This window comes from Quercus lobata, chromosome 1 (genome assembly GCF_001633185.2).
Source record: "Quercus lobata isolate SW786 chromosome 1, ValleyOak3.0 Primary Assembly, whole genome shotgun sequence".
NCBI classification, from domain to species: Eukaryota; Viridiplantae; Streptophyta; class Magnoliopsida; order Fagales; family Fagaceae; genus Quercus; species Quercus lobata.
The window spans coordinates 19,304,291-19,448,469 of record NC_044904.1 but is presented as its reverse complement, the minus strand read 5'-3'; the positions used below and the strand labels follow the sequence as shown (position 1 = coordinate 19,448,469).

At 34.9% G+C, this 144,179-nt stretch overlaps 11 protein-coding genes and 2 long non-coding RNA genes across 15 annotated transcripts in view; 5 read left to right on the top strand and 8 right to left on the bottom strand.

Moving 5' to 3' along the window:
- Positions 1–5,497: 5,497 nt before the first annotated feature.
- Positions 5,498–12,686, bottom strand: LOC115982403 (GTPase LSG1-1-like). Its single transcript, XM_031104992.1, has 7 exons — positions 12,177–12,686; positions 11,185–11,292; positions 11,007–11,093; positions 9,540–9,633; positions 8,172–8,228; positions 7,062–7,141; positions 5,498–6,970 (listed from the first exon to the last, which is right to left on the bottom strand). The coding sequence occupies exons 1-7, from the start codon at positions 12,398–12,400 to the stop codon at positions 5,830–5,832; spliced, it is 1,791 nt and encodes a 596-aa protein (XP_030960852.1). The 5' UTR covers positions 12,401–12,686; the 3' UTR covers positions 5,498–5,829.
- Positions 12,687–22,718: 10,032 nt separating this feature from the next.
- LOC115950430 lies at positions 22,719–25,748 on the top strand. Its single transcript, XM_031067629.1, has 3 exons — positions 22,719–23,268; positions 23,597–24,735; positions 25,164–25,748. Exons 1-3 carry the CDS (start codon positions 22,719–22,721, stop codon positions 25,746–25,748), a joined length of 2,274 nt encoding a protein of 757 aa, XP_030923489.1.
- A 5,617-nt stretch (positions 25,749–31,365) lies between these two features.
- Positions 31,366–33,205, top strand: LOC115985206 (ras-related protein RGP1-like). Its single transcript, XM_031108192.1, has 2 exons — positions 31,366–31,702; positions 32,447–33,205. The coding sequence occupies exons 1-2, from the start codon at positions 31,473–31,475 to the stop codon at positions 32,865–32,867; spliced, it is 651 nt and encodes a 216-aa protein (XP_030964052.1). The 5' UTR covers positions 31,366–31,472; the 3' UTR covers positions 32,868–33,205.
- Positions 33,206–48,383: 15,178 nt separating this feature from the next.
- On the top strand, positions 48,384–50,301 carry LOC115985132 (ras-related protein Rab11D-like). Its single transcript, XM_031108120.1, has 2 exons — positions 48,384–48,752; positions 49,497–50,301. The coding sequence occupies exons 1-2, from the start codon at positions 48,523–48,525 to the stop codon at positions 49,912–49,914; spliced, it is 648 nt and encodes a 215-aa protein (XP_030963980.1). The 5' UTR covers positions 48,384–48,522; the 3' UTR covers positions 49,915–50,301.
- A 14,132-nt stretch (positions 50,302–64,433) lies between these two features.
- On the bottom strand, positions 64,434–65,651 carry LOC115950419. The gene is made up of 2 exons (XM_031067622.1): positions 64,772–65,651; positions 64,434–64,618 (listed from the first exon to the last, which is right to left on the bottom strand). The coding sequence occupies exons 1-2, from the start codon at positions 65,649–65,651 to the stop codon at positions 64,434–64,436; spliced, it is 1,065 nt and encodes a 354-aa protein (XP_030923482.1).
- Positions 65,652–67,860: 2,209 nt separating this feature from the next.
- LOC115982381 (outer envelope protein 39, chloroplastic) lies at positions 67,861–76,018 on the top strand. The gene is made up of 11 exons (XM_031104963.1): positions 67,861–68,170; positions 68,350–68,416; positions 68,500–68,535; positions 68,913–69,057; positions 69,263–69,421; positions 69,543–69,613; positions 69,701–69,779; positions 69,896–70,011; positions 70,570–70,717; positions 73,321–73,390; positions 75,503–76,018. Exons 1-11 carry the CDS (start codon positions 68,137–68,139, stop codon positions 75,658–75,660), a joined length of 1,083 nt encoding a protein of 360 aa, XP_030960823.1. The 5' UTR covers positions 67,861–68,136; the 3' UTR covers positions 75,661–76,018.
- LOC115982387 lies at positions 73,397–74,886 on the top strand. Its single transcript, XR_004089612.1, has 2 exons — positions 73,397–74,256; positions 74,358–74,886. It is a non-coding gene; the product is annotated as an uncharacterized LOC115982387 (long non-coding RNA).
- An 8,537-nt stretch (positions 76,019–84,555) lies between the features above and the next one.
- Positions 84,556–90,721, bottom strand: LOC115985045. Its single transcript, XM_031108045.1, has 2 exons — positions 90,642–90,721; positions 84,556–86,150 (listed from the first exon to the last, which is right to left on the bottom strand). The coding sequence occupies exon 2, from the start codon at positions 86,124–86,126 to the stop codon at positions 84,642–84,644; it is 1,485 nt and encodes a 494-aa protein (XP_030963905.1). The 5' UTR covers positions 86,127–86,150; positions 90,642–90,721; the 3' UTR covers positions 84,556–84,641.
- Positions 90,722–98,033: 7,312 nt separating this feature from the next.
- On the bottom strand, positions 98,034–100,863 carry LOC115982375. Its single transcript, XR_004089606.1, has 2 exons — positions 100,181–100,863; positions 98,034–99,283 (listed from the first exon to the last, which is right to left on the bottom strand). It is a non-coding gene; the product is annotated as an uncharacterized LOC115982375 (long non-coding RNA).
- A 1,351-nt stretch (positions 100,864–102,214) lies between these two features.
- LOC115982366 lies at positions 102,215–106,218 on the bottom strand. Its single transcript, XM_031104945.1, has 3 exons — positions 105,663–106,218; positions 102,984–103,091; positions 102,215–102,884 (listed from the first exon to the last, which is right to left on the bottom strand). The coding sequence occupies exons 1-3, from the start codon at positions 105,975–105,977 to the stop codon at positions 102,573–102,575; spliced, it is 735 nt and encodes a 244-aa protein (XP_030960805.1). The 5' UTR covers positions 105,978–106,218; the 3' UTR covers positions 102,215–102,572.
- A 7,854-nt stretch (positions 106,219–114,072) lies between these two features.
- LOC115982356 (glycosyltransferase BC10) lies at positions 114,073–116,895 on the bottom strand. The gene is made up of 2 exons (XM_031104933.1): positions 115,647–116,895; positions 114,073–114,810 (listed from the first exon to the last, which is right to left on the bottom strand). Exon 1 carries the CDS (start codon positions 116,749–116,751, stop codon positions 115,660–115,662), a length of 1,092 nt encoding a protein of 363 aa, XP_030960793.1. The 5' UTR covers positions 116,752–116,895; the 3' UTR covers positions 114,073–114,810; positions 115,647–115,659.
- Positions 116,896–125,599: 8,704 nt separating this feature from the next.
- Positions 125,600–133,449, bottom strand: LOC115982339 (protein IQ-DOMAIN 1). 2 transcript variants are annotated; one of them, XM_031104917.1, is made up of 8 exons: positions 132,939–133,449; positions 132,662–132,743; positions 132,417–132,534; positions 130,971–131,231; positions 128,925–129,152; positions 128,511–128,627; positions 126,756–127,245; positions 125,600–126,209 (listed from the first exon to the last, which is right to left on the bottom strand). In XM_031104917.1, exons 3-8 carry the CDS (start codon positions 132,498–132,500, stop codon positions 126,055–126,057), a joined length of 1,335 nt encoding a protein of 444 aa, XP_030960777.1. In that variant the 5' UTR covers positions 132,501–132,534; positions 132,662–132,743; positions 132,939–133,449; the 3' UTR covers positions 125,600–126,054. The 2 variants fall into 2 exon arrangements, with proteins under 2 accessions (XP_030960777.1, XP_030960783.1); XM_031104923.1 differs by having other exon boundaries at positions 128,511–128,624; positions 132,939–133,447.
- A 4,738-nt stretch (positions 133,450–138,187) lies between these two features.
- The window catches only part of LOC115982328 (serine/threonine-protein phosphatase 7-like), a 6,198-nt gene continuing 206 nt past the window's right edge, over positions 138,188–144,179 (bottom strand). The window contains exons 1-6 of one of the 2 annotated variants that reach the window (XM_031104903.1): positions 143,778–144,179; positions 142,788–143,285; positions 141,042–141,188; positions 138,916–139,023; positions 138,619–138,684; positions 138,188–138,306 (exon numbers count right to left, since the gene is read on the bottom strand). The exon at positions 143,778–144,179 is cut by the window's right edge and continues 202 nt beyond it. In XM_031104903.1, coding sequence (XP_030960763.1) covers positions 138,277–138,306; positions 138,619–138,684; positions 138,916–139,023; positions 141,042–141,188; positions 142,788–143,285; positions 143,778–144,179 — 1,251 coding nt within the window. In that variant the 3' untranslated portion in view covers positions 138,188–138,276. Of the gene's footprint in view, positions 138,307–138,618; positions 138,685–138,915; positions 139,024–141,041; positions 141,189–141,848; positions 143,286–143,777 lie in introns of those variants that run through there. The other variant, XR_004089598.1, reaches the window with a different exon arrangement.

Here is a 144,179-nt window from a genome sequence, read left to right as displayed (position 1 = left end):
TTCCTAGAGCCATGACCAGGTATTTTTACTTCCTTGGATTTGAGATCTTTTCAATAATGCATGGATATTATATGAAGCAAACCCTGAGTACCCTCTAATATTCTCTCATGCATTGGCCTCAAAAACAACAAGATTGCTAACTCACCGATTTTGAACCCAATGTTCACCTTATTCTTATACTGGTGAACCATTATCCCATCTCACTCTATACCGCTAGCTAGTTGGCATCTTTGTCTATCTTATTAATTATTATCACTCAACCTAATATCTCATATATTGTCCATTAGTGAGTTAGCTCATTGCTACTCCATGCTCCACTCATTTTGTTAATGTGCTTTGTTTTCTTTGTTGCCTCAAAAAGATTTTCTTTTCATAGGCTACACTTCTAATAATCTCATCGCAATCACTTTTTCTGCCTAGAGCATACTCTAATGTAGATTAGGCAAGAGACCCACAGATTGTCACTCAACTATTGGGTATTGCATTCTACTTGATATATAGTTCTCTTGCCTCTTAGCGTAGTAAGAAAAATAAGCTATTGTTAATCACTCTAGTATTGTAGTGAACAACAAGCTCTTATCGGCACCATCTTTCTGAGCTTATTTGGTTGCGATGGCATCTACAGTATACGGGTCTCTCTCTCTTTCTCTCTTTAGTCTTTATCCTATTTTGTCACCACATGGACTATATATTCACATTGTCCATAATGATATTGTACATGAATAGACGAAGCATATCGAAATTGATTGTTATCTTTTTCATCGGCATTTTCTTTACAAATCGTTACAACTTCATTTTATTGCATCTTATAATTAGCTCACAAACATTTTCGCAAAAAGTCACATTCCCCGATGCATTTTAATGCTTGTATCCAAACTTAAGCTGGTCTCTTGCAATCTACCTTAAATTTTAATAGAATAAGTCCAGACCCATCAATATACTATTGTAGTACACTATTAGGTACCATACTATTAGAGCATTCGCACCCGCACTTCTATATTGCATATGTTGGGATATTTTACCATCCAAGAGCAAAAGAAATGCTTTATTCGCATTGCTAAGTGCTAAAATTTTTGCAATAGTGCTATAATACTGTCTTATATATAAGACGTATTGTAGCAACTTGTAAAACTTGAACCCCATATTTTATTAATTTCTCCTCTCTCTTTTTTTTTGAATCACTTTTGGGTTATATATTTTATTGGGTAGATATATTATTTTAATGTATTGTATAGGAAAATAAAAGTTGGGGTGTTGGGTGTGTTGTAAAATGGTATGGTATAAATGGTAAAGTAACTTTTGAGATAGTAAAATTGAATTTTTTTTGTAAAAATCGAATGTGAATGCTCAACTGTTAGCTATCTCAACTAGCCTTTATATATAAGATTCGTCTATACAAATTTATATGCGATTCAATAATATATTCTTGACTCCAACAATGATTAGGAGCATGTAAGTTGCAATGGGGCTCACTAGATCATGAACACTTGGAAGGTTGATACTCCTTCCTTATGGAATCAAATAAAGAGAAACTTCGGGTTCTTGCCAATATTTGGTCTCTCACGCAAATGGTCCCCCGATAAATACATTTTGTAATTACTAGTGCTTCACTCACATCATATATTTCGTAAAAATGGAATATTTTTATGCATATCACGATTAACATAAGGCTTGGGTTGAAACTCAAAAGCTTGGGAGAGAATTGATATTAAAAAATAAATAAATAAAAAGAGCTTGGGAGAGAGACATGTTGCTTGTAGATTCTATTCCTTTGGCTGCTAATGAAATGGAATGTTGTTTATAAATACAATAAAATAAAAAGTTTTGAAACTTAAAAGTTCTCATTTTAAGGGGGTTACTTGAAATGTTTAAGCTATGATCATAATAGGGTGGATATTGTATATTTGACAGCTTATCTTCTTTTTATAATTAGAATAAAACTCTTTTTTGCAGAGTCTTTTTTTTTTTTTTTTTAGGTGTGTTAGAAGCTTTTGACCCAAATTAAACACTGACAGTTGCATGCTTTTTTTTCTTTCTTTCGTTTTTAAAGGACCCTTTGCCCTTATATGATTTATTTCATAGATAATTTTTATTTTATTGCTTTAAATATGGAAATTTGTGAATGAAGTTGGGCTCCATCTGATCAGACTAGATAATGACTCACTTGCCTTTGAGATTGAAAACGATTGCTCACTTGGATAATATATATACACTGCCTAAATTAAATAATTAATCTAAAACCAAAGACAACAACTTGGGAAAAAAAAGTAGTTAGAATTTGTAAATTGTTTTATTTAGTGAATTCTCCGATCAATGGCTCAGTTGTGTTGGAAAAATAGCATAGAGTGAGTAAGAAATTGATGTTTTCTATGTTCACTTGAAAACGTTATTAAAAGTGGTAAAAATCTTGAGTCCCACATAGGAAAGGAAATAGATAATATATGAGTTTATATGCTCATGAATTGGACATTGAGTTGAGCTTTTGGCATATGTGGACTAGGCTTACTTGTCCAAATAATAATATTTTATTATTTTAATTTTTGAGTCAATTAGTCTGTGTACAGCAGTTATTACTGAAACAAGGTGTCTGTTCAACAATTTATAATTTTTCATAGTCCCTTATTCATAAAAACAACTTTTTAAAGAAAATTCTCCAAGTGAGAATATTTTGTGCATTCATTTTGTGTCAAAGAGAGAGAAAAAGACATTGAGTAGTTCGCAAAGCACGATCATGTGTGCTTCGTTTTCGTGCTGTAGATCATTTTATCCTGAGAGGTAGACGTTCGTGAGTCTCAAAGCAACACAGTGATTATGTGAGAGGCGAAATCTGCTTTAAGGAGATTGTGTCAAACACAAAACTTGATCTGAATCATTCATCCTTCATGCATTTGGTCTGTGAGTTTTTAATTATTTGCTGATTTCTTCTTGATTATATTCAGTATTTGTTTATTGCTTTTGCCTGTTACATCTATTTGTGTTATTGCTTATTCTTAGATCTGTGTATTGTTTCTTTTGCTTTATCACAAAAGTAAATTATTGAAATATATCCAACAAGTTGCACTATTAGTACTTGAAGAATCAGTATAGTTCCTTAGCTAAAAGTCCTTATTATAACTATCATATTATGTCATTATATCAATACCTATACCTCCCTGTATGTATTTAAGTATTCAACAACTAAAAGTTACACTTACACGATTACACATTGAAATATAAGTTGATAGAGAAGTACAGTGTAAGTACAGGTTGGCAAACTATGAAAGGTATAAATTCTATTTCATTGGTCATTTGGTCTGACAAGAAAGGATAGAATTGAATTGGATTGCACTTCATTGTTTGATAATGGACAAATGGACAAGGTATTGGAATCTTCTAGATTCATCCTGTTAATGGGCCAATACCAAATGACAGCACACTTTGTTTGAGAGCTCTCTCTCTCTCTCTTTCTCTCCAAATATACAGTCATGTACAATAACTCACTCTTGGCTTCTTTTCTTGTTGCTTTCACTGTAGACTTTCATTGACTATATTGACAATCATGGATGTATTTAGCTCAACAAAATTAGAGTTATACACTTAATACCTATGACAAAAATAAAGTTTTATAAAAGGTTGTACAGAAGCTGAATAAGTTGAAAATATTCTATAGCAAGCAAACTAGAAGTTTAAAGATGTAAATAGAATCCAAAGTTTTTGTTAACAATCTTTTGGTTTGGTATTCCAAATGGGAAAGAACTTGGATTTGAATCACCCTTTCCAGCTTATTGTAATTAGAAACTAAATTTTTTCTCTTCATTTTGTAACTTTTGTGTGGATGAATTGGTTTAACTTACTAATGTATAATATCCTAGACATTGCAAGCTACTCTTAATTTAAGTAGTCCAACCATAAATTTTTGTTGTTAGCATTTTTTTTTTTACCAAGAAAATGATTGGTTTTAGAACCCGAAAATAAATCTTGCAACTTCATTCTCAATTTTAGGTTTTTGAAAGCATATTCAAAGTAGTGGGAATTTTTATTTTTTTTATTTTTTTTATTTTTATAATAAATTGGTGAAGTATGCTGTGGTTAAATAAGGAATCAAATACTGAATTCCATCTAGATTATTTTAAAAAAATAAAAAAGGAGTGATGTCATGATTTAATAATTGAAAGGGAATCCTGATGCATAAGAAGAAAGTGCTCTACTTTTCTTTTCCTTTTTAAAAAAAAAAAAATTATTTAAAAAAAAAAAAGAAAAGAAAAAGAAAAAAGAACCAAGTGCTCTACTTAACAATGTTTTCATTAAATATTGGTTACAGTACTAGTTGCAATGCGGAATTATTTAAGGTAAGGATTAAGATTAGCTTGGGTACTGCTTTCTCAAATATCATTCTTGAAAATGATTCCCTACTTGTTTATTTAGAATTTTTACTAACTATATTTTGGTATCTGCTAGCAGGGCATAACTAAGAATAGACAGATAAATGTGATACACATCTTTAGTGAGGGAAAGTGTTGTCCAAATCACCTAGCCGCAAAGGGTGTCAATCTTTTGCATCGTTACTTTATTGTTTGTCCTAACTTTATAAGTATTGATATAATGATATGTTATGGGATACCCTTCAAATGCCTGAACCTTCCACGTGTATGATATTTTTCCATGACAATATTTCCTCGTTCCTAGATTAAAATGAGGTGTAATTGATTCCCAGAAAAATATTTGTCATAAGAATGATTTTTATTTAAGAAAACCTTAGACAAGGAAACATAAATGAAATATTGCCTCTTTGATAATTTTTCTTTGCTTTTCTTACAAGTGGGATACAAATTCAGGTTCTCCTCTATAAGAGAATCTGATAGTGCCACTAACCACAAGGCTCTCGGCATCTTTGATAAAATAATCAGCTTCTCTACAGGTAATCAGAACCAAATCCACGTAAAGGTAATTAAATAAAAGGATGTGAAGAAGGTAGCAAAGACATGAAAGAGATTGTGTTAATGCGACGAAAAAAAAAAAAAAAAACTGTATGCAACCATGCATACATTCATGGTAAAAAGTTTTAACAGAAAAGGTTTTCACCAGAGTGAATATCTGTTGAAATAAGAAATGGTCAAAATTTTATCTTATAATCCAAATCACATAAGCATTAACTGGTAACTAATGGACATTCTGTTTTCCAACTTCCCAAGTGTACCCCTCAAATGAAAATTGGAGCATATTTTAACCAATCACATGGTGGATCAGCTTGTCAAGGTCGCAATACCTTTTTATCTGATATGTCTGAAAAAATCAAGGTTGTCATATCATCAGAGCTAAAGAAAGAGTCACATAGCAGTATGTTATATTCTGTTTGCTCCAACTAGGTAGCTGGTATTAAACACCATCAGACAAACAAAATATGAAAATCTTAGGCCATATCACAACCATAAAATTGGGGTGACCGATACTGATCAGAATGTTCATCAGATTCTAGTACTGTGACGATGTCTTGCCCCACGAATTTAGATAGTCTCTATGCATGAATAGCAGGCTTAAAATTTCCAATTGAAGTTAGACGCTCAGTACGAAAAACATAACAGTTTATATCATCAAAGTCATATTCCTTACAAAATTCAGCAAATAATAATAATGATGATGATGCGAATGCATGCATTATTTACACCACCAACTACACTTCAACTACTCAACTGCTTAAGCCATCTAAATTATGTTCTTCATTTTCTTTTCATTCGTTACCCTCCTTTCTTTTTTCTGGGAGTGAGAAAGGGAGAGAGCCACAACCAACAGCTAATGACTAGATTTGTAGCCACGAAAAACTGACAGGAGAGACACGATCTATCCATATCCTCATCCGACCTTCACAGAGCCTGTACTCACTGGCTTCTGATAGACTCTTACTACAGGCATTCCATCACCATCATCATTCCCAACCCTCCAGGTGCGGTCCTTTTTCCTCTGAGGCTTCTTGTGCTGTTTATGGGCCGCCTTAGGCTTCTTATTCGAAGCCTTTTTGGAAGCAAGGCCATTAGCCATGTCAAAAGAATTGAGATCCTCCAGCACATGCTCAAGAGCAGGTGCATTTTCACCTTGAAAATCTTGAGGGTTTTCAATATCAGATGAATCTGACTCATGCTCTTCAGATGAGCTTGCTTCATCAACATCTTCCAAATCACTTTCCTCATTGGAGATTCCAGGGGGCATTTCATAGTGGGGCAGCTTGCCATCAATATAATCCTTCAAAATCTGACGGGTAGCTCTAGTTTCATCAGGCAGTCCACTAGAGCCAACATACCCACGAGAGGCACAATAAGCTCTTAATAGTTCAGATGCTAGAGGGGGCCGAGACTGCGGCTCATATGGCTTTGGTTTTGGCAGCTTGATCTTGTAGACAGACTCAATGACATGTCTAGGAACTCGATTGGCCACTACCTGTACAGCCTCCCTATTCTCAGTAATCCGATCAATAGGCAATACCCCAGAAGCAATCATCTCAAATCTCGAGCTTGAGAAGGATGGAAATACTAATCCAGGGCAGTCACATAGGGTCAGCTCATCGGACATTATCAATGTTTGGAAATGCTTAGTCTTTCCTGGAGTAGAGGTGACACCTGTCCGCTTCTGGCCCACCAAAGCATTGATTGTTGAGCTCTTCCCCACATTAGGATAGCCAACAAATCCCACAACTACATTCTTTGATGCTGAAGTTACTGCAGTATTTCCACGAGGAGATTGAACATTAGATGAGCCTGTACCATTAGAACCTGATTTCCGCCTCATCTTGGCTATCTCTTCTGCCTCACACTGTAAACGGGTCAAAAGTTCATCCCTTCCATATATTTTTGTATCAGGGTTATCCATGTTCTGAAAGGTATTTTGTGTCTTCCATGGGTCACTTAAGTTTTTCCCTTCCAGAGCAGCAGAAGCAGCTTTAGCCGACCAGAACACAAAGAGAATGTTATTAAGGCGAAAATATTCTGCCCATTTCTCCCTGCAGGCAGAGCAAAGCAATGACAATTTAACAGGTTAAAAAACTAAAGAATTGTTTCGCTGCAACAAAGACATGCAATGCAGATACCAACCTGACAGAAAATGGTAACAGATCTGCCTTATTAACAAGAAGCAACGTGCGCTTGTACTTATCGATCTCTTGTGTATATGCCTGCATTCAAAGAAATTCAATGTCATACCCATATTGCTATGCAGTCATGAAATCTCCACCAACAAAGGAGGAAGCAATTAAGATTTCTAGGAGTTTATTCACAGATGAAATTGACAGGTTAAAACATTTCTTCATCCCTCTATTCTCTGAGTACAAATAAAATACTCAGAAATAACACTAATGCATCACAGAAATGAACTTTATCACAGAAAAGTGGTTCAATTCTTTTCTCATTTACCTAAAAAAATAAACTACTATTGCTTCTTGGATTGGGTAGGGATAGGAGGCCTACATATCCACTTTCATAGCATAATAGCTGGCATGTCAGTGACTGCTGTATTATGTTGTATTGTCTCTTACAACTTATCAAGTAGTAGTTTTTTTAAGCTTTCCTTTCACCTGTAACTCCTCATGAATACAACAAAACAACTTAACCAAGCTACAAATTGAGCACCTAGTGCAGGTTATTACTCCTCCAACCCATAACACATCACTTGGGTAGAAAGCACTTGCCATCTTCATTATTAAAATAGCTAACTAAAAAGCTTGGTCTCAAAGTTTTGAATAAAGTTTATATATTGACATTGATATTATAGAACAATCAACAATTTATATACTGTGCTTCGACATTCTAAAGCATTCTAAACATTATTAGTTTAATAGATTTAACCAGAGCAACAAAAGATATTAATTCAGACCCCCAAATTAAACATCAGACTCTTCCCCTACTTGGCGCAAAACTAAATCAAGACTGTAAAGAATCAGAATTTTCACTTTTAATAAGTAAATTTTGAAATACCAAGGTTTGGGTAATGTGCTTCATTCGTAGATCTTTACACACAATCTTGCTCAGTTTCTCTCAAATCTAGGAGAGGTATCATATTTACAAAAATTAGAAAAATAAATAGAGAGCCCGGATCACGTCAAATTACTGTAACTTAAAAGTATTTTCTAAATGATTGATATATATATATATATATATATAGAGAGAGAGAGAGAGAGAGAGAGAGAGAGAGAGAGAGAGAATTACCTCAAGATCAAGGCAGCGGTAGAACAGCGGGTCACGGGCATCAACAACCATTACAAGCTGAAAAGAACAGAATGAAATTAGTATTAACCTAAACTAAATCATGTGATTTAAGATGAAGGATACAATGTGTTCCATAAAAAGAAATGCAAAGAAGAAAGGGAATGCTTGATGTGTGCAAGGAATACTAACTCGAGACTTTAAAAGGCAAATCTAACAGGATTTCATAATTATGGTAGATTGCATGCATCAACATAACGAGTGAATAAAAATTGCTATCAGCCAGTAAGGTCAATGCTAAAAAAAGATAGGTCATGAAGCATGACCACAAGCTAAAACTTCAAGAAAACGTACTCCAAACATGCATTAGAGCAGTTAATGCCAGATGTAATCACCAAATGCCTACAAGCATCTTTGGTGAAATAAAACAAGACTTACAATTACAGGCAATGACACCTAATTTACAATATTTTGGCATGTTTGTTAAATTATTTATATGATAAGTAGATTTCTGGCATGTTTATAAAAAATTACTGCCTGGATAATAATGCTGAAGGTTAACAAACATCTCTGGTGAACAAGAGTAGGAAAAGAATCAAAATCATATGCTTAGCCCAAGAGATATTTTTATGCAAAGAGCAACAATTTCCAAAATAAAAGTGGTTTAGGAATATCATTACAATTACAGCCCCAAATAAATGTCAGAACAACAAAATTTCTACATTCCTAATAGTTAATTAAGTCTATTTAAGAATGAAATATTTCTGTTAACATCTTGTATTAACTTTTGACATCCCAATCGTTTAGAAAGCAGTGTTTAAAGCCAATTAGAAGTCTCTTTTACTGTGAGAGCTGATTATATGAAAATAGTAGGTAAACCCAAAACTAACATGTGCTGTATGAAATTTTCCTATCTTTCCAGGATACTTCTACAGCCATTTAATAGACCAAAAAGATATGGCCAGACAAATGTAACAATTTTTTTCAGCCATTTCATAAATTCATTGTCTCATGTCCATTCTTAAGTAGTGATATCTTGTAAATTCATAATATTGTAAGAGGCAGAAGTTGGCTGATCTTCGAAAAGTTAATAATGTTTATACAGTTTGACAAATGAAAGGAACTTTAAATTAAAATTTTCTCTATATTTCTGCACACTGTACAAACTGCTTGAGCTAATCTATTTACAGTTTCTTTTTCCAAACCATTAATGGGAAATCTGTTGGACTAACTGCTTGTGGATGTTCAAGCATGTATCTGAAGGCCAAAAGCAATACAAATCTTAACAATTACAACACTACAAAGAAACTGTTTTCCTATTCTGAAATTAGAATTTTCGATGTGACACCATCAAAGACAATATGGCCTTACCAGATCACTACGTTCAACCACCCGCCAGAGCTGTCTCCAGATATCCAGGTTCTTCTCAAAAGGAGTTAGAACAAGCTTCTCATTCTCCTCAAGTCTGAAGCAAATACATTACTATTAGAATGCTACGTACGTTAATTAGAACACTTAACACATCATCATGGATATAAGTACAAAATGTTGTATCAACCCACTGATAACACAAAGACAATGAAGAACGAAATCTGAAAAGCCACACTCCCAAATCTATCGGCATGTGGAATAAAAAAAAACATAATTTGCAGGCTACACGACATAATTCCAAGATTTTCAGGAAAAGTCTGCAATGCTGTCCATTCTTGCTTAATGTGAATTTACTGAGGGAGAGAAATAGGACATTTGAGACCAGGAATTATCTTTGGACAGACTCAAGTCACAATATGTAGAGTCCTTATTTTATTGGATGTCTTTGGATGAGAGTAGACCCACAACACTAGATGATTTCATTGTTTCCTTGCATTGTATTTTAATTTAAGGATCCTTGAGGTATACATCAAGTATACTCAATTGGTCTCTTTGTAAATTCTCTTTCTGTTTTAATACAAATATTTAAAACCAATAAAAAGAAAAACATAAGTAAATAAGGCCAAACATGAAACCAACAAACCGCATGAGCACTCAAAATCCCCAAATTAAAACCATTTTGAGAAAAAATATCTGGAAAACAAAAAAATCAAAAACAAAACTTACCCAGCAGATTGAAGCCAGTTTCCTACAGCTGCATTACATCTTGTTATCAAGGGTACTTCAAAGCCATCCATATCCCATATATGGAGCAATGTCATAATATATAATCGTTTACTAAAGTGACAGTCTTTACAAAGTTACTAGTTTAAGTTTACATAGTTTTTAACTGAGTAAATTCCCTTCCAGCTTCATCATTATCTGGAGTTCTAATTACCTCTTAAGTTCAGCTATGACTACATGGATTCTGAACTTAATTGATTTGTCTTTCTAGCCCTTCCAGACTAGCATGCCACCATGAGTTGGGTCATCCTCGGACTGTCGGACGGTACTGTAACAGTTTTTTAAGATACATCACGTGCTAATTTTCTAGTGAAGTAAAAAGATGTGGATAGATTGGCCAAAAAAAAAATTCTTAATTAAGTGGATAAAGTAAAATTCTCACCTGTATTAAGCATTTCATGATAAAATTTAAGTTATATGAAGCAACACTTGACACTGCACTATCTCATGGATTGCATTCATGGAAGTATGTTGGTGTGTATATTGAATCCGTTTGGTTAAGAGATTTGGAAACCTAAAAACACGTTATTAAAACCCAAAAAGCCATTTTGCAACAGCAACTCCTCATAATTTTTTTTTACAAACCCTCATTTTAAACCCAAAATTCCGTTTCGCAATAGCTTATACAAACGCACCCATTAATAGACACTTGATACATTCATGAAACAGACATAGTCACCTAACCTTGCAAGGCTTCGGCGCCATGATAAGAAAGATTGTCTTTCATTCACATCAAGCTGTTCTACAGACATCTCAGCAGTCCATGGTGGCCTACAAGGAAAAATACAACCTTTTAAACTAATTGCACAAATATAAATCTTTGATTAAACTTCAACTTGGTAAGGGAAGAAGAAACACATGCCTGCGTGGAACTCTAAGACTGCTGGCATGTTGTGCCTCCTCTTTCATCTGTTGCTCTCTCCTTTCCTCAGGGGTCATGCCACTGTTACTGTTACTAGAGCTTGCATCCCTATTCCCACAAAATAGGCATCAAACAAAAATCAATTGATCTTAATGCACATTCATACGTAATACCGATGAGCTTGTAAATTTACTAAGCTGAACAAAAAACATAAATCATTAGAAGAAATGCCTCAAAATGAAAAAGTAGTGAACTTAAATACATTTTTTTTTATAGGTAATAAAAATTTTATTAATAAAGGCTACTTCATGCAAGAAGAACGAAGTAACTAAAAAATATATACAAAAACACAAAAGAAAGCAAACTATGTACAAATAAGAAGGGAATCTAAGAACAACCGAACGAAATCACGAGAAGTGAATCCCCAAGAACAAGACCAGTCAAACAACATCCCTGTAAATAAAGCTATGAGCTGATCCACCAAATGCTCCTCATCCTCAAAAATATGACTATTCCGCTCCCTCCAAATACAATGGGACACTGCCTAATGCACACGCCCAATCAAACAAAATCCATAAAAACACACTCATTGATTACATAAAAGGACATTCCTCTCCTCTCCATCATTTTTTTCTTTCTTTTCTTTTTAACATTCCCATGATATCACTTGCCTATGAATCAGCTCAGCAACACATGCTTTTAACTTTCAATGCCAACAACATATGGACAATATATGTTATTCAAGGAAGTAACAACAACCAACTAACCAAGCCGTAGTCCTAAAATTTCGGGGTTGGCTATGGATCCTCAACAAACTAATCAGGGTCGGCCACATGTATTCTTTTCCATCATGTAATTCTATTATACCCAAAGTCATATACTTGTATTCAACTTGACAATAATTAAATTAACAATCCAGATAATAATAAACAGTGAATGGGAATGAAAAGGAAGAGAGAGAGAGAGAGAGAGAGAGAGAATAGAAAACTGACAGATTGATGAGGAGGTTGGGGGCAGGGTGGTCTTGAGTGAAGAGGCGGTCGGCCTCGTCGGCCTGTTCGATAATGGCGTCGATGTCGCTGACTTCGGTGACGGATTCGAGAACCTTCTTGTGCTGGTTCCTGTAGAAGTAACCCTTTTCCTTAGACTGCTGTATCATCTGGTTGTGTTGCCTCACTAGGGCCCTCCCCAGCCCCGTCTTCTCGTTCTTCCCCATCGTTATTCTTTCAAGTTTCAAACTTTCAAAGCCACCACAGCTCTCTCTCTCTCTGCAAAAACCCTAGTAAGCAATATAGAAATTCTCTCTCTTCTCTCTGAAATAGCTGCGTTTATTTTTGTGCGAATACGATGACGACGATGATGATGAAAATTGTGAATCAGTTTATGGCGGTGGAGGCGGGGGCCGTAACAGGTCAGAAACGTTTTCGACTTTTCCTTGGTGCCGCACGCTTGGGGGGTAGGAAGAGAAAAATCCAAAACCAAACACTCTTCACAAAAGTGTAATTTTCTTTTTCTTCTTTTTTTTTACCCTTTGTTTTCCTCTTCTTTTCCCATTCAAGCAGAAAAAAAATAAATCGAGATTTACAAAAAGACCCAAGATTTATACTACCATGACATAGTTAATTTATTTTATGTAAAAGTCTATAAAATTTTTAAGGGACTCGGGTAATTTTGATATTATTAAAAAAAAATTAACTTTTATATTTACATATAATTATTTTTATTTTAATAGTAATATTTTCTCTTATACATATAATTAGGTTTAATAATTGTAAGGACTAGAATTAGACCCTTAGTCCAACGAAAATGGATGATGGCACAATAAATCCAAAACAATATATTTGTTAGAGAGTGGATTTTACAGGTAAAAGACTCAGTAAATCAAATATGGGCCACAATAGATTGGATTCATGCCAAAAAGATAAGAAAATACAACTTGAAGGGAATAACACTCCTCGGTCAAGTCTGAGGATGAAGTGTTCTTATATTTACTTAAGCTTTTTCTAAGTACAAGGAGTTCTTTCTTTTCCTCTTAGATCCCCTGCCCCATTTTCCACGAGGGCCATTTCATTATATGGTACTATTCTTTTCAATCCCAACCTTCCACTTATTGATCATGCAGGAGATTTTTTAGATGCTTGTACCCATCAGAAATCTCCTAGAAGCTTTGTAAGTAGCTGTGAACTGAGATATCCTTGCTCAGGGGTCATTTCCATATAAATGTGGCCAATTGGTTAGGTGCAGAACATTTAATGTGGTGATAACAACTTTCTTCTCAGATATTTCTTAGTTTACTGTGGACTCCTTTATCTGAAACTTATCCTTAGAAGTATGGTTGCCTTTTGCACAATATTCTCTAGGCGACTGGGCTCCAACCTTCCACAACGCTTCCTGAGGAAGTTTGGATCCTCGGGAGACACCATTTGTTCGTAATTACTTGTCCTTGTCCTCGACTTATTGACCCACATACTTATCTTACTGTTCGACCATCCTTGAGCTCCCTTGTATCCTCAGTCATCGCCCATGGCCCAATACTCCTACTTGGCTCATTTGTCCCCACAATAGCCCCTCAAAACTCCACCATTTTTATTTTTTGAGGAAAGTGGGGTTTTGATTTTGGTTTCCAAACTTCACACGCTCGGTGAACATTCCCACGTGGTAATGTCTTTTCACTTGCTCTGTATACGTTCTTGATGCTTCGGCATCCGCAACGCCCTATTAATTGCTTCACACGGCACTCTGTCCCCCACGTTCTACGATGCGAAGAGAATCCCGCAGTAGAGATTTTTCATGGAAATTCGAGCGGGAACTTTCCCGCTCATCTTCTCTTCCTATATAAAGTGTGCGGGGAATATAAATTCTCCATTTCTTTGAATCTCCAATCTCTCAAGAAGCAGTTTGAGGTGCTCCTTTCCTATTTCTCTATAAGTACCCTTTAGCTCATATATTGACTTTTAGAATCCTTTCTTCCTCGGCCTCCTATTCTCCACCTCACTCTTCAACAGTCTTCTCTTACTTCTCAGATGGGTAGGTTTGCTAGCTTAGTAGATACTCTTGAGGGTATAGAAAGCTTTAAGGCTTGGTATAATATCCCACCTGGGGTCTCTATACGACATTGCCTTCTTGGTGAATGGTATGCTCTAAGATCAAAGGGGGATGTGGTGATCCCTATAATCACCTTTATAGAGGGAGGAATGAAAATCCCTATGGGGAGGGTGACTAGGGATTTTCTGATTACCCATAGACTTTGCCTGACCTAATACTCCCCAAACCTATTTAGGATATTAGGTAGTGTGGACACCCTTAATGAAAAGATGGGGGTAAACCTCACCCATCATGACATCAACTGGGTGTATAACTACCAACATCTTAAGAGTATGGGGTGCTACCTCAAAACTAGGGTTCCTAAAGTCAGGCTTATCTCGTGTCTCCTTGAATCTAACAAGGGCATGGACCAAGATTTTTTGATAGTCTCAGGTGAGTGTCATGATGGTCTTCATTATCCAACATGAGAGGGGTAACCAGGTGGGGTGTTTTAGGTTTAAGTACCCTTTTTTTTAACAGTGAACACTTTAATTTCATCGTCTCTTCTTTCTTTTCTTATAGTTTGGAGATATATATATTTTTTAGAAAGTCCATTTTCTAATTATAATTTTGTTTTTCAGATTTCTATAGATAAGAATTTTACAACCCCCAATTTCAACTTTGTTAATGAACCCGATCTTACCAGGATACTCCGATTTGAGATCTTTCTTCATATGGACGGACAATTGTGCGCCGCTTACATCATCCTCGAATATAAGCCCATCTCATCCAATTTTCAATCCCAGCTGCAGCAAATCAACATCACAATACCTCGGTTCCTTACCAGCCCTCCACCTGAAGGTACCCACCAGGTTGAGTGGCCCACCTAGCGCGTTACCAAGGAAGAAGCAACCTCCTCACATTCAACTCCCGAAGAAGAAACATTCAGAGTAATTGAAGTTTTAGACTCTGAAGAAAATTTCAAGGTCTTTGATCAACCTCTTCCTACAGAGTCTCTAGGTGCCACTTTCACACATCTATCTCCCACTCAAGCGAGTAACAGCCAAAAGCCATCCAACGTTCCAGAAGCCACGTTACTTTAACGCAAAAAGAACACTAGCCTTCTCGAGCTTTTGGAATCACATGTAGGAGGGTCTACCCTTAAGGTAGTTGTCCAACCTCGACCTCCCACTCCCTTCCCTACTCATACTTTTCCTTCAGAATAGCTAGAAAAGAAAAGGAAAATGGAGAAAAAAGGGAAAGAGGTGTCCAAGGAGGGTGAAATAGCCCCCAAGGACCTTGAGCCCCAGAAAGGAGCAAAGGTCTCTAAAGGGGCATAAAGGAAGAACATGCCAAAAGGCTTGGGTGCGGACATGGTTACTGATTGCCGCCCTAGGGTTCCAGTCTGGAATCCTGTGCTTGAACTGGATGGGGCCCCACTCCCTTTGGATTCCTTCATCAGGGATTTTTAGAAAAGGAAAGCGGGCTACGTTGTTAACACCCTGGAACAACCTTTGCTTCTGCCTCAGGACAGGAGCCTAGCCACCAAGGTGGTTGTAGATCGTTTATTGCCTTAACCTGGTTGGGATTAACTTCAATTCCCCGGTGGGTTCATGTAGCCTAGGAACTTTCCTGATCCTACACCAAAAGAACATTTGGAGGCATTAAGGCGTAACTTATGTTCTCTTAGTATTTCGAAAATGCTTCCAAGGTCTCCCATATGCTCGGACACCACTTTGCTCTTCACTACCATGTCGTCTATATTGACTTCAATATTCTTGCCCAACTGAGGTTCAAACATCTTAGTCACCATCCTTTGATAGGTGGATCCTGCATTTTTCAAGGCGAAGGGCATTACCTTGTAGTGGTAGTTTCCAGTGGGAGTAACAAAAACTGTTTTTTATTGGTTTTCTAATACTAGCGGTATTTAATGGTATCCTTGAAAGGCATCTAAAAAGCTCATCCGAGGATGGCTTACAGTAGCATTTACCAGCTGGTCTATCTGAGGCATAGGAAAGAGATCTTTCGGACAAGCTCTGTTTAAATCCGTGAAATCTACGCATACTCACCATTTTTCGTTCTTTTTTCTTACTACCACAGTATTGGCCAGCCATTCAGGATAGAAAACCTCTTTGATAGCCCCTGTCTGCTTAAGTTTCGTCACCTCATCTTTGACAATGTCAGAATGTTCTCTAGATGAGCGCCGAAAAGGTTGTTTTTTGGGAGTAACAAATGGGTTAACATTGAAGTGGTGACAAATGAAACTTGGGTCCACCCCTGGGGCTTCATAAGCATTCCACGCGAATACATCCACGTTTTTTCTCAGGAATTCTATTAGCTTTTGTCTCTCTTGGGGAGGCAGCTGGGAGCCGACCTGAAAGAACTTCTTCGGATCATCACCAACAGTAACATTTTCTAGATCTTCACACTTCTTTTCCTCGGTTGATTCATTGTTGGACATTACCAGGGTTCTTAATTGCTATGAGTTCCTTTCAACAGAGGCCGAGGACTCCGTATTGGGCCTATGCAAGATGGCAGCCACCATGCACTATCTAGCCATGGATTGATTCCCTACAATCTCTTTAACTTGGCCGTTGAACAGATATTTTACCTTCTGGTAGAGGGTAGAAGAAACAGCTTCTAAAGCATGGAGCCAAGGCCTGGCCACAATAGCCGTATAAGGTGAATAAGCATCCACCACAATGAAGTCTGCTTCCACCACATCCGAACCGATCTGTATTGGCAGTCTAATTTGACCTCTTGGAGTAATTGTCTTCCCCTCGAAACTTACTAGTGGGGAATCGTACGCTGTTGGTCCTCGGGTTTCAAATTCAACCCCTTGTACAGGTTGGGGTACATTATCTCAACAACGCTTCCCTGATCTACCAACATTTTTCTCACATCATACCCCCTATCCTGAGTGTGACCATCAAAGCATCGTTATAAGGTTGGATAGTTCCGATCTTATCATCGGCCGAGAAGCCCAAGACTAACGGGGCCTTTATTCTGGCTCTTTTTGGTTCTGAATTACTGTCTTCGGTCGATAGCCGAGCCACCGACATTACTCTGGAGGGACAGGAGCCGGTCCTACCGAGGGCAGCGAAGATGACATTGATCGTTCCCAGAGGAGGTCTTAAAGAAGAATCTCTCCGTGGATCCGAAATTGTCTGCCTTGTCTGGCCACTAGAATGGTGCAGTAGTTGCTTCAACTTCCTTTCTCGGACAAGCTAGTCCAAATGATCCCAAAGATTCCAGCAATCTTCCGTGGTGTGTCCCTAATCCTGATGATATTGGCAATAAAGGCTTTGGTTGTGTCTCAAAGGGTTTCCGGCCTTCTTATTTGGCCATTTGAAGAATTGCTCGTTCTTAATCTTTTCTAGAACCTAATGCATCGGTTCTCGGAATATTGCATTAACGGTCTGGGTGTTGGTAGACCCTGATTGTTCAGCAAAATCTCTCCGAAGCCGGTTATTATTGAATCGGTTCGACTTGAAATCTCTCATCTCCTAAGGGATAACCTTAGATTTTCCTTTACTCAGTTGTTGATCTTCTTCAACCCTTTTATACTTGTCAATACGGTCCATAAGTTGGCATAGGCTGGTGACTGGTTTTCCTGTTAAGGACTTCCTTAAACCATGCTCGGCTGGAAGGCCACTTTTGAAAGTACTGATGGTGACATTTTCAAAGTCACCCTCTATCTCATTATACATCTCTCAGTACCTGTTCAAGTACGTTTTCAGGGTTTCCCCTTCTCACATGGACAAAGACAGTAGGGAGTCTAAAGGCCGAGGGACCCTCGTACATGTGATAAAACGGGAGCCAAACGCTCGAGTGAGCTCCTTGAAGGAATTTATAGAACCTGTCTTCAAGTCGTTAAACCATCTCATTGCCACGGGTCCCAAACTGGATGGGAACACTTTGCACATCAAGGCTTCGTCCTTAGAATAGATAGCCATTCTCTGATTGAAATGGCCCATACGCTCCACCAAGTTTGTTCGCCCATTATAGATGGTGAATGTTGGCTGATGGAAACGACGAGGATGAGCTATTCTCTCGATTCTACGCGTGAACGGTGACTTGGCAATCTGGTTCAAAGTTTTGCTCATCGCATCATTTCCCAATCCTCTGTGAATAGGGCTTTTGCATCGACGTTCACTATGATGCTCTTCTTCATATGAGAAGGATTCGCTAGGGGGAGTCCTTGATCTATGTTGATAACCGCTATCCTTCTCATCGTCGGAGGAGGAATCAAATGGGGTGGGAGTCTGTTTTCGTTGTGCATGGTGTAACTTCTTCTTGAGCTGGTCGATTTCCCTTTGCATAGCTTTATTGTGTTGTTCTTGAGAGACGTGCCTCCCAACTCGAGAGTGACTTTTGCTTGTGTGCATAACATGCATGCTGCCCTCCTTATCTTTCTTACGTTCAAGATATTTTCACGTTGAGATGCCATGGATTCTACTTGATGTGAGCTTGAATTTGCCATATTTGACCGTTGTTTTCACTATCAGACAAGTTCTTTCCCACAGACGGCACCAATTGTAGGGTCTCGATTTATGGCCCAAGCCCAAAATATATGGAATCTTGGTTTAATGAGCCCAATACAATAAATTTGTAGAGAATTGGTCAAAGAACTAGGTCTTAATGATTTGAACAACGGTTAATATAATATTAAATGATAATCAGGTATAGACAAGATATATTGATATCAATAGAATTTCAGTCCAAGGAGGCTGTAACTATATATATTGATCACAATTGAATACAGAAACAACTTGGATTACTACAGTGTTCTCTTTCTTTCTTTTTTTCATCCTTTCTTCATGAAGAGTCTTTCACCTTATATATCCTCCTTTGGATCATCTTCACCCTCCACTTATTGATCATCAGAACCCTGACTTGAGTACTTGTCCCATCAGACACCCTCTCTGGTTTTCTGTGAGTTGTGGTAGCCGAGGTAGTATTATTCAGAGGTCTTCTTCACATAAATGCGGCCAGAAAAGTAGTTTCAATGCATTTAATACGGTGGTGGTAACTTTCCCTTAGATATTTTTAGGTTTCCTTCATTCTCGTATATTCCTGAAGCGTGTCTCTATCATTGGAGCTTCTTGGAGGATTACACTAACAGATGGAGTACATATTGTGAACTGTATTCATCATATCCGAGGAGTAGTTCCTCCTCGGATAACCTCTCACTTGTTCCCCATCTTTGAGACTTTAATTGGGAATGTTTAACAACTACCCGCTTGTCCTTGGACCTATCGATGTCCTCGGACAAGGCCCAATGCCCAATATACTATTTCGGGCCCTTATCCCTACATTAACAAATGCTTTAATGGCATTTGTTAATTATACACTTTAGAAACAAAATTATTGGAAAATAAAAAATAATAATTGACTTATTTGATAGGTTTTTATATTTTCTATCAAAGTGATATAATTATTTTCTAAAATAGTTCATTATCCAAGGCTTTAAGGCATTTGTTAACAAGATCCTAAAAATAAAAGAGGAAAAATGTCACACAAAAGGAGGAAGTGACTCCCCTTTGTAATAGATAAGTTGATTTTTTGAGTTCCTCACAAGATCAAATTAAGTTAATGGTACTTTTTGAGTTTTTTTTTTCTTCAAATTTTCCGACTATAGTTACATATTAGTGGATTGTATATCAAGGCTTATCCACTAGAATTGCATAGTTTTCAAAGTAAAACTCTATTAGTTAAAATTCTTTTAGATGCTTAAGTTAATATAATTTGAAAATAAAATTTTAAAAGTGTTTAGATCATAATACATGCTAACTACAAACCTTGCTCCAAGTAACTCAATAGTATGTGTATATGTGTGTATTACACTAGTATAATTAAAATATGTGAGTTCCCATGGGTTGAAACTCTCTTTAAAAAAAAAGTATTTTTGTCATTAGCACATTGATTAAGCTAGATCTTTTAATAAATAAATTAAATAGTTAATTAATTAAATCTAAATGTTTTAATTTTTTAAATAAAATTTAGTAAAGTCACAAATTTATGAATGCTTAAAAAAAAAAATTGAAACAACTCTATCTTTTATATTTTTTTTTTTAACTGTAACAAAAAAAAAGAGGAAAAAAAATATTAATAAAATTTGGTGTTTTACCTAGTTCATAGGAATGAAATCCTATATAACATAATTCTGTATTAGAAATTTTTGTACTCTACATGCGATAAAATGAATTTGAACTTTGGCTTGATTTTGAAGATGTCATTTAGGTGCCCCTTAGGAGTGCAGTGCATTGCCAGGAGTTTCAGACTGGTGTCACATGATGCTTGCAGGGGTGTGTTGGTTTGAGTCACACGTTTTAGTGAAGAAATATTGTGTTGTGACATGAATAGCCCTAACGTACTCTGGGATACCTCATACCATGTTGAATTTGGGCTTAAGTGGGTAGCGTCAATGATCACACATACAAGGCCCTTTTTTCAGTTTAAAAAAAAAAAAAATATATATATATATATATATATATATATAATATTGCCATTTAGGTAATTTGGCATATAAGGAACAATAATATTTTTACATTATATCCCCCCCCCCCAAAAAAAAAAAACAAAAAAAGCAAGTATATTGGTGGAAGATTAAATTATACTTTTGACCTATCAACTTTGAGATTGTTTTCATTTTGGTCAAAAGTTTAAGATTTCTCATTTTAGGCAGTCAAATTTGATTAAGTTTTCATCAAAATTGTTATTTGGTCTTTTTTTTTTTTTTTTAAAATTATTTAATACAAGATATAATTTTACTCTTGGAGACTTGAATCCCGCTCCTTACCCCCCTCCCACTTCACAATAATTTTGTACTTGTAAAGTGATGGTTAGTATATTTTAAATTAAATTGTGTTAACACTTAAATTAACTGAAGATTAATAACAAAGATGAGTTATAATAGAGTTTGTTAAAGAAAGAATTAACTTGTATATAAGTTAAATTAAATTAATGTAGATGAGTAATCTAAACTAATAAATATTATGTAGGATATTAGAGACTAAACATTTTGATATTTGTGTGTTTGTGTGTATGTAACCTGATGCCATGAGCCCCCTCCTCCCCCTCCCCCCACCACCACCACCCCCCCCCCCCAACTCCCTCTCTCTTCCCCTTCCTACCACCGGCTGTCCCACATATTCCTTCCCTCCCTCCATATCCTTTTCTATTTCCACCTCAACTCCCACCTTTTGGTCTGCCTTCAAACACCTTTTGTCATCCCTCTATCCCTTCTAGTTTATGCCCACCATCACACCCCTTACAACCATCCACATTGCCTCTTAAACCTTCTGAGCCTACACCTCCACTGTTACCCATTATCTCCTTACCTAAAACTGATACCAAACCAGCTTCAAACCTTATTAGCTCTCCACCTCCTTCGGTTTAGGGGGGGAGAACGATTCCTTTTCGTGTTGATGCAAAGCTTTTCTCTTTTTCTTTCAATGGTGGGCGACATGATTCGTATGCTATACATGAGAGCAACCGGCATGTCAAGCGCACTATTTGGGTAGGATGTAAAGGATTGGAGTGGATCCTTTCTTGTTTTGCTGATATTCGTGATTGGGTTCCAGGGAAAGTTTCCATTTGCAAACGTTTCAAGGAAAATAACAAGTTGTTGGAATTTACTGGGAGGTTGAATAAGGCTGGTGTTTTTGTGGTCATAGCTAAATACCATTGTGGGGCTCACCAAGGGTGTGTTATGATACCAGCAAGCTCCAACTGTGCAAGTTGGTCTTTGTTTCAGAGAGAGGAATTTTTTCACTGGTGCTAAACCGGTTTCTTTGGCTGATGTATCCTCCAAAAATGGTGGTGATGGAGGTGGTCAGTCTGCTGGTGGTAACTGAAGTGGGAAACTTTTGTCTGCTTATGGTCATCAGCAAAAGTTCAGGAATTTTGAAAAATTTGGAGCAATTTTGGGGCAAAACGGGATTCTTGGAGTCCCTACAGTAAATGGTTCAGGTTTAAATGGCAAAGTTTCAGTCATTAATGGCAGATCCACACGGGCTTTTACTTTTAAGCTGACTCCTACTTTTTTGGCTTTGAGAGTGTGTAAACCTGAAGGCGGGAAACATTCTGTAACTTGTATAGGTACAAAGGAGTTCAGTTGGCCCAAGGTTTCAAGTGGTGGGCCAAAACTTATTAACCAATCTGGTGGGCTTGTCAAAGCCCAGCCCGTGGAGACTGTATTTTCACTTAAGGGTAATATGGTCAAACTTGTACCTTTAATAGAGTCATACAATGGTTAAATCACGTAGGTTCAAGGGGAGAGCTCAAGAGGGAGATCGAGGTTAGCTTCCAGGTCGCCGATGCCAGTAGCGGTGCCAGCGAGTGTGACGAAGGCTTCTGGGTTGCCGGTGACATCGGCGTTGTCGGCGAGTGTGACGGAGGGGTCCAGTTTTGGGTTTTCCAGTGTGGAGGTGACAAATCGAAGGTTGAAGGAAGTGACCCAGACTCCGATAGCTAGTGTTTGGAAGGTTGGGTTGACGGCAGAGCCGATGGGACCTGGGTTTGTGGTTCCTTCTGATCTTCGGCATCAGGGAGCTACCCAAAACTCTTTTTCTCCTCTATTGGGCCTGGGTAGCGAGGAGGGTCTCTGTTTTGGAGAGAGAGATGACTCCACAGTGGTTTCAGGTGAGAAGGGAGAAAAATGGTGCAATCCTATTGTTGAGCCAGTGTCGCCAAGCCATTTGGATGGAGTTGAGAGGTTACAGGGAGGGCCTGAGCATTTTTTGATCCAGTGGAAGCACAGTGAAGTTAATCCTAGTCATTTATTTCATGGAAAGGACGAGAATGGTTCTTTGGAGTGCTCACCTTTATCTAAATGGGATCCCAATGATCATAAGGAGTTGGAGGTGATCCAGGAAGGTGGTGAGGGAGAAGTTCTTGGGTCAGCGGTGAAAAATTCAAAATGGGTTTGTAGCCTGATGAAAAATTTCTATAGAATTGTGGGTTTTCCTATTGTTAAGCATGAATATCAATGTTTGACTCTGTTTTGTCTTCTTAAACAAGACTGTGTTGATGTTGTTAGTGTTGGGTCTTCTAAAGGTATTGTGAACTCTAAGTAGAAAGGGCTTAGGGAACTCAAAGTTTGATTTCTTCTATTAATTATGATGGGGTAGCTTCTAAGAGGAGGAACAAAGACCTCTCGGTAGGTACAGGGGCGATTACCAGTTTTAAATGAGTTTACTGCTGCTATCTTGGAATGTTAGGAGATTAAATAATTCTCAGAAGCGAGAGGTATGTAAAAATCTACTCAATGAGTGGAAGTGTGATATAGTTTGCTTTCAAGAAACAAAATTGTCTTCTTTAAATTCTTCTGTTGTTTGGAGCCTTTGGGGTAGTCTGTTCCTAGATTGAGTTGTTCTTGATGCAGTCAATACAGCAGGGGGGGTGTTACTGGTTTGGGACAAGAGAGTTTTTGAAAAAGTTGATTGTTCTGTTGGTCTATTTTCTGTTAATGTGTTACTGAAGGGGGTTGTAGATGATTTTGTATGGGCTTGCTCAGAAGTGTATGGGCCTAATGAGGATAATCAGCAGGGTGCTATGTGGGAAGAACTTTCAAGAATGCACTCCAAGTGGAATACAGCTTGGTGTGTATTTGGGGATTTCAATACCATTCGATATCCGAGTGAGAGATTTGGTTGTGAGGCTTTTAGTCCAACTATGTTTGCTTTTTCAGACTTCATTGAGGCTAATTACCTTGTGGACTTACCCCTTGAAGGGGCTTCTTTTACTTGGTTTAGAGATTTGGGGTTAGTTTGTATATCAAGAATTGATAGAACCTTGGCATCGGTGGATTGGGTAGATCACTTTGGTAACGTGTCTCAAAGGGTACTTCCTCGTGTAGTTTCTGATCATTGCCCTCTTTTGGTGGTGCCAGGTAGTGTCAATAAAGGTCGGAGTGCCTTTAAGTTTGAGAATATGTGGTTGAAAGAAAAGAATTTTGTAGAGAGGGTTCATCATTGGTGGAATGGATATTACTTTTTAGGTTCTCCTAGCTTTATTCTGGCTCATAAATTAAAAGCTCTAAAAGAGGACTTGAAAAAGTGGAATAAGGAGCAATATGGGGATCTGGCCTTTAGGAAGAAATGTATTTTATTTGAATTGCTGGGTTTGGATGCTAGGGAGGACTTGTCTGGGCTTTCTCAGGAAGATCAAACTCGTCATATTCAGATTAAAGGTGAGATTGCTCATCTTGCCTCTTTGGAGAAGATTTCTTGGAAACAAAAGTCCCGGATTTTATTTGTGAAGGAAGGGGACAATAATACTCGCTTCTTTCATCGGGTTGCAAACTTCCATAGAAGAACTAATCATATTTGGGGTATTGAGGTGGATGGTGTCCTCTATGAGGATAAGGAAGAGGTGTGGTCTAAGGTGGTCAATTTTTATCAGAGGTTGTACACTGAGTCAGATACTTGGCGCCCTTCTATGAATGGTTTAGAGTTTGCTAGAATTGAGGAGGATGAGTGGATTGAATTAGAGAGGGATTTTTCTAAGGAGGAAGTGGTAAAGGTTCTTCATGAGATGGAGGGTGATAAAGCCCTAAGTCCTGACGGTTTCACTATGGCTTTTTTTCAAAAATGCTGGAGTGTAGTGGAAATAGATGTTATGGCATTCTTTGATCATTTCCATAGGAGCTTATTCCCAAAAAAAATAATGCTTTAAGTATCAGAGATTTTAGGCCTATCAGCCTAGTGGGCTGTATGTATAAACTGTTGTCTAAGGTTTTAGCTAACAGATTAAGGCGGGTGTTGGATAAACTTATTTCGGAGTCACAGAATTCTTTTATTGGTGGCAGAAAATTTTTGGATTCAGTACTTATTGCTAATGAATGTTTAGACAGTAGACTGAAGTGTCGTACTCCGGGGGTGGTGTGTAAGTTAGACATTGAGAAAGTATATGATCATGTGAATTGAGACGCTTTGTTTTATCTATTGGAGAGGATGGGATTTGGGGATAGATGGAGGAGATGGCTTAAGACTTGTGTCTCTACCGTTCGCTTCTCAGTTTTGGTTAATGGATCTCCTGTTGGTTTCTTTGGTAGCTCTAGAGATCTCAGACAAGGCGATCCTTTGTCTCCCCTTCTCTTTTTGTTGATCATGGTGGTTTTAAGTCATATCCTGAAGAAAACTGAGGAAGGAGGTTTCATTCAAGGTTTTCATGTGGGTCTTGTTAATTCTACTGGTATTCGTGTTTCTCATCTTCTATTTGCTGATGATACCATTCTTTTCTGTGATGCCTTTAGAGAGAAGATTCTTTCTATTAGGCTAGTTTTGACTTGTTTTCAAGCTTTTATTGGTTTGAAGGTGAATGTAGGGAAAAGTGAAATTGTCCCTATTAGGGAGGTGCGTAATATTCAGCCTTTGGCTAATATCCTTCAGTGCAGGGTGGGTAGTTTGCCTATGCTTTACTTGGGTATGCCATTGGGTACTTTGTACAAAACAACTTCTATTTGGAATCCGATCCTTGAGAGAAAGGAAAAGAAGCTTTCAGGCTGGACGGCTTTATTTGTTAAAGGGTGGTAGACTCACCTTGCTGAAGTGTACCCTTTCAAGCCTTCCAATATTACCTCTCCCTTTTTACTATCCCTAAAGTTGTGGCGTCTAGATTGGAAAGCATTCAAAGGAACTTTTTGTGGGGTTCATCAGTTGGGTGTTTCAAATATCCATTGGTGGCTTGGGAAAAGGTTTGCTTACCGCGTGAGTTGGGTGGTTTAGGAATTCGGAAGTTGGCGCCTTTTAATCAGGTCCTATTTGGGAAATGGCTTTGGAGGTATGGCCATGAAACCTCGCATTTATGGCGAAGGGTCATTGCCATGAAGTATGGGGAAAGGAAAAGGGGGTTGGCGCATTGGAGCTTGTAGTAGGGCTCATGGTTGTGGGTTATGGCGGAGTATTAGTGAAGGGTGGGAAACTTTCGCTAAACATTTCTCTTTTGTGGTGGGGGATGACTTTCGTATTCTTTTTTGGCATGATAAGTGGACTGGTGATGTTCCTCTCAAAATTCTTTATCCTCAGTTATTTTTGTGTTCAGCTAATAAGGAGGCTTGTATTTCTGAGGTGATAAGCCCTCCAGTGGGTGATAATGACAGAGTGTGGAGTTTAAATTTTCACAGGGACTTCAATGATTGGGAGTTGGTGGCTTCCTATTCCTTTCTTCATTTCATCCAATCCCGAATTCCTAGGGAGGGAGGGTGTGACAGACTTTGTTGGGATCTTAATGGCAATGAGAAGTTTGATACTCGGTCCTTTTATCATAAGATTTGAAATGCAGCTCCCTCCACTTTCCCTTGGAAGGGAATTTGGAAAGTTAAGGTTCCTAAAATGGTGGCTTTTTTTATGTGGACAGTAGCCCATGGTCAGATTCTAACTTTGGATGATCTTATGCTTCGTGGTCACCATTTGGCAAATCGTTGTTGTTTGTGTTGTTGCAATGTGGAATCTGTGGATCACCTGTTACTTTCATGTCCGATAGCTCATTCTTTGTGGATGTATATGCTTCGGTTGTTTGGAGTCGAATGGGTCATGCCAGGTTCAGTTGTGGACTTATTGTTTTGCAGGTATCATTGGCTTAGGAAGCATAGCTCAGATATTTGAGATTTGGTTTCACGTTGTCTAATGTGGACTATTTGGACTGAACGAAATCGGCGGTCTTTCGAGGATGAGGGGAAAACTGTGGTTCAACTATTAGAGTATTGCCAGCGAACCCTCTTTGATTAGTCTCGTTGTTGGGGTTATTCAGATTGTTCTACTCTTTTAGATTTTCTTTCATCTATTAGAATAGTTTAGGGGCTGATTTTGACTTTTTGTTTCTTTTTTCCTATGTTCACTACCGTGAACTATTTGTGCTTCTCTTGCCATTCTTTTATTAATAATATTCTCTTCTTACTTATCAAAAAAGAAGAAGACTATATATATAGCTATGCAACGGGCATTTTCTAATAAAGAGTGAAGGAAGATAAATAGATAAAGCAAAAAACTCTCTCTTCTTTTTCTATAGTAATTATGAGTAGTGTGTGAGAGTGAGTGAATTCAATAATATTCCTAAACACTTGAAAGATTTCCAGCCAAAGAAAGGTACTTCTTTTGGTGGAGCTTTGAGCTCAACCATTTATGTAGAGTTGGTTCGAGCTATACAATGAACTGTTAGGTTGTTATATTCTGGAGGGGACAAGTCAAAAGAGAAATTCTGCCATATCTGTTTCTAGGCTTAGCCAACCGCAGAGAGCTTGAATCTCCTTAAAGAGAGCGAGATTTCCATGCCTTAATCCAACATTGCTGGTTTAAATTCCTAATTTTATGTTTCTCAAAAAAAAAAAAAAGTCCTAATTTTATTGTAACCAAGATATCATATTATTGGTAATTTATCCAACAATATCTATCATGTTAAGGGTGTGCGGTGGTATTATTTGGTCTATTTAAGTGCCAACAAAACGATATCTTTCTTTTTGTTTCCTCTCTCTTAAATCTTAATGGTCAAATTAGTTTTAGATATGGACAGTATGACTATTTTGATAATAGAATCAAATTTGGTTTACTAAATTGAAAATTTTTAAACTTAAGGGATCAAAATAAAAATAACTCTAAACTATAAAAGACCAAAAATGTAATTTAGTCTTTTCTCAATCTTAACATGAGACATGAGCTATTGTTATTTTAGCCTCTATTACACGGAGTCAACCTTAAAGCTCAACATTGTTTTTACTTTGGACCAACTCCTGCACCCAGAAAGCGGGGGGGCGGGGCATTGGTTTACATTATTTTTGCTCATGAAGAGAATATAAACTTGATCTATGATTGTGCCATAGGCCCTTACCTTTACTTATATGAGTTTGTAATTAAATTTTAGGTTTATATCCCTTATTTTAAGGTTTCTTACCGAGTGCATTTGTTTTTTTTTTTTTCTTTAAAACACCATACATCAATGTAAAAGTAAGAACAACTTTTCCTGAGAAATAAAATAAACTCAATGTTAACTGAAGTTTATATAGTGCTCTCATCATAGCCATTTCTTGAAATTCATATGGTACAAGTGATAACCTATAAATTATCAAGTAGATTAATAACATCAACAAACCATGATGATCATATATGTTAAGGAAAAATTTTCATTTCCCTTCTTTTCCCTCAGCTGGCTCGCATTGGTTTTAAAGGAAATGAATTCCATTTGCCACTTTCTTGGTCATAACCATACAATGAGCCATAATCGGATATCATCCAACGACATTCTGAGTGACACCTCTTATGATCTCTCGCGTTTGAGTACACATCAAAATGATAGTTTAAGTTTTCCCATTGCACATCACAGTAAAATAATGTAGTACCCCAAAAATTGTCAGAGAAGCTCCATTCTGTTTCATCTCCATTTTTCAAGATGATATTGCCAAGATCATCATCTTTTGATTGGCAATGGATGTTCATGCTTCTTCCATCTCGTAGCATGTTGATCACACGGACATGCATTTTTGCATGAATACTTGACGCAAAATACAACCACAATAAAAATATAACAAAGCTCTTTAAAGTACTCATCATGTGAATGGCTGTATATTAAGGGTGCGTTTGGATACCGCTGAAAACTGAAAACTGAAACTGAAAACTGAAAAACACTGTAGCGAAATAATTTTTAAATGTGTGAATAGTATCGTGGGACCCATTTTTAATGAAAAAGTTGCTGAAAAGTGAAATTTGTGGGTCCGTGAACAGTACACGATGTGCTGTGATTGGTCCAAAAAAATTTGAAAAGTCAAAGTTTGCGGCTACTGTTCATTGAACAGTGCATAAACAGTAGCCGCTTGTGGGAAAATCGCGTGAAAAAAAAAAAAAAAAAAAAAAAAAAAAGAAAAACGCAAACGCGGATTGGGCAAAAAACGCCCAATCCAAACGCAACCTAAGTATCAGAACTTAAAAAAACTGAGATCTTTGGCTCTCTTTTTATATATGGAATATCTTATTGATGTTAGAGACATAATAGTCACCAAGACAAAGGAAATGACTCGCTATCTCTCTTTCAAATCTTCATTTCTTAGGAAGATCACAACAGGGGACTCCAAAGAAGGGAGATTTTTTTTTTTTTTTTGGGAGAAAAAGAAGGAAAGTTTTTAGGTCTAGGAAAAGTTTGCTTAGTTTTGGCAGATGGGATCATGTTTAGATTCATGGGTATTTCTTTTTCTTCTGGGTTAGTGAGTGAAACGAAATCCAAGAGATTACTTGGGCCTGACTAGGTGTAAATCCTTGATCCATTAGTAGTTTACACTTTTGAAGGTTAAAAGAGAACATATGTGGCTTGCTTTGATATGGGCCTAAGGGAGGTCCATTGTTGAGTGAGGGTATACCAGGTTTGGGCTTGGGGGTTGTGAAGTCCGCTATGGGGTTCTGGTTCGAGTGTTTTGGTTGGATTTGGAAGAAATTGAGTTAGGACTTAGGATTTCATGATAGATTCAACATTTTTGGTTTTATGATATCCACGTAAGCCTAATAATTCAATGGATAATTTTTTTTATTTTATGAATTAGATAATTTGTTGGATGATTAGTTTGTCTTCATAAGTATTAACAATTACTAACATTATTGTCCAAAAACCTTATTCCTCATCTGACTGATATATTTTGATCTTTTCATCCCTAATTTAAATCCACGGATATATCATTTGGGTATTGGATTTGGCTTGAGTCCAATGCATTAGATCTATTGAGATAATAATATGTGACTAAAAGTTGACACGTATCACTATCGTGACGGACCATTACAACTGAATTCAGGGCCGGCCCTTCCACTAGGCCAATTAGGCCATTGCCTAAATCCTCCAAGTGGAAGGGAGCCCCAAAATTTTGAAAAAAAGGGGTAGAAGAAAAAAAAAAATAGTTTCAGATAAAACTCCAAAAATCTGATACATCTTTGTGGCCAAAGAACAAAAAATTTGGAACATCCTTGTATATATTGGTACTCCAAAAAATTCTTTGGCCTAAACAAAATCTATTATCCAAAAATATCATCATTAACCTCAAAAGAAAGAAGAAAGGAGAAGAAAGAAGACGAAGACAAAGATAAGAGTCTGAAGAACTGAGAAGAAAGAAGCATTGTAAACTTACTAAACTGTAAAGAAGTAATAAATAAATATATGAGAAAATAAATGCAATGGAAAAGTTGAGGAGTAAAGGTGGCCACGTGGGTGGAAGCTTGAGAATGAGAAAAATGATTTAAAAGGAAGATTTTAGGAAGGTAGTTTTATTTACCAAATTTGTTCTTAAAAAAAAAAAAAATCTGACTACTTATTTTGAATATTTATATATAATTAAAAATTATATTTATTAATCTATATAATTTATCTATTATAGTAAAAAGTAATATTAATTACTCTAATATATATAAACTAGCCTCATCACACGTGCTTTGCACGTGCAATGAAGTTTTTATTTATTTATTTATTTTTAGTGTAGTGTCATAATTTTCCTTTAAAAAAGAAATTGGATAAATTTGTTTTGAAAACATAAATTAGTAGAAAAGCGCCCTATTTTGTAAGTATTTTAAGTGTAGTTGGAGAAAACCCTATTTTAATTCTTATCTAAAGCCCCAAAATGTCTAGGGCCGAGTGAACCTAAGCTTTGCCCATGACATCATACCCAAAATCTCACAAAGATAACATAATTATTTATTATTTATAATATTTTTATTGTGGTCTAACTATAAATATTTGAAAACTTAGAAAAGAGAAAAAGAAAAGAATAGGAAAAATACTAGAGAGAGAGATAAAAGAAGAAATGGGAGTGTTATAATTGGCATCTCTTCTCACGTGGAGGTAAGACCAAAGGAGAAGCAAAGGGATAACATAGTTTTTTTGGAGAATGAAGGGATAACATAGTTTGGAAGCTAAGAACATTTTTTTTTTTTTTAATTTCTCTTCTTCCAATACGTCACCACCAGTGACCCGTAAAACACAATGTGCCACACACACCTCTTTCCTTTGCCTCTGAAACACAAATAAGGAATTCAAGTAAGAGATATACTAAAGGAATCATGTTCTAAAGAAATTGAAAAAGGAAAAGAAAAATTCTATATCAAGGAATTCAAGTAAGGGATATAATATTAACACGCTTCTCAAGTAACACGCTTCCATTCTTCCAATACGTCACCACTAGTATAGCCCTTCCTTTTCGATTCTTGAACTTCCATAAAGTATAGCTCAGATATTCATTACTCTCTCTCTCTCTCTCTCTCTCTCTCAAATTGCTTTTTTATAATAGAAAGAAAATGGCAAGCCAAGGTAAAGAAGGATATGGAGTTTCGGAACAGAGGATTGACTGTGAATTCAAGGTGGTGCTGATAGGAGACTTTGAGATTGGGAAGTGTAAGACACTGGCACCTTATGAACGCAAAGAGACTGAACCTGGTACCTTCATTGTCAAGTACGAGACCCAAACCCTTCACATCGAGAAAAAGAGTGTCAAGGCCCATATCTCGGGCATCATTCCCACAAAACAGTACGTTTGGCTCTTCACATTTCTCATTTTAATTCACAGTTTTAGTATTTTTTTAGGGATAGTGTAAAATAATTTGTGTATAAGAAACATTACTCTTTGCGTAATTCCTAAGGATTTGGTTTTAAGTTCAATGAGAATCAAATTGTGATACCAATATAGTAGTGTTTCAAAACGCCGCTATAGCCAACAACCGTAAAAGAAAAAAACCAGCAACCCCACCCCACCATTGTCTCACTCTATCCAACAAACCTAGCACATTCAGCCACCCAAACACCAACCATAACCCAAACCCAACATATCTAGACACCCAAACATGAAAAACAACCAAAACAACATTGTTAAAAACAAAATACCCAGATTTTCAAAATACCCAAAATTTCAAAATTTCTTGATCAAAGCCATGGGGGCTTTCGCTTCAGACCCCTCTGAAACCTACAAAATTTCAAACACATAATTAATAAAACAATTATAATAACAAATAAGTAAAAAATGAAAGATGAAATATATGAAGAAAAAAACAAGTACCTTCTAAGAGCTCTGGCAGTGAAGAGGTTGGTTAAATCGCTTTGGTTTTTTTAAAGTTTTACGAATTCAAGGACGGAAAGTATGATAGAGTTTCTTAACCCTTTTGAATGTGCATCAAGAGGTTGATGTCAATTTTAATAATTGGTTTTAGTATAATTTAATCAATTTTGCTAGTATAATTTATACTCATCTGATCATGTTTTTGGGTGGATTGAGCAGAAACAATATAGATTCAAATGCAGATTATGCTGATGGGGTAATACTGGTTTACGACATAACTAACCACACGAGTTTTGATGGCATGACTCCTTTCCTGGAAGAGCTGCGTCGCCATGCAAAGAAGAGACAAGCTATCATTCTGATAGGGAACAAACTTGATTCCGAGATAGTTCGTAAAGTTGAAATAGAGGAAGCTTGTGTATTTGCTGAGAAGAACAATTTGATTTTCCGGAAGATGTTGGCATTGGAAGGAACTAATTTTGATGATGCCTTAAAGGATTTGTTGACACGGCTTGTGAACAATACCGGCACCAATACCGACACCAATACTGGCACCAATACCATCACCACCACCTCCACCAAAACCACCACCTCCAATATCGCCATCAACGATAATACCAACAATTGCAAGATTATGTAAGGAGTTTATGAAATAAATGCATGGGGAAGTTCTTAGATGTTATGTAATAAATAGAATGAATGTTTTGATAATGCAGGCTAAATAAAGCCATGCATCTATCCTTTCCAGGAGCAAGAGTGAAAGAAGAGAAACACAATAACAAAGTGTTCTACTCCTCTTCCATGCTCCATTCTATCTTTCTCTATGTGCTTTGTGAGTGTGAGTCTTTCTTTGAGTGGTTTGAGTGTTTGGAAGTGTGAGTGTGTGTGCTGGGATTAGTTTCCTAAAATCACAATGTATGGATTTATCTTTCTAATAAATATTTTTTTATATATGAGATTATTTGTGTTTGAAAATTGGACATTATGTGTTGTAGTCCATGAGATGCATTATATGTGATTTAGGTATGGGTTTGAGAGAGAGAGAGAGAGAGAGAGAGAGACAATCAACAACCCCCAAAAGGTCTAGCAAGAAGGGAGAAAAAAGATCAAAAGTAAGATATAAAATACAGAGGCAAAAAGGTAATATAAATAACTAAACGCAATATAGATATTTTTTTTTAAAAAAAAAACAATTTTTTTAAGTCATAATAGTGGAGAACCTCGCTCAGAAATATGTTAATCCTATACTTAAACCTTGAAATTTTAGGAAAAGAATACTGAAATCAAGAGATAAAGAGAGGAAAATGCCTTAAAATTGAACTAGTAGTATCGCGTTTGGGTGAACAGTGTGTTAAAAGACTCCTAAGCAAAAAGAGAAATCAAGAGAAGCGAAGAGTTTGCCTATTGTTGCAGTCAACACAGCACATAATCTTGGTCAAGTACAAGAAAGTCCAAATAACAATCCCCCCCCCCCCCAATAGACATATCGTTATTAAAAATATTAAACATCATCCTCACAAAATAACAAAATAAACCATGGCAGCATATATAATCTTGCCTTCATGCTATTCTTGATTGCACATGTGCTCTTCCCACAAAGGTGTGGAGAAGTCATCGTGAAGTACTTGTCTCGATCAAGAGTGGTGGATCTCCTTGAAGACTTTGATTAGGGTGGAGCAGCTTATGCATCAACTCTATCTTTCATGGTTCAAAACTAACTAAGCAACAAAGTAATTGAGTGAACCAACAAGGAGATGCATGATCAAAATCCAAAGTCACCCAGTGAATAGGGATTTAAAAATACCATAATCTAATACTTAAACCTCACCACTCAAATGAAGAAGAAAATTTAAATTTATCTGCTCCTTCCAGAAACCAACGAGAAAAAATTCATTGCAGGCTGAAATCCTAAAGAAAAAAAAAAAAACACAAGCAGAAACAATGTCCTTCAATTTTAAGGATCAGAATAATGATCAGAAAAAAAACACAAGATGTGCTGTGACATGTGATTACCTAGCTAGATACTATAGTCTGTGTGACATTGGTATCTTAGCACCTGTCTTTGTGATGGTTATTAGTTCCGTCTTTATGTCAGCAATGAGTTCCAGCTTTATGTCGGCAAATTAGTTCCGACTTTGTGTCGGCGATTGTCATGTGGCCTTGGGTTAGATTTTCTGGTTTGGAACGATGTTGTTATTGCTCACAGTGTATAGTACGTAGTTTCATGTTGAGATATTTTGAGGAATATATAGGATATAATTTCATGAGAACATCTTGAGAAGCTTTGTGCTGTGTCAATTTATCCATCCTGGTCATATTATTTTTGGAAATGGTTTTGTAGAAACTATTTGGAAATTCCCAAATTAAAGACAGGATTTGTAAATTGTTACTATCATGAAACTTGCATTTCCCCTACCCCCATTAATTATGCTATTTACTGGACTCTGTTTCATTCCATTATTTTATAAACTTTTCAGAGTAGGCAACAATTTTTTGAGACAGCTTTTTGGTGGCCAAAAGTAGTTAGACTAACTACTGATGGAGGTTGAACTTTTGTAATGGAGATATTAGATGATGTACATTTTAGAATAGGTTTGACTCATTCTTTTGTATATTATAGTGGTTGTGACTTTATTCCTACTGATGGGACAAGCTGTTGATATGTAATTATTTATTCAGACCTCTATTTTTTCGTGGTTAATGGTTATAGTAATTAATGCTTAGAGCTCTGACTTACTTTGGGAGTATACTTAATGGAATTATTATGATAATTCTTGATGTTGGTACTTGATATGATTTATATGGATTGGTTTGTCAAAAAGGAAAGATCTACAGGTACTTTGAAACGTCTTTCCCATGCTTTGGACCCTTTGGGGTTTGGGGCTTGACATAAACTGCCAAGTACAGCAGCAAAAAAAAAAAAAAAAAAAAATCCAGTTCTATTGACAGAAGTAATAAAATTTTAACATGCACAAAGAGTCATAGGAGTTGTGAAGCAACAAATGAAAAAACTACTATATTTCAAAGAATGCAACAAATATAGAGATAAATCCTTATAACACAAAAAGCCTAGCTCTTCTCTGTTGCCAAATATTGGAGGACAAGGAAATCAATTAGTAACAATCCAAGTTAACAAATTACGATGCATAACAGTGCAACTCCCAAAAAGCCCACTAATGCTAGGATAAGAGAAAGCAAAAGCATTCTCTCATAAACCATATTCAAGTCACACTGCTTATAATTGTGGACTACAACGATAATAAGCATCGCTAGATTAAATTGTGAATTCATTATTTAGGTTGCCAACATATAATGACCAAAAATAAAATAAGACAGCAAGACAAAGGAAGAAGAATTGAAATAGAATTTTCAAACCCTCACTTCACAAGACTTGGAATTATAATCCTTCTAAAAAATGAAACCTAAGAAATTCAGTCACAAACCCAAGAAGTAGACAGAATTAAAACAACAAATACGTATCCTTAAAATTCTGATACTTAAAGGAGAGAAAAACAAAAGGGAAGAAAAAGAGAGTTTATCGCCAAACAACTGCTTAAGCTGTGAAGCACCCAAAAAGAAACTCTTGCTTCCTGCATATAGACAATGCGGCAATCCAAACTAGAAATAGAGCTACAAACACAATATAACCAGGTTCCACTAGAAGCAAGAAAACATCAATAGAAAGAAGACAAGAAGACAAATGTACAAGTGCTACATGAAACCTGACCTACATGAGCAAACTAAAAAATAGAATTCCAGCTACATAGTTTAGGATAACTTTAAGGCGAAAAACACATTTTGGTCCCTACATTTTAAGTCGATTTCCGTTTTAGTCCCTAAGTTTTTTTTTTACCGCTTTTAGTCCCTCTCCTGAAAAACGGTTCCATTTTAGTCCCTACCGTTACATCATAAACGGATATTGCTGATGTGGCAAACGGCATGTACTGTTGGCCTGACATGGTCATTAAAATAATAATAAAAAATGTCACGTCAGCATTTAAATTAAAAAAATTAATTTATTAATTTTAACTAAATAAAAAAAAATTAAAAACAGAATTAAAAACTAAAAATCATATGAACTAAGATCTAAGTGTGTCTTGAACAAGAACACCAAGAACACAAACTCAAATTCAAGAACACAAACCCAAAAATTAAAAAAAACACAGAGAGCTTCTACCGTCTTTCTTTTTCTCATCTCATCTCATTTGACTCACTTCAATTCATATTTCATCTCAGGGATGCTCCAGAGTTTCAATTACTCCTCAATCTCTTCACCAACCTCACTCCTTTTCAGTTCCGACTTCATGCGGTTAGTTTGTTTGTTCTCAACCCTTCTATTTCTCCCACAATTACCAATCTTCAATAATTATATACTTTAAAAAAAAAAGAAAAAAGAAGTTAATAAAACCGTTTGAGGGTTTTCAGTTATCTGCATTATTTTCTAGCTTTCTTCTATATGTTTTGTGTGCAAAGTGGAAAAATTTTAGTGAATCAATAATTGTAAAAGTGCTTGTTTTGAAGTTGCACTGTTTAATAATACTTTGTTTCTGAATCTTAAAGGAGACCCAGACCCCACGGCTTATGGGAAAGTCGTCGAGCGAAGGAAAGTTTTGATTTCATCAGTTGGGATGCTTGCTGCTGGATTCTGGTCGAATGCTTCAATAAATGGAGTATCTGTGGCAGCTGAATATGCTGACAGTAATTTACATACCTCACTATATTTGTGCACGCGAGCATTGTTTTTTTGTTACTGGAAAATTCTGAAAGCAAATCGTGGTTTCATCAAAAAATTAATGTCAAATTTGGATGGATAAGCAACGCCTCATTCTTTTATCTAGATTAATTTATTATCATGCTTTGATGGATTTTTTTTTTTTTTTTTTTTAATTTCTGGGTTTGTGTTCTTGGATTTGAGTTTGTGTTCTTGGTGTTCTTGTTCAAGACACACTTAGATCTTAGTTCATATGATTTTTAGTTTTTAATTCTGTTTTTAATTTTTTTTATTTAGTTAAAATTAATAATTTTTTTTTTTAATTTAAATGCTGACGTGGCATTTTTATTATTATTTTAATGACCACGTCAGGCCAACAGTGCATGCCGTTTGCCACATCAGCAATATCCGTTTATGATGTAACGGTAGGGACTAAAATGGAACCGCTTTTCAGGAGAGGGACTAAAAGCGGTAAAAAAAAAACTTAGGGACTAAAACGAAAATCGACTGAAAATGTAGGAACCAAAATGTGTTTTTCGCCTAACTTTAAATTATAAGATTTTATTTTTAAAGAACGTCTACCAGGGTGTCACACATCATTTAAAAAAAAATTTAAAAAATTTTAAAAAAAAGGAAAAAATAAAAAATATTATAAAGAGCAAGACTACTCAAAAGCATGTTTCATCAAGAAGCAACAAAACAAAATCAGACTAGCTAAAGTACCGCAAATGCATCACCACTTAAATTATTAAAAAAAATAATTGACAATGCAGACAGGCAAGGGGGTTTTTTGGCATTTAGGATCAATTTTCTAACAATTTTGTTAGTTGTCAAGTTTATGGTACTACTTTGTAAACTAGCATTTCGAGTCTTTGAGACTCGAGTTCGATGACAAAACTCAAGTTCCAGTGCTAACATAGCCGACGTGGAACACGAGTCTCTCAGACTTGAGCTCTATAGAGCGAACAAGCAAATCTGAAGAAGAAGAAGAAGAAGATGACTGAAGAAGAAGAATAAGAAGAAGGAGGAGGAGAAGGACAAGGACAAGGAGAAGGATCTGGAGAACGGAAGACGAAGAAGGATTTGGGAAGAAGAAGAAGAAGAAGAAGGATTTGGAGAACGGCAGGAACTGAAGCACGGATCTGAAGAATGGCAGCACTTTCAACTTGAGTATCAGAGACTCAAGTTCCATCATTGATCTCGAGTTTTAGAGCCACTAAATGCTAGTTTGCTAAATAGTTTTGCAAACTTGACAACTAACTAAAATGTTCCAAAAATAATCTTAAATGCCAAAAAAAAAAACACGACAAGCAAGACATCCAGTCTCCAATAATAAAAAATGTAGAGTAAAACAATTAGTGTCATTATTATTATTATTTTTTTAAAGATTACAAAGAAAGAAAAGAAAATATATAACAGAAAACCAAAACCCTCTTAAGGGTCAAGCAAGTAGTTAAGGGAGTATTAGGATCAAAAGCAAAAACTAAAACATAGCGGAAATAGAAGCCTGTTCTCAACCCCATTTTCAATCCAACAAATTGTTTTTCTAACTCATACATACCTTCCTCCAATGCTTAAACATTCAAATTATAGAGAAAGAATAATGAAACCAAGACATAATGAGAGCTTATTACCTGAGCTCCCCCATCAAACTTTGCCACCCAAATTGATATACAGCATGGAATTTTTATTACACAAGAATTGGGGCATCAGAGGCATAAGCCCCAAAATATCACCCCCACACAGTCCGACTATACAAACCACATCCATAGAAGTTAAAACTTTGAAACCTATACAGGACACATAAGGAAACACAAACCTGTATTGTTTCGGAATTTGAAGAAAAGCCATGTTTAACCTATATCATTGCCCAATAATGAATCACAATTTATTATTTATTTTTCACAATATAGACCAAAGCTCCAATAGTAATAATAGGTGCAACATAGATGATCTTAAGTTCTAAAGTTGTCATGAATGCAAGTTTATGGCAATAGAAAAACGAACCAAGACAATCATGATGTGCAGTGCTGGAGTTTATTAAAGCTAAACAAATGCAATCTAAAATACACATAATGCAAGCAGCAATTCTCATTTACAAATTGAATTTTAAATACTCGGAACACATAATAACCTGCCAGACAACAATAAGGGAAGAGAAAATGTACACATTTGTGCTCCAAATAAAGAGGATCAAATTGATCTAGAAAAGCAAACATCGATCCAACGTACATGCCATAAAAAATCTGCAAAGAAACAAAGTCCATAAAATAAATTAAACAAGGGACAAGATCATGTTCAAGGGTGAAATCAAAAGAGAAAGATAATCAAAAGACATCTACACACTCTTGCTACAAAAGTAAATCACAATTTCCCCATGTGTAGAAACATCAAGATTGTAAATCACAATTTCCCCATCTATAGGCCAACAAACTAAAAAAACTCAAAAGCAGAAACATTATCATTCAGCTATTGTGAAGAGAATAGTGAAATCCATTGATAAAGAGAGATTATTGCCTTAGGTCCTCATCAAACTCCATCCAAAGTAGACATACCATACCTACACATATTAAACAGATTAATTTAGGGGTAACAAAATCATAAAAAACCCTCCCATCCTACAGCATGATCCAACAATACAAAAGAAAACTACGTAACTTTGAAACCCAACCAACAAACCTATAAAGTAGGTAGAAGGAAGCATAGACCTAAACTTCTCTTGTATTTAGAAAACAGTTATTTTTAAGGCATGCAGATCTTATCTTATATTGGCTGCCAATGACACTATGATGCAACTTCAAAGCCCAACTCATGCAAATCACCACAGGAACTACCCACACTAATAAAAGTCTAACCACATACGATTATAAGCTTGCCAAAATAAAATGACTAAAGTCAAACAAGAAAGCGGGACAAATGGACAAGAATTTCAATGGAACTTTCAAACCCTCGTTGAGTGAGACTGAAATCTACAATCCCCAAGGAAACCAAATCCTAAAAAAAGCATACAGTGCCCAATATTAGAAAACAATAGGGGAAATATCCTTATAATTCATATAATTGAAGGAGAGAATAAAGAAAAGAAGGGGGAAAGAAAACATTGCTTATCGCCAAACTAAACTCCATCACTTAAACTGCCAACAACAACAAGCCTTAAGCTTCCAAGCACCATAAAAAATTCCCAGTGGGATTTTTTCACATGCACCTACAATTGCGAAAGTTGCATAACAAATAGAAGAACTCTTCCATACAAGGTAAATCTTCTATTTTTTTGGCATTCAAACAACCATTTTAAAGCTGGCTGCTCTTATCTTTATATGACTGCCCGACAAAATTGACGATTAAGTTCTTAAAAGTTGTAATAAGTGCATGTAGATAGCAGTTAGAAAAAGGAACAAGGACAAAAATGCCAAGTAATGCTGGGATTAGTTAAAACCAAACAAATGGAGCCTAAAATACACATAATGCAGGCACTGGTTTTTTTTTTTTTTTTTTTTACGATGTTATTTAAACTTTTAAAACTCATAATTACCAGCCAGCCAATAATATGGAATTGTGCTTCTATAGACAAGAACCAAATCAGTCAAGGAAAGCCAACTTCACCAAAACAAATGCCTTAAAAGAGCTACCGAGGACCAAAACCTACAAATAAATTGAAAAAGGAATAGTAAAGCATCACAGTTAGTGGGAACACTATATTAAAGGACTCATAAGCAAAATGATAAAATAAGACTGAGTTTTCTTATTTTTGTAATCTACACAGTTTAAGATCGAGAAAGATTTAAGACTTCTACACAAACTAGCCAGCTCAAGTACAAGAAACTAAAGTCCAAATCAGTTTCCAATCCTGTAGGCAGATCAAGATAAAAAATAATCAAACATTATCCACATAAAACAACAAAATAGACATCACCAACTTATACAGAAGCATGGCAAAAACTTCAGAGCTCAAATATGAGTCCAGAATGGCAAAAACTTCAGCCTGGATATGGACTTGATTCAGCAATGACAGTATCTACCCGCTCACATTCAACAACTAGGAAGTTAATTAGCAACAATCTACGGTTACGAACTATGATGCAAACCTTTCTGAACGAATTAGCTCCTTGGTATTTGTAAACCATTCAAACTGGAACAAGTTTGGACCCACCTCCAGAATGTGAAGTTGATTCTCCAATCCCCAAGCTCGACGTATGGTAGTCTTTGCTGCCATTTTGTTGAAAGCTTTGCATGTTATAAATTTACCAATGAGACTCAGATTACAACTCTTAATCTCTTCCAGTCTTCCTTCTTCTGTTATCTCAATAACTTCCTCTTCATCCACGGTAAGTTTCATATTCTCCAACCCATTGATTACATCATCCGCCATCATCACCAGTGATAGAAAGCATAAAACAGAGAAAAGAGAAAAAGAAGAAGAGAAAATACCCTTAGGGGTTAACCTAGAAGAGGGAGAGCTCGTTAGAAACGAGAGGAAGGGCTCCTACAGAGAGGAGAGAAAAAAGCTATTAAATTTTAATGCCATTTCTATTAGCTTACCCGTTTAGAAATTTCTTCAATTACAAAAATATCGAATGCATATCATTAATGAAATAATATATTCAGGACCAGCCAATGGCAAAACCCATGGTTATTTCATACAATTAACTTTCAATTGCACATTAGGTACATAAGGTTCCAATATTTCATTTGAGATGCAATTTTATTGTAGATTGCCCAAATAAGAGGAGCTCTTGACAAAGAGAAAGTAGCACATGTAAAGGGAATAACCACCATCATCTCACATTAAATACCCTCACTTAGCAACAGCTTCTCAGTATTAAATGTTGAAAGATCACTCTAAATAGAGCAACCTATTGCAGGCCTATTCCTTCCCTCTTCCCAAACAGCCTATAAAAGTGGGTGGAGAGACAGGTGATTGAACTAAAGCTCACTACCACATCCCCGTCCTTGGGAGATAAACTTGAGCAATTATTGGAAAATAAAAAATAATAATTGACTTATTTGATAGGTTTTTATATTTTCCATCAAAGTGATATTAACATTTTCTAAAATAGTTCATTAACCAAGACTCTAAGAGCATTTGTTAACAAGATCCTAAAAATAAAAGAGGAAAATTGTCACACAAAAGGAGGAAGTGACTCCCCTTTGTAATAGATAAGTTGATTTTTTGAGTTCCTCACAAGATCAAATTAAATTAATGGTACTTTTTTTTTTTTTTTTTTTTTTTTTTTTTTTTTTTTTAAATTTCCGACTATAGTTATATATTAGTGGATTGTATATCAAGGCTTATCCACGAGAATTGCATAGTTTTCAAAGTAAAACTCAATTAGTTAAAATTCTTTTATATGCTTAAGTTAATATAATTTGAAAATAAAATTTTAAAAGTGTTTAGATCATAATACATGCTAACTACAGACTTGCTCCAAGTAACTCAATAGTATGTGTATATGTGTGTATTACACTAGTATAATTAAAGTATGTGAGTTCCCATGGGTTGAAACTCTCTTTAAAAAAAAGTATTTTTGTCATTAGCGCATTGATTAAGCTAGATCTTTTAATAAATAAATTAAATATTTAATTAATTAAATCTAAATGTTTTGTTTTTTTTTAATAAAATTCAGTAAAGTCACAAATTTATGAATGCTTGAAAAAAAATTGAAACAACTCTATCTTTTGTATTCTTTTTTTTTTTTTTTTTTTAACTGTAACAAAAAAAAAGAGGAAAAAAAATATTAATAAAATTTGGTGTTTTACTGAGTTCATAGGAATGAAATCCTATATAAAATAATTATGTATTAGAAATTATTGTACTCTACACGCGATAAAATGAATTTGAACTTTGACTTGATTTTGAAGATGTCATTTAGGTGCCCCTTAGGAGTGTAGTGCGTTGCTAGGAGTTTCAAACTGGCGTCACATGATGCTTGCAGGGGTGTGTTGGTTCGAGTCACACGTTTCAGTGAAAAAATATTGTGTTGTGACATGAATAGCCCTAACGCACTCTAGGATACCTCATACCATGTTGAATTCGGGCTTAAGTGGGTAGCGTCAATGATCACACATACGAAACCCTTTTTTTCAGTTAAAAATATATATATATATATATATATACATATATGTTAGGTTCTAAATGTTTAGAACAATTGGCAAATCGTGAACACAAACTTGTCTAGATATAGATCTTAGAGTTTATAGGTTTTATTAGACAATGCTCAATGCGATTCAAGTTAAGATTCAAGAACATACAAGCTGCAGGAAGAAGATTTCATAATCTGTCTGGTTCGATCGATCAAAAGACAGGCTCGATCGATCGAAAGTCGTATCTGCAGAATTTTAATTAAACCCAAACAGCAGTTCAAGCCCATTTAGGATCCCATTTAGTATATAAAGGAAACCATAAGCACGTTTTTATGTGGATTTTCAGAGAGAAAAGAGTGTGCCTCTTTTGTATTTAGGGTTTTGTTCCTAAAAAGCTCTCTTATGTCTTCTATCGGTGTTATTCCTTGAAGAATCTCAAGATCCGATATTGTAGAAGTTGCTACCTTCTCTAGTCATCAAAGGTGCTGATGATCTAAACATTCAAGGGTGGTCTTGGAGTCACAAACAGGAGAGTTTGTATTGCTAAACCTTTGAGTGGGATCTCAAAGTCACAAACAGGGGTGTTTGTGTTTTGCAAAGGTCAAAGAAAGAAGGAGTCCGTGGATTCGGAGCTTGCACGTGGTCGTGTCAGTAAGTTCTACTGGTTGGTAGCAATAAGAAGTCGAGCGTGGGGGCTTGTAAGTCTTATTGTATGAACTTCGATTCTTTCTAGTGGATTTGCTTTTTACCTTGAGGATAGCTAGGTTAAATCCTCCCCAGGTTTTTTACCGGTTTGGTTTTCCTGGGTTATCATATCGTTGTATTATTTATTTTTCCGCTGCTTTGCATGATATGATCTTTGTAATTGTGATAACCTAGATTTGTTAAATTGGACTAAGTAACAACTTGGCTAATTACCTAGGTTAAATCAATTGTTTAAGGGGTCTAAAAACTATCAATATATATATATATATATATATATTGCCATTTAGGTAATTTGGCATATGTTTCGGGAAAAAAAAAAGGTAATTTGGCATATGAGGAACAATAATATTCTTACATTATATCCCCACCCCCCCCCCCCCAAAAAAAAGTTAGTATATTGGTGGAAGATTAAATTATACTTTTGACCTATCAACTTTGAGATTTTTTTCATTTTGGTCAAAAGTTTAAGATTTCTTATTTTAGGCAGTCAAATTTGATTAAGTTTTCATCAAAATTGTTATTTGGTCTTTTTTTTATTTAAATTATTTAATACAAGATAGAATTTTACTCTTGGAGACTTGAATCCCGCTCCTTACCCCTTACTTCACAATTATTTTGTACTTGTAGAGTGATGGTTAGTACATTTTAAATTAAATTATGTTAACACTTAAATTAACTGAAGATTAATAAAAAGATGAGTTATAATAGAGTTTGTTAAAGAAAGAGTTAACTTGTATATAAGTTAAATTAAATTAATGTAGACGAGTAATCTAAACTAATAAATATTATGTAGGATATAAGAGGTTCTTGAAGACTATATATAGCTATGCTACGGGCATTTTCAAATAAAGAGTGAAGGAAGATAAATAAATAAAGCAAAAAACTCTCTTCTTTTTCTATAGTAATTATGAGTAGTGTGTGAGAGTGAGTGAATTCAATAATATTCCTAAACACTTGAAAGATTTCGGGCCAAAGAAAGGTACTTCTTTTGGTGGAGCTTTGAGCTCAGCCATTTATGCAGAGTTGGTCCAAGCTATATAACGAACTGTTAGATTGTTATATTCTGGAGGGGACAAGTTAAAAGAGAAATTCTGCTGCATCAGTTTCTAGGCTTAGCCAACCACAGAGAGCTTGAATCTCCTTAAAGAGAGCGAGATTTTCGTGTCTTAATCCAACATTGTTCATTTAAATTCCTAATTTTATTGTAACCAAAATATCATATTATTGGTAATTTCTCCAACAATGACTATCATGTTAAGGGTGTGCGGTGGTATTGTTTGGTCTATTTAAATGCCAACAAAATGATATCTTTCTTTTGGTTTCCTCTCTCTTAAATCTTAATGGTCAAATTAGTTTTAGATATGGATAGAATGACTATTTTGATAATAGAATCAAATTTGGTTTACTAAAATGAGAATTTTTAAACTTAAGGGATCAAAATAAAAATAACTCACCAAAAATGTAATTTAGTCTTTTATCAATCTTAACATGAGACATGAGCTATTGTTATTTTAGCCTCTATTACACGAAGTCAACCTTAAAGCTCAACATTGTTTTTACTTTGGAACAACTCCTCCACCCAGAAGAGAGTAGAAGGGGGAGGGGGGGAGACGTTGGTTTACATTATTTTTGCTCATGAAGAGAATACAAACTTGATCTATGATTGTGCCATAGGTCCTTACCTTTACTTATATGAGTTTGTAATTAAATTTTAGGTTTAGATCCCTTATTTTAAGGTTTCTTACCGAGAGCATTTGGGTTTTTTTTTTTTTTTTTTTTTTTTTTTTTTCATTAAGACACCATACATCAATGTAAAAGTAGTAAGAAGTAAGAACAACTTTTCCTGAGAAATAAAATAAACTCAATGTTAACTGAAGTTTATATAGTGCTCTCATCGTAGCCATTTCTTGAAATTCATGATACAGGTGATAACCTATAAATTATCAAGTAGATTAATAACATCAACAAACCATGATGATCATATATGTTAAGGAAAATTTTTCGTTTCCCTTCTTTTCCCTCAGCTGGCTCGCATTGGTTTTAAAGGAAATGAATTCCATTTGCCACTTTCTTGGTCATAACCATACAATGAGCCATAATCGGATATCATCCAACGACATTCTGAGTGACACCTCTTATGATCTCTCGCGTTTGAGTATACATCAAAATGATAGTTTAAGTTTTCCCATTGCACATCACAGTAAAATAATGTAGTACCCCAAAAATTGTCAGAGAAGCTCCATTCGGTTTCATCTCCATTTTTCAAGATGATATTGCCAAGATCATCATCTTTTGATTGGCAATGGATGTTCATGCTTCTTCCATCTCGTAGCATGTTGATAACACGGACATGCACTTTTGCATGAATACTTGACGCAAAATACAACCACAATAAAAATATAACAAAGCTCTTTAAAGTACTCATCATGTGAATGGCTGTATATTAAGTATCAGAACTTAAAAAAACTGAGATCTTTGGCTCTCTTTTTATATATGGAATATCTTATTGATGTTAGAGACATAATAGTCACCAAGACAAAGGAAATGACTCGCTACCTCTCTTTCAAATCTTCATTTCTTAGGAAGATCACAACAAGGGACTCCAAAGAAGGGAGATTTTTTTTTTTGGGAGAAAAAGAAGGAAAGTTTTTAGGTCTAGGAAAAGTTTGCTTAGTTTTGGCAGATGGGATCATGTCTAGACTCATGGGTATTTCTTTTTCTTCTGGGTTAGTGAGTGAAACGAAACCCAAGAGATTACTTGGGCCTGACTAGGTGTAAATCCTTGATCCATTAGTAGTTTACACTTTTGAAGGTTAAAAGAGAACATATGTGGCTTGCTTTGATATGGGCCTAAGGGAGGTCCATTGTTGAGTGAGGGTATACCAGGTTTGGGCTTGGGGGTTGTGAAGTCCGCTATGGGGTTCTGGTTCGAGTGTTTTGGTTGGATTTGGAAGAAATTGAGTTAGGACTTAGGATTTCATGATAGATTCAACATTTTTGGTTTTATGATATCCACGTAAGCCTAATAATTCAATGGATAATTTTTTTTATTTTATGAATTAGATAATTTGTTGGATGATTAGTTTGTCTTCATAAGTATTAACAATTACTAACATTATTGTCCAAAAACCTTATTCCTCATCTGACTGATATATTTTGATCTTTTCATCCCTAATTTAAATCCACGGATATATCATTTGGGTATTGGATTTGGCTTGAGTCCAATGCATTAGATCTATTGAGATAATAATATGTGACTAAAAGTTGACACGTGTCACTATCGTGACGGACCATTACAACTGAATTCAGGGCCGGCCCTTCCACTAGGCCAATTAGGCCATTGCCTAAATCCTCCAAGTGGAAGGGAGCCCCAAAATTTTGAAAAAAAGGGGTAGAAGAAAAAAAAAATAGTTTCAGATAAAACTCCAAAAATCTGATACATCTTTGTGGCCAAAGAACAAAAAATTTGGAACATCCTTGTATATATTGGTACTCCAAAAAATTCTTTGGTCTAAACAAAATCTATTATCCAAAAATATCATCATTAACCTCAAAAGAAAGAAGAAAGAAGAAGAAAGAAGATGAAGACAAAGATAAGAGTTCGAAGAACTGAGAAGAAAGAAGCATTGTAAACTTACTAAACTGTAAAGAAGTAATAAATAAATATATGAGAAAATAAATGCAATGGAAAAGTTGAGGAGTAAAGGTGGCCACGTGGGTGGAAGCTTGAGAATGAGAAAAATGATTTAAAAGGAAGATTTTAGGAAGGTAGTTTTATTTACCAAATTTGTTCTTAAAAAAAAAAAATCTGACCACTTATTTTGAATATTTATATATAATTAAAAATTATATTCATTAATCTATATAATTTATCTATTATAGTAAAAAGTAATATTAATTACTCTAATATATATAAACTAGCCTCATCACGCGCGCTTTGCACGTGCAATGAAGTTTTTATTTATTTATTTATTTTTAGTGTAGTGTCATAATTTTCCTTTAAAAAAAAATTGGATAAATTTGTTTTGAAAACATAAATTAGTAGAAAAGCGCCCTTTTTTGTAAGTATTTTAAGTGTAGTTGGAGAAAACCCTATTTTAATTCATATCTAAAGCCCCAAAATGTCTAGGGCCGAGTGAGCCTAAGCTTTGCCCATGACATCATACCCAAAATCTCACAAAGATAACATAATTATTTATTATTTATAATATTTTCATTGTGGTGTAACTATAAATATTTGAAAACTTAGAAAAGAGAAAAAGAAAAGAACAGGAAAAATACTAGAGAGAGAGATAAAAGAAGAAATGGGAGTGTTATAATTGGCATCTCTTCTCACGTGGAGGTAAGACCAAAGGAGAAGCAAAGGGATAACATAGTTTTTTTTGGAGAATGAAGGGATAACATAGTTTGGAAGCTAAGAACATTTTTTTTTTTTTAATTTCTCTTCTTCCAATACGTCACCACCAGTGACCCGTAAAACACAATGCGCCACACACACCTCTTTCCTTTGCCTCTGAAACACAAATAAGGAATTCAAGTAAGAGATATACTAAAGGAATCATGTTCTAAAGAAATTGAAAAAGGAAAAGAAAAATTCTATATCAAGGAATTCAAGTAAGGGATATAATATTAACACGCTTCTTAAGTAACACGCTTCCATTCTTCCAATACGTCACCACCAGTATAGCCCTTCCTTTTCGATTCTTGAACTTCCATAAAGTATAGCTCAGATATTCATTACTCTCTCTCTCTCTCTCTCTCTCTCTCTCTCAAATTGCTTTTTTATAATAGAAAGAAAATGGCAAGCCAAGGTAAAGAAGGATATGGAGTTTCGGAACAGTGGATTGACTGTGAATTCAAGGTGGTGCTGATAGGAGACTTTGAGATTGGGAAGTGTAAGACACTGGCATCTTATGAACGCAAAGAGACTGAACCTGGTACCTTCATTGTCAAGTACGAGACCCAAACCCTTCACATCGAGAAAAAGAGTGTCAAGGCCTATATCTCGGGCATCATTCCCACAAAACAGTACGTTTGGCTCTTCACATTTCTCATTTTAATTCAGAGTTTTAGTATTTTTTTAGGGATTGTGTAAAACAATTTGTGTATAAGAAACATTACTCTTTGCGTAATTCCTAAGGATTTGGTTTTAAGTTCAATGAGAATCAAATTGTGATACCAATATAGTAGTGTTTCAAAACGCCGCTATAGCCAACAACCGTAAAAGAAAAAAACCAGCAACCCCACCCCACCATTGTCTCACTCTATCCAACAAACCTAGCACATTCAGCCACCCAAACACCAATCACAACCCAAACCCAACATATCTAGACACCCAAACATGAAAAACAACCCAAACAACATTGTTAAAAACAAAATACCCAGATTTTCAAAATACCCAAAATTTCAAAATTTCTTGATCAAAGCCATGGGGGCTTTCGCTTCAGACCCCTCTGAAACCTACAAAATTTCAAACACATAATTAATAAAACAATTATAATAACAAATAAGTAAAAAATGAAAGATGAAATATATGAAGAAAAAAACAAGTACCTTCTAAGAGCTCTGGCAGTGAAGAGGTTGGTTAAATCGCTTTGGTTTTTTTAAAGTTTTACGAATTCAAGGACGAAAAGTATGATAGAGTTTCTTAACCCTTTTGAATGTGCATCAAGAGGTTGATGTCAATTTTAATAATTGGTTTTAGTATAATTGAATCAATTTTTTTAGTATAATTTATACTCATCTGATCATGTTTTTGGGTGGATTGAGCAGAAACAATATAGATTCAAATGCAGATTATGCTGATGGGGTAATACTGGTTTACGACATAACTAACCACACGAGTTTTGATGGCATGACTCCTTTCCTGGAAGAGCTGCGTCGCCATGCAAAGAAGAGACAAGCTATCATTCTGATAGGGAACAAAAGTGATTCCGAGAAAGATCCTGAAGTTACAATAGAGGAAGCTCGTGTATTTGCTGAGAAGAACAATTTGATTTTCCGGGAGATGTTGGCATTGGAAGGAACTAATTTTGATGATGCCTTAAAGGATTTGTTGACACAGCTTGTGAACAATACCGGCACCAATACCATCACCACCACCGCCACCAGTACCACCACCTCCAATATCGCCACCAACGATAATACCAACAATTGGAATCTCACTGTTCATGTAAACATAGGGAAATAAGTCAGTTCAATTCTGTGAATGCGCATGTGAGGAGTTTCAAGATTATGGGGGAGTTTATGAAATAAATGCATGGGGAAGTTCTTAGATGTTATGTAATAAATAGAATGAATGTTTTGATAATGCAGGCTAAATAAAGCCATGCATCTATCCTTTCCAGGAGCAAGAGTGAAAGAAGAGAAACACAATAACAAAGTGTTCTACTCCTCTTCCACCCTCCATTCTATCTTTCTCTATGTGCTTTGTGAGTGTGAGTCTTTCTTTGAGTGGTTTGAGTGTTTGGAAGTGTGAGTGTGTGTGCTGGGATTAGTTTCCTAAAATCACAATGTATGGATTTATCTTTCTAATAAATATTTTTTTATATATGAGATTATTTGTGTTTGAAAATTGGACATTATGTGTTGTAGTCCATGAGATGCATTATATGTGATTTAGGTATGGGTTTGAGAGAGAGAGAGAGAGAGAGAGAGAGACAATCAACAACCCCCAAAAGGTCTAGCAAGAAGGGAGAAAAAAGATCAAAAGTAAGATATAAAATACAGAGGCAAAAAGGTAATATAAATAACTAAACGCAATATAGATATTTTTTTTTAAAAAAAAAACAATTTTTTTAAGTCATAATAGTGGAGAACCTCGCTCAGAAATATGTTAATCCTATACTTAAACCTTGAAATTTTAGGAAAAGAATACTGAAATCAAGAGATAAAGAGAGGAAAATGCCTTAAAATTGAACTAGTAGTATCGCGTTTGGGTGAACAGTGTGTTAAAAGACTCCTAAGCAAAAAGAGAAATCAAGAGAAGCGAAGAGTTTGCCTATTGTTGCAGTCAACACAGCACATAATCTTGGCCAAGTACAAGAAAGTCCAAATAACAATCCCCCCCCCCCCAATAGACATATCGTTATTAAAAATATTAAACATCATCCTCACAAAATAACAAAATAAACAATGGCAGCATATATAATCTTGCCTTCATGCTATTCTTGATTGCACATGTGCTCTTCCCACAAAGGTGTGGAGAAGTCATCGTGAAGTACTTGTCTCGATCAAGAGTGGTGGATCTCCTTGAAGACTTCGATTAGGGTGGAGTAGCTTATGCAGCAACTCTATCTTTCATGGTTCAAAACTAACTAAGCAACAAAGTAATTGAGAGAACCAACAAGGAGATGCATGATCAAAATCCCAAGTCACCCAGTGAATAGGGATTTAAAAATACCATAATCTAATACTTAAACCTCACCACTCAAATGAAGAAGAAAATTTAAATTTATCTGCTCCTTCCAGAAACCAACGAGAAAAAATGCACTGCAGGCTGAAAAACTAAAGAAAAAAAAAACACAAGCAGAAACAATGTCCTTCAATTTTAAGGATCAGAATAATGAATCAAAATATAATAGAGGTTGGAATCCAGAATGACTAGATTGATGATTTCAAGTCCTAATAAGTTGCGATAAATGCAAGCAAAAGGTAGTAGAAAAAGGGAACAGGTTGAACATGCCAAGTAGTTCTGTAATTAGTTTAAACAATGCAAATCACAGCCACAAATACACACAAAGAAGCACATTGTTTCTTTCACAAAGTGACTTCAAATTTTTAGTGCCATAATTACCAAGCCAACCAACAATGAGGGAAAGAAAAGTTTGCATATTTGGGTTCAAGAGAATGATGCAAAATTCAAAGACATAAGTTAAAAGCATATAATCCACAGAAAGCCCAACTAATGCCAGTTACAGGACAAACCAATAACCTGAATAATTCTCCCTTGGCAACAACAATATCGGCATCAATCTACCTGTCCCACACAAATAAGAGAAATAATCACATTCAAATAAGAGAGGAGCTTGCAAACACTGAACAAAGAGTTGTGGGAACCAGGAATGTACTTGTCAAAAAACCAAGAAACAAACATCACCAGCTTATAAAGAAGTTTTGCTAGGACATGGATGGCATCTGCTCAATCACATTCTATGACTAGTAAATAAATCAATAGCATGCTAATCTTACGAATTATGATGCAAATCCAAAGACACAAGTTAAAATCATTTAATTCCTAGAAATCCCAACAAGGCAAAACATAATTGATATCTTTCTACCCAAAAACCATAGTTGGGTCACGATCACCATCAATCTACCTGTCCCATACCAATAAGAGGCATTACTGCATTTGAACGAGACAAAATAACCAAAGATTTAACAAGATTGCAGTACAAAGGGAAAAGAATTCAATGAAATTTCAAACCATCACCGAATGAGGCTAGGATTGTAGGAGAGAATAATAAAAGTGGGAAGAAAAGAAATCTCATTGCCAAATCAAACTCTGCCAATTAAGCAACCAAGCACACACAAAAAATCTGCTTCCTGTGCACATGTCAGAGTTAAAATTTCAACATATACCCCAAATTGCAGAAGTTACCAAAAAACAAATAGAAGAACTCCTCTCTACAAGATAAATACTTTCATTTCCTGACATTTATAGCAATAATGTATAAAAAATGCAACCCATAACATATGAGACTGCATAATGATAAGCTCCAAAAAGCATAGTGCAAAAACACCAAATTGATGATCTTAAGCTCTAATGATATGAGAAATGCAAGTAAATGGCAATCAAAAAAGGAAACAGAAAAAGTCTAAGCCCACCGACTTTCTATGACTAGGAAATCAAATCCACAACAGTCTTTAGGGATACTGCTCCAAGCACCCCAGGTAAGAACTTGCAAAACCTGCTCCAAGCACACTGCTTGAAACACCTACAAAAGTAGCCGATGCAGATCCAAAGAACAAATCCAAACAGATGAGATATAACACTTCATACTATTTTAAGCCCAAAAGAGCACCAGGATGTCAAATAATGAATGCAAGGTAGAGTAAGGTGGTTAATATGGACAAGCTCCCAATAAAACATCTAAGCTGTCTGTACTAGAAAAAGATGATCATTTTGTATAATGAAAGAAAAAACATAACAAAATCAAATCAAAAACTTTATAGAACATGGCACATAATGGTGCCATAGAAAGCATAACCACATATGAGGTTAAAGACAATAGAAAGAACACTAACAAAAGATATTGTACCACATAAATGGGCAAGGAATAAAATCTCTTGCTACACACTAAAACTAACCAAAGCACCACTGTCCAAGACCTGATCCCAGTTCACCAAAACCATCTTTCAAAAGACTAACTAGAAAATTGTACCTTTAGTAGACATGGGGATCAAAGAAAGATAAGTGCTACTTTCATAAAAAAACATATTGCAAGAATCATAAATAACCAATAAAGTACATGACACCAAGAATCAGAGCATAACTAAAATCACATCATACTTAGCCAAAGAAAGAAGCATAAATTTAAGAGTTCTAAAAAAATTAACAAAAACTAGGATTTTCATTCCTAAGCCAAAATTTCAGGAGTAGCCATTTCTCTTGAGTCTTGACTACAAACAGTTTTGAAATGTCGACAAATGCTTTCCAAGGAATTCTCAATTTTTCAAACCAAATGTACATGATCCACTCATTTGCAAAGAGAATGATGAAAATAGGAGGAAGAGAGAACTTATCAACCTAATCAAACTTGGCTGCTTATGATGTAGTTCATTTTTAAAGCTAGTGGTTTACTGGTGCTTATGTTGTATGATAAGTTAGTTGATAAATTGTTAGTGATAAGTGCAATAGCCTATCAGTTAGTTAGAGATGTTTGTTAGGATTTGGCCAATCACATGGCAGCTACATGGTAGGTTCTTGTAACTAACTTTCTAGCCAATCAGCAACTTGCTTATATATTTATATAAATAAGTAAGGCTGCTCTCATTGTAACTAGTTGAATTTGAATCCAAGAAATCTCTACTTATGAGGAATTATTCCAAGAGTGTCTCTTGAGAGCTAGTTCATTCATTCTTTTCTTTAAGCAACTTAGCTTTCTAAAGTAGCTTTCCTTTTCACCAGTTTTCTCAGCTTAAACTGTAACGTCCCAGTTAAAAAAGAAAAAAGAAAAAAAGTGATGGTCATATTTTTATTTGCATTCACACGTGCCCACCTACCCCACTCATTTCCCCACCACACAAATATCACTCATATCTCTCCCTCTTTGGCCGGTCAACTAAGGTCTTCTACTCTTTTCTTTATCATTTTCTCTCAACACAACACAAACATTTCTCTCATCCTCTCTCACCGGTGCTCATCCTCCACCATCTCCACCATCTTTTTACGGAAAAATCACCACAAAGCTCTCTAGGGCATATTCATCTCTTTTGATTTAAGGTAAAAATTTCTAATCTATTAGTGGGTTTTATACTTTTGCTTAAGGTTATTTTAATCTAAGCTTTGATAATGATGTTCATGAGATTGATGAGCTTCTTGGGTGATATTTTTGTGATTATGTATATGGGTTTTTGACTTGGTGGACTAATTTGATGAGTGGGCTTATGGTTTTACTAGTGGTGGCTAACTAAGGTTTATGAATGGTGAAAATTTAGGGGTTTTGAGGTATATCTTGTGAAATAAATTGTGAATATAATTTTATGGTTTATTTGAAGCTAGTTAAAGATTTAAATTGTTTGTTTGGAAGGATGTTGTGATTTTGGTGTCATGGGTCTCTTAATGATGTGAAAACCTTGTGGAAACTATTCATAAATTATTGAGGTTTTGATATTAGAGATAATACCTTGAATTATTCATGAGTATAATGGGAGTCAATGTCTTGTAAAGTAATTGGTTGAGAAACTTTGGAAGTGGAAAATATTATTTGTGAGGCTAAATCAAGGCTTGCCTAATTTAGTGCTTATTTGGCAATTCCTAATATGTAGCTAGATACAATTTCAAGCTTTATGCTTATTTTGATACGTTTGCTTGGTAGGTTCTAGCTAATTTTTTTTGGAGCTTGGAAAATTAGGCTTTTGCAGGTTGCGACGTAAGTAGCTTTTTAATGGGATTTTTGGAAAATAATCACGTTGCATAAACATTATTTTTGGGTCAAACACATTTTGGGAAATTAATGGTGGAACTATGTTTTTCTAAAAGGTGTTGTGTTGTGACCCTACTATATATGATTATATATAAAAATGCATATTCTTATTTCATACGGGGAATTGCATGATTTGTTAGCAAGGAAAAGACTAGCATCTTTGATTTAATTCTTGAGAAAGCGTTTTATGGATTTATTGCATTATTTGCAAAAATATAAAGATGCTTTATCTTGACCTATGTTATTTGGGAAGTTAATAAAAAATCTTTTAGACAAGAAATGAGTTGAAGGCTCTGAGAACCTTGTGAATATCTTGGGCATTCAAATATTTTATGAAACTACTTGGAAGTGAATTATGTATTTTGAATTAAAGGTAATTTGTGAGCTCTTTATGTTCTACCGATGTGCTGTGACATGTGATTATCCAGTGATTACCTAGCTAGATACTATAGTCTGTGTGACATTGGTATCTTAGCACCCGTCTTTGTGATGGTTATTAGTTCCGGCTTTGTGTCGGTAGATTAGTTCCGGCTTTGTGTCGGCAATGAGTTCCAGCTTTATGTCAGCAAATTAGTTCCGGCTTTGTGTCAGCGATTGTCATGTGGCCTTGGGTTAGATTTTCTGGTTTGGAACGATGTTGTTATTGCTCACATTGTCTAGTACGTAGTTTCATGTTGAGATATTTTGAGGAATATATAGGATATAATTTCATGAGAACATCTTGAGAAGCTTTGTGCTGTGTCAATTTATTCATTCTGGTCATATTATTTTTGGAAATGGTTTTGTAGAAACTATTTGGAAATTCCCAAATTAAAGACAGGATTTGTAAATTGTTACTATCATGAAACTTGCATTTCCCCCACCCCCATTAATTATGCTATTTATTGGACTCTGTTTCATTCCATTATTTTATAAACTTTTCAAAGTAGGTAACAATCTTTTGAGACAGCTTTTTGGTGGCCAATAGTAGTTAGACTAAATACTGATGGAGGTTGAACTTTTGTAATGGAGATATTAGATGATGTACATTTTAGAATAGGTTTGACTCATTCTTTTGTATATTATAGTGGTTGTGACTTTATTCCTATTGATGGGACAAGCTGTTGATATGTAATTATTTATTCAGACCTCTATTCTTTTGTGGCCAATGGTCATTGTAATTAATGCTTAGAGCTTGACTTACTTTGGGAGTACTCAATGGAATTATTATGATAATTCTTGATGTTGGTACTTGATATGATTTATACGGATTGGTTTGTCAAAAAGGAAAGATCTACAGGTACTTTGAAACGTCTTTCCCATGCTTTGGACCCTTTGGGGTTTGGGGCTTGACATAAACTGCCAAGTACAGCAGCAAAAAAAAAAAAAAAAAAAAATCCAGTTCTATTGACAGAAGTAATAAAATTTTAACATGCACAAAGAGTCATAGGAGTTGTGAAGCAACAAATGAAAAAAACTACTATATTTCAAAGAATGCAACAAATATAGAGATAAATCCTTATAACACAAAAAGCCTAGCTCTTCTCTGTTGCCAAATATTGGAGGACAAGGAAATCAATTAGTAACAATCCAAGTTAACAAATTACGATGCATAACAGTGCAACTCCCAAAAAGCCCACTAATGCCAGGATAAGAGAAAGCAAAAGCATTCTCTCATAAACCATATTCAAGTCACACTGCTTATAATTGTGGACTACAACGATAATAAGCATCGCTAGATTAAATTGTGAATTCATTATTTAGGTTGCCAACATATAATGACCAAAAATAAAATAAGACAGCAAGACAAAGGAAGAAGAATTGAAATAGAATTTTCAAACCCTCACTTCACAAGACTTGGAATTATAATCCTTCTAAAAAATGAAACCTAAGAAATTCAGTCACAAACCCATGAAGTAGACAAAATTAAAACAACAAATACGTATCCTTAAAATTCTTATACTTAAAGGAGAGAAAAACAAAAGGGAAGAAAAAGAGAGTTTATCGCCAAACAACTGCTTAAGCTGTGAAGCACCCAAAAAGAAACTCTTGCTTCCTGCATATAGACAATGCGACAATCCAAACTAGAAATAGAGCTACAAACACAATATAACCAGGTTCCACTAGAAGCAAGAAAACATCAATAGAAACAAGACAAGAAGACAAATGTACAAGTGCTACATGAAACCTGACCTACATGAGCAAACTGAAAAACAGAATTCCAGCTACATAGTTTAGGATAACTTTAAATTATAATATTTTATTTTTAAAGCACGTCTACCTGGGTGTCACACATCATTTTAAAAAAAAAATAAAAAATATTAAAAAAAAAGGAAAAAATAAAAAATATTATAAAGAGCAAGACTACTAAAAAGCATGTTTCATCAAGAAGCAACAAAACAAAATCGGACTAGCTAAAGTACCGCAAATGCATCACCACTTAAATTATTAAAAAAAAATAATTGACAATGCAGACAAGCAAGGGTTTTTTTTGGCATTTAGGATCAATTTTCTAACAATTTTGTTAGTTGTCAAGTTTATGGTACTACTTTGTAAACTAGCATTTCGAGTCTTTGAGACTTGAGTTCGATGACAAAACTCAAGTTCCAGTGCTAACACAACCGACGTGGAACACAAGTCTCTCAGACTTGAGCTCTATAGAAAGAACAAGCAAATCTGAAGAGGAAGAAGAAGAAGAAGGAGGAGGAGGAGAAGGACAAGGACAAGGAGAAGGATCTGGAGAACGGAAGACGAAGAAGGATTTGGGAAGAAGAAGAAGAAGAAGGATTTGGAGAACGGCAGGAACTGGAGCACGGATCTAAAGAATGGCAGCACTTTCAACTCGGGTATCAGAGACTCAAGTTCCATCATTGATCTCGAGTTTTAGAGCCACTAAATGCTAGTTTGCTAAATAGTTTTGCAAACTTGACAACTAACTAAAATGTTCCAAAAATAATCTTAAATGCCAAAAAAAACACGACAAGCAAGACATCCAGTCTCCAATGATAAAAAATGTAGATTAAAACAATTAGTGTCATTATTATTATTATTATTTTTTTTAAAGATTACAAAGAAAGAAAAGAAAATATATAACAGAAAACCAAAACCGTCTTAAGGGTCAAGCAAGTAGTTAAGGGAGTATTAGGATCAAAAGCAAAAACTAAAACACAGCGGGAATAGAAGCCTGTTCTCAACCCCATTTTCAATCCAACAAATTGTTTTTCTAACTCATACATACCTTCCTCCAATGCTTAAACATTCAAATTATAGAGAAAGAATAATGAAACCAAGACATAAAAAGAGCTTATTACCTGAGCTCCCCCATCAAACTTTGCCACCCAAATTGATATACAGCATGGAATTTTTATTACACAAGAATTGGGGCATCAGAGGCATAAGCCCCAAAATATCACCCCCACACAGTCCGACTATACAAACCACATCCATAGAAGTTAAAACTTTGAAACCTATACTGGACACATAAGGAAACACAAACCTGTATTGTTTCGAAATTTCAAGAAAAGCCATGTTTAACCTATATCATTGCCCAATAATGAATCACAATTTATTATTTATTTTTCACAATATAGACCAAAGCTCCAATAGTAATAATAGGTGCAATAAAGATGATCTTAAGTTCTAAAGTTGTCATGAATGCAAGTTTATGGCAATAGAAAAACGAACCAAGACAATCATGATGTGCAGTGCTGGAGTTTATTAAAGCTAAACAATTGCAATCTAAACTACACATAATGCAAGCAGCAATTCTCATTTACAAATTGAATTTTAAATACTCGGAACACATAATAACCTGCCAGACAACAATAAGGGAAGAGAAAATGTACACATTTGTGCTCTAAATAAAGAGGATCAAATTGATCTAGAAAAGCAAACATCGATCCAACGTACATGCCATAAAAAATCTGCAAAGAAACAAAGTCCATAAAATAAATTAAACAAGGGACAAGATCATGTTCAAGGGTGAAATCAAAAGAGAAAGATAATCAAAAGACATCTACACACTCTTGCTGCAAAAGTAAATCACAATTTTCCCATCTGTAGAAACATGAAGATTGTAAATCACAATTTCCCCATCTATAGGCCAACAAACTAAAAAAACTCAAAGGCAGAAACATTATCATTTAGTTATTGGGAAGAGAATAGTGAAATCCATTGATAAAGAGAGATTATTGCCTTAGGTCCTCATCAAACTCCATCCAAAGTAGACATACCATACCTACACATATTAAACAGATTAATTTAAGGGTAACAAAATCATTAAAAAAAAAAAACCCCCCATTCTACAGCATGATCCAACAATACAAAAGAAAACTACATAACTTTGAAACCCAACCAACAAACCTATAAAGTAGGTATAAGGAAGCATAGACCTAAACTTCTCTTGTATTTAGAAAACAGTTATTTTTAAGGCATGCAGATCTTATCTTATATTGGCTGCCAATGACACTATGATGCAACTTCAAAGCCCAACTCATGCAAATCACCACAGGAACTACCCACACTAATAAAAGGCTAACCACATACGATTAAAAGCTTGCCAAAATAAAATGACTAAAGTCAAACAAGAAAGCGGGACAAATGGACAAGAATTTCAATGGAACTTTCAAACCCTCGTTGGGTGAGACTGAAATCTACAATCCCCAAGGAAACCAAATCCTAAAAAAAGCATACAGTGCCCAATATTAGAAAACAATAGGGGAAATATCCTTATAATTCAAGCCAACCTCGGCTGCTCCTTCCAAAAACCAACGAGAAAAAATGCATTGCAGCCGGAGCGCCGAGGCTGGGTTGAAGAACGCTAAAACCCAAGCCGAGGACCAGCGCCAGAAATTGTTCGTGACCGAGACCGACCTTGCCACTGAAAGGCAAACAGTGTTGGATCTCAAGGCGGCGTTACAGAAAGCCGAGGAGCAAGTCCAGCTGGCTAAAGAAGAGGTTCAGCTAGTTCGGGAAGCAGCCGAGGCTGAAAAGAAGGCCTCTTATTAGCTTGGGGCTGAGGAGACTGAAGCCAGGCTCTCTGAGGAGCTTCCAGAGGTATGCAGGGATTACTGCAGCATCTCATGGGCTCATGCCTTTGATGCTGCAGGGGTTCCTGCAGACTCGGCATTGAGGTTGCCCAAGAAGGTCTTCTTCCCTCCTGAGATCCGAGAGATCCCTGAAGGCACCCCTAAAGCTTCCGAGCAGGCCCTGATTATTCTTGATGCCATCCCTTTGCTTGATAATGCCAAGGATCCTGCCAAGGAGTCCGTCTCCGAAGGTCTTGGGGCAGATTCCCAAGCCAAAGTGGTTCCTCCTTCTCAACCAGAGCAAAAAGAGAATCCTCCTGTTGAGGCCTAGCTTGTAGGGTTTTTAATTACTGTGTTTCATTTTTTTTTTTTAGAACGGGAGTTGTCTTATTTTTTGTTCTTTTGTAAAGACCTCTCTTTGTATTGATCTCGGCTTATTAATATAGAATGTTCTTTTTTCCATTCTCTTTTGGTACTTATGATTGATGTTGATATAATGCCATTATTTTGTTCAAAGCTAATACAGTTCCTCTATTTAATGTTTGCAACAATATAAACGAATGAGAAAAGGCAATGCCATGCGGCGAACTTAGAACGATAGATGCCATTATACTAAACTACGCACGTACCTTAAATTCACACAAGAGTTCTAAGTTGTTAATTTCCAGTAGGTCCATGGTCCGAGGAGCCATGCTGGACTTTAGTTCTGTTTAAAACTTGTATAGACACCATAAGTTATTAATTTCCCCTAAGTCTGTAGTCTGAAGAGCTATGCAGGACTTACGTTCTGTTTAAAACTTGGATAGATGCCGTAAGTTATTAATTTCCCCTAAGTCTGTGGTCCGAGGAACCATGCAGGACTTTGGTTCTATTTAAAACTTGGATAGATGTCATAAGTTATTAATTTCCCCTAAGTCTGTGGTCCGAAGAGCAATGCAAGACTTAGGTTCTGTTTAAGACTTGAATAGATGCCATAAGTTATTAATTTTCCCTAGGTCTGTGGTCCGAGGAGCCACGCAGGACTTAGGTTCTGTTTCAAACTTGGATAGATGCCATAAGTTATTAGTTTCCCCTAAGTCTGTGGTTCGAGGAGCCATGCAAGACTTAGGTTCTGTTTTAAACTTGGATAGATGCCATAAGTTATTAATTTCCCCTAGGTCTGTGGTCCGAGGAGCCATGCAGGACTTAGGTTCTGTTTAAAACTTGGATAGATGCCATAAGTTATTAATTTCCCCTAAGTCTATGGTCCGAGGAGCCATGCAGGATTTAGGATCTGTTTAAAACTTGGATAGATGCCATAAGTTATTAATTTACCCTAAGTCTATGGTCCGAGGAGCCATGCAGGACTTAGGTTCTGTTTAAAACTTGGATAGATGCCATAAGTTATTAATTTCCCCTAAGTTTGTGGTCCGAGGAGCCATGCAGGACTTAGGTTCTGTTTACAACTTGTATAGATGGAAATGGACCAATGGGTATGCGATGATCATGGAACAAAACATAGGCAGAGCTGTTTTCATTAATAATAATATCTTCTTAGATTATTTACATTCCACGGGCGAGGTACAGTTTTTTCATCTAAGTCTTCTAGGTAATAAGCACCTATTCCGGCCACAAATGTGATGCGATACGGTCCTTCCCAGTTGGGTTCCAGCTTGCCCCAAGAAGGGTTCTTAGCGCTGCCGAGAATCTTCCTCATTACGAGGTCCCCTGGACTTAAAGGTCGCAGCTTTACATTAGCATCATATCCTTGCTTTAGTTTCTGATGATAATAGGCCATATGGATCATCGCTTTTTCCTTTTTTTTCCTCAGCTAAGTCTAGACTTCTCCCCAGTAACTCGTCATTGTTTTCTGGGGTAAAAGTGCTAGACCTCAATGTGGAGAAACTGTTCTCGATTGGGAGTACGGGTTCGACCCCATAAGTCATTGAAAAGGGAGTTTCGCCCGTTGACCGTCGCGGCGTCATTCGATAGGTCCATAAAACATGCGGGAGCTCTTCCACCCATCTCCCCTTTGCATCATCCAATCTCTTTTTCATACTGCTCACTATGACTTTGTTCACGGCCTCGACTTGCCCATTTCCTTGGAGGTAGGCAGGAGTGGAATATCGGTTCGTGATGCCAAACTCGTTGCAGTATTCCCTAAAGTTCTTACTATCAAATTGAAGACCGTTGTCCGAGATGAAGGTGTGAGGAGTTCCGAAGTGCGTAATAATGTTTTTCCAAATGAATTTCTTGGCATCCACGTCCCAGATGTTGGCCAAAGGTTCAGGCTCTATCCACTTGGTGAAATAGTCGGTGCCGACTATTATGTATCGCTTATTCCCTGTTGCTTTAGGGAAATGACCGACAATATCAAGACCCCACTGAGCAAACAGCCAGGGGCTGGAGAGGGGGTTAAGGACTCCTCCTGGTTGGTGAATATTTGGGGCGAATCTCTAGCATTGATCACACTTCTTTGCATATTCTTGGGCCTCTCTTTGCATGTTTGGCCACCAATATCCTTGGGTGAGAGCCCTGTGCGCCAACGATCTCCCTCCTGTGTGACTTCCACAAATCCCCTCATGTAACTCTTCAAGCAAGGACTCGAATTCCTCTGGGTGTATACATAACAAGTACGGCCTAGAATAGGAGCGCCGGTATAGCCTGCGGCCTTCTAATAACCAAAACCGAGGAGCATTCCTCCGTATCTTCTCGGCCTCCAGGTTTCCTTCTGGCAATGTATCGTCTTTGAGGAAGTTCACTATAGAATCCATCCAGCTGAGACTCTTTCTAACCTGATGGACCTGAGCTGCGTCTCTTCTAATTGAATTTGTTTGGCCTAGATCCTCAACAAGGATCATTCGCGGCAGATCATGCGCCGAGGACGTGGCAAGAGTGGCCAGTGAATCTGCATGTGTGTTCCCACTTCTGGAAACATGTGTCAGACTGAAGGATTCAAAGTCTGACTGCAAGCGTTTGACTCGTCCGAGATACTCTTGCATTCTAGCATCTCTAACTTCTAACTCACCCATCACTTGGCCAACGACCAATTTGGAGTCCGAGAACGCTTCCATTGCCCTTCCGCCCAATTTTTGAACCATCATCATTCCTTGAAGTAAAACTTCGTACTTGGCCTCGTTATTCGTAGCCGAGAACCCGAGTCTTAGCGATTTTTCAATGGCAATACCTTCGGGCGATATTAGAAATAGCCCAACTCCAGATCCTCTCTGGTTGGCCGCGCCATCCACGTAGACTTCCCAACGCAAGATCTCTCGCACTGAGATTGTGCCAACCGATTTTCCATCCATGTCTTCCTTCTCGGTTATTGTTTCTACAGAGGGTTCTGCGAATTCTACGACTAAGTCAACGAGGACTTAACCCTTGACAGAGGACCTCGGCATGTATTTAATATCAAAGGCCCCCAAAAGTGCACTCCACATGGCGATCCTTCCTATGTAGTCGGCGCTTCGAAGCACCGATCGAAGGGGAAGCTGGGTTAGAACAATGACCATGTGTGCCTGAAAGTAATGGGGGAGTTTTCGTGTGGCATGCACCACTGCTAGAATTGCCTTCTCTAATGGTAAGTAACGCACTTCAGTCTCGTGTAATGATTTACTTACGTAATACACTGGTCGCTGTACTCCGTTATCATCTCGTACCAGTACCAGGCTTACAGCATGAGGGGCTACTGCTATGTATGCAAACAGTACCTCGTCCGCCTCAGGGCTAGACATAATGGGTGGTCACGACAAGTATTCTTTGAGTTGCTGGAAGGCCAGGACACAATCCTCCGACCACTCAAACCCTTTCCACTTATTCATTAAGAGGTAGAAAGGTCGGCATCGGTTTGCAGATCGTGATATGAACCGGTTCAATGCCGCGATCATGCTAGTGAGTTTCTGCACCTCTTTCGGATTCCGAGGAGCCTATAGGCTATTAATCGCTTTGATTTGATCTGGGCTTACCTCTATCCATCTATGAGTTATCATATAGCCTAAGAATTTCCCAGATCCGACCCCAAATGAACACTTGGAAGCATTGAGTCACAACTTATGCTCCCTTAAGATGCCAAAGATGATCTCCAGGTCTTTCACGTGCTCGGACACCACCTTACTTTTTACCACTATATCATCTATGTAGACTTCAATAACTTTGCCTAGCTGAGGTTCGAACATTCTTGTCATCATCCTTTGGTAGGTTGACCCTGCGTTCTTTAGTCCAAAAGGCATCACCTTATAGTAATAGTTTCCGACGGGTGTCATGAACGCTATTTTCTCCTGATCCTCTAGTGCCAGTGGTATCTAATGATAGCCCTGGAAGGCGTCCAGGAAGCTCATTCGAGGGTGGCCTACAGTCGCATCTACCAATCTGTCAATTCGAGGTAACGAGAATGGGTCTTTCGGGCATGCCTTGTTCAAATCTGTGAAGTCCACGCAGACTCGCCACTTCCCCGTTTTCTTTCTTACCACCACCGTATTTGCCAGTCATTCAGGGTAAAAGACTTCTTTGATAGCCCCTGCCCTTTTCAGCTTTGTCACTTCGTCTCTAACGACGCTGGCATGTTCTTTCGAGGGACGTCATGGTGATTGCTTCTTCGGAATGGAGGATGGGTTCACATTCAAGTGGTGACAAATGAGATTAAGGTCAACCCCCGGGGCATCATAAGCGTCCCATGCGAACACATCAACATTTCTCCTCAAAAACCCGACCAGCTCCTCTTTCTCTTGAGGAGGCAACTCTGAGCCGACCTGGAAAAATCTCCCTAGGTCCTTGTCAACGATAAACTTTTCCAAACTTTTACACTTTATCTCCTCGGTTGGCCCGCTAACATGTCCCGCCGAGGTGGCTGGTTGCTATAAGTTTTCAGGAGTCGAGGACTCGGCCCTGGACCGACGTGAGATGGCGGCCACCATACATTGCCTAGTCATGGCCTGATTTCCATGAATCTCTTCCACTTGGCCTCTAGACGGGTATTTCACCTTTTGGTGAAGTGTGGAAGACACGGCCTCTAGGGCATGGATCCATGGCTTGGCTACTATCGCCGTGTAGGGCGAGTAGGCATCGACCACGATAAAGTCCACCTCCACTACCTCTAACCCGGTCTGGATGGGTAGTCTGATCTGCCCTTTTGGTACAACTGTCTTTCCTTCGAAGCTGATAAGGGGAGAGTCATAAGCCATCAAATCCTCCAGCCTTAAGTTCAGCCCCTTATATAGATCAGGGTACATTACCTCTACCGCGCTGCCCGGGTCTACCAGTACCCTTTTCACATCGAAACCTCCGATCCTCAATGTAACTACTAAGGCATCGTCGTGAGGTTGGATAGTTCCCCTCTTATCTTTGTCCGAGAATCCTAATATTAAAGGGCTTCCCTTTTTAAACCTTTTACACTCTCTTTCCCTGTCCTCGGTAGAAAGTCGCGCCACAGACAGCACCCTGGAAGGAAATGAGCCAGTTCTTCCTAGGGCGATGAGGATGACGTGTATCGTTCTCGTGGGAGGCTGTAACGACACATCTTTTCGAGGTTCTTGCATTGCCTGGCTTAGATGACCGCTAGAGGGGTGCAAAAGGTGACGTAACTTTCCTTCTCGGATCAACTGATCTAGGTGGTTCCATAGATTCGTGCAATCCTCAGTGGCATGCCCATGGTTCTGATGATAGTGACAATACAGGCTCTGGTTACGTTTCAAAAGGTCCCCAGCCATTTTTCCCAGCCATCTGAAGAAGGGTTCGTTCTTCACTTTCTCCAGAACTTGTTGTACTGGCTCTCTGAACATGGCATTAACTGTCTGCATGTTGCTTTGTCCAGCCTGTCTCGAAAAATCTCTCTTCGGCTGGCTATGGTTATATCGTTCCGACCTGAAATCATTCCCTTTGGGGGAAATGATCTTCTCCTTTCCCTTTCCTTGTAGCTGATCTTCTTCCACCCTTTTGTACTTGTCAATCCTATCCATCAACTGATGAACGTTGGCAACGGGTTTACCAGTGAGAGATTTCCTTAAGCCATGCTCGGTGGGGAGACCGCTTTTGAATGTGCTGATAGCGACATCATCGTGGTTCTCATCCAGCTCGTTATACATCTCCCAATATCTATCCGAGTATGCCTTTAGGGTCTCTCCTTTGCGCATGGATAAGGACAATAACGAACTTAGGGGTCGAGGGACCCTGCTATTTGTAATAAAGCGAGAACAAAAAGCCTGAGTGAGCTACTTATAGGAGCCTATGGAATTTGTCTTTAGGCTGTTGAACCATCTCATCGCCATTGGCTCCAAGCTCGACGGGAAAACTTTGCACATCAGAGCCTCATTTTGGGAGTAAATGGCCATTCTTTGATTAAACTGGCTTACGTGCTCCACCGGGTCTGCTCGGCCGTTGTAGATGGCAAACATTGGTTGATTAAAGCGTCGAGGTAACTTAGCCCCTTCGATTCTGTGCGCGAAAGGTGATCTGGAGATCTGATCTAATACCTTGTTCATAGCGTCATTTCCCAAACCCTTGCTGTACGGGCTCTCATACCTTCGCACAAGGTGAGACTCCTTCTCGTAAGAAAAGGTTTCACTTGGGGGTGTTCTCGACCTTCGTCAATAACTCACGTCCTCCTCGTTAGAGGATGCATCTAAGCTGGAGGGAGATCGCTTTCGTTGCGCACGTCGCAATTTTCTTTTCAGGTCATCTATCTCTCGTTGCATGGCCTGATGATTGTTTCGCCTTTGGGATACGTGACTACCTATTTGGGTATGACTTTGGCTCGTCTGAGTAGTATGTACGCTTCCCTCATGATTCTTTATGTTGCCTGGGTTGGTAGGATTATTTTGCCGCTGAGACTCAATGGGTTCTGTCTGTTGAGGGTTAGCCTGGTGAGGATTCTCCTGGTGTGGACCTAGTCCTGCCATGCTCAACCGTTGTGCTTACTGACACTTTAGTTCTTCCCACAGACGGCGCCAATTGTGGGGACACAATTTTAGTGACCCAATCCTTGTCGGTCAAGTCTTGGCCCAAGAAGTCCCACACAATGAATTTTTTGCAGAGTATGGGCTAAAGAACTTAGTTTCAGTTAGCTAAAACGGTTTGTTGCATAGGTTAAGGGAATACAGAAATAAGAACGAAAAATGCCACTGTAAAGAGAGGTCCCTCACAAATGATAAGGCATAAAACTTGATTAATGGACACAGATTAATGCAGTAAGATTTCTCTACAGTGTTCTCTCCTCCTTTTTTTCTCCATCCTCCCTCTTGGGGGACTTTTTAGATATCATATAGGCCCTTTCATATCATCTGGGCTTTACACTTGTTGATCATCCAAACCCTTACTTGAGCACCTGTCCCATCAGACACCCCTATCAATTCTTTGTGAGTTGCGGTAGCCAAGGTAGCACTATTCAGGGGTCTTCTCTTCATTAATGCGGTCAGGAGAGTGGTTGTAATGCATTTAATGTGGTGGTGGTAGCCTTTGCTGAGATATCTCGGGTTTCCTTCCTTTTTACATATTTGGAAGATGGACTGTAGTGGCTTGGACGCGCCTTTGATCTGGATTTTGCAGTGTCCGAGGAGAAATTACTCCTCGGACATGTTCTCTTTGCCCCAGTGGACCTAAATAAGGATTGCTTGGGCCACGATGTCTCCTTGGACGGACTTCGTTCTCAGAAGGGCCTAGGGCCCAGCCAGCCTATTATTTTGGACCGGTCCCTACAATAGATTAATAGAAAAGTGTTTTATTTTGTAAGTATTTTAAGTGAAGTCGGAGAAAACCCTATTTTAATTCTTACCTAAAGTCCCAAAATGTACCGGGCCAAAATGTACCAGCCGAGTGAACCTAAGCTTTGCCCTTGACATCATACCCAAAATCTCACAAAGATAACATAATTATTTATTATTTATAATATTTTTCTTGTGGGCTACCTATAAATATTTGAAAACTTAGAAAAGAGAAAAAGAAAAGAACAGGAAAAATAATAGAGAGAGAAAGAGAGAGAGGGATAAAAGAAGAAATGGGAGTGTTTTAATTGGTACCTCTTCTCACGTAGAGGTAAGACCAAAGGAGAAGCAAAGGGATAACACAGTTTGGAAGCTAAGAATTTTTTTTTTTTTTTTATAATTTCTCTTCTTCCAATACGTCATCACCAGTGACCCGTAAAACACAAGGCGCCACACACACCTCTTTCCTTTGCCTCTGAAACACAAAAACTGAGAATGCAATCTTTGTCTCCCTCAAAGTCTCACTCAAATAAGACATTCCCATTTCCATTTTCATTTTAATGGTTTATTATACACAGGTAACAGGATGGGAGCTCAGAAGAGCATCCATGCTGGCAAAGGTCAGTCTTAAAATCTTTCATTTCATTTCATATAGCTTTTAATAAATAACAAAACAAAACCCAACCCAGTAAAGCTTTAATTTTTCTCACTAAATATATGGTTGCAGTTGATTTCTATAGCAGTGTTGTTGATGAGTAATGTGCCCATTTTGATTTTGTGGGGTGTGTGTGTGTGACAGCCAAGATTGATGTAAATGTTGACCTCACTCACAAGCTATGCGCTTCTTTGATGCTTACTCCTTTCAGGTTCTTGCTCAATTCATGCTTTGCTTATCTTTTTCTTCCTTACCCAGTAATTGATTTTTTCTCTCTCTTACTCCTTCTAACAGGAGCACTGGCAGTCCTCTTTCTCTGGTAATTGGAAGGTAAAGTTTTGATTTTTGTTATTTTGGGTCAAAATTCTCTAGATGGTGCTTTCATATTTTTTTTGGATTTATATGGGTTCATTAAATTTATAAAGAGAAGATAAATGAAGGGAAAGAGAAGATATATAAAAATTGAAACTTTTTATTATCTTTTTTCCTCATTGTTTGGCCTATGGGAACAAAAAGCTTCACTCAACTTTGTTGAAATCAAATTTTGGCTTTGTTTTTAGCTGGTTTTCTTTTTTATGTTTTTCTGGTAATAAAAACAAATGTGAAACTTGAAATTAGGAATTTAATTTCTTTTACTTAGCTCTCTCAGCAACCATATGGAGAACTATGGCATTGTCAAGATAAAGGGTTCAGTTTGTTTATTGCAGTCTTTACATCAAACATCCGAACTTATTTGGTGGAAGTGAGAAGCTTGATGTATCATTAGACAAGGGGCTCTATGATTCAAATGTCTTAATAGCTTATAGGAGGCCGAGACCGGAATGGCTTGCTCAACAGTCCTTTGTTATTCAGGTTTATTTCTGCTTCATTACTATTATTTGTTGGTGAGAAAGATGGATAAACATATTGCAAATTGGAATTGAGCTTTATGGGGACTTTCCGAACCACTTTGACCTACATTTAGAAAAACCAATCAATAAATTTAAAACAAAGATGTTAGTATGAGTGGAAATTTGCAGCATGCATTTTGAGATTTCTAATTTCTTTTAATTATCAGCATTCCATTTCACCTGAGATCGGGGTCCATGGTGTCCCCATGGACAACTTCTCCCGTTCAGGGAGCGGAGGTGTGAATTTGTCTCGATTAGCAGTTGGATTGGATCTGAATGAGCCAGCAAGTACCAAATGGAGCAGCACAACCAGCATAAAATTTGAGGTCTGCTGTTCTCTAATTAACTAATCAGTATCCTTTAGGCATCTATTTTCATGTATTACATTCATTTGCAGTTTTCTGTCTGAAGTTCATGGATGGAAACTAATTACTACAAACCATGCAGCATATTCGTCCTTTTAGTGATGATGGCCGCTCGATAAGCAGAGATTTTGATGGGTTTCCTGTGACATGCAGGTAGTTGAGGCATGTAGTGGTATTCTAATTTTCAAACATTCTGTCAGATTGAATTCTAACGTTTTCTGTAATGTGCTTGTTATGCAGTGGTAGTTCCCATGACAACATGGTAGTTTTAAGACAAGAATCTCGATATGCAAAGGCAAATGATCATAGTTTTTGTCGTGTAAGCTATCTCCTTTTATTGATCTATGATATAAAATTCTTATCACACATTGGATTTGTAAATCTTAGGTGCCAGTCACATGCATTCTGATAACTGCAAATTTGTATTGTAACCAGTTGAGTCTGCAAATAGAACAAGGGATTCCAGTTCTATCTAAGTGGCTAATCTTCAACCGGTTTAAATTTATTGCATCAAAGGGAGTCAAACTTGGTCCAGCATTTCTTTTAACAAGGTGAGTAATATTTCTTTGTGCATTAGATACTGCATAGTTTTTGAAGCCAGTATGGAGAGTGGTGAGTGGCAAACAGAAGGGCTGAATACAATGGACTGTAGGGAAGTAGGAAGCATTGAGGAAATGAATGATACGTATTTAAATAGCTTTACAAGTAGCATGTAGGATGTGTCTTAGGGAGTGAAGAGATGAATTACAAAAAATTATTAAAAAGCATTAAATCATCCAGAAGTATTCTAAGTTGTATATTGAAACCAATAATTTGAGGAAAAAGAGGAAAAATCATAAAGAAAGAGACCATGGTTTATATCATATAATTGATGAAGAGCCTAAATTAACTAATCAAGTGTGTGAAGAAATTGATGAGTGTTGGTTTGGAAATAAGGGGATCTATTGATTGTGCTCAAAGCACAATGCCTTACCCTGCTGTGAAAGCTTCACTTATCCCATTCTGAAAGCAGGACTGAGGGAGGCTTTTTTGACTGTTTCTATGCACTTTCTGACTTATTGTTTATATCCTTGCTCTATTTGCACCACCCTTACCTTTTCTTTTGACAGCCTGACAGGTGGTTCCATTGTAGGGGACATGGCTCCTTACCAAGCATTTGCAATTGGGGGTCTTGGCAGTGTGCGGGGTTACGGTGAGGGTGCAGTTGGATCGGGGAGATCATGTCTGGTTGCTAACAATGAATTGACATTCCCATTGGTAACTAATGGCTTTATCTATCATTAGAAGGTCTTTAGTTTTGAACTTCAATAGGATATTTTGCTTGTATTCTGTTCTGGGTATGGAACTTCATTTTAAGCCAAGTTGTCATCTTAATTTCTGCTAAGTAGTCCTCAGCTAGAGAATCATTGAGAACTAAGTACTTATCATACTGCCACACCACAGTTACGTCTAAATGATTATGGCTTAAGTGCTTAACTTTACAACTTTTCTGTGGCCTAATAGTTTTCACAACAGTCAAGCCTTTATTTTTATATAGAACTTGCTAATTGGTGATAAATGTTTGTTGTGGGGGAACCTATGTATACAATTGTTACTTGTTAGGAAAAAAAAACCTTTTTTCAAATGTTTGTGTGTCTAACTATGTACTTTCCTTTTCTGACAACAATGTGTTTAAAAGCAGAATGATTTACTAATCATGATTATTGTAAAACATGTCATTTCTTTCCTGGTTTGTTTGCTAGTATATAGGCCAATCATTATTATATCTTTACATGCTTAGTCTATCTAAGGCTGAGGTTGCCAGGTTGGTAATATTCTGTTTCTTTCGTTGTGTTTGATTAGAAAGCATGGTATTGGATGCAAATGAATTTCTAGGTCAATTTGTTCAATAAGTGGACAATATTTTCTGACAGACCATAGGAGTGACCTAAGAATAGCATTGTGCTTGCCCTAATATTGCGATGCCAAATATTGCATGTTAGCTGTGAAACCAATGGTTTCCTCATAGAGCCCATTTGCTAAAAGAAATTAGGGTTAATTGCTGCTATCCTCCCTAATCTTTGGGGGCATTAGCAATGTCCATCTAAAAACTACAAAATTTTACATCTAACGCCCTAATTCGATATTAATTTACAATCCCCTTCACATCATCCAAATTTAGTATCAAAATTAACAAATAGATTAGTTTCTATTAATTTGCAATGTCTGCCCCAATTTTTCAATTTTAACATTGATTTTGGATGGTAGGGTGGACGTTGCAAACTAATCTTGAATTAAGTGTAAATTACAAAAATTTATAGTTTAGGATGAACATTGCAATTGACCCTCATTGTTTAGGGTAGAAAGTTGCAATTAACCTCAGAAATAAAGTGATGTAGCCTTAAGCCCCTTTTGGTGATGTATGGTTGTAGATAGAAATAAAGTCTATTGTAATCTTTAAGGTAATCAAGGTTCTGGTATCTTCCTTTTGTTCAATAATAAGCTCTCTACTTCTTTTTGATAAAAGGTTAGAATATAAGCTATCTACTTCTAGTACAAGTTAATATAGATGTGTATGCGTAAAAAAAAATATTATGGAGTTTAATCTTGTAATAACTTTTCACGGAATCATTACCAAAGTGCGCTGTGCAGAATAGCAGATGTTCTCCTTATCAAAAAAAAGAATAGCAGATGTTCTCTTATTCTTTTTCCAAGGGGCTTTTGTTGAGAACAGTTACAATCTTGAAGCAGATTTAATTTCTAATGAGTGTGTACTGTGTGTTCATTAGGCTAAAAGGTCCAATCTGATGTGGTTATTAAACCTAGTCTTGGAATCTTATAAAATGGTTGACTGGGATTTCAGTTGATACTGATGTCTTAAGCATGAAGTATGTTTGAAATACTAAAAAGGTCTTGATTCTTTTTTGGGGGGGTTTGTATGTGTTACAAAAAAATTTGGCTGTGTTTTCAGTACCTAAGTAATTAACTCTAATTGACTGAAATCATCAGATAAGAAATAAAAAAGCTTTTTGGAGTTTGAAATCTGTCTATAAAGATCCTCAAGTGAAAGGGAATTTAATAAGACCTCTAACATCAGTAATGGATTAATCCATCAGAGGCCTTTGCTCTCATCCTTCACAGGTGAAGGAGCAGTCAAATTTAAACTTCTTGTTCTTTTTTATGCCCTGACGTGTGAAAGTTTTTTCTTTAATGTGACCAGTTTTTTTATGGTCCTTGTTTGCATAGAGAACCATGTTTCTTTTTGGTTGTTTTTGGCTTAAGAACTCAGGGCCATGATTTTTCTTGTATGACTATTGATCTTTTTATTTTCTATTCTCATAAGGTAAGCATTTTCTTTTTGGCTGTGTTCAGCCTAATTTGGTTTAAAGAATAAAGGGAAAAAAGAAAAAGAAAAAAAAGAACAGAGAGATGGCAATTTCACTAGCTGCAGGAAAAAAAATGTTATAAATTTCTTTTCCTGAGGTAGTGAGAGGTACTGTCATTGTAGACTGGATCTATCACCAAAAATCTAGGCCGAATTGGTTAATCATGATATCTGCTGTAAGATTGATGCATGGGGTAACAAATCTGTCTATTTGATAGATTTGTATACTTTTTTTCTTGTTTTCTTGTGCATCCATTTTTCATTTATGTTATTGCTGGTCCAGAGTCTGCTATGATGGTTAGAAAACTTAGGAAGGTCATATGCAAACTTCATATCTTTTAATAGAAAAGCTATTTCTAAATACTTTCAGTAGAATCACCTACAATTAATTGTAAAACTTCTTCATATTTTCGCATTTGATTGTTTAAATGTTCTTACTTACTGTTGAATGAACTACCACGTTATTACTTGACCTTACCCCCTTATTGTTTTTTAGCACAAAATGTTGGAAGGTGCTATTTTCTTGGACTGTGGAACTGACTTGGGATCTGGTATTCATGTACCAGGTGAGTTACCATTCTTTCACTCTGTTTCAAAATGTGAGGTACTTGCAGATTTGCATTCCCTTAGGGTTTTAAAGTTTAAACACACTTCCTTAATTCTTAAAATGTGCTATAAATTGTAATACTGGGAACACTGTTCCTGGATTGGTGTTCGGCGTGGGCCAGTACAATATATGGATCTATAGAGCTAGCTGGTTGAGATAAGAAAGCTTTCACTGGGAAGGAAGCCCCATTAGCACAAAGTCAACTCAAAAATATAAGCCATGGATTACAAGATCAAGTATCTAGTGTGAGCACAACCTTATTATATCATGAAGGAATTAGATTATATTTTTTAGTTTATTTTGCTGGATCAAGAACTCAAATCAGCTGCAGGTTTCTAAAAATAAGAGCAACCCAGTCCTGATGAGCTCTGTTGTGAAACAGTGTTTAGATTTCCTGAAAACTATTTTGCCAATTGGAGCAATGAAATTGCTGGTTCCTCACCACACATCTGCTCTAATGTGATCAGGGCATCGTGAGGCAGCTAAAGATGTGGGTTCTCTACATGGGGACAGGCTCCCCTCCCGTTTATAACTCTCCTGTTTTCTTCCGTTTTAATTTAGATGATTGACACATAGCCCACATAAAATCCAAGGGTTAAAAAACATCCATGACATATTAAGTTTTCTCTCTCTCTCTCTGTTCTTTGTTTTTTTTTTACTCTCTCTTATCTGCCTCTTTCGCCGATCCACAACATTGCCCTCATCCTTTGGTGGACGGTGGCAGTTTGGACTGAAGCGGTGGTGAGATTAATGGCTGAGAGCATCAAGACTCGGTTTGGTGGCAGTGCGAAACTAAACAGGGAAGTCCTCCAGCTGGGTAGATGGGTATGATTTGGTTTCTTTGGCATTTGCAGATACTGATTGAATGAATATGGGTTGGGCGCTGTGTGTGATTAATGGCTTACAGGTGACTTTTTTTTCTTCAGCCAGTGGTTGCAGAAAATTAGATCAAAGGTGATATGGATTTTTGGAGTGGGACTTTCGATGGGTAGTGAATTTGGTATGAGCTGGGGTTAGGCCATTGCTAATTTGCTATTGTTGTGGCATGGTGATATAAAGAGAGAAACTGTGTTGAGATTGTAAGTAAGAGCCTCATAAGTGATTTGCTCTGATCTAGACGCAGGTGTCAGTAATGATGTTGGTCGGAGAAAGAGGCATATTTGGATTTGTTTGTTAACAATTTTTTACTTCATTGCAAACACTATCATAGGCTAATTGATCTTTTTTATTTTTTGGGAAAATGAGAAGTCATAACAATGGAAACTCAAGACATCGAAAATTGATGAGATAAAATATAAAATTCATGTTCTATTTTTTGAGGAAAGGAACTGAATCCCGCTTCAGTCCAAATTGCCACCATCCAGAAGTCCACCAAATGTTGAGGATGATGATCTCTGAGAACTCACTTTCTGATAATAAGAAGTTTGGAAAATGAGAGAGCGAGCAAGAGATGTTGAGGATGATGATCTTGGTCAGAGAAAGAGGCAACGAAGAGAAAAAAAAGTGAGAGAAAAAGCTTAATATGAGGTGAACGTTTTTCAACCCTTGGATTTTATGTAGGCTACGTGTCAGTCATCTAAATTAAAACGGGAGATTTATAAACGGGAGGGGAGCCTGTCCCCTCTACATGCACCACTTGGTGAAACATGCATGCTACCTTATTCAATAAAGTCACCTTTTACTTATATATAAAATAATAAAATATATATATACAGTGTGCTACCTTTTGAAAGACCAAGGACTAGAATTCTTTTGAGTACAAATAAAGCTTGTTCTCCTATATTTTCTTCTTCTTCCTCTCCCTTTTTTTTTAAGAAAAAAAAAAAAAATCAATCATCCATTTTGATCTAGGGTTTCGTGGTTTTCATGCCAAGGTATTATGTCTTTATATTGTCAGCCCAACCAAGTATTGACATTTTCACTTTGTCTTCCTGACTCATATCTCCTTATCAGCCTAACTTGCTTTTTAACATGATTGGCAATATGTTTGTCTCATCTATTATGGTGTATCTCTTTAGACTCATTCTCATGTGATTATCTCATCAATAACTCAATTTTGTATGAGTTTCAGGAAATCCAGCACTGCGGCAGGGCAAACCCGGATGTGGTGTTGGGCTTGGATATGGTCTACGGTTTAAATCTCAGTTTGGTCACTTTCAGGTTGATTATGCAATCAATGCATTTCAACAGAAGACTGTCTACTTTGGCATCAGCAACCTTGCTTCCTGAATAAATGCCTCATTGCAAATTTTATCCTTTCTTCAATCACTGAGATTTTTATTGCAGTGCCAGTACATTACTGTTCTCTATCACTGATAAAGTTGCATATTCCATGAATTGTTCAAGCTGCAGATATCCAAGTTTCACTCCCCATTTGACCATTAACTTGAGAAACTGAAGGGCACAGGAATTATTTGCTTCTGCCTTTTATTCTAATTTTTTGCGTGATGTTAAAAGTCCAATGATTTTTGCAAGAGATGATCTAAAATTTTCTTTGACTACATATTTGTTCAGGGGGAGAGGAAAAAATGTACAGATATTTCTTCCTATAATAAAGAAAATCTAATGTATTCCTTTTCTGCTTGCGGATTTTAGATTTGTGAACATAGATGGTATAATCTATCACTTGCTTTTGTATTTCTTGATGTACTTGGCAATATTTTGTTCATCCCAAAAGAGTTCAAATATGAGTCTCATTCCATCCTAACATTATTCTCCACTGAAGAAGTGGGAATGCTTTCAAACCTAATTAACTAAAATCTTGATCAGAATATCCTCAACTGTTGGGTCCTTTTCTTTTTGTGTTTCTAAATTTTATTTTCTTTTGTGGAATAAATGTTAGTCATTCTAAAGTTTGGTCCTTGTGAAATAAGAAGCCCATAGCATATTCGGGTCCACAGGCATAACAATGTTGGGTCTTTAGAAGGTAACTCTTTTTTTCCATTTAAATATTAACAACAAACATCTCCAATAGTCTCTTCATATTTTTTCAATGTTTGGGAATGAACCGTGTTGCTTAATATTTTCTAATAGACTTTATCATTTCTCTATTCTCATTTAAATATTTTTTCTTCACTTATTATTGTCATTATTATACCAAAAAATTGTTACAACCCACTATTACACCTAAAATCATTAACACCAAAAACTCTTCTGCATTCAATAACGTAGATTTTATCATCCAATAACACCCAAATCTCAAAATCTAGATCTTATCATCCAACAACATCCAAATCAACACCATTCAAATCTTAAAACCCAAATCCCAAAACCTATATTCTATCATCCAACAACACCTGAATCAAACACTCTCAACTTTGCTTGTATTACTCATCATTTTTTTTTTTTTTTGAGAAACGTATTACTCATCATTAGACCTAGATAACCCACCAATATTACCCACCGTTAGACCCATCGGTGACTGGGTTTTGGGGTGACTTTAATCTGGTAGTGGTGACTTCAATCGGATAGAGGCTAGACAAGAAGAGGAGAGAGACGTTGAGAGTGAGGTTGGGAGAGATAATGAAGAAGAAGATGAGGGGGGAGGGCTGTCTATATGTGAAAGTGAAGAAGAAGAAGAAGAGAAGGGGAGGTTTTTCTGTATGAGAGAGAGAGAGAGAGAGAGAGAGAGAGAATAAAAAAGTATGAGAATGAATATTTTATTTTATTAAAATTTTAAAGAGAAGCTAAAGTGCTCTCCACACCAAGAGAGCAACTATAGCAACTCTAAAAAAAATTTGGAAAAGTTTGCATTTTAGAGAGGCCGTTGAAGCTGATTTTTTGGGGTTTGCTCTCCAAAAAATGAGTTTGACTAGCCTATTAGAGATGCGGGCCCCAAACTAGGAGAAAGTATATGATGTTTCAGGAACTCCACGTCATCATCTAGTTGGTGTTTCTAAGCCCAATAATAAAATGACATCCGTCTAAAAATAACATGTAAGCATACAATACCTTTTACACCCGAAAAGATGAATATACCCCTGAAAATTTTCAAACCCCGCCTAAACACCTTTTCCCTTCAGCAAAATCAAAAGTCTCTTTCTATCTTTGCTCTCTCTCACCGCACCACCATCTGCTCACTGCTCTCTCTTTCTTTCTTTTCCAACTCCAAAGCTCCACAACCACTACTTAGCATCGCCGCTGGAGCTAGGCTACCAAACTTCACCAATTCCAACGAGACCGAGCTTTGTCTATTCAGAAAACCCTAAAATCGTATCTCCTTCTCGTTGCTTCCAACCCTTGACGACGGAGGCTTTTTCCCCTCTTCCAACACCTAAAGTCGCAAGAAGGTTTTCTTGTCTCTCCTTTTCTGTTTATTTTCTGTATTTTTCACATATTATTTGTATTTTTTTTCTTCTTCTCGAAATTACAAGGGTCACTCTTTTTATGATGATTGATTTGGCTTCATAATCCCACCTTACAAGGGGTCTACTTTTTATAACCAAGACTCACTTGAAAGATTGACCCTTGTAAGGTATGTTGTGGTGTGAGATTTGGGTGCTTTTGTTTAGGAAAGAGATGGGTCTGATGGGGTTTGGTGTTATGGTGTAAGATACGGGTGTTTTTGTTTAGTGAAGAGGCAAGTCTGATGTGGTTTGGTATTTTGGTTTAGTTTGTATCCCTATTTTATTATCAATGTTTATAAACTTACTTGAGATTGAGCTGCCTAGACTAATATTGATAGTTCCTTGCAGATAATGTGTATATATTGCTAGTAGTGTACTTTGTAACTTGCACATAGTCTATATTGCCTTATCAATAAATAAAGAGGAATTTGGTATATTTCATTAGATACATTTGGATTATTTCAACATCAGTCATGTTTATCATTGGCTTTATATACTCTGTTTCTTTTAGTTTGCATTATAGCACTATGTGGCACTAGTTTCTGTTATGGAACCTTGTTGATTTTATTTTGTATGTTGCTTATTTCAGTTACTAAATCATATTGTGTGAGCTGCCTCCTGAACACCCTATCTCTAACATTAGACCTCTACGAGATTCACTCAATCTTCTCTTCAGGTCTGTTGCACTTCTTTGGTTTACATTTATACAAATGTAATTGTATCTGTTGTCCCAATGTCAAATACATAATTTCTGTTGATCAGTGTATGAATTGAAATTTGTATAATGAACACAAGAAGGGACAGGAAAAAGGTTTGAAATTTGTTTATTTGCTACCATGACCATGTGCCTTTGGCATGATTATTCTTAAAGAGGGAAGTCAGCCTTTGTTGGTCCAAATGGTAAGACTCATTACACTTTGTATACTAACACAAAAAGGTGTTGATCTATTGTACTCTTTATGATTATCTATCATACCTGAGCTCCTTTTGTATATACCCTAGTATTTTTTTTTTTTTTTGGGTAAGTTGTAGACCCTTGTAGTTGTTTTGGTGTTGTAATTTTTATAGATGCTATAGTTGTATTGATGTTTTACTGCTGCTAGGTGTGTTCTGAACTATTTTGAACGGCTTGATTTCTTGTTTTTGTCCAGCTGCTGCACCCTATTGCTTTTATCAATTTAGTAATTTACAGGAACTCATGCATGACTACTTGATTTAGCATTCTGATTCTTACTTTGTGCACATGCCTTGGTGATGATTCGATTGAAGCAATAGTCTGTCAATAATTTTTATGTTTCTGTGTAACTTTGTACCACAATCATTAGAATGGATTCATTGAATGTTGGGAAACAATCAAATTAGATGTGCTCTTGCAAATTTTGCATTTTGATAGGATCCTTTTTGTATATGCTATATCCTCTTTTTAAGGGGTGGTCTCTAGTTGCTTGTGAGCAGCATTGGAATGCATTAACAAATGAAGAGTAGCTTTCTTTTGTGGTTATTCTTAAAACTTCTTTTATTTTTTTATTTATATATATATATATATATATATATATGAAGTCTTGAACTTTAATTTGGTTACTTTGTTTGAAATAAAAAATCTGAAATTTTCAAAGCAAAAATCTGTCAACTAGTAACTAGATTCAATATTGTCTATTGTTTGTGGGTGTCTGTTTTCCATTAAATTTTAATTTAATTTGCTTTAGTATTAAAAGTAAAGTGACCAACTAACCAACCTTGAATTGGTTTTGCAGATTGTCTAAGATTTTGCTTGTTTATAATGGCTGTCATAGCAAATAAATTTCAGTAGCATATAGTGGTGCTGGAGCAGCCACACAAAAGCAATGGCCTAAGGACTATACTTGAAGACGTGCTAGACCTAGCAAATGAGATTGACCAAGTTTCATTTGTGTTAGGAGAGATGTAAATCAAGTAGCTTATGAGCTTGCTAAGTGCGGCTTTGTTTACAATTAGAATGGTTTTGTAAATTGTGGTCTTACTTGATTGTATGATATATGTGATCATGAAGGATGCTCTAGGTTGTACAATTTCAATTTCATTCTTTATAATAAAGCTTGGTTTATTGTAATTTTTGTTTTTTATATATATAATGGGTGATTTGGTCACACGTCCAAGTTGTAATTCATTTTTTTCTTGGCTTGACGATAATGGGGCAATTATTCTTACTTGTGAACTCAACTATTGTAAGACTTGAGTAAAAGTGGAGCAGCTTGTAGCATTGTACAATTCTCCCTTGAAAAAAAAAAAAAAAAAATCCCCTTCATCACTTGTAAGAAAACTAAAAACCAAAAAAAAAGGTCTAGCACTTGCCATTCACTATATCATCCCCTTAATTGGAACTCTTCATGAGTGCTATCATTCATCCCAATATAGCACTAAACAATATAACACCTGCAACAATCTAGCATTGCAATTCCACCACCATGCACATATTGAAACTAATATAAAAGAATAAAATGTACTATTGCATTAAAAAATTTCATTATTTGCATATAATTAGTCTTTAACTAGAAGCTACTCAAACATACACAAAATCTATCATGTTTGAGTAACTTCATTAGTTACAAAATTTTTCCAAAATATCAACAATAATTAGTGTTTGGCTATGCAATCATTTGTCCAAATTCAGCTATTCTATCTAAAAAATTGGCAAGTCAAAAATACTATCTAAGATGTTCCTCCACTGTGCAATAATGTCGAAAATGCTGTCCATTAGCTGTGTAGAATAACGTCCAAAATACTATCCAAAAGAGCTTTTTGTCCAGAATTTTATTCAAGGCCCTAGAAAACAGAGAGAACAATATTAGGGGGGAAAAAATGAGAACCCAACATTATTTGCACCACCAAGTTCTTTTGATAAAAAGTAAGACTATGTTGCTTTTATACTTGAGCTAACCATTGTGCTAATTATATTCCCATGAGCAGGTAGCACATTCCTTCCCAGTCTCAAGTTACATATTTCTTCCAGAGTTGCAAATTCATGATTGTGTGTCATTAAAGTGTGAAACACTTCAAATATCTTTTTTTACATCAAACCGGATCCTAGCACAACAACCCGTTCTTACATCTAAATTATGATACTTTATAACCTTGTTTGAACACAAGTTCTCGTTGCCTAATAACACCATTATTCTCTCATTTAACCACTTTTCAAATGCTAAATTCCCTTTTTAAAGCATACAATTTATAAGGGTTATATACTTCTTCAAACCTCACTTGCATTCCAATTTTAAATTCATCACATTCACCCAAAGTTACATTTTCAAAATTTATAATTGTCCCCAATTGCAACAAAAGCATTTTTTGAAAAGTCCATGACTAGTCGAACCTAATTATGAAAAAAAAAATTGAATGAACATAATGAAAAGATGACTCAAATATATATAAAACAACATAACATTAACTACCATAAAGTCATAAAAAAGAATTGCTGCCAGCCACCTGCTAATCCTCAGCCATAAACAAACATACACTCAAGTGAGCTTTACACCGATTATCAAAATATCATAATTTTTCATAATAACTCAACCAAAGACTTAAACTAGGAAAATGACAGAAAGATAGATTGAATACCTTAGAGGAGATTCTTAGGAAGAAACTATTTATCAAAATCAATTCCTTTAGCAAAAACAACGGAACAAAAGCATCACATGATTCACATCCATCCCTACACCATGAAAAAAAAAATTATTACAAGTAATCAAACAAATTGTGAAAATTCCAACTATGAAAAAGCAAATAATGCAGGTCACTGCACTAGTTGGGTGAGCTTATTACTCAAGTCAGATTAGGTATCTTTTCTAGAAAGTAGTGATTGAATTTATTGGTCTAACAGTTTGCATGCACACCAAAATCTTGTTTATAACAATTTTTAATATAAGAATTATGAATTCTTGTAGGACATATTTGTATTGTTAGTGAAATGTGAGTGTATATGTGGATAGATGGATAGTGAAATGTACATGTAAATTGGTATGGATAGACACTGATCACAAATGGTTTTTATTAATCCAGAAACAACTTAAACTTAGCTAATCCGGAATTGCTAGTCTCCCAGACTTTGGCTATTCTGATTCCTCTGTTTATAAATCCCATATAAATGCATCATCTAATCAATATTTTCACTGAAGCATTTTATCAAACAGTAGAAGTTTCCTTTCTAGATATGAATGTATATGTCAATTTAAAAAGAAAAAAAAAAAAAAAAAGACACATGTAACCATAAAATTTCAGAAAATAAATTCAAAAAGAGAGAGAACAAAACATTCCTGCAACGTCTGGTGTTAGAAGCAAAGAAAACTTCTGGTGTTGGTGGTTGGAAACAACGAGAAAGAGACAGCTTTGGGCGTTTTCCGACGAGATCGACAATGTATCTCTATATCCGACGGCGATGCTAGGCAGCGGCTGTCAAGGTTTGGAGTTGAGAGAGAGAAGATAGAGCCATGAAGGTGCTGGTGTGCTGTGGTGGTGTAGAGAGAAACGGAAGGAGAAAGATGAAAATTTTGATTTTGCAAAAAGGGGAAAAGCAAGAGAGGGTGAGTGTTTTAAATTTTTTCCGGCGGTGATGCTAAGCAGTGGCTGTGGAACTTCGGAATTGAGAGAAAGAAAGAGAGCAGAGAGGAGAAAGAGAGTTTTGATTTTGCTGAAGGGGAAAAGGGTGTTTAGGCGGGGGTTTGAAATTTTTCAAGGGCATATTTGTATTTTCAGGTGTATAAGGTAGGGTGTGATGACATGTTATTTTTTAGACAGGTGTTACTTTTTTATTGGACTTAGAAACACCAACTAGATGCTGAGGTGGAGTTCCTGAAACATCATATACTTTCTCCCAAAGTAGAGAAAAGATAATCTTGGCCTCGGCTACATAAAAAACATCACCAAAAAGCGGGTGGTCACAATCTTGGAAGATCATATACTAAGACAGAATGCTATAACTTATAAGAATAAAATACCGAGAAAAATAATATTAAAAAAAACAAAAAGCATCATGACACCAGTTCAATCCATGCTCGTCCAATTGAGATTCATGTAGAATCAATTTTTTGATTCAGTTCAACTAGCCATTTTGATCTAGGGTTTCGTGGTTTTCAAGCCAAGGTATAAAAGAAACCCTAGTACACATTTTTTCAAAAATTTTGAAGAGTTGTGTTTTTTATACAAACATAGAAGTTCTTCCAAGCCCTCTTGAAGCATCAACTAAAGATCCAAGTTCAAGTTTCTTAAATTCCCAAAATCAAGGTGAAGTTGCTGCAATTTGGTTACATCTAAGTTGTTAGGGTGAATCTTCAAGTTGGTACTTGAAGTCGTGAGTGAGAAGTTCACATTCAATAAAGTCCATAGTAGAAGAGTTTATGATCTTGAAGTTGCGTGAGATCATGTTAACAGTGGTGGCTCTAGGATTACTTTTAAGGGGGTCAATAAGAAACATAAATTATACAAAATTTTAAATAAAAAAGAACTTGAATATATCAACATCTCTCTAAAAAAAAGAATATATCAACATCACAAAAAAAAAAAAAAAAAAAAATTGAAATATGTAAAGTTTTACAATTGCTTTCTACGATATTTCATATTTTGAAATCGTTGCATAATATCTTCATTATCAATCTTACAAACTACATTTCTTTCAATATACACAGCCAAACAATCATTCATCAATTGATCTCCCATTTTATTGATTTATTTTAAATTTATTAAGATCTACAGTAAATGAGTTTTTTTCTAAAGTTTAAAATTAACAAATTTCTACTTTTGATGTTGGGCTTATTAATTTTTTTTCCAAATTTTATATCAAATTGGTTTGTGATTGAGTTTTTTTTTTTTTTTTTTTTTTTTTGGTGTGTGTGTTTAAAAAGACCAAGATATTGTTTAGAGAATCATATTCAAATTTATTTTCTACTAGGCTTTAAAGAAAATATAGGGCCAGGGTGTTCAAAACCAAAAGAGAGTAAAACATAAATATATATATATATATATATATATGTATTTGGTTTCGGTATAGGGGGTTCATTTGAACTGCCTGGGCTCCAAGTGGAGCTGCCCTTGCACGTTAATAAATACTACATGAGATAGTAATAGAATTAATTTTAAGTCTACTGTATAAACTTCAATTATATTCATAGTGGATTTTGTTTCCTTGGGGATGATAGGCTAAGCACTCGTAATGGTCTTCCTTTTGTCACCATATTGGTTGTCTTTGTGCTCTTTGTTTTGTGTGTTATGGTGTATGCATTAACCAATTAAGACTTGGGCATAATATGATCTATTAATGAACTTGGCCTTAAATTGGTATTTTGACACAATTAGGGCATAGATTCCTTAACAAAATGCAATCAGAATTGCATTGAAACATAAAAGAGATCAAAATGTAGTCATAAACAACTGATAAGAAATATCTATAGTTTACCTTTTAGTTTCAATATTTGGTCATCATTGCTTAACTTGATGTTCCAAACTGAGTGTCAACTTCCATCACAAAACAATGTACCATAAAAAATTAAAAACTCAAATATATCCAATTATCTACAAGAATCTTGTTTCTAACATATGAGAACAAGGTATAGTACAACTCGACGTAAACAACCATGAGTTGGTACAATGTGCAATGTATTTATTAACGCATTGTCATTTGACAAATTTCATGTGCCAAAAATTTTGTGGGCTAAGTCTAGTATAGAATAAAAATTAAAAGGACATTTGTCATTTCTACAAATAATAATAGTTCATGTTGAAATTATATTGGGCACATTGATAGATAAACTCTTTACAAGGACCGCTACAACTGTGACATTGAGGATGATTTTTAGCTTTCTCAATGAAATCTAAGCTCTTCCAAACAAGTGACCATTATTTGTGTAACTTGACATTTGGGTATATCCCAAGAATACATTTGGGATGAGCAGGATAACTACAATCTACACAATAGTAGAACCAATGTTTTGGGTTTCGTTCTTCTTCACAGATATCACAATAGTATTCACCAGAGTCATCTTCAGTAGTATAACATAAAGGGAAGGGATGCTCATGTTGTTTGTACCTTGTAGAATGTGGTAGTGTAGCACATTTGAAGTCTAGTGCAAATTCACAAATGGTACAACGAAATATTGGGAAAACTTTAGAATCACAACAGTTACAATTTTGATTAGTTGGAATGCTAGAGAGAAAAAGTCGGTGCTCATGACCAGGGTGGGTAAAGATCTCTGGGACCAAACTACATGGAACATCAAGTTTGAAATCGCATGTCTCACAAAAATAGGTGAAGCCATTGCAAAAACGCTTACAAGCATAACACCAAGAAAACTTTCTCTTATAAGATGCCACTAGGGTGAGTGGGTGTCCATGAAGTGGGTGCCGTTTTTTTTTAGGTAATTCAACACAAGATTTATGAAGAAAGAAGTTGCACTTGGCACAATTGTAAAAAGGAGGAAGAATGTCTCGTACACACCCATTGCATTTTTTGTCATTCAAAACCTCATTAGTAAGCTTTAAGTCATGCTTATGACTAAAGTGCTCGATTTCTGTGGCTATTTCAATTCCATCCTCCCCCACATTGATTTTTTTGACTTTGTAAGTTACTAAGTCAAAGATTTCATCGAACTCTGGATCATCATCTTCATCTTTAAATTCTAGCAAATTTATGTCCTCCCTATTTTCCTTAGCGAAAGCACAATTGAGATGGACAACAAAATCGCATCTAGAGCAATAGTAAAACCCATACTTAGTGTTCACTTCTCTAACACAAAGTTGACAAAATCGGGAGTCAAATTGATGGAGTTCAAGAGAAGAATGGGTAAGGTGGAGAAGATGCTTGTGACGTACAACTTTCACTCTATGTGGGAAACGGCCACACTTTCTATGAATCCAGAAACTACATGGGGCACATAGATTGGGCACATCCTTGTCTTCTTTGCCACAAATGTCACAAGTGAATATAATTGACTTGCCAATGGGAGTCAATGGGTGGTCGTGGAATTTGGCTTTGAGTTGTACAACAATACACCTGATATGAAGATTAAAGTTGCAACGGTAACAATGATAACTGTATTCACCACAATAATCTTTACAGAGTTCACATCTGTTAATTTCTTTCTCAGGATGACTCGTTGATTCATTAATGAGAATAAGAGGATGTATTGGGTGCAAGGGATGGTGAAACATAAGGGGTAGTTCTGCACATGATTTATGATGGTAGAACTTATAATCTTTGCATTTTATACAACTATAGCTAGAATCCAATATTGGTTCTAGGCACCCATAACAGTGTTTATCATAAATTTTCTCTTCATTAAAGATCAATGGATGCTTTGGATGGCAAAAATGTTGAAGCTCCATCTTCTATTGCATGCACAGTCACACCTACATCCAAGTTGTTTAGAAAAATGAAAAAAAAGACTTAATAGCAAAGAGGAAAAGAAATAGAGAAAGAGGTGTGAGAAACGGTTTTGAGTCTGGTAGCATTTTTTTTATTGCTTAATTTTAATGTGAAAGATAGATTTTGATATTTGATTTTGCTTGCAAGATTGAGCTGAGGTCTTGGTAATTCTAAGATTTTAAGAAAAGATTGGAGGCTTGTAGGTTCATATGGCTATATAGTATACACTATGCAGAGAATTTGGGCATGACTGATATGAGGTGTTTGATTTTGGGTCTAATAAGTGAAAGGGTTGGATTTAGAATGAAAAATAAACATGATTGTTTAAAATTGGGGGTGGGTATTTTGTTGGGTGATTTAGTTGTCAAAACTATTTTGATTTGTTTGTTTGTTTATTGATTGATTTATTTTTATGGTTTAGCAATGTAAAAAGTGGAAGGCAATATTAAAGTTAAACTTATTGAGATAGATATAGGAGTTCTTCTAATTGATTTTTTTAAGTTGTTATTTTTTTTAATAAAAAGGGAATGTGTGTTAATATTTTTCAAAGAATTTTATAGCTAAGTAGCACTGCAGGATGTTCTTCATAAAGAGAATCTAGGTTCAAATCCTCTCTTTCCCAAATGTGATAAATAAGGGAGAGGGATTTGGAAATGTAAATTATCTTACTATTAATATGGGAAAAAATGAATATTTGATAGGAATTAAGTTTATGTTAGACTTTGGGTAACTTTTAAATTAGGTTCTTCTAATAGTTTCTACACCCACCGTTGGAATAAATTTATTTCCTACAATTATCATGCTTAACAAATATTAAGGTGATCTACTATTCTTTCCGAATATGAAGGTGATTAAGAAGTAAAACTCACTAATCTATGAAGAGCTCTTTTTTTTTTTTTTTTTTTTTTTTTTTTTTTTTTTTTTTTAAATAGTAAACAACTAATCTTATTGATTTAACTAAAAAAAAAAAGCAATTGATTATTTTGAATTTTGTGTCTGATTAATCCATAATAGATAGGAAATCAAAATTTTGAACAAGAAAATGGTTATTTTATAAAAAGCAATTAAGTGACATATCTTTTTATCAAAACTACATTAAGTGTAACAGAAACCAAATCATTTAGCAGTAAAATATCTCACACAAATATAGTGTTAATTAAATCTCACAAATATAGTGTTAATTCATGTGTAATAAAATGTAACTATATTTAACATCAATATGGCAAATTTTAGGTAAGTAAAGTAACCTATCATTTATGAATAGAAACACAAAAACACACATATGAACAAATTTACAGAAGCAAATTTACAGAAGCAACTATCAATACTAACGGTGAAAATAATCCAATTTTGGCTTCAAAACACACTTACATAAGCTTCCAAGTTAGTCCCTATTTCAATTTTATTAAAGTTAAGTTCATGTTTAACTAATATATAACGTCTACTATATATATATATATATAAGATTATTATGCCATTGTGCCAAAATATAAAAGCAAGTAGACAAGGTAAGATATTTATGTTTGCTTCCCAACATATGTGGAATAAGAGAAGCAACTAGACAAAGATAAATATTTATGCTTACTTGTCGTCTTAGACTTTTATGCTTCTCTTCTATTTAATCTATGTCCTTCACATTACAACTTTACCACTAGTTGGAGTTTTCTACAGGCAATTCTTCATTTCTGTTACTCTTTTGATTTCTTCCATTAGTATTTCAAAAGCTAAAGTGAGACACGCGAAGAAAATATGCTATTCTATTCTATGTAGTATTTGCTGGGACATATAGCATTGATTCTTTTTGTTGGATTTGTGTAGTTTATACTCGCATGAACGTAGCACATATAAGTTTGTTTAACAGTCTCATACTTGGGGCGACCCAAGTCCTATTTGTATTTAGATTGGAATTAAATTAATAAGGCAAGGGTTGGGTCCAGTGCTTCTGTGCATGGGACCTGTTGAAATATGGACACGCAGCAATTATTTGACATGTGTCTAAATTTCAACAAGTCTAATGCACCGTGCATTAAAGTTAAAATTATTGAGATAGATAGGAGTAATTCTAAATGATTTTTTTTTTTTTTTTAATAAAAGGGAATGTTTGTTAATATATTTCCTAGAGTTTATAACTCAGTAGCACTGTAAGATGTTCTCTTAGTGGAGAGAATCTTGGTTTAAATTATCTTCTCCTCAAATGTGATAAATAAAGGGGAGGAGTGATGGAAATGTTTGTGAAGGAATGTAAATTATCTTACTTTCAATATGGGACAAAATGAATATTTGATAGGAATTAGGTTTAAGTTAGATTTTGGGTAACTTTTACCAAAGTTATATTGCTCAATACCATTTTTCCATAATAAATAGTTTTTAAACCCATTGTTGGAATAAATTTCTTTCCTACAACTATCATGCTTACCAAATATTAAGGTGATTTACTATTCTTTTGGAAAATCAAGGTGATTTAAAGCAATAAAAGTCACTAATCTATGAAGAGCTCATATATGATTTTTTTTTTTTTTTTCTTAGAGTATTTGCATCAGTTTGTACAAAATAGATTAAGGGAAATTTTTTACCCAACCAACCCCAAAAACCACTTACATCAACTTATGTAAAATTATGCAAAACCCATCCAAAGCTACAGTAACTATTTAAATTTACGTGGTCATTATTCATTTTGTATTTAGTTTTTTTATTATATCTTTACATATCCCAATGATGAAGGAAGAGAGTGGATGATGGTTGTTGTATGTGAAGAGGGAGAAACAATTTTAAAAATCAAGGAAATTTGGTATTTTAATAAAATAGAATTTAGAATAAATAATCGTATTTTTGAAAAGTGATTATGTAAAATAAAAAAGGTAGGCCATTATGCTAAATAAACAAATTTTTTTGCATAAGTTGATGTGAATTGATAATAGCTTAATTTTGCATATTTATATCATTATTAGAAAGCATTATCATACTTATTTTAAGTTAATTCATGCTTTTTGTATTTGGTTTTCGAATAGTGTTGAATAATTAATTTTGTGCTTAATTGAATTTTAATGCAAGAGTATGTCTTTTGTAGGAGAATGGAATTAAATGAGTGGTTTTTTGTAAAGAAGGAGGCTAATGGACTTTACTTTTATAAGGGCCATAATGAAGTTAAAGAAGGCCAACCCAATTAAATTTGAGTCCAATTGGAGCAAGAAATCAAAGGAAATTTACACCAAATCCAAGTCCTATTCGGATTAGGATTATAGCCTGCACACCAATTTATTTTGGGCATAACTTTCAGCTCAAATGTCCAATTGAGATGATTCAAGTTAGGACGGAAAGCTAACTTAAAGGGATACAATTTTGTAGTTTATCAAAAGTTCGAATTTTGAATCTAAATGGACCAAAGATGTCAGTTAAGTGAAGCTTGAAAACTTAGGATTTTCTCCAAACGGGAATTCAACTTATAATAGGATTCGTTGACCTATTTAAAAGCTCTTGGGCAAAAATGAGGAGAGAGTGCCGTAGAATGTAATTTAGGTTTTCTTAAAGTTTCTTTATAGTTTTTAGACTTTTATTTGGTGCTATGACTTGATAGAAGTCTTGCTAAGGCAAAGGGTGAAACCCAACCGTTTATTGGCATGTTCTTAACAATTATTTAATTGTTTTAATGCTTATGTTCTTGTGTTTTTGATTGATTTACTCATCTAGAAAAGTGTTTAGTTATGTATAATTCTTTGATTTATTGTAGACTCCGAGTACGTTAAATGCTTAGTATTCCCTGCAAACCAATTCACTAGTTTTGTTTTACTTAAAATCAATCAATTTCACGAAACTTCCTTAGACAATTAATTCTTGAGTTCTTATTGTTAAATCATCCGACTAAGATCATCCTTCGTTTGAATTTTAGTTGAGTTATAAAATAAATATTATTAAGACTACTAATAAAGGTGTTGTGTATGGATCCCTAAACCTTAGTGTCTTAAAATATTGTTAATTTCTCTCAATCACCTTTACCAAACAATCAAAATCTCTTCAATTAAATTGTTTTAGTTTATTCACTTGTGGTTTGCTAATTAATTCCCTTTTCCTTGTGGATTCAACCTCGGGCTCACCGAGTTATTATTTCGCAACAATCCTACGCTTGGGAGCATTATTTAAGTCACAACATGAATGTTCTAAAATATAGTAAACGAGTAATCTTATAGGTTTAACCAAAAATGGTTATTTTATAAAAATCAATTAAGTGACATATCTTTTATCAAAAGTAAATTAAATGTAGCATAAACCTATATAAAAAAAATGTAGCATAAACCAAACCATTTAGCAATTATATATATCGCATAAATATAGTGTTAATTCATGTACAGTAAAATGTAACTATATTTAACATCAATATAACAAATTTTAAGCAAGCAAAACAACCTATTGTTTATGAATAGAAATACAAAAACACACATACATATAAACAAATTTATAGAGCAATTATCAATACTTACACTAAAAAAAGAATCCAATTTTGGCTTCAAAACACAGCTAGAGAAGCTTCCAAATTTGTCTCAATTTCAATTTTATAAAGCTTAGTTCATGTTTAACTAATATATAACTTCTATTGTATATATAGAGAGGGGGAGAGAGGATTATGATTCCATTGTGCCAAAAAACAAAAGCAAGTAGGCAAGGCAAGGCATTTATGCTTGCCTTGCAAACTTATGTGGAATAAGAGAAGCAAATCGATAAAGGTATGCTTGATTGCTTGCAAACTTAAGACTTTTATGCTTCTCTTCTATTTAATCTGTCCTTCACACTACTACTTTCCCACTAATTGGAGTTTTCTGCAAGTAATTCTTCGTTTCTGCAACTCTTTGGATTTCTTCCATTAGTATTCCAAACGCTAAAGTGAGACATGCAGAGCAAAGATGCTATTCTATTCTATGATCTATTTGCTGAGGCAGATAGCACTGATTCTTTTTGTTGGATTTGTGCAGGTGATACCTACACGCAACGTTGCACATATAAGATCATTTAATGGTCATACACTAGGGGCGGCCCAAGTCCTATTTGTATTTGGTCGCTAGTTTGAATGCCATAGGTCGGCCCAAGTCCTACTTGTATCCCGATTGAATTTAAATTAATAGGGTAAAGGTTGGGTACAGTGCTCTATGCACTGGACCCATTGAGATGTGGACAAATAAAAATTATTTGACATATGTCCAAATCTCAATGGATCTAGGATACGTTTGGTAGATTGTAATAGGCACTGTAATCTATATATCTATATAAAACCGAAACCTTTGCTGGCACCACAATTTTCCACGTCAGCACAATATTTAAAAAATAAAAAATAAATAAAAATTATAACTCCTCAAAACCCTAGCAACCTTACCCCTCTCTCAAGTTAAGAAATATAAAGTCACGGTTTCTGCAAACTCTCTCTCTCTCCAGACGTAGGAAGCCCTAAAGCATTCAAGATTTACAATGCACGGAATAGATTTTAGCTTATAAAGTTTAGCTTTTGTAAGGTTAGTTTTGTTTATATATTAATTAATACATAGTACTTTGTTCACCATTGAATACTCATATAATCAATTTCCAATTCAGTGTTCAAGAATTAAACCAAAATTCTAACTGCGCTATCATAAAATATTATTATTAATATGAATTTTATGGAGTTGCGGTGTTCAAGAATTAAACCAAAATTCTTTTAAATTATCTATAATATTTTGTCCTCTGAAAATTTTATCTCTTTGATTTTATTATATTGTGTTTCTTAAGCTATAGAGAGATTTTCTTTGGTTTCTGCAAACTCTCTCTCTCTCCAGATGTAGGAAGCCCTAAACGCACGGTATAGCATTCAAGATCTACAACTCATGGTATAGATTTTAGCTTATAAAGTTCAGCTTTTGTAAGGTTTGTTTGTTTATATATTTAGTCCTTACGTTTAGGGTTAGGTTTTAAGAGATTTATATATTACTACTATGTAGCTGAATTTCCCGTGACATCAGTTTTATGTTTTTTTTTTTTTTTAATTTGTTTTATGTAAGGTTAGTTTGTTTACATCAGTTCTTTATCTCAAAGATAAGACTTTTATTTCTACCGCAAGAACTATTTAGGTATGTATCCCTTGCAAGTACACATGAACTTAAATTGTCTTTTAATATATGCATACTTTATTATTTTCTAATAGTTTTCTCATGCATCGCACGGGTTAGCGACTATTATATGTAATAATTTCTAACATTAATATATTTCCAAATAAATAAACTTTCCATATCCACCTAACAATTATGGAAATAAAAAATCATCAAAAAATAACTCATCTCTCTAAAATTTAAAATATATTATTTTCTAGGAAACATATTTGTATGAATGAGATATTTCCTAAAATAGATCATAAGTTTTATTCTAATGTTACAACTCACAACCAAACTAATGAATAGATTTAGTTATTCCATTACAACACATTTTATTCCTAGTAATAAAAATTACCATTTCTGTTGTAATCCACATTCAATGTACCAAACGTACTTCTAGTTCTAGTATATAAAACATTGGACCCAATTTAAATTGATAGGTACGCTTTACACAATTTACCATTTACTTTACACTATGTTTGGATGGGTGGATTTTAGGGAGGATGGGAAAATTTGAAGAGAAAATATGAGAGAAAATGAGAAAGGATGTTGTTTGGTAAGGAGGGAGGGAGTGGAAAATTTTTGGTGGGGCCCAGGCATTTTCCACCGGGGCTCACCTAAATCTTGTCTCTCCAAAATGGAGAGAAAATAGTGTGGAAGGAGTTTTATGTGTAAATGACAAAATTGCCCACTGCTTTTCTTCTGCCTGCTTTCATCCAAAATTTTTTTTTTCTTGTGACTAATTTCGTCCCACTGCACTAAATCCTTTAGGCATTATTTTATTATTATTATTATTTTCACTTTCTGAGAACAATGCCTACTTCTTCTTCTTTTTTTCTAATCCTTTTTTCTTTTGATTTTCTGGGCTGTACGTAGTTTTTTTTTTTTTTAATTAGACATGATTTTTTTTCCTGGACATAATTTTTATTGTTTAATAAATTTGGATGATTTTTTTTTAATTGCTTGTCATTTTTTTATTTTAATTGTGCATCATTTTTTAAAAAGGATATATGAGTAAATTTATACAAACTCATTTTTTCCATCTCTTCATTTTTTCACTCCCAACCAAGCAAAAATGAGGAAAATTAAAATCTTTTCTATCCTCCCACTTTTTTATCCTCCCACTTTTTTATCCTTCCACTTTTCCACCCCTTCAACCAAACAAACCCTTAATCTCACAAACATTGACAAAACCATTGTAAGGTCCTTAGCTAACACCCCACCAGTGTTCAAGCCATAACCTCTTATTTTCTTGTTATTGCAAGATTTGTCCATCACAATCCTGGCTAGACGAATAAAGCTAACTGTGAGTTTTCACTCTAACAGCTGGTATAGCTTATTTTTTATTGGTTTATTTTTTATTTTTTTATTTTTTAATAAGCTGTGTAAAAGTAGAATTATATCCAGAAAGTATTTAAAACATTGTTTGTAACTAACCAAATGAGAACTCAGAATTCTTGAAGCTGTAGTAAGCACAAAATACACCTTATCAACAACCATGAGTTTTAGTGTTCTACTATCTTAGCAATTTCTCAATATCAAATGATAATCATAACTTCTCATTTAAAATGAAAAATTGAAAATCATGACAAACGCTTATCAGTTATCACCATGAAAATAATTTTATATCAACAAAATTCCTTTTTTAAGGATCTTCTAATTTAATTAAGAAGTTCAGCAGACACTGGATTGGGCTATGCCACAAGGGGAGTCAAGTTCACAATGTGAAAACTGAAAACAACAGCAGTATAGACTAGCAAGCAAAAAATAAAGTATTCAACACAATAAACTAGCCGTTCCTGCGGATAATATGATAAAGTTCCGCATTATGAACAAAGGGTACAGCCAGTTTAAGAGTAAGATTTAGGCATATGGACTAGTTACAGTGTTGTGCCTGTTTTATTATCAGCAACTGGCTAACTAGTAGATAGACTGGTCCTCTCAACTGCTTTTGCAGAATGCCAGATCACACCTTACCTCAGGAAAACCTCGAATACAATGTCATGAAGACGGAAAGAACAAAATTTAATGATTGGTTTTCCTTTGGTCACCATATAGGTTGTCTATGTGCTCTTTATTTTGTGTCATGCTATGTGATTAACCAATTAAGACTTGAGCATAATCAATCAATCAATATATTCAATATATTTAATGTTGCTGCGCTCACGTTAAGCCACGTCAACATCCACGTCATCATCTTTTTTTTTCTTTTTTTTTCCATTTTCTTATAATTATTTATAATTTTTTTTATTTCATATTTACACTTCTCCAACCTTTCTTCCTCCCTTACCTTTTTATCTCCCCACTACTTCTTTAACCTTTCTCCTTCTCTCATTCTCTCACCTTCTCATCTCTCCACTACTCTCTACATTAATATCATTCTTCATCTTTCCCTTCATCTTCCTCTATTTTTGTCTCTTCTTATTCACACTTTCTTACTATAAATTTGTCACTATCTCATTCATTCCATGCATAGTTTTCCCTTACAAAAAAAAGGCTCTCTCTCTCTCTCTCACACACACACACACACACACATAATTTTTGAGTGGATTTTTATTTTTTATTTTTCTTGCATCTTCGCTTTAGGTTGATAATTTTTTATATTCTTTAATCTACTTTAGGTTAATGCGATTCAGTTCTCTCTCTCTCTCTCTCTTTGATTGTTAAATGTTATCCTATTACATTATAAAGGATTAAATATAAAAATATAATATTATTCTAATACAAAGCATGATTTGGATAATTTAATTTGGTAGCTACTGTAATTTGATAGCATGATTTTTATAGTGCTCAATTTAGATGTTAAACTATGAGACTTTAATCATTTTTGTTTATTTTTTAATCCTTTGTGGTAGACGAAGTACTCTATAATGCAATTTATTTAGAGAAAAGCAAAGGTTGGCTAAACAAAAGTTATTGGATGAGAGACAAATTTTATCTTTTGCAATTTTACTTTAATTATTATTATTATTATTTTATAACAATGCATATATAGAAATTTATTTCTTAGATTTTGCTAATAATTGATTATTTGATAATATGTTTTTGGTGGACGAAATTACAATTTCCGCAAAGAAAATAACCTTAGTAGATTATAAATAACAATTTTTTTTCCTAATTGGTCCAATTAATCATAGTTAAGTTTTATTAATTTTTTTAGTTACTTTTTTCAGTGTTTTGGATTGTAGGCAAAAAAAATAAGTTTGAGAAAGTTTGTTTAAAACTAAAAGAATAATTTCTAAATTTTATTTTCTTTTTAATGATTCACAAAATGTTATAAATAAATTTTATTAAAAAATAAATATTTTCGTTAAATTGCCTTTTGAATTTTTGAGAAAAATTGTATTTTTTTTCATTTTAGTACGACAAAAATTATTAAATTTATGATTTATGATTGTTTCTATATTACATTTATGATTATTCTTATAATGAATAAAAATATAATTACAAATACATTACTCTTTATTAAATTAGTTTAAATTGTATAAAAAAAATTTAATAAAACTATCATAAAAATAATTATCATGCGCAACACGCAGGTTTGTGGCTAACCTATATATATATATATATATATATATAAAACCGAAACCTTTGGAGCTCCCGTAATTTTCCACGTCATCACTATTTTCTTTTTCTTTTTATTTTAGATTCTTTTTATTTTTGGTTCAATTTTCCACGTCATCACTATTTTCTTTTTCTTTTAGATTCTTTTTATTTTTGGTTTTATATCTTATCAAGTATTACAATAGTTTAGTTTAAATAAAATTCTATTAGATATATGTTTCAAAAGCTTGAAAATAGCCTTTGAAGCTCCCACAATTTTCCACGTCATCACTATTTTCTTTTTCTTTTAGATTCTTTTTATTTTTGGTTTTATATCTTATCAAGTATTACAATAGTTTAATTTAAATAAAATTCTATTAGATATATGTTTCAAAAGCTTGAAAATTCTATTTCAACTAAAATTCTATAACAAAAATTTTCACAAATATAAACTTCTGCCAAGGTCGAAACCCTTCATACTCACTCAAATTTTCACAAAGAAAACACACATATCAAATTGAAGCCATAGTAGGAAGCAAGTTGATTCTTCAACGAGAACAAATCCTGTAGTACAAAGGCCACCTAATTGCTTTTAGTTTTGAACTCGATTGTCTTATTAACAACAAAGTCTATGAATTGCAGTGATGGAAAGCCGTCCACAAATAACATCCACGCAAGGGCTTGATGTTCTTCTTAATTATCTCATATAATTCTAGGAATTATTTTATTTAATTTTTTTTGGAATTAATATATTTAGATGGTTGGCATAGCAGACAACATAAAAACAATTTCCTGTCATTTATGTTGCCTTCTGCATAACCCTAAATCAATGTTGAAATGTTGTGTTTTACAACCATCTGATCTTGGTAACCAAACCCTGCACCTATGATTGTTTATGATTATTTTTGTTCATTGTTTGTAGTTTAAACCCATTAAAACTTATTGGCTGATGGTATTTCATGGTTTTTTTTTTCCCTTTACTTTTACTTTCAAGGTTGCTAGGAACACAATCTAACATGTGATTTTTTTTCATTGTTTAAAGTTTAGACCCATTAAAATTTAAAACTTATTACTTTATAGGTTCATGTACTTTTTTCTTCTTCTTATTTTTCTCTTTTGAATAGTTATATTTTGTGTTAGTTTTTGCAATATTTGAACATGTTTAGCAGATTTCAACAACTATACCATGTATTATTCTTTTGAAGGTAATCAATTTTTCTTTTATATTTCTCTATTATAAAATCATATATATATATATATATATAGTTTTGTTTCAATAATTTATAGGATGTAAATCTTATGATTCCTTAATATTTTTTGGCCTTTTGGAAGTTTTAACATCTAACTTTTTGAGTTATATTTTTGTAATATCCAAAACTATCTGGAAAATTTCAATAATTATAACCATGAATTATTATTTTGAGTGTAACAAATTTTTCTTTTATATTTCTCTGTTGTGTAGTCACACACACATATATATTTTTATAATTTTTAAGCTCTTAATCTTTTGATTCTTTTCAATAGTTATAAGTTTATAGTCATGAACTATTCTTTAATATTTTTCGTAAGTCATTGCACGTTCAAACAATGACTTCTTTATCAAATTGTAACACAAATTGAAGTTATACAAGAGCAATTAATGCAATAATGTAGTTTCTTAATCAATTTAAAATTTTATAAAATCAATTTAGTTTACCACATAAATAGGTAGGTTCCCGTGCATAGCACGGGTTGGCGACTAGTTTTACTAATTAATAAACTTGGCCTCAAAATTGAGATTTTGACACAACCGGGGCATAAATTCCTTAACAGGATGCAATCGAAATTGCATAGAAACATAACAAAGAGCGAAAAAGTTGTCATACACGAACTGATAAGAAATATCTACAATTTACCTTTTAGTTTCAATATTTGGTCAATCATTACTTAACTCAATGTTCCAAATGAGTGTCAACTTTTATTGCGAAACAATGTATCATAAAACATTAAAAACTGAAATATCCTATTATCTACCAGCATCTTGTTTCTAACATACGAGGGCAAGGCATGGTACAGCCCAATGTAGACCCATTGCAATTTTTCTCATCCAAAACCTCATTAGTAAACTTTAAGTCTAGTATTCTCAAAAGATTAAAAAAAAAAAAAAAACTTAAGTCATGTTCATGACTGAGGTGTTTTTTGTGGCTATTTTATTTCCATCCTCCCCCATATTGATTTTTTTTTTTTTTGGTTGTTGTTGTAAGTTGCTGAGTCAATGAATTCATTGAACTTTGGATTATTTTCATCTTTAAGTTCTAACAAATTTATGTCCTCCCTTTTTTCCATGGTCATAGCACAATTGAGGTGGGCAACAAATAGCATCTAGAGCAATAGTAATAGTTAGTGTTCACATTTCGAACACAAAGTTGACAAAATCGAGAATCAAATTAAAGGAGTTTAAGAGAAAAATGGGTAAGGTGGAGAAGGTGCTTGTGATGTACAACTTTCACTCTACGTTGGAAAGAGCCATAACTTCTATGAAGCTGAAACTACATGAAACACATAAATTGGGCACACCCTTGCCTTCTTTACCACAAATGTCGCAAGTAAACATGATTGACTTGCCAATGGGAGGGCTTGGGATTCAGCTTCAAGTTGTACAAAAGTTGGGTTGTCTACAAATCAGATTGGATTGGGTTTGGGCGCAACCTGCTCCTATCGACCTGATCGGGTGGAAGATACCTCAACCCATTGCCAATTGAAGAGATTAATTAGATCGGGCCTTTAACGGGTGCCTATTAATTTGGTTGGCATCATAGAGGCAGAAATCTTCTGAAATCTAGTGAAATATCAACAGAAACCGGCGAAAAAATTTATTTGTGCCATTAACCAATAAAGTATCGTTGATCTTCAATAAAGAGAGAATTTATGACCAAAAATGTTATAGGTGCCAGGAACCAATATTAGATCCTAGCTACAGTTGTGTAAAATGCAAAGGGTATAAGTTCTACCATCATAAATCATGTGCGGAATTACCCATTGGGTTTCACCATCCCTTGCACCCAATACATCCTCTTATTTTCTTTGATGAATCAATGGGTTGTTGTGAGAAAGAAAACAGCAAATGCAAACTCAGCCAGATCCAACAAGATTTCCACTAGAAATGGTTGAGTTCTCACAGTGATATTCTTTGCAGAGTTCGCATTTGCTATTTTCTTTCTCACGATAACCCATTGATTTGTCAAAGAGAATAAAAGGATGCATTGGGTGAAAGGGATGGTGAAACCCAAGGCGTAGTTTCGCACATGATTTATGATGGTAGAATTTATACTCTTTGCATTTTATACAACCATAGGTAGGATCCAATATTGGTTCCTGGCACCTATAACATTTTTTGCCATAAATTCTCTCTTCACTAAAGATCAACGATGCTTTGGATAGTAAAAATGTTGAAGCTCCATCTTCTATTGCATGCACAGTCACACCTACATCCAATTTGTTTAAAAAGAAGAAAAAAAGACTTAATAGCATAGAGGAAAAGAAACAAAGAAGGAGGCTATAAATACTTTTAAGTATGGTAGCATTTTTTATTGCTTAATTTCAATGTGAAAGACTGATTTTGATGTTTGATTTTGCTTACAAGATTGAGTTGAAGTGTTGGTGACTATGAGATTTTAACAAAAATTGGAGGCTTTTAGTTTCATAAGGTTACGGAGGAGTATACACTATGCAAGAAATTTGGGCATAGTTGGTGTTTGGTGGGTGTGACGACATTAGGTGTTTGATTTTGGGTCTAGTAAGTGTAAGGGTTGGATTTTTTTTTTTTTTTTTTATAAGAGTAAGGGTTGGATTTTGAATGAAAAATAAGAGTATTTTTTAAAATTGGGGGGTTTTGCAATGTAAAAAATGGAAGGCAGTGTTAAAGTTAAAATTATTGAGATAGATAGGAGTTCTTCTAATTGATTTTTCTTATGGTGGTCTACTATTCTAGGTGATCTACTAATCTATAAAGAGCCCTTATAGGATTTTTTTTTTTTTTTTGGTGTATTCTTAAATATAGTAAATAACTAATCTTATAGATTCAACCGAAAAAATCAACTGATTTTATTTTGAATTTGTTTGTAATTAATCTGTAATAGATAAGTTGAAGCAACTAAGTGACATCTTTTATCAAAATTACATTAAATGTAACATAAACCATATCATTTAGCAGTAATATATCTCATACAAATATAGTGTTAATTCATGTGCAATAAAATGTAACTATATTTAATATCTATACCAGAATTTTAAGCAAGCAAAACAACCTATTGTTTATGAATAACAATAGAAAAACACACATACATATAAACAAATTTACAGAAGCAACTATCAATACTTACCATAAAAAGAATCAAATTTTGGCTTCAAAACACATCTTGAAAAGCTTCCAAGTTAAGCTCAATTTCAATTTTGTTAAAGCTAACTTCATATTGAACTCATCTATAACTTCTATTATATATAGGATTATCATGCCATTGTCCAAAAAACCATAAGCAAGTAGGCAAGACAAGGCATTTATGCTTTCTTGCCAACTTAGACTTATGTGGAATAAAAAAAGTAAGTAAACAAAGACATATATTTATGCTTGCTTGCCAACTTAGACATATGTGTAATGAGAGAAGCAAGTAGACTAAGGAAAATATTTATGCTTTGCTTGCCAACTTAGACTTACATATACTTCTCTTTTATTTTAATTTTAATTTTTAAATCCATAAGCCTCCTACACCCACTACTACTTTCCCATTAGTTGGAGTTTTCTGCAAGCAATTCTCTGTGTCTGCTGCTGTTTTGATTTCTTCCATTAATATTCCAAACGTACGCTAGAGACATGCAGAACAAAGTAACAATTCTATTCTATGATCTATTTTCTGAGACAGATAGCACTAATCCTTTTTGTTGGATTTGCAACGTTGCACATATAAAGGTGGTTAATGGTCATATACTTGGGGCAGCCCAAGTCCTATTGTATTTGGTCAATAGGCCAGCCCAAGTTCTATTTGTATCTTGATTGAATCTAAATCAGAATATCATTATCTTCTCTAATGATTAAGAGCTAGCCGATTTAAGCAAATTTTGAAATTTTTATTTATATGATAAATAACCAAATAGAAATTATAAATTCAATGTTTAGTTATTATTATTTTTACATAAATGTAATAATATTCATACATAATTAATATATATAGATCACATAGTAAACAAACCGATTTAATTCTATGTTCTTAATCTTTATAGATTTGTTTGAACAGTGTCATAAGGAAAAAATGGTTGAAATGCCAAACCCAAGGAAATGATTATCATCCATACGAGTTTATTGGATGGTCTACTTTCATATTCTAGTCACAAGCTTCTACTCCTAAGTCCTACATGATTGGGGCAGTGCAGAAACTCTAATTTGTAAATCTTTTTCAGTCAACTTCTACCAGAGAAGAAAACATGCCTAAATGCCCCATCCTAGGTCTCAATCTAGTGTGCATATTTTTCATTACTTTATTTGTTTTTAAAAAATAAGCTGTGCAAAAGTAGAATTATATCTAGAAAGGTTTTAAATGATTGTTTGTACCTAACCAGATAAACCTAAGCCAAATGAGAACTCAGAATTCTTGAAGCTGTCTTAAAGCACAAAATACACCTTATCAACAACCAGGAGTTTTACTATCTTAGCAGTTTCTCAGTATCAATGATAATCAATCATAACTTTTCATTAAGAAGAAAAATTGAAAATCATGACAAACACTTATCACTATGAAAATAATTTTATATCAACAAAATTCCTTTTAAGGATCTTCTCATTTAAGAAGTTCATTGGGCTGTGCCACAGAGGGAGTCAAGTTCACAATGTGAAAACAACAGCAGTATAGACTAAACCAGCTGATTTAGCAAGCTAAAAAGAAAGTATTTAAGACAATAACTAGCCGTTCCTGCTGATAATATAATAAGGTTCTGCATTATGAATAAAGGGTACAACTAGTTAGAGTAAGATTTAGGCGTATGAACTAGTTACAGTCTTGTGCCTGTTTTATTATCAGCAACTGGCTTACTAGTAGATAGACTGTTCCTCTCAACTGCTTTTGCAAAATGCCATATCATACCATACCTCAGGAAAACCTCAAATACAATGTATGAAGATGGAAAGAACAAAATTTAATGAAATGTTTAGTTATATTATATCAGTTGTTGCTCAAGCAACATAGTCAGGGCCTGCTTTGCAAAATGAACAGTAGTCTAAGATACATTAATCTGTACATTTTATTCTTTGCATGTTCAGTGTGAGTCCAGTACAAACATAAAAGCATTGCAGTATATAATTTAATAATGTGAAGCTTGAAAAGAGAACCTTGGTCCACAAAATAAAGAGTTCGATGATCAATGGATGATTAAAGCCAATTTCTAATCTCAATAACCAAACAAGAACACACATTTGCTTTAACATAAATAATTTGATCAGCAGGACAGAAGTCAACTATTTCCTTTCATTATATAATCCAATTAATCAAACAATAGAACTATCAAATACTTCACCAAGAAGAAAACAGAGGTTTGAAAATCTAGCAAGCTATAAAGATCTCAGATAATCAAAATCGAGATAGGAGGAAATATGCTTTCTTAGAATAAGAAGGCATAAGAGGGGCAAGTGAAGATGAACAGTCACAAGATTACAACATAATATCACAAATGAAGACAATTGGTGGAATGTTTGACACGAACTGAAAGAGGCTTTTTTCCCCATTGCTAAAAGAAGTCATTGTACTGGTTAGTGAGAGAATTTTTGAGGTTTGAATACAAGCCATAGAGGGAATACTGCCGAAGGTTTTCAACTTCATACCATGAATTGAGAGCCATCAGATGCTTATCTGTGCCAGAAAAAGCTAGCTGTATCCCAAGACTGCAATCTACTGAACCCCCTCGGTTTTTACAGCTGGATGTTCTAATGGCACAATCTTGTTTGTTGAGGCAAACAAAATTAGATTTACCTGAGCATGAAGCACATCCATCTCTCTTCCAATACAAATTCTGCAGCCTACCCTTCTGAAACTCAAGTACCTGTTTTGTTCAATGTCCATTTAGTTTAATTAGATCATAAAGAATATGAGCCGTCTATTTAAAAGAATATGAACCAGGTACAAGCTTTTGCATTATTACCAGAGTGAAACTGGTTACAATATAGGTGCTATTTGCAACAAAAGCAGGGAGAGACCTTGCTGCATACTTTCTACCCGCAAATGCCACCATATACCCACCATAAGCATCCTGTGAAGCACAGAATTTAAGTAACAGAATTATTTTGCAGAGAATGATGAGATCCAGATTACATGGACAAACACATGAAATTTACAGAAGATGAAATGCAAAGATGCATGGGTACAGGGATACAACATTTCTTGAAAAACTTAGGGTATGATATGTCGAGGATACGTGCATTAATTTACTTATTAATATATTTTTTTATATATTGTTAAGCATATATCAATTTAAAAACAATAATGGATAATAAGTGAAGCCATGACCATTAAATGTTGTGTAGAATACAAACCAAGATCCAAAAGAGTAAATAAAAGATAATTAGATAAGTATTCAACATTAAAACCAATACATAAAGCATATAATAAAAATTCTTGCGAGTTTGAGCTATCTCTCACTATCGGGGTTGGGTTACAATGGTATCTAAGTCATATCACAGATGCATCCTAGATGTATTGGCACTCTAAAAAAAAAAAAATTGATTGTCCATGTATCTTAGAGGTATCGGGTATGACACCGGTACAATACGTATCGGATACGGGTACGTGAGCTAAAATGGAGTATCCGTGCATCTTGAAACAGGGCAAGGTCTTAGAGATAAGATGACAAGGACCTAGAGAGGACACTACTCAAATCCAATATTTATGTCTATTTTATGAATGGCCTAATTGACAATTATAATCTGTTTGTCAAAGAAAAGAATAATTCTATTCCAAAAGTCTCTAATAAGTACCAAATGGCGATAGCTGTACATCCAAAATAAAAATTCATGAACAAAATCATGCAATTGCATGAGACATAAGTATGTGAATCTGAAGTAATATGAATTAACACATGATATAGTGAACCACCAAGTGGAAATTGACTAAAACTAGGCCTTTCAATTTATTAGATTGATCGGAAACTGTGGTTTTCATGATGTCTTTCTACCCAACAACTCAACTGATCATAAACACCTTAATCAGAGGGTCAAGCAAGTATCAAATCTCATCACTAATATGATCATATCAACTTCAATGTACACTCTTACGACTAACTGAAGTTAGATCAATTATTGTGCATGCAGAATCTGATTTCTGATATCCACATCCATTAAGATATCTGACAGGCTTTGGGTGCCATTTGGTTTGGCCTGTTATTAAGTGTCTTTCATTTATTGCATAATACATCATTGCCTGATTGTGATTTTATCAAACTTTCAGTTTAAATTTTAATCTTCTTATTCTTGCGTTAACCAAACACTATTTGAGATTTAGAAATGGATTTAATCCACAGAAAATCCAAACCAATAGGCAACAAGCACACTAAACCCCAAATAGTCTTAGCAGATCAAATTGGCCATAACTTCTGAAAACATCAGCCAAAACTCACATGTACCAGCAAGAAGCAAGCATGTATCTTTTAAATCAGGAATGAAGAAAATCCAGGGAGAGAAATGGAAAAAGCTATTAAATTATACAATCTTACTATTATAATATAGGTGTAAAGTCCACCAACGTTGAGAGGATATACTGGAGACCTACCTAACAGGCCAACAAATTTAAAGTGGAATAATATATATCACAACATAATATCCCTAGAGGAGAGAGAGAGGGGGAGGGGGGCACAATTCAAACCAATGGCTTCCAGCCAATGGTGCTACCCCTTAGGGTTAATTGAAGCATCCAGATTCTACTGCCTTGACTCTTCTGTCTCATGCTTTAATGGTATCCAAATGTTCTAATGTGCGGAACGTCTTTTTATCAGTATATACTTTAAGATATCCCATAAAATGAACACATTTATTTATCAAATAATTTATAATCTCAAGAGTGAAATCACACCTTGTAAATGTACTTTCCCATTTCTGTTCAATCACTTATTTACACGAACTGGGAGACCCAAAAACACTACTCTTTTAGCTCCAAAGGCTGATTATATCTAGTTCACCTTTTCTGTCATCAAACCCAAATAACTAGTCACTTATCCCTATTGAACTCTAAGTCTTCAAATTTCCTCAATTCACTTCATATGATTTCATCCAAAGTTACTGAATCCTTACCCACCCACCTTACACACCGCAGGCAGATCATGCATGTTAATTCATGAAGTCGCAGTGATCCCAATGTACTATGTTTGTAACTCTAGTATTCTTGTTCTTTTTTCTTTCCAATATAAAAAGGCAACTCCATTCTTCAATTGTTTAATATAAACATTCACATTCTTTAATACAATTTTAAAAATTAAAAAAGTTTAATGCACGATCGATTTCACAACTGTTAAGATGACAGTTTGTGATTGGTGTGCAGTAAAAGTGATGTCAGTGCCTCAACAAGTTGTGAAATTTGTTGTGTGTAGTATTGTTGAATGTAAAAACATGAGCACTACACCACTAGCAAGTAACAACATTTGGCATTTGCTTAACAATGTTAAGTGATAATAACCCATTTATTTAGAGTCATATTTATCATAACAGTAGCACCCATCAGGGCATCATCAGCTGAAGAACCAAAATTGATGCATATCTGAATATGACAATGATATATAACATATGGGATTTGAAAAGCTAAAGCTAAAAGATATGAAATGAGTGGATATTACCGGAGAGAAGCTGGAGGTGTTGATGGTGAGGAGGGAGATGCCATCGACTTTGGGCCTGAAAACAGCGAGCTGGGAGTTGAGGGTGGCGAGAGAGAGGCGGCGGTCACAGGGAGAGAGCTGATGAGACAGGTTCTGGTTGTAATAGAATGAGTCCTTGGTTGAGAATGCTATTCCAAATGTGAACCCATCGGATCTCTGGATCTTGGTGTCACCACACGGCTGGTACAACCCATTTGTGTTGTCTGCATCAAGTGTCTTCATCATCGTCATCATCAGCAGCAGCAGCATTGCCAACACTGCCATTGCCATTGCCATTGGATTAATGCTTATCAACTCACTCTGCTCTTTCACACTTTCCTTTCTTGGCTCTTTCTTGCTGTGATGCTGTTAATGGAGTCTGGTACAAACTATAAAGACACTGTTGGGTTGTGTTGTGTTGTGTTGGAGATAGTAAAGTTCACTTTATAATTGAAGAATGGAACAGAGTACATCCACCACATTCATCTTTTGTGTTGGGAAAGGTGTGAAGTGTGTCAGACAGGGATAATGAGTCACTACAACCATTGGATTTTTAAATTGTTTCTGAAAATATTAAAAAAAAAAAAAAAAATTTCCCGAAAATAATATTAAAATAAATTTGAATTATTTCAAATTAAAGTGAATGAGAAAAATATCAAATTCTGAAGATTTTGGACGTTTTTACATTTCGAAACCATCTAGATTCTTCTATATAATTTCAAAATCTTATGATTTTTTAAAGAAATTTATTTATATCATATAAAGTTGTGATTCATGGTTAGAATGTTGATATAGAATAAGATTTATGTTTGAACCTAACATGATATTAGTTCAAATAAGAATTGTTGTTTTCAATCGCTCGAAACCACTAATACTTTGATGTGATTGAATTAGACTATGATTTAATCTACTCTCATTAATTGGCCAATTTAATGGTGTTCTGGGTCACATTAATTTATTTATGTGTATAAAGTAGGATATTGTTGTTGTCACATTTAAATATGGTTAGTAAGGCTGGTCCCCTCCTCCCCCTTTATATTCAAATAATAAAAGAAAAAAATTTCTTTATAAAAAAATGATGACTCACTTTTTTCATAAAATTATTCTTCTATACCTATTTCAAAATAAGAACATAAATTAATTTAATATTTGTAAGAACTAGAATTAGACCCACAGCCCAACGAAAATACCTGATGGTGTAACAAGCCCAAAACAATATATTTGTTAGAAAGTGTATTTTACAGGTAAAAGACTCAGTAAATCAAGTATGGACCACAATAGATTGGATTCGTGCTAGAAATATAAGAAAACACAATTTGAAGAGAATAACACTTCTTGGTCAAGTCCGAGGATAAGTGTTCTTATATTTACTCAAGTTTTTTCTAAGTACAAGGATTTCTTTATTTTCCTCTTAAATTCCATACCCCATTTTTCACGGGGGCCATTTCCTTATATAGTCTTATTATTTTCAATCCCAATCTTCCACTTTTTGATCATGTAGGCACTTTTTTGGATGTTTGTCTCATCAGAAACCTCCTAGAAGTTTTGTGAGTAGCTGTAAACTGAGATATCCTTGCTCAGGGGTCATTTCCACATAAATGAGGTCAATTGGTTAGGTGCAGTACATTTAATGTGGTGGTAACAACATTCTTCTCATATTTTGCTTAGTTTACTATGGACTCATTTATCTGAAGCTTATCCTCAGAAGTATGGTTGCCTCTTGCATGGTATTCTCTAAGTGACCGAGCTCTAACCTTCCACAATGCTTCCTAAGGAAGTTTGGATCCTCAAGAGACACCAATTGTTCGTTATTACTTGTCCTTGCCCTCGACCCATTGACCCACATGACTCCCTTATATCCTCATGCATGGCCCACGACCCAATACTCCTATTCGGCTCATTTATCCCACAATATTCATTTTTAATCTAACAAAAATTATATTTAGAAAGTAAAATTTTAATTTTTTTTTTTTTTTACTTGAAATTGAATACGAAAAATATATTGAATAATTAAGAACAATATTGAAAACATTGAAAAATAAAAAATATGAAAATTTTGTTTTCTCTTTTAAATTGTTAGGAAAAATCAACAATTTAAATTTCTATATGTTTTATGGCGAAAAGCCCAACAAAAAATAAAATGAGAAGATGAACATTTTGCTGGAAAAATGAGCTGAACATCCTTAAAGAAAGTTATATTGAACTTGCTATTACCAAGTAAGGCATGTGCAGAGTAGTGGTATACCATGCCTTGCTCCAAGAGCTTATAAGGCATGCGTAAGGCGCTTCTCTAACTAATGTGGGATTAAGGGTGTCAAGCCTCAAAGAGGTGAAAATCCCAAAGACCACACTTGGGGACGAGGACAAATCCTTGCGGGCTTGGCTCCTCAAAGAGAACAATGAGCCGAGTATGCGGAGAAAAAACCCCCCACAAGGCATATATTTGTCATATAAAGAGTAAAATACTAAAAAACAAAATGGGATTGTGGTACGGTGAAATAGCAATAATGAATGTGTGATAAAATTTCACTATTAATCTCAATCATTGGATTAGAAAAAAAAAAATAACCTTAAAATTTTCTCTTTTTTATACATTTTTTACTTTTTCAAATTTTTACATCTCACAACATTATGGTAATTTGCACCATGCAATTAATTGCATGGCATCTAAATCCAACAAAATTCTTACACATTTTCTGTCTATTTTTATGGCCAAACCCTGAGCAGTAAGTAGCGTGGTCCCTGAAATAACATTAAATTTAAATTCGGCTTTATAAGTTTTAACCAAATTTTAAATAAAAAACCATTTGTTATATTTCACTTATTCACTTTTTGAATACACTATACATTATACATCAAACTCTTCATGTTCTTATACATTGGATTAAAACATAGTACATGTCTGATGTGATGTGGGACATTTTTTGCCTGATTCTTCGTTATAATTCTATTCAATTTGGTTAACAAAAAAAATGTCTTGCACGGTTAATGCTAATGCTTAAAGCATTAGCAATCGACAACCCAACCGATTAGTCCAACTAAAATTTGACAGTACAACTCAAAAAAGAGCCAACATATATAATTGCTAGCTCCAGTGCATAGCCAAATCTGACTAGCACTGTAGCTTAGCAAACTGAGTTCTGTCTCTCTCTCTCTACTACTCAGTGTCTCTCTTTTTCTCTCAACAAAAGCTCTCTCCATCATGCCATAACTATAAGCTCATCCCATTTTCATGCTTTCTCTCTATTCACTTTTTTTTTCTATTTAGATCATCTATAGACCATGGAGTCATGAGCATGAGCATGTGGGATTTAATATGTAGGCTTGATTTGGATTTGTGTCAAGAATTTAATCATGAGCAGGTGTATGGTTACTAAGAGAGAGGATTCGTGTCTTTGGGTTGGGTGGTCATGGGTGACAATTGTGGCTTTAAAGTTTAGGACTTGCATTGCAAGAGTGATGGCTTTGGGTTTGTGTTGTTAGTGAAGCAAAGTGAGAAGCAAGAGTAGAAGTAGAGGGGAAATAATAAAGAAAAAAATTAAAAATATATTAATTAAAGATTGAAGAAAAAAAAAAAAAAAAAGGAAAAGTTTGATGAAAACCCATGTGAAAATGGGTAAATTCTAAAATAAATAAAGTAGGTTTTAGGTTGAATTTGGCTATAATTTTAGTCAATCCAATGTAAATTCTCTATGTGTATTATAAGGTAATTATTCCAAGTCAGTAGATTAATTCCTTCCAAACATGCAATTATGGATTTGTATTTTATAATTTTGTAAATGAATGTTAGTCTTTTGTGTGTTCAATTTTTGCATAAAAAGAACTAAGATCGGAACAAAGTACCAAGAAAAATAATTTAAATTAAATTATAAACTACACCATCTAACTTTAACTTATTTTCAATTCATTCCTACGAATTCAAAATTTTTTTGGTCATTTCAAATTTTCAACTGTAATCTATTTTTATTTTTTAATTTATGCATAAAGGACTTTTCTACTATACATGCCAAAGAAAATGGTCCCCGAAGTCGTTTGCAGCCAACCTTGAAGCATACTCTGAGTCTATGTCAAAATCGTACTTACATCAATCACATGATTCAGTAGCTTCTAGATACAACGACTTAAATCCTACCTTGAAATGAAACCATCACTTCAGCATTCATATCTCAAAATTCTATCTCATATTATTTTACCATTTTAAAAAATTATTTTATCAATTATACGATATTATTTTACAATACTTTAAATATCATAACTTTTATTTTATAATATAACACATTAAAATAGTATTTCTACACAGTAAAATAATATATCATAAAACTCAAATAAAAACAAAAATCCAAAACCTGGTAAGAGAGAGAGGAATTGATAAAGTGAATAAGGGGTATTTGGTAGTATTGTTTGAATAATATTGTTAGGATATTTTTAATATACGTGTGGATGAAAAAGTATATAGAAATGTATGTAAGTGTGTTTAAAATGCTCAAAAAGTTGCTTGAAATGGGCTACCAAACAGTTGCTTGAAATAGTGATACAGTGCAATTCTAAAAGTAGAATTGCACTTGAAATTTTTTTGCAATAGTTGGTGTTTGCATGTCCTGATATTGGGCTTGTTTGGTGCATTAATGCTAAAGTTCTCTTACATATAGCATTTGCAATACCAAATGCGAATGCTCTTACTGATTCAACGGGAACAATGACATTCTTGTAGCTTTTTGATTTAGCTATTGCCAAGGCCCAGAGTCCTTTCCTAGTGACTCACTTTGACCAGTAATACTATGAGAGATTTTAGGAGCTTATTTGAATGGTAACTTCTGATCCAATCCATACCACACGATGAAACTTGAAAGAACACACGGGCTTTTAAAATTCCTATGTTCTAAGCATTTCTGGGAGTAAATCATGGTCAAAGCAAACTTGGTGAGTTGAATTACTCACAATTCCACCATGCTAAAAGGTACCCAACTTGACTAATTTCTATGTTTAAGCAGGTGAATATAAAAATAAAATGTTAAAAGGAAAAGAGTTACCCTTTCAAGTTTACACTACTCAAGGTAAAATTTAGATACAATTATTTATGTGCTATATATTAGATCCTTAAACATGATTAAGGAATTGTATATAAGTTTTTACCCCAACCTTCTTACTTTGTTCCTAATCCGTAGATATCTTGAGCAAGTTAGAGATTTAATTATCTCTCGTAGAGTTTGCTAACATAATGCGTAGCAATTCATGGAAAAATTAATTTATAAAATATCATAATACATAGATCTCACAAGTATATAGAACCCATAAAATATGAAAGAAAGTATCTCACGCGTTTTCGATCCATGACCTTGACCCCACAATAGACCTCCCTACTTTAAGGAAAGTTAGCACATCCATGATCCACCGGTATTGACTATTGAGTTTTAAATTTAATAAACCAACAAGATAGAAGTCTTGTTATTAGTTGGCCTTGTCTCATCAATTGCTTTGAAAGCTACTACTACATCATCAATCGGCCTAACCAAGAAGGAAGGAGGTAATTAATCTACACTTTCATTTTCCCTTTGTTTTTTTCTTCGCTAGCAAGAAAAGATTTTAATTTACTTCCTAAGACCACTTCTGAATTTCTCAAATTTTCCACTAATAATTGTCACCCACTTTAGAAATCTAGTGGCTACTTTTTGTGAAATTCTTTAATTCAACTCAGAAGATATTGAATAAGGTAGGATTATGTTTATATAATGTTTTTGACTTTTTTTTTTTAAGTACTACTATACAAAGTACAAAAATTGCACTATACTTTTTCTTTGTTTTTCCTGACCTAACTAGTTCGTCAAAAAACAAGTTCTATCTCTTTTCTTCAAAATTTGGCAACCAGAAAGGTTTTTTTAATTGATTTTTTAATAGAATTAATTATCGCAACGGAACACTATAAGACTTGTAAAGAGGATGCAAGTGGCTGCGTTATTGTAATGCTGAATAATGATAATTTAATTAAGATATCTCAAACAATCTTAATTATGTTATTAAGCACGTAGATTAAAATCATCCACCTCTACCACTATGTACCATTAACTCACAATCTGTAAGTACAAAATTCTTGTAAGTAGAGAACAAAAGTTGAAGTTCAAAACTCTATAAAGAAGCTTCACATATATACACATTTTTCTTAATAAACATATACATACACTTAAATTAAGTTATAGTAAAATTTCTACCTCAGAAAAAAATAAAAACCAACAACCTCTCGTACCTTTACACCTTTACGGTGAAAGTAATAACTTTCACAATATGCTTCAGGTTGTTTCATTTCATGGGTATGGACCGTTTGATTTGGTAGGTGCCTCGAACAAGTCTAATTGGCTAGCCCATGCGAATTTCCTCCTTTTGTTTTTTAAAGATCCCGTAGCCCAAGCTATATAGGTAAATGGTCCATTTTCATTTGATGCTGATCTATAATAATCACTGGTGGCTATTAAATGTTCCCTTCCGATGCAAAACATGGACCTAACTTTCTTGCATGTGTATGCTGAAATGTCAGCTAATTAAGTATTCGTTGCTCTTAAGTCAAAGAGTACAATCCATTCCTTCTTATGAATTTATGATACTTTGCATCTAATTTCTTATTTTAGTCCAATGATTGACACCTTTTAATATAAAAGATGTTTAGAATTCAAACCAGACGTTTAGAATTCAAACCCTCGTTCCTCTTTATTTTCTTTATATTCCATTTAGAAATTTATTTCTTGACCAAACAATAGAGAGATAATTGAACAGTTGAAGCCCTAATTTTATAGATAGAGGGTCGATCACCATTACTCTTGTTTTATATGAGAGAAATTGAGATTATTTGCTTTAATTGAGAAATCCAAACTAACTAAAAGAATATATATATATATATATATATATATATGAAAATGTTAAAGAATGCTTTAAAAGGTATTGGTTTAGAAACTATTTTTAAAAATATTTTATGGAAAAATAAAAAATAATTAATTTTATTGACTACTTTTTATATTTCTCATAAAAATGAGGTCAAAAATTTTCTAATATGATTTATTAACAATTGTTCTAAAGTTACTTTTTGACCCAAGAATATAAGCTTCAATAAAAGATACAAATGGAAAAAGAAAGGGTCAAAAGCTAATAATTTATTGACTATTGTAAGTAACAATAAATTATATTAGAAAAGTTTTGATATTATTTACATAAAAAATATAAAAAGCTGTCAACATTTAGATATTTGTTAACAAACTATTTTAAGAATGATTTGACACCATATTAGAAAAGTTCCTAAACCAACGTTCTTGTAGCATTGGTTAATATTTCCCTTTAAACAATAGCATAAACACCATGTCTATTATGCATTACCACCCAGTTAAGAACATTCACATTGAGGACCTACTTTTTATATTTTAAGTTAACTAATAATTTTTATTAAAAAATCATCCACATATCTATGATATATATATATATATATATATATGGGTTCAATAGCCCTTAACAAACCATTTTTAAGAAAATTTTGATACTAATTTCATGAAAATGTTTTTTTCCTTTTTCCCCAACAAACTATTCTAAATTAATTCACTGACAAATACTACTACATCCATTAACAAATTTCTAAAAATATTCTTTCTTCCTCCATTCTTTATCATTTTACCCTTTTCCCAAATCATCAGCACAACACCCAAACAACAAGGACGAAAGTAGATAATGCTAATGTACTTGGGTGAGAGAAAGAATGTATAAAAAATACCATTTGCATAAGTTACAGCATCTTCTAAATTTGGACAACAAATATATAGTAAAAAATGTTATTTTGCCTAATGAGTACATAACTGGTGAGCGTTTTGAGAGATTTATTAGACAAATTTGGAGTCTCATTATATGCTTTTTTAACTTAACCGATGTGAATCCTCTGGAGAAAGTTAAAAAACCTGAGAAGTTTCATTTATTGAAAGAGTATCATAATCACGCAGATCAAGACCACACAGATCGTGACCTCAAGTTAATGTGTATTGTGTACTGGCTGGCTGCCACCCAGAAATGAAAACAAAGCATCCAAGAGTAGGTGGCCCTACATTACATCAATCACACGCAAAGGAAAATGCAACTTGTCCTTCACCATGATATAATTTCATATTTTACGAAACAAACAACACCGACATCAATTTTTTTTCCTTTTTTTTTCTTTTTTCTTTTTTCTTTCTAGAACTGTGTTACTGTTTATTACTTCTTTTTAGACAAAATGTGATGGATTACTTCATCATATGCAAAAACAACCAGTCAATTGTAGGTTCCAGCTCATATTCAAAGAACATCATATTATTATTGTATAGCAACCTTAAGATATCAGTGAATTATCAAAATCAATCATAGCAAAGAGAGAAAAGAAAGAGCATAGAGAGACAAAATTCTCCTTTTCATTTCTTTCAGCATTACATTTTTTTTTTTTATAGAGAAATTGTATTATAAATAGTACACAATGATCCTAGCATCTCTCTGTCTTGTACAAGGAGCCAAAAAGAAAAAAATGGGATATGGGGAATCCAAAGAGAAGGAAGGAACAAATGGCCAAAACCGGCTTTGATTTTTACATTTCACCCGGCTGTAAAATAAAGCCAATTATTGTTCCCTCACATTATCATCATAAATTGAACCTTAAGTTTTGGGTGGCACTATTTGAGTATTTTTTTTTTCCCCACCCAAAATAGCTAACTTCCCCACCATCAAGAACAATTTGGTTCTATATAAATATATTATATAAATCCTTCTTCTTTTTTTCCTTCCCCTCCCTAAGTTACATGTGGATATGTTATAATCCATTGCTACATATGTACAAAAAACACATCACAAATGGACTAAAATCTACATTTACTCATAGTACTACTACTATTACCATAATAGTACTACTCTTACACCATCACAATACACTTTAAAGAAAAGTACCTGCTTTTCTCTTACTCTTTCACAGGTATCTCTTTTCCTTTGATTTCTTTTTGATTCCTTTTACATTTGTCCGTGACTTTGGACCTTCTGGGTTCACATTGGTTGTACTTTGAAGGCACTTAGCGCCAGCTTCAAAACCATACCCCACCGGAACAAGTCAAAAAAACTTTTAACAATTGGCCATTTTCACCTGTGAATGATCAATTCAATGGACTCAGCAGAGTTAGCTCAACTCCCAACAACACAAACAACGAAATGTCACATACACAACTTTTTCTAACAAATTTCCCACCATTATGAAATTTGCTGTAAAAAGAAAAAATAAAATAAAATAAAAGAAGTAGTGTCGGTAGCACCAAGCAAGAAAGAAAAAAAAAAGGCAATCATTTTACATATTTTTCACCTAATTTCAGATATTCAAGAACATGTGATCATTCACTGTCAGAAAAAAAAAATAGTAAACAAAAAACTTAACCAGTTTGAATTCTTCAAAAATATTCCACTAAAGAATGGGTCAAAATACCCAATACCCTCTCCTACAAAAACAGTCATAATCCAAATTTTGGCGACCTAAATTGACTTCCAACGTTTGCATAATTTCAATTTTCAATCTTTGAAAAAAAAAAAAAATGATATCCAAACGAGGGCAATTTGGTAATGAAAACAATAAAAAAGATTCTAAATCAATCAGCAGACAAACACCCAATAAAAAAGGCGGGTTTAGTAAAGTTGACTCGGACTTTTTATTACTTTCCCACCAAAAAATAAAAAAGTGAGATTCACGGAATTTTCGTTTTTTTTTTCCTCAAGCCAAGAATCCAAATTTCAAGGATTAACAACTATTACACCCGCCACCCTCACTCACCACCACCGACACTAACTCACTGAGTCAAGCAAAATTTAACCAATGCAGTAAAAAATAAACCTGACTAATGAACTCACTATTTTGATTCCGCATGATTTCGAAATTCACATTTAGTAAGGTAAAAAGTAAAAAGTGAAAAACAAGAAAAAAAAATAAGTTACCGAAAAATTTCATTCAGTCGCGGAAAATGACCGAATCGGCGAGACCCATCAAGGGTTTCAGGCAATCAGGAGTGAATTTCCTGGCGAACAAGTACGACTCGGAAAAATTGGATTCACGCAGCCGATATATTAACTCGGCCGAAATTTCGGGTGGGCGATACGTGTACGGGTGACCATTGACCGTACCGGTCCAATTGACCTTTGTCAAAGTGTAATGGGTGCAGCCATTGGGGTCCGCCATTGATAGCAGAGTCGGAAAATAGTGCTCCTCAGGGAAACACTCGTCTTCTCGGTAACACGGAAGCTTGAACTTCCTCCACAGAGTCCGATCCTTGATCACAACCAGCGCGTGCTTACGCGTCACCACGAAGAACTGCGACCCGACCCGGAACTTCTCGAACGGGACCTCGGGCATCATCGCGAACCGGCCTCTCGCGGCGTACCGCTTCCACAGCGACCGGTTCTTGGAGATGATCTCGATGAAGCTCTTGTACTTGAGGCGCACCCCGCCGTACTGAGCCGACTCGGAGGGAGACTGAGTCAGATCGAAGGTGGTGGAGGTGACGAGCGAGCTGTACACGTACTGGAAAGAGTGCAGAGGGACGCAGTACTGAGACAGCACGGCGAAGAACGCGTTGGCCGGATCGTCGATGACGGCGGTGGCGAGCAAGCGGCGGGTGGCGGAGATGAGCGTCGGGGAGGCGCGGTAGGTTTTCTTGGCCGGAATGAAGCGGAATTCGAAGACGGTGCCCTTAGGGCGGGTGACGTTGACGGAAGGATCGGCGTGAACATACACGTTGTAGAGGTTTTTGGCAGGGGCATTTTCGAAAAACTGTTGCCAGAGAGGGGCGAAGCGGAGGTCGGAGTTGGTGAGGAAGAGGAAAGCGATCTTGAGTTTGGGGTTTTTGGAGGAGAGGTGGGAGAATGTGTTGGAGGGGCCGGAGAGAGAGGCGGCGCGGTTGAAGAGGGAGAGGTCGTCGAGCTCGTCGGGGAGAGGGATTGGGACGGAAGGGCGGCGCGGAGGGAGGAAACGAGGGGCGAGGAGGAAGAGGATTGGGAGGGAAAGGAGGAGGGAAAAGGTGAGGACGAATTGGGTTGAGAACATCGATGAAGGGGAGATGGTTATTAGTCGGGATAAAATGGATGGGAGGATGGTTGAGAATTTTGGGGTGTGGGGATTTGGGTCTGGAATTTTGTTAGAACTCTAGAGACTTAAATCGATTTTTTTTTTTTTTTTTTTTTTTGGGTGAGTTTTTGGGTTTTTTTTTAGGGTTGGATTTTTTTTTTTTTTTTTTTTGGGTGGGTGAGGGGTTGGGTGGGTTTGATGATGATGATGAGAGGGTGAGGAGAAGGTGCTGGCTTTGGTGCGAGTAATTAAGAGGAATGAGAAAGGAAGGAAAGAGAGAGAAGAGAGAGAGAGAGAGAGAGGGAGAGTGGGCAAGTGGATGCAGAAGGCGTGATATTGCTTCCGTTATGTTTCACGGTAGTTGTTGGGATGTTGTGGTTTTTTCTCAGATTGGGTTGTTGTTTGTTAGGGAGAAATATGAAATGGACTAGAATGGAAAATCTTATTCTTTTATGGGCTTTGTTGACTAAATCTGCAAAAAAAAAAATTTATTTTAAAAAAATTTTGACATTATTTTTATGAGTAATAAAAAAAAGTTGTTTTTGTCTTTTATTTTAAAAAATGAAAAAAAACTGTTAAAATATTAATTACTTATTTTATTTTCTCATAAAAACTTTCCTAAAATGGTCTATATATTTATAGAAATTTTTCTCCTTTTATTTTATTTTTTAATAAAGTGGAGGGAAAATCTAGATTTTATAACATATATAATATGAGTACAAGGTTTAAAATATAAGTTTGGTTTATCTCCAATACTTTTTTAACTAAAATTTACTTTTTTTTTAATGAGAAATTGTTACATCACCCACTAATTAATTATAAAATGTAAAGATTAAACCCACTATCATTTGCTATTATGTATTTAAAATAAAAAGACACCTCTAATTAAAAAAGTATTGAATATAAACCAAACTTTAAAAATATAATACTCATGAGTATGAAAATTTATGATAATAAATATAATAGTATATTATTAAATTCTTTTTTGATAGGAAAGCGGTAGTATATTATTAAATTCTTAAAGGTGAAGATTATAATAAAGGGATGGTTGTGAATCTTATGATACGATAAAATAGAAGAGCATCAGTATTTGGGCCGGTATAACTTATAATATGCTATATTTTAGTATTAAAGCACAAAAAACATGTATTACCTGGGTTTTTAATTGTAATATTTTTTACAATCATGCTACAGTATCATCTTTTTTTTTTTTTTTTAGAGTCTCAATCTATAGTGTCTGCTCCTGATGATAACTCCTTATCATCAAACTAAGACATCAATCAATTTTTGGTGTAGGCAAGGATTAAACCTCAAATCTCTTATACAATTATTAGAAATTTTACCAGTTAAGCTAATTTGTAGAATATTGTATAATATATTCTCTCTCTCTCTCTCTCTCTCTCTCTCTCTCTTAAAGCTTGCCACCGAAGCTAGCTTCAATTCAGAGTGGTCACAACGTGGCGGAGTTTGGCGTGGTAATGGCATGATTATGGCGTGGTGAGATTGACACGGTTACGTTGTGGCGAGTGGGTTTCAATAGGGCCTGGGTTGGATTCAAATTCCAATGGGGTTGTTTGATTTTTTGCTATGGATTTTTATCGTTTAGGTTCGGATGGGTTGGATTTTGGATTCTGATAGGGTTTGGGTTGGATTTGGATTGGTTGGTTGGGTTGGCGTGGTGGGTAGTGGGTTGTTTAGTTGTTTTTACTATGGGTTTGCTAGGTATTTGGTGGGTTTTGTTTTTTGCTTTTTTTTTTGGGGGGGGGGGGGTTTGGTTCCAATGGGATTTCAATGGGCAATGGTGGCGTGGTGGTAGTGACTGGGTTGTTTGTTTTTTTAATAAGTTTGCTAGATTTTTGGTGGGTATTTGTCGGGTTTTGTTTTTTCTAATTCGAGTTTTTGGTACCGGTGGGATTTTGGTGGGTAGTGGTGGTGGGGTGGTAGTGACTGGCTTGTTTAGTTTTTTTTTTTTAATGGGTTTTTTTTTGTGGGTATTTGCTGTGTTTTGTTTTTTTCTTTTAATTTGGGTTTTTGGTTCCGGTGGGATTTTAGTGGGCGGTGGTGGTGTGGTGGAGATTGGGTTGTTTGGTTGTTGAAAGAGTGACAGTGACAACAATCAAAAAGTGAATAGAGATAGATAATTTGTTTATTATTTTATTGTATAATTTATATTATTTTAATATGTTGTATTTTAAAATAAAAGTTGAAAAGTTGAGTGTATTGTAAAATGGTATGGTATAATAGATAAATTAACTTTTGAGATGATAAAATATGATATATTTTAGATACCGAATGCTAATGCTCTAATAATAACTGTAAGGACACGATTTGTAACGAACCGCAACGGTGTTGGGCTCGCTTGTAAAAATGCCCAAATAATATCATTTGTAGAACGTGGGTTTGAAAGGCTGAGCCTTGGTCACCAAGCGGTGGATTTTTCGTGATATCCATACATGGTTAAGTTGTCTTCGCCCCTGAAGTATTTCTCCTGGAGGCGGGCTGGGAAACTCTGGTTTTTGGCCATTTTTCTCAGCCCCTTCTATGAATTACTTCATTTTCCTTTTATACTAGCCTATGTTTTTTATCCTTCGTCCACGTGTAGGATCGATATTCCAAGACTGATACTTGTCCCATTAGCCCATACCCGGAGTGGTTGGGGGTAGTTGAAAAATATGGAGAATATGGCTTTGTCAGGTGCAGAGTATTGAATAGTAGTAAGGGCAGCTTTCCCTGGTCGTTACACTTTCCAGCATACCCTTTTCTATTGGCACAGATATTTTAGATTTTTTTTTTCCAAGTTGTTTCTATACCATTTTTGCCCTTTCTTCCGAGGAGACTTCGGACATGCCGAGGACTGAATCGTCCTCGGCTGTGTCCCAAGACTATTTTGTACTTGTATTACCGATCCTGGGCCATAACCTTCCTCGGCTTGGGCCTTTGGGCTCCAACGAATAAATGGAGCTGGCCCAAAAATCGTTGGGCCCCACAATAACATATATATGACATCCTTTTTTATATATTTTTTATAATATGATAGTTAGGGAGGGGGGTTTGCACCCTCTACATTTCTTTTAATGGCACCCAAAAAAATCTAATTAAGTTACAGAAATCTTGACAACTTTTAAGAGTAAGATAAATAAGGGTTTTGTTAACGAATGTCTTTAGGAAATTTGTTAATGAACTATTTTAGGAAATTTTTAATACAACTTTCATAAAAAAATAATAATAACAAACTGTTGAAAAAATCAATTACCTTTTTTTTTTTTTCAAAAAAAATGTCAAAAAATAGTTCATTAACAAATATTTTTGAAGCATCGATTAACATTTTCCTATAAAAGAAACCAACAACCTTTAGGTCATGGTATTTATGTTGCTATAAAAAAGAATATGTATATATTTGATATATAACGTACATTCTCTTATTTCTAAAAAATATTATAAAAGAAACATTCAAGTTATAAATAATATTCTTTGACAATGACTCTCGGTTAAGGGGCTAGTATATCTTTAGCTCAATATGTCGTGTCATTCTATGGGTATTTTCACATATTTTGAGGTTGTTTCTGAGCTTCACATATAGCAAATCTATAATTTGGTAAACTCAAAAAAAAAAAAAAAAACATCTAATAGTAGTAACATATGAATGAACCTGGTTTGCAGAGATGAAAATGGATCATATATTCAATTATTCATTATTCTTTACTATTGGCCTTTAGTATAATTAATGGCATTGGCTGTTATGTCATCATTGATTTCTTAATAAATTCATACATGATGCAGATTTTCAGTAAATGTTGACGTGCAAGAAGATGGAGAGAATATTTTTTTTAGGGATCATATATCAATCATCATTCATAATAATAATAATCATATTTCTTCAAACTTTTGATAGCGAAATCCGATCTGATCAGCTTCTTTTTTAAGAATTTATCAAAGTGCAAATTAGGGACATGACAGAAACGGGTGTGATGTCTCATATATAATACAACCTTATTTGGTGGATTAAAATTATTTCTATATTTAACTTCCCAATATAACATAATGTTTATATTAACTTTTTTTTTAATATATTTATATGTACGGTAGTAGATGATAAATCTTGACTGCGAGTTTACACATGTGTCCGATTCTTTCTTAAAAAATAATTAAAAAAAAAGACGTGTCCGTACAAGGCTTGGAATCCAATGAATAAAATGAAATAGGAATATATCAGTGAAAGAAAGTGAGACACACTCTTTACTTGAGAAGAGTGGTTTCCACGAATTTTAATAAACTTTAAATTTCCACCCACATGAAAGAAACCACGAGAGTATCAGAGAACTGAGAGTATTATTCCCATGGCTACTTACTTATTAGTTACTACTATACACGACAAAAAAAGATTGGTCCAGTGTCATCATTTTAATGATTGTCTGAAAGGGTCACAAATGGTGACATTTAATCCAATTTATCAGAATAGCCCATAATATGGTTGTTGGGTAAGTAAGGGAAGAGAGGAAGGGTGATTATATATATGTCCTGTTAATAAAAGCTCCTAGTGATACCCTGAAACCCTCCAAAAAAAGAAAAGAAATAGATCAGCCTTCCCCCAAAAGTTGTACATAACTTTTATTTTCATTTTTTGATAAGTTATAAAAAGGAGCTTGCGCCTGTGTTCACAGCCCCCAGCCCACTTGAATTCGACAGTACATAAACTATTTAAGCAGCCATATTCCCACCCAATTGATGAAGATGTAGGGTTATGTCTGTATGAATTAAGTTCTTCGAGTTTTGAGGTTTGAGAGTATCGGGTTATGTATGATCAAACTATTTATATATTTAAAAAAAAAAAAAAAAAGTTACGTATGATCGAGAAGCAATAGGGGAGGCATGGACGAGAAAAATGATGTAAATGAAGTCAAACAAGATGATTTGACTTAAGGTCTAATTTCAAGTAGGGATGTCCATGGGTCAAGTTTGATCGGTTTTGAACTCAAACCGAACCCGACCCACTCAAATCGGGTGGCAACTAGAGAGACCTATCGCAGATTGCCAACATCAATGAGTCAAGTTAGTTTCGAGCTCAAGTGAACATCAATGGCGGAGGTTGTCTAACTTTGCTGTAACTCACCAGATTTAGGCAAAAAGTCGCTGAAATTGGTTGAGATTTGGCCAAATTTGGCTCAATCTCTCCGAATCTGGTCATGATTTTGTCGGATCTAGCCAAAGTTTCTTTATATCATTGGTCAGGTTGAGTTACTCGGGTTTTGGCGAAGGAAACCTGCCACTCAATTAGTTTTTAGAGGCAAAGACCCACTACCAATTGGAGGGAACTGGGAGTTTCGGACCAGGCGGACTATGGGTCGAACGCGATCAGTTTCGCAATTTCCAGTTGGATTTGGACACTCCTAGTTTCAAGCACTAAGCTGGACGAAGAGATCCAAAACAGCACTGCCTTGAGAATTATTTGGACAAATGTCATTCATCCATGGTCAATATTTCCATCAAGGTAATTCCCACTTCCTATGCTTACTTTAGTTTAAAATTTATCACTTTTTTTTGCAATGATCTCTTTGCGGGTGTGTACTGTGTATGCATAAGCCTACACCCTTTGATCAAGAATTGCTTCTATTTATAGGCATAGTTCAGATATAAGTCCTATTCATATGATATGTGCCATTTGATCTAGAAAGGCAAGTACCATGTGATCAAACAAACATTCATCATATTTTCGTTGACCCCTATGGAGTCACGGGTGCCAACAAAGATAGACATCAATTGATGGTTGCCTCAATACACACATCATTTGCTTCCAAATTGCTATCCTCATGACATTCCCTAAGAAAGAAATTGTTCCCAACTCAATCTAGAGTACTAGATGTCAAAATGATGGCATTTCAATAGCAAGAAGTCATGTCAGCCCTTGTGAAAAAGGCTACGCAAAATATTATGTCTCAAACGTTACTCTTAGGTAGTCAGTGATTTTTTTTTTTTTTTTTTTGGTAAAGGTAGATAGACATCTATAAATCTATTGATGGTTGCCTTTATACACACATCATTTGCTTCCAAAATCCCTCCAAATTGCTATCCTCATGACATGCCCTAAGAAAGAAATTGTTCCCAAATCAAACTAGGGTCGCTACAAAAAAAAATGCCTTTTTCTTTTTTCTTTTTTTTTTTTAAGTTTTGTAATTTTCAAATTTTTGTAAGGGCAAAATGGTAACTTACTAGTATTATTTGTTTTCTTACACTCTGTTTGTTTTGACGTAAAATATTTGTAAGAAAATATTTTTATATTTATAGTGTTTGTTTTACAGTAAAATATTTTCAATCAACCAAATTAACTTAGGCAAATTTGTGTAAAATTTTATGCTTGAAATTTTGGTAAAACATTTTATGTTTGCTCTCTCCCACTCACCCCATACCTTTCAACTCTCACCCCTCTCACACACTCTCTCCCTCTTAGATTTCTCTCCATAACCCAGCCACCTCCAATCCCTCTTTCCCACCTATCACCGGCTCTAAGATCTAAGATTTATGTTAGAAATATACTTACCATTCCGATCAGCTATTCGAAGTATTAATGAGACTGAGTGTTCATCATTTCCTTCACCTTTTAACTAGGGGTGGCAAAATTTAATACAACCCGCGACCACGACATAACTCGACACGAAATTAGCAAGCTATGGATTGAGGCTTAACGAGTTTGTATCATATTCGAATTAACACGTCTAACCCGTTTAATATACGAGTTGAGTTAATGTTTAACCTATGGAACCCGTTTGACATGTCTGACCTATTTAATTAAATGATATCTTACCAATATATCCTTCAAACTCTAGGTATATAAACTTATTAGTTATTATGGTTTATTTTAAAAAAAAATATTATGATTTATTATTTGTAATATTGAGATATGTTTTAATTTTAGATGATTATTTGTGATGCATTTATTTGTTATTTCTAAATTATATATATATATATTTTTTTTTTTGGTTTTTCATAATTTAGTACTAAATTTTGTATATTTTTGTTTCACTTCGATAAAATCTGATAAATTGATTGACACGATTAACCCGTTTAATAAACAAGTTGTGTTAGAGTTGATGAATCTTGACCTGTTTAATAAACGTGTCGGGTTATTGTTGACCTATATAGTCGAATACTCATTAGTTGATACGACAAGAATCTAACACGCGAACACGAATTGCCACCCTTACTTTTAACCAAAAGGAATTTCTTTTGTGCTCTTTTAACCTCCACACATAGAGAATGGGACCCAGCATTAATAGAGTTAACAATAGTGATGATAACGGGTAGATTACCATCATTGTCAGCATCTATGGAATGGGGTTTATTTCGTATGCTAGCAAGTCCTTTTAACATCAACAAACGATTTCCATAAGCTCCAATTTTGGGAAGAACAATATCTGAGTTTGTTGGTGTTGATTTGGTTCTGTAAGATTCATTTATTTCTTTGATGATTTTGATTTTGGTTGTTTGATATGAGTTAGGGTTTATGACTTTCAAAATGATTGCATGTCAATAGCAAGAAGTCATGTCAGCCCTTGTGCAAAAGGTTATGCAAAATATTATGTCTCAAACGTTACTCTTAGGTAGACAGTGATTTTTTTTTTTCTTTTATTTGGTAAAGGTAGATAGTGATTTGGTGTTACTACAGTTGATTCATGTTCATTTCTTTGCTTTTTGACATCTAGCTAAAATCATCACTTTTTCACTATTATATTCCGATAAGCATAACCTAAACCTACAAAAATGAAAGAACTGAACACATAGCCAGCCAAACTACCATTATAATACCATTGATCTAGATAAACATTTTCAAAATTTTCAGAGCAATGCTCAATCTTCTCACATAATAATGGATCTCAATAATTAAATTCATAATGAGATTTACTATTCATTTAAGAGAAAGGAGCACTGCTTCTATAGTACCAGTTAATTAATTTTTATATAGTACTTAAATATAAGCACAAGGTCAATGGACATTGATTTTTTTTTTTTTTTTTTTTTTAAGGAAAAAACAAAATTAGGAATTAGGGTTTGGGCCTCTGGACAATGAAGATTTTAAGATTCAAACCCAATTAACAAAAAAAGAGAGATATCTGCACATAGCTATTTTAGGTGAGTTCAAATTTATTGGATTCTAATTCTTGTTTATGTTTGGACGGTTGGAGGGAGGAAGGGACCGAGAGACAAAGTAGATGAAGAAGATTTTAGTATTTTATCATGACAAGAGTATTAAATTGTGAGGGACTATAAGTATTTGAATTCATATATTGATAACTAAATTATATAATGTACATGTGTGGTGTGGGTTTAGAGTCTGAAAGTCAGAATTTCAAAATGAGTGATTCTAAGGATATTATGAATTTTACTATATAAATTTTACAAATTAATATGTCACTAATCACAAAAGAGTAATATAACATTTATTTATTTTGTTTTTATAATTACATTAATTAGTTTATAAGTTTTTTTTTAATAGCTTTTGCATTTTCTTTTCTCAGGTTATTAATGTGTCAGTGTTGTTTTTCCTTTTCTTTTTCAGAGGCAATTTTAACTAAATAGTGGGGTTATATTTCAGAGCAGAAAATTTTTTATTTAAAGAATTATTAAACGTGAGACCTATACATTGACTGCTTATGGTTAATAGAATTATTAGAAAGCAACAGTTAACCCAGAATTCAGTAAAATACAATTATCCCTAAATTATTTTAACACGACAAAAGTTCTAATTTTTCTTAATGAATATCCGAATAATCTTTTCATGCATGATCATAATCTTATTACCAAAATCTATATATTTATATACTACTCTAGTGGAAATTCACAACTTGTACACGGTAGATCCCACTAAAATACTTCGAACTATTGTTTTTCCACCATTTCCAGATTTCTTTAATGATTATCACAGCAGTGCGTAATCTTCAAGAACGGAAGAACATAGCAAGAAATCTAACAATGATAGTATTATGTAAAGCCAACTGCTCCGAACACGGTGCATTTGGAAATAAATACCGCATGATTACATAATTGACAACAATAAAACTTAATAACATTACGACAGCCAAATATCAAACCCACTAAATCTTATTCCCCGCGACAATCCAAGCCAATCTCCTTTACAATGTCATGGTGAAACCACCTCTGAATTTCATGACAAGAAGCGATGCGCAGGTTGCATGCCCCCCAAAAGTGGCAATATATGTACAGACTGAAACAGCAGCGATTCAATCAAGAGCAGCCTGCAGTAGGATATCTTGTGTGGGATTCTTAATGTTATGGATCAACAGCCTGTGGGACAGATTTTGTAGAGTTTGAGTCCCCTCTTCCATTAATCTTAGATTTATCCTTGACGATCTTCTGCGAGTTGGGTGTCCCTTTCGCGACAGTTTTATTAGGATGCCTGGACAATTGAGCCCCGGCACCTCCCCCTGCTCAACCCAAATTAAGGAAAGACTAAATAAACTGCAGAAGCATGATGATTCATAAAACACCCAGCAATACACCTCATGGTGCATTGCTTGAGTTATAACAGTTATGCGTACTTAACAGAGAAAATAATTTATTTATTTTTACACTGATTATAAATTGTAGTTTTTTTTTTACTGTGATTATACATCTCAAAGAATAGTACAGCATGAATAAGAACAATTCAGCATAGCAAAGAAAACCCGATATTAACGAGCATATTTTTTTGGTAAGGAAAAAGTGACTGATTTTTTTTTTTTTTTTTTTTTCCTTTTGTGAAAAGTGGGGTGGGGGGGAGGGGGGGGATAAGTTTTAATAGCCTGAATTTTATTGCCAATTGAAGGAAAAAGGAAAGCCATATTCCACTCTAGACTACAATTCTTTCAAACAAGGGAAGCAACAGAAGTTAGAAGATTGCGTATGCACACACCAACAGAGAGAGGGGGATAACTGCAGAACCATTTAATTGTGGAGAGAGAGAGAGAGAGAGAGAGAGAGAGAGAACTCACCGCTGTTAGGTAGAGACAATCGCTTCTTTGCCTGCTTATCTGGTTGTGTGGATCTCTCTTTTGGATTGCTGTGAGACCTCAAACCAATTCCAGGCCTTGAGTTAGATTCTTCAACTGGATCATCTGCATGTGGCTTTGGCTTGGATTTGGCAAGCAGTGTACTGGATGCATCTTGCATGCCTGCTGATTGACTGGATGAAGAACCACAGCCATCTGAATAAGAGGGGCCTGTTTTCTGACTCGAAAGGTTTGGATGAAGATTTGGTGCAATTGGTTTTTTGCCAGCAGATTTTACATGGGATTTAGTTCCATTCATATCCTCAACTGATTCATTTTCACGTACCATCACTCCATCTCTAAGGTTAATGTCAAGAAACCGATTCTCCCAAGGACGGACAGCCATCCATCTCTCCAACCAGTTCCAACCCCAGCTGCTTTTATCTGGTTCAAATCCAGATGGAACAGCTTGCAGCCTCGATCCAGCCTGCCACTGCACGAATGGAAATGGATTTTATATGTATTCCAGTAAGGTAAACTAATATCTCAAAGAAAATAATTATAGGACAGACGTGAGTACACAAATAGATACAGAGGGGATGTCTCTGTGTAGATATCAAATATTCCAGTCAAGCAAGCATCCGTAATTTATACATTAAAAAAAAAAAAGTACAATTATAACAAATGGACAAACCTTATGTTTTAACTAAAAATTCTAATCCTATTCCAAACGTAGAATGGAAAATTTTTATCTCTGAAGGTCTGTCCAGGATTCTAGGTATCAAGAAGTATCAGATATATCTCTCATCTTTAAAAAATAAAAAATTCATACGTTTGAGCATCCAAGAAGTGCCCTTCTACTTGGGAATTGGGACACCTTTATCTATTGAGAAACCAGCTAGCAGGACTCAAGCGCAACACAAATCCCCAAGGTTTTTTTTTTGGATCTCCCCAAGGAAGATCAATGTAACATAATAAAAATAACCCTCTTTTTTGGGGGGAGGGGGGTGCAGCAGCAAGCTAGTCAAAGAAGAGCTCCCTCCCTCCCTCTCTCTCTTATTTCTTTTTCAGCTGGGATGAATGAGAGCTCACTGTAAAGGCATATGACACTTAAGACAATCAATGGAATGAGCATGGAAGAGCAATGATGGATGCACCTATTTGCCATTTATTTTAAGCGGACCTTATGGCATTCAACCAATAAGACTATCCAAACAACAAGAATGAAATATTATTATAAAGCTTGGAATAACATATATGCAGAAGTCACAATCAACTATGGGGTATGGGTAGGCATATTAACTGTATATGACAATAAAATTTAAGGGCAAAATTACAAAACTTCAAATAAGGCTTCAAATATGAAGAAGGCGACCTGAAATCTTGGTTAAATTAAAACAATTAATATAAAGGCAAGGGTTCAGGAAAATGCTACCACTTAAGGAAAAGCAGCATATTATGGAAATCTTAGTATTATAAGAAACCCTTTTTCTTTTTTTTTGAGAAACAGTATTATAAGAAACCTAACATCATAGTCTATCTCAAAACCCTAAGTTGACACTTAAAACACATTATAGGCCAAATTCAGATGTGCATGCCCAGACATTTAAGTTCATCTCCAGGCGTTTCATATTTATTTTCCTCGTTATCACTATGGACAATGCTTTCCAACATCTGACATTCTTTTCATGAAACTTATTAAACTTTGAAGTAGAACTTGCAGTTTCATAAGCCAACAAGAGGCTCATAATATTTTACCTGGTGAGCCAAAGCGTATGCCATGGCTCTCTCTCGCTTAGCCGCAGCCTCCTGCCTCTTTAACAATTTGGTTTGAATTTGTTCGACAGATCCCACACTGTCACACCACCCTTCCTGCTTCACAGTCAGAAGAGTCATAACATGCTAAATGCACCTAACAAAGTCTAATATTTCAAGAACAATGTCATATAATATGGATGTAATACATTAACATAACTCATTCTGGTATAATATCTTTGCAGATCATTATAGTAAATAAAATTTGTTATGGGTCAAAAACAGATCCCACACTGTGACACCACTCTTCCTGCATCATTGTGGATAAATATTTTGGGACATCCCAAAATGGAATAGTGGACAAACAAAATGGAACAGATTGAGTATATCCAATTGAAAGTAGCTAAAGTTTCTTACTTCTATTTCTCGGACACGAGCCTCATTTACAAGTTGTTGCTGAAGTTTCTGTTGAGCTGTTTGACTTTCCAATGCCAAACGAACACGCCTGGCTCGTACACGAGCTTGAACTCTCACCAAAGCTTGCATACAGCGGAGAGTTATTGCAGCTTGCTTTCTCACAGCATGGCCCCTGACAAGGGCTTGAAGTCTTACCAATCCTTTCAAAGCTCGTAAAGCTCTTCTAGCCTGATATATACATCAGAAAAACATTCCAATCTGATCACAATTGTTAGGCTGAAAGTGCCTCCAAAAGAATTTTTTTTAAATGAAATAAATTTTATTTAACAGACCAAAAGGAGGTCCATTATCTAATAGTGCAGCTGCTCCTGATGTATTTATCTACCCTGATGATAAGCGGTCAGTAAACTGCACCTTCTTCTATATTTCAACATATGTGACAGAATTAAAAAATTCTCTCCATGTTTTTTAATTAAGGCTCATTTTTCATAATACTCACGCATAATGGTTTCATAATTAAATTTCATCAAAATCTAGTTTACAAAATTTGTAGTCATTTGAAAATTGTCTGTTATTATGTCATTAAAAATTTACAGGCTGGCATCTAGCTCAGCATCCTGCATACAATTTTTAAGATACTTGACCAGTTTACTATAGCTGTATTTAAGCAATTAGATTCTATCCTTAATGGGTGTAAAGCTTAGATAGCTACAGCCTACAATTTAACAAGAGAAGTAGCCCTAAAAATAAGGTAGAATGACTTTCATATAGTTAATAAGTAAAACAAAGGCTTAGCTGATCTTAGTCCAATTAAATTTAATCTTAGTCAGGAGTCATATAGGGTGACTTCCTTTACAATATGTTTTGTATCTTAGGAGTTCTCATTTTATTTTATTTTTGAGACTTCATTAGATTTATCTTTGTGAGTATCTTACAACATACTGGGTGTAACTCCAATATGAATCAAAGAGAAAAGTAAAGGGTTTCATGTTTTTTCCCCTTCCTCTCAGTTAGCTTCTGGGTCCACAAATAATAGCAGATTCCCTCAATCACGTAACATACTCTTCCTTCTATTTCTCCCAGAATAAAGTTTTAGGATAATCTTAACAATGGATAAATTTATTAATAATAATCTTATCCTTGTAAATTGGTATTATTCGTGCATGTGTACACTGCACATGTACACAAGTTTCTTCTCTACTTAATAAAATCTTCTATCACTTATCCAAAAAAAAAAGTTCTCATTTTGTTTTTATGCCTTCTAGTACATTAACCAGATGATAATTGCATAAGAAATCATCAAAACTAGAACTGTCTCCTCATTTATGCCTCAGCTCATCATAGCAGTCCTCATTCCAATTTATCTACATAAAATAGTGTTATGTGAAGAAAAAAATGCATTGAGCTGCTTCATGATCAAACAAGTTGATTCTATAGGTAAGGAACGAGTTGTCAAATAACCAATAGTTGTTACTATATGCATATATTGCTTTGCACTATTTCAAATAGAAAATGATGAAGCTGTATTAATCTTGAGGTGGAAGTGCGTCGTCATAGATTATCCCACTGCTATTGTTATATTTTCATGCACATAGGTCAAGGTTCCTATTTCTCCCTAACCAGCCAATCTACTTTGTGTTTCCGTATAATTTCATCCAACTACGTGAGCATATATAATGAAGTTTTAAATTGTAACATCAATTCAAGATTAGATCAGTAAGAATTTTTTTTTTTTAATTAGTAAGACAAATATTTTTATAGTGGAAAGGAAAGGGGGCCCACTATATAAGACAGTTGCACAAATGAAATTCAACAAGACAATTGCTCTTTTTTTATTGCTAAGTTACACAGGAACCCTATGGGTCTTGAACCCATGACTTCACCCACCTCGAACTTACAAGGGGGAGGAAATTCAACAAGACAATTGCAATAGGTGGATGCATAGAAACAGGAGACTGGATCTTGAGTAGAAATGTGATGTTAGAAAAACAAACTATTTTCAAGGGCTGATTGGATAAGCTTTAAGATGATGTGAAGTAGCAATACCAGAAATCCACGAAAAGCAGTTTGGATGCGCGTTGCAGCCCATTCTTCTTTCACACTTTGCTCATTATGAGCTGCAACCTGTGCTTGAGCATCTTGTGCTTGAGGTGAACCTGAATGGGAGCCAGCCACATCTGGGTTTGATTGAGTATTGGAATCTACAACTGGTGGAGCAGCAACATGATCAAACTCATATTGAAGCTTATCAGTATCAATCTCAACAGAATGTTTTCTCCGGTGCCTAGACTTGCTAGAAGCTGTTCTCTGTCATGATTAAAGAAAGAAAAATTAAAAAGAAATGGATTGATATGTTTAACTATGTAGCATTTTACTATCAATCCGCTTCAGAGTTTTCCAAGTTTTTTAGGCAACAATTGAAGAAACCCCTCAAGGATTGAAAATACATTATATCAGAAAACAATCCATCTTAAAATAGAATAGCAAGGCTGTAACAAATTGTTCTGTATTGGTGTGCATGACATTGTCCAGGTCTGCAGACAAGACATAATTTGGAATGAACAGCATGTTATTTTATTACCATTGCAAATTTCTTTCTTTATTATAAACTTAGACACACACCTATTGGGTCTTGAACCCATGATCTTACCCTCCACCCCATTATTACAGAGGGAGATGACATTTGAGTTTTTTCACATACACTAAAAACATGTAAAGGGTTTGCCCTTAATACCAAGATCTGGTGTTGACCAAGGGACATCAAATAAGATAAGTATAAAGAATGTCAAATATTGGCTGTTAATTATAGAATCAAGGATTTGCTGCAAAGCAATATAGGGAAATAAACATTACATGGCCGAATTTATATAACTACATGTTTACAAAACAATACATGTAAAATAAAATAAAAAATTCAAGAAAAGAAAAAGGGACAACAAATACACAATATGACACTTTGGTCACTTTGGTTTTGTTAACTGCAGATCTAACATAGGAATAAGTCATAGAAAAGGATTAGTCTGGATGGACTACAGAAATCCTCTCCACAAAATTTTCAGGATTCATATTTGTAAAGACGTCTGTGAATGATTGTTTTCACTCTAGCTCCAAACTACTCAGAGTTACATGCTTAACTAAAGTCACGAGAGCTAAATTCCCAAAACAAATCAAATAAGCGCCATGGAATTCATCAAACATTTATAAACAAGATAAAGAAACTCCGGCAAGTTTAAAAGAGAAAAATTGGGGTCAGGGTAGCAGCACTTATTAGCTTTGAATCAGCATTGAATTCACTGCCAAACAAAAGACAAAATATTTTATCCGAAGTGAGCAAGATATCATATGAGGATAATTCAGCAACAAGTAATAACCACATTTTTTTTAATCAGCAGAAGAACTAAATAATGAGAATATAGAAAGATTTAACAAACGATGAAAAGTAAAAAGTTTTTTTTTTTTTTCAAAAAAAAAAATAATACTAATAATACCCACATTTTCATTTTTCTCTGAAGATTGTGACTTTTCTGGTTTCTTCAAACCAACCAAAGCTCTAATCCATTTTCCTGAGACACCCATTGCGTTAGTTACTTTAGCTCCGCAAAATACAGACCTGCAAGATGAAAATTCTTAGCCACACAATTGCACATTTGTGCTTACTGTACTAAAACCCAAAACTTGGCAAATCTGGAAAAAAAAAAAAAAAAGTGACCCAATTCATCATTTTCCAAATTACCAACCTTCAAATCACAGCCCCAAATTGCACCTTCGAAGCATTCACTTCAACAATTAAGCTTGTGCCATCACCACCAACCCACATTTCTGAAAAAAAAAAAATCATACTGATTATTAACACTAAGCAGATCTTAAATAATAAATTCATAGTGAAAAATGTTGGACTATGAAAAAAAAAAAAAAACAAAACACAAAATGCAAGCTGAGAAAAAACAAAACGCAAATTGAGCAACAAGAAAATGTAGATCCATAGATCAAAAGCTTAAGAAGCCTAAAATTCACCTGAAGTAAATGCGAAGAAAAATTAGGTAGTAGCTTTTAGGCGGTTGATCTATCAATCACTCAGTGAGTCAACGTAGGTCCAAACCTCGCTCGCTCTTTCTCTTTCAATCTTTTCACCGCCCTTCAAAATTCCAAGTTTCAGAGAATCAGATTTGAATTCTCAATTCTCAAACCCTCTCTCTCTCTCTCTCTCTCTCTCTCTTTCTCTTTATTTTTACACTGAAATTTTATAACTGTTGTAGTTTCTTTCTGACTCTGATTGATTGAAGATAAAAGGCGGTGTGTGGGGCTGGGCTAAAGTACGCCGAGAAGAGAGAAACGGCGTCGTATGGGGAAACGTTGAAAACGGGATCCCGTTGGGTCGTTTTCACACACATGGAGACAGAAAGGACAAAACCGAGAGTCAATCACGGGAAACGTTGCCCTCACCAACGAATCGATTGAGTGGGTGGGCCCCACCTTTTTGCTTCTTTGTTTATCTTTTTTGCTCCGGCGCATAATAGCGGTTAGATTTTGACTGCCTCAGGTTTTATGTGTCATAACTCAAAAAGACAAGCACGATGGACAAAAGGGTTTGGAGGGAACATTGCTTAAAATAAAATTCATTTATTTATGCTCTCTCACTCTCTCTCAGCCTCAGCCTCTGTTTTTTTTTTTTTACCTGCTTTTTTTAGCCTTTAAAAAAGAGGTCTGTGAATGGAGGGAAATGAGTGGAAATAAATTAGATGGAAAGATTTTTTTTTTTTTTTTGAGAATATTCCTTTTTTTAAAATTAGTGTATGAGAATTAAAGTTTTGTTTCATTTATTAAACCATCAATTGGGTCTTAAGTTATTGGTCAAAGTTATTGGGCTTTTACTTAACTTTTTAGTCTCGAATTAATAAGAATCAAAGTTAGCTATGATTTTAATAACTCAATTTTAAATTTTAAAATACTGAGACAGAATTCAGAAGTAAATTATAACACATAATTCATGTACCAAGCTGGTAATTTGAACTATTAAAACAAGAACTTTATATGGACAGTTGTTTGTTAGTATATTATGATCGGGGAGTTGGAGGATCTGAGCTCTTGATATTTTTGTTGAAAACGATAAATTATTAGAGCATCCACAGCAGTGTGAAGATATTTTTTTAGTTATTTGGCACCACAAAAAGTCACTTTATCTATTTTACCTACTCATTTTACAAAACATCCAGCAGCAATGGATCTATTTTAACTTTCAACACAATAAAATAATATAAACATTATAATAAAATAATATATCTACTACAATAAAATAATACACCACACTGCCAAAAAAAAAAAACCACAAACTGATCATTTGAAGATTCTGAAGAACAATAAGCAAACCCAAAACCCCAGCCACCTCCACTGCCACCCACAACCCACAACCACCTCCACTGTCCACAGGCCACCATTAACACAACCTAAATCCCTCAAATTTGCAACAAAATCATATCAAAAACCAACCAAAGTCACACATAAAAACAACCAAAATTCAACAAACCCACAAATCTAGCAACAAAAAAACCCAGGGACAACCAACAAAAAAAACCCATACCACCGCCACAGCCAACAACAACCGCCCACAGTAATGGCTTAGGACAACCCACCACCACCACGAACACATACCACAAACACAACCCAATCAACAAACCACCACCACCACCACAAACTCACCTCAACAACCACCACCCACAACTCTGATTTAAAAAAAATAAAAAAAATAAATAAAAAAACCACCACCACCAGGCTTGGGTCGCCAACAGCTGGGGACTTGTGTCAGCAACAGCTTAGGACTTGGGTCACTAGCAGCTTGGTGGGCAGTGGCTAAGGAGTGGTAAGAAGTTGGAGGAAGAAATAAATAAAAAATGAAGGTGGAGAAGAGAAGTGCTGGGTTTGGTTCGGTGAAGAAGAAAGAGAAAATGTGAAAAAGAAAGAGAAAAGAAAGGAGAGAGAAAAACTTAATTTGATAAAAGAAGAGAGAGAAACCAATTAAATATATATATATATATTTTTTTTTGCCTTTGAGCTACAGTGCACATCTATCATTAGATGTGCATTGTAGCTAAGAAGCTAAATTTTTTAGCTTTACTCCATTGCTGCAGCTTTACTTCTGTGATTAGTGATGCTAAATAGTTATATTTTTAGCAATATAATTATTTAGCATCACTGCTGTAAGTGCTCTAAGGTCTACCAGGAGGACTGTTGATGTGGTCCTTCTCGACCTCCTAACTAATAAAATGTTGTTATTTTGTGCAAATATGACATCATTTGATATTTTTTATTTTTTATTTCTTGTGTTGATTATGAAGCTCACACATACATTTGCATAAATGACATCATCTCGTTGGTCAAGGAGGACCACATTAGCAGTCATCCCGGTGTAAATAATAATTTCTCGTTGAAAACATGCCAATCAATTGATCTAAAACTCTCTTGGTATTAGGGTTTTATGGGGGAAAATTACTACTTCAATAATTCAAAATACTAGCCACATATGTTCATATTCATCAAAAGGATTGGTCAAGTTATAATTTCGTAATCACTTATAAACCCAATATCTACTTAGTAAACATTTGACATAGGAATTAACAAACACACACAATCCAATTCAATCAATTGCACATAATCAGGCATCACATTTTGCAACTTTCAAATTATATATAAATGTGTAGTATTTTTATAATAGTCTCATGTTTTATTATGCAATTTAGCTAAAATTGTGTTCCCAATTAGCTCTAGAAATGAGTTTAAAGGAGGTTTTGTTTGAACTTTGAAGGAGATAGGATAGCAGTCATTCAACATATAACTCATGAAGGAAGTTGTTGGGTTGTGCTCATGGCCATGTTATAGATGACACATCCCCTTCTTTAAACTCCGATTTGTTCATAGATGAATCTCTAATCAACAATAGAACATTATCCATTTTGCATCATATCTAAGGAATTACTTGGTTAAGGCCAAAGAACAATGTTATTCGATCATTATCAAACTGTCTGTAATCTTTTTTTTATCCATGAGGATCTCACTAGGGTGCCTTCTACTTCTAATAGGCCATGAATTAGATCAGAATCATTCTCAACGAGTCCATAAAAAGTGATCCCAATTTTTTCATCTGATCTAGGTAAAGACCAAAGGTCTTGATTCTATTTTTCTCATTAAGGTAAAACTTTGGATGAGCTACAGGTTTGATTGGAAGAAATTTCAAATGATATAGCTTCTATTGTAATCTGGGATCCTACCTAGTTTTTCTTATTAGTTCTTTTCGACCAGATTCTTAATAAATAAATAAAAGAAGATGAAGATCTTTTAAAGTTTCTAAGGAACATATCAAGTAAAGTTATTTAAATCATCACCTTTTACATTAAAAATATTAAAATTATGTCCCATTATCAATATACAAACACACACCTGATAAAACAATGCTTAAAAAGAAAAAAAAAAAAGAAAACTCACTTATTCACTTTAATTCTATTAAAAACCCAGAAAAAATGACTAAAGGAAAGAAACCAAGACTGTCCCTTTCTTTCCCTTTCCCTTTCCCTTTCCACGGTCAATTTCCAGAGCAATACTAATACTTTAACTTCAGGTTTAAGGTAACCATTTTCAAACCGTAGTCCCATTGTCGGGGGAGAAAATGGCCTAACCACTAATTAATATTAGTCCCTTCAATCAATACCCACCTAACAAATTTAAGAATATCTAAAACCCAGCTCTAAATTTTTTTTTTTTTTAGGAAAATACTAAAGCCAAGACAATTTTATAAATTTTATTTACAAATTTCTGTTATAATAAGTGGTTAATGGTAAGTAAAAAAATAATATTAATTGTGGTCTCATATGAAAATTGATAAGAATTTATCATATTAATAATTTGTAAAAATATTATAAAATAATTTGTGATGGTAGTATTTTTTATTAATTAAAATATTGAGCCTAAAATGAGAGAAGTTTTATAAACTAAAGAATTGATTGAGGAAGAGAATATCAGAATTGATCGTAGTTAGAGCTACGGAATTGCGAACTTCGAGGCTAACGGGCAACCCACTGATGTTGACGAGGCCTTGTTAGTCATGGCTATTCATTAATATATATGGGTTTAGTTCTCTTTGGTCCTTTGTGTTTGTTCGCTTTCTTTTGGTCTCGTTATCATAAGGGATTATAACGGTGGTTGTGGTAGTTAAGGCTGTCTGTAAGTGTTGCTTAAACAACAATTTGTATCGTTTAAACAACATAACAAATATTTTCACAATATTTTTTTATTTACACATATTTTCGTAACACTTAAATAATATTATTAAAACAATATTACCAAACAAATCCTTAAGGCCTGTTGTTAATGTTATTTAAATAACAGTATTCGTTGTTTAAACAACAAACTATTGTTTAAACAATACAATATGTATTTCTACAACATTTTTTTACTCATATTTATTTTCACAACACTTAAACAACGTTATTAGAACAATATTATCAAACGGCTCCTAAACATTCCTTAAGATTAGCCATGTAGAGTCTTTTTTATTTTCTTTTTTTTAAGTCAATTTCTTAACCTAGATTGTGCTTATAATGCCACAAGACGAGTAAGTTTGGTTTATGAGGTGATATAACCTTAACCATTTTTTTTGTTGGGTAAAATACTGAACTCACTCTCTAAGTTTCATTAGAATTTATTTAAGTTTTCTAATTTTACTTTTATTTATTTTAGTCATTAAGCTTTTAAGTTTATTTAATTAAAACCTTTTCATCAATTTTCATTAAAACTTTTTTTTTTTTAAATCTGAAAAATATTTTTCATTCATTAATTGAAATTTTTTATTTGAAAATGTTAAAAAAAAAAAAAAATTGAATGATTAACCACAATATTTAACCAAAGTTGATAAAAATGTCTTAATTGAATAAAATTAAAATTTAGAAGAATGAAATGAATTCTAGTAAAATATAGAGGATGAATTTTGTATTTTAGCTTTTTTTTAATTATTTATTTTATATGATGAATGTAAGAAATTAAAGAACTCTACATGTTGAGTTTATTTTCGAGAATTTATTATTCAATCCTCCCATTGAACTATACCACTAAAGTGGTCATAATTGGACAAGGACAAACAGATGAAGTAGCATTGGGGCTCCTCAAAATGAGACCTTGGATACCTTTAGGTTGGGAGCTCTCGCAAACGGCAAACCTGTCCTAAACCCAATGATGACATAGAATTCAAAATTTGTCTAACATTTTCAATGGAATGGAGTGGCTACTTATCAACGTTTAACGAGCACTCCAATGGGCTATTTTTACATATATGCAAACAAAATAAGTATACATCAACCACCATACCTTATATCACAATTTTGGGGTTGGCTGAAATCTAGAGGAAAAAAAAAAACTAAAATTAAAATTAAAATAAGGACAATTGATGTCTCAGACTATGCATTTCTCCCTTACTAATCCAAAAAAATAGAAAGAGAAGTATTTTATGTCCCCCTCTTATTCTACCAAAACTGCTTCATCTGAGCTCAAGACATAAGTTTAGATTTGAAAAGCGCAGTTAGCAGGGGAAAGAATCCCTCTTGCATAATAGTTAAAATACAAGAAAATTATGGAGAAAATACATGCACAACTCAAAATAATGAATTTCATATGCAGGAAGTGATTATGAACCGTCAGGAGTAGTAGTTACCATTGATACCAGGTCCAATTCTTCATCAGAGTCTATCACATCTACATAGTCATAATAGGGATTCACCTGCATCCATTAAGAAACACTGTCATCAAAGGAAAAAAAAAAGATCTGATATGGTCATGAGACTCATAACTTGCATAAAACAAACTAACAAATATGAAATAAAAAAGCAAAAGCAACACTGCTTATGATGGAGCTTGCTACTTTGACTATCCTTTAGACGTTCAGGAAATTTTTATAAAACTCAAAAATAATCATCATGTTTCCCAATTAAAAATGAGTGTTATCCAATACCTGTGGTCTTGGAGTAATTGCTTCAAAGCTGTAAAAGTGTGGATTATCAAAATTAGGGGGTTCCAGAACAATGTACGCTCCTTTGTTTTTGTATCTTTCCTCTGTTGCCTGCATGGCATACAAGACATTCATTGGGACAGATTACAGACGATGCGGCAAACAATATGAAAAGATTTAAATTAAGTTATTAAAACACGCAAGTTTAATTAAACAAAAAAAGAAAACATTCTTTAGCAATGGCATAAAACCATACTTCCTATTTAGGATTCCAAGCAACCCAAATGTAAAAATGGATAGAGTTGGAAATCCTTTAGCACCAACTTTTAAATAAAAAAGAATGAAATTAGGGGCAATCCAGGAATTAGCCAATCTTAGCTTATCTGACTGGTGTAAGGTCCACAATTGTTCTTACCTTCTCCATCAATAAAGATAGTGCGCACAGAAGTGGTTTGAGACTCTTCCTTGTGCTATTTTGCATGCTAAAAAATTATCTTATTAGACTGTTGTATGAGACATTTCTCTCACAACATGTGTGGATCCCACACATATGGGTCACTCCCACATGTTGTGAGAGAGGTCTTATGAAGCCGTCTTTGAGAATCATTTCTATAGCTTATGCCAACATTGTTAAACCTATAATTAGACAAAGAAGTCCAATTACAATGATTCACTCGCATACTTATGTTATTATTACCTATTTAATGAAGGAGTATCTTATAGCTTTTGAAAAGATAACAAATTCAACACCGTCAAAATTTAAAATGCTTAAGAATGTGTTTGGATGAGCTTATTATCATTGGATAATTTGTTTATAAAACAAGCTGTGTGAAATTACAGCTGTATTTATAAAAGTGAGGCTTTAAATAGTTGTACATGATCTGGCAGTGAAAATAAGCTGTCATTTTAAGCTAAAACAAACAAACTCAAGGGATGATGAACAAGGAAAAATTTGCAACACCGACATTTGGAGGGTTAAAGATCCCAACTAATGTGGCATTTCTTACATGGATAGTTGCCTTAAGAAAGATTCTCGTGTTGGATAACTACCAAAAGAGGGATATTGTTGAAGTGGAGTGCTGTTGCGCGTGCAAGAAAAATGGGCATTGCATAGATCATTTGCTTCTACATTGTGTATTGCTCGCAAGTACAGTCTCTGGCCTTATTAGGGGTTGGGTTATGCCTAAGAGTGTGGTTGATTTGTTGGAATGCTAGAAGGGGTGATTTGGAAGGCATTGAAGTGCAGATATTTGGAATGTGATTCCCTCATACATAATGTGGACTATTTGGAGAGAACAATACCCATACATTTTAAGGAATTGAACGATCTACAGCAGAGATGAAGATGTTATTTTTACCTTCCAGATATAACTGGATGGCTGCAGTGCGACCACAGTTTTGACCACTGTTTTTCTAAATTGCTGAGTTTCTTGACTTTTGTAATTTTAGATGATCAATTTGGTGTCTGATATGTATACTTCCTATGTACTTTGGCTGTGCCCTTTTAATGTATAGTTAATAAAATTTCTTACTTGCCTGGTTAAATGTAAGTATCAAAAAATAAATGTAACTCTGACAAAATGATGAGAATGGTATCTAAATCAAAATTAATAAATGCATGTGCATATATGTGTACGAGTTCACAGAATGAGACCACATAACATGCGAATGTCTAGAGTTCTGAATTTTCATCAAAATGAGCAAATCCGTGAAATTTTGAAGGTATATTCCATCATTAGTACTTTTTTTTTTTTTTTTTATAAATTTTATAGTGAATAGTGGGGGAGGGGAGAGGCTGGGTTTGAACCACAAACATGGGGCACCACAAATGATGCCACTACAGCTAGTTTATCACTTGTGAACCCAATCCATCATTCATACTATATATGGATGAAGATTGACTGTTCATGAACAGTTATTATTGCCATTTCTAAATATTTTCCTCTTATTCATGAAATCATAGTATAAACTGATTTCCAATACAATAAGAAATAAGGACTCATTCTAAATGATATATAACACATTCAAATGTTTCTTTAGGTAAAAGCATACAAGAAATTCATATAGACATAAGCATGAAAATAAACCATGGCAGCAACAAATCTAAGAAAAGAAGAGCCTGTAGAAACCTGAAACTGCGGGTAGTCTGGAGCACTAAACACAGTAATCAGCTTCCCTGACTCCACAACATGATCTATGGTATATCCTACATCCATTCCTCCAAAACCAGACCTCTTTTCCCTTGCATCAGGGCCTTCATGCGATCTGATGATTAACTGGGACAAAATCAACAAATGATAACCACAATGTTAGTTTGAAAATTAAATGCCAGCATGTTTGCAAAAAAGATTACTAACACCAACAAATAAGTTAGCATAGAAACACAAAAAAGTTCAAAGAAACTGTATAAATGATTTTACTATGGAGTTACAACACAAACATTTACCAGATGTTGTATGTTGCTCCACTCTCCACAGCAACAGACAGGTTTATTTAGTTTAAAGCAAGACAGACTGCAAAAACCATTTTGTGCTCTCAAACTTCAAATAGAACACCAAAACCATAGAGAACCATTAAAGGAGCTGCCAATGGACTATGGACCAAATGGCATTTCAAACCCCACCCACCCCCACCACCCCCAAAAAAAAAAAAAAATTAGGGGTGGAGCATAGGTCATGAGTTCAATCCCATATATATGGGAGTTTTCTTTACTTATCAAAAGAAAACCATTAAAGAGTTATATTGTATTGTCCAGAAAAAATGAAAAAAATTCATGTTGTTGTTTTGCATCAAGTCAGAAGTTGAAAGTATCAGTCAAGATGGTAAACCACTTCAGTAGATCTTGAGTGGGAAACCAAAAAAGAAAACACACACACACATATATATATAACTTGCTAGTTAATAAAAATGGAAAGTATGAGTCAAGAATAGCAAACCTTTCAGCTACTTTTTTTTCATAAACTGCAATATATATAACTTAAAACAGGAACACAACTGATGGGCAATCTTCCTTACAAGCACACTGTAAAACAGTTGGAAGATTGCTGTTATTAAAACAAAAAGGCCTGGAAGAAACTAAAGCTAACTCAGCTGCAGTGTGAGCTGCACCATTACATCTCCTATTAACCCAGTTAAAAGCACAACTAGAAAAAGACTCAACTAAGCTACAAATGTTAATTATAGGAGCAGCAATAGACCAATCAACAAACGAATACTTGTTAGAGATAGAATCAAAGCAAATTTTAGAGTCCCCTTCTATAATCACATGTCTCCAGTTTTCACTTTTCAGAGATAGCTAACTGCATCACCCACTGGATTGCTGAAGCTTCAGTGATGAGAGGGGAGCCAAGTGTACACAACTTGGACCATGCTTTGATCACCTCACCATGATGGTTATGAGCAACTACAGCCAAAGCAGAATTGGAGGCTGAGAAGGCAGCGTCAGAATTAATCTTGATCCAATTAGATGGGGGAGGAACCCAATCTTTTTGGCCTGAGGCTTGAAGGGCTGGAGCAGAAGAAGGAAACATAGCCGAATAGAAATGGTTTCTATTGAAGATTATCCTTTCAGCTAATTCATTACATTTATATGGAAGAAGAACATTAATGATAATAAGATCTTTATAATATCTTTACTAAACAACATCTATGTACGCAAACAAGAGAAGATATAGTCTCATAGATTTTGAATATCAACATGATCAATTTCAAAATCTAATCTTACATGTAATTGATATCTTTTTTTTCCTAATTCCTTATGCTAAGATTTCCATTATTAATTAGAGATAGCCAGTCAAAATAAACCATGCCCACAATGACAGATATCACAAGATAGCCATATCAGTTTTAAGATTAAAAGGGTTTTTTGATATAACCTTTAGATTGAACTTTTTTAGGAAGTCTTCGGTGCAATCGGGACCCCACAATAGTCCAATACCTCTCTCTTTATTTGGAGAAAGACCAAAAGTCATTGATGGATCTGACCATAGCACATCACCAGGAATCAGATTGACGCCTTCCCACGGAGGATCAAGAACTGACCTTCGAGCTCTAGATAATTCCTCCAAAGAACCAAGAGATAACGACTTGGGCTCGGAGTTGAAAGATAGTCTACGATTCTTCTTCTTCCCTTTTGATCTCTTTGATGGGGTTGTAGGTATGCTGCGGAAAAGCCCTCCATGAGCGGTATATACACAACCGGCTATAACAGTGGCCAAAGGAAGCCCTTCGAAGCATCCCAAACATTTCCGATACACATGCTTACCTTTATCTCCATACTTTGTCAGCACCTCCTTCTCAAAGCCATAAACAGAGGTGCAATACTTGGATTCATGATTTCCACGGAGAAGAAATACTCTATGTGGCATAAAGACCTATAAGCCAAAATATCATCCCATAAAAACACAATTTATCAATAATTTGACATAAATAGTCGAACTGAGTGCACAAAACTCCCACTTTTGCCTAGTCTAAGAGAGATGATTGGTCGGCACCTTACTCTCAATTTCATCAATACTTAAACTACTGCAAATTTTAATGCATAAGTTTTACTGACATATGAAATGAATGTGATTGGTGGGTTTTTTTTTTTTTTTGAGTGAGTGATTAGTGGATATTAACAACATAATAAATATTACTTTTCTGTATATTGGTGACATTTGTAAAGTTTATGCAGTAAGATTTGTAGTATCCTAGCATCACTCTTTGATAAATAAACTTGAAGAAGCCATGTAAGTATGTAACTAAGACTAAATGTCTCTAATAAGAGAATCATAAAAGGAACAAGAATTTCATGATGATTGAAACAAAGAAAGTTCAAAACTTGTAAGAAAGTAAAGTTGAAATTTTGAATAATAAAATACTACCTTCCAGGCCAACAAGAGAAGGAAAGTCTCGAGGCCCCAAGCTCCTCGATCGACATAATCACCATTGAACACAAAGAATCGATTTTGAGAAGGAAAACCAGCGTCGTTCAAGAGAAAAATAAGATCGTGCAATTGACCGTGAACGTCGCCGACCACAACGACAGTGCTGGAGTCGTCCGGGTCGATTCTGAGACAGTTAGGCTCCTTGTGGAGGATCTTGGAGGCGGTGAGAATCAGAGAATCGAAGACATGAACTGGAAGAATCGACGGGAATTCCGAGGGAGGAATATTCTTGGAAGACCAGTCAAAGGTCGATATCAGATTCTCGATCCAACCTAGATCCAGCTCGCTGTTGTCGGGCCATGTCAGTGTTGGCACTTGTTGTTGTAGTACTAGTGTTGT

Coding starts and splice junctions, on each gene's coding strand:
- LOC115982403 (XM_031104992.1), bottom strand. CDS start 12,400: ATGGGGAAGAACGAGAAGACGGGGCTGGGGAGGGCCCTAGTGAGGCAA. Junction 9,634..11,006: donor TGGCGCCGAAGCCTTGCAAG/GTTAGGTGACTA, acceptor TATTTGCTTCAG/ACTTGAGGAGAATGAGAAGC. Junction 8,229..9,539: donor TGGTTGAACGTAGTGATCTG/GTAAGGCCATAT, acceptor TGTTCTTTTCAG/CTTGTAATGGTTGTTGATGC.
- LOC115950430 (XM_031067629.1), top strand. CDS start 22,719: ATGGGACCTGGGTTTGTGGTTCCTTCTGATCTTCGGCATCAGGGAGCT. Junction 23,269..23,596: donor TAGTGTTGGGTCTTCTAAAG/GTATTGTGAACT, acceptor TTCTTGATGCAG/TCAATACAGCAGGGGGGGTG. Junction 24,736..25,163: donor CTAAGGAGGAAGTGGTAAAG/GTTCTTCATGAG, acceptor TATCTATTGGAG/AGGATGGGATTTGGGGATAG.
- LOC115985206 (XM_031108192.1), top strand. CDS start 31,473: ATGGCAAGCCAAGGTAAAGAAGGATATGGAGTTTCGGAACAGAGGATT. Junction 31,703..32,446: donor GGCATCATTCCCACAAAACA/GTACGTTTGGCT, acceptor TGGATTGAGCAG/AAACAATATAGATTCAAATG.
- LOC115985132 (XM_031108120.1), top strand. CDS start 48,523: ATGGCAAGCCAAGGTAAAGAAGGATATGGAGTTTCGGAACAGTGGATT. Junction 48,753..49,496: donor GGCATCATTCCCACAAAACA/GTACGTTTGGCT, acceptor TGGATTGAGCAG/AAACAATATAGATTCAAATG.
- LOC115950419 (XM_031067622.1), bottom strand. CDS start 65,651: ATGCAGACAGTTAATGCCATGTTCAGAGAGCCAGTACAACAAGTTCTG. Junction 64,619..64,771: donor TCAGGCCATGACTAGGCAAT/GTATGGTGGCCG, acceptor ACAAGGACCTAG/GGAGATTTTTCCAGGTCGGC.
- LOC115982381 (XM_031104963.1), top strand. CDS start 68,137: ATGGGAGCTCAGAAGAGCATCCATGCTGGCAAAG. Junction 68,417..68,499: donor TTGATGCTTACTCCTTTCAG/GTTCTTGCTCAA, acceptor TCCTTCTAACAG/GAGCACTGGCAGTCCTCTTT. Junction 73,391..75,502: donor ATCTGGTATTCATGTACCAG/GTGAGTTACCAT, acceptor TATGAGTTTCAG/GAAATCCAGCACTGCGGCAG.
- LOC115985045 (XM_031108045.1), bottom strand. CDS start 86,126: ATGGAGCTTCAACATTTTTGCCATCCAAAGCATCCATTGATCTTTAAT.
- LOC115982366 (XM_031104945.1), bottom strand. CDS start 105,977: ATGGCAATGGCAATGGCAGTGTTGGCAATGCTGCTGCTGCTGATGATG. Junction 103,092..105,662: donor ACACCTCCAGCTTCTCTCCG/GTAATATCCACT, acceptor TGTGCTTCACAG/GATGCTTATGGTGGGTATAT. Junction 102,885..102,983: donor TTGTAACCAGTTTCACTCTG/GTAATAATGCAA, acceptor TGAACAAAACAG/GTACTTGAGTTTCAGAAGGG.
- LOC115982356 (XM_031104933.1), bottom strand. CDS start 116,751: ATGTTCTCAACCCAATTCGTCCTCACCTTTTCCCTCCTCCTTTCCCTC.
- LOC115982339 (XM_031104917.1), bottom strand. CDS start 132,500: ATGGGTGTCTCAGGAAAATGGATTAGAGCTTTGGTTGGTTTGAAGAAA. Junction 131,232..132,416: donor CTTCAGAGAAAAATGAAAAT/GTGGGTATTATT, acceptor TAATCATGACAG/AGAACAGCTTCTAGCAAGTC. Junction 128,628..128,924: donor CTCGTGTCCGAGAAATAGAA/GTAAGAAACTTT, acceptor CTGACTGTGAAG/CAGGAAGGGTGGTGTGACAG.